General features: G+C 44.0%; 5 protein-coding genes across 17 annotated transcripts; 4 read left to right on the forward strand and 1 right to left on the reverse strand.

The window, feature by feature from the left end:
• The first annotated feature begins 4535 nt into the window (after positions 1-4535).
• LOC142663689 (uncharacterized) lies at positions 4536-13077 on the forward strand. 2 transcript variants are annotated; one of them, XM_075842455.1, is made up of 8 exons: positions 4536-4708; positions 8430-8573; positions 8665-8856; positions 8939-9182; positions 9269-9366; positions 9523-9637; positions 9757-10473; positions 12066-13077. In XM_075842455.1, the coding sequence occupies exons 2-8, from the start codon at positions 8496-8498 to the stop codon at positions 12710-12712; spliced, it is 2091 nt and encodes a 696-aa protein (XP_075698570.1). In that variant the 5' UTR covers positions 4536-4708; positions 8430-8495; the 3' UTR covers positions 12713-13077. The 2 variants fall into 2 exon arrangements, with proteins under 2 accessions (XP_075698570.1, XP_075698571.1); XM_075842456.1 differs by having other exon boundaries at positions 4706-4759.
• A 20883-nt stretch (positions 13078-33960) lies between these two features.
• Positions 33961-46739, forward strand: LOC142663705 (uncharacterized). Of its 5 annotated transcripts, XM_075842482.1 has the most exons (5): positions 33961-34189; positions 35998-36076; positions 41124-41182; positions 42994-43096; positions 44950-46734. In XM_075842482.1, exons 2-5 carry the CDS (start codon positions 36043-36045, stop codon positions 46326-46328), a joined length of 1575 nt encoding a protein of 524 aa, XP_075698597.1. In that variant the 5' UTR covers positions 33961-34189; positions 35998-36042; the 3' UTR covers positions 46329-46734. The 5 variants fall into 5 exon arrangements, with proteins under 5 accessions (XP_075698597.1, XP_075698594.1, XP_075698593.1 ...); XM_075842479.1 differs by lacking the exon at positions 33961-34189 and having other exon boundaries at positions 34224-36099; positions 42997-43096; positions 44950-46739; XM_075842478.1 differs by lacking the exon at positions 33961-34189 and having other exon boundaries at positions 34224-36099; positions 44950-46737.
• Positions 46740-51172: 4433 nt separating this feature from the next.
• LOC142663699 (uncharacterized) lies at positions 51173-84151 on the forward strand. Of its 2 annotated transcripts, none has more exons than XM_075842469.1 (9): positions 51173-51251; positions 55170-55346; positions 55429-55609; positions 55731-55868; positions 58221-58306; positions 67326-67437; positions 79666-79935; positions 80151-80307; positions 82685-84151. In XM_075842469.1, exons 3-9 carry the CDS (start codon positions 55468-55470, stop codon positions 83589-83591), a joined length of 1812 nt encoding a protein of 603 aa, XP_075698584.1. In that variant the 5' UTR covers positions 51173-51251; positions 55170-55346; positions 55429-55467; the 3' UTR covers positions 83592-84151. The 2 variants fall into 2 exon arrangements, with proteins under 2 accessions (XP_075698584.1, XP_075698585.1); XM_075842470.1 differs by having other exon boundaries at positions 51201-51281.
• Positions 84152-91497: 7346 nt separating this feature from the next.
• On the reverse strand, positions 91498-103220 carry LOC142663707 (uncharacterized). 3 transcript variants are annotated; one of them, XM_075842485.1, is made up of 8 exons: positions 103061-103220; positions 102541-102573; positions 98730-98864; positions 98037-98228; positions 97654-97957; positions 97465-97583; positions 97241-97352; positions 91498-94190 (listed from the first exon to the last, which is right to left on the reverse strand). In XM_075842485.1, exons 3-8 carry the CDS (start codon positions 98805-98807, stop codon positions 93391-93393), a joined length of 1605 nt encoding a protein of 534 aa, XP_075698600.1. In that variant the 5' UTR covers positions 98808-98864; positions 102541-102573; positions 103061-103220; the 3' UTR covers positions 91498-93390. The 3 variants fall into 3 exon arrangements, with proteins under 3 accessions (XP_075698600.1, XP_075698602.1, XP_075698601.1); XM_075842487.1 differs by having other exon boundaries at positions 97465-97565; positions 103061-103218; XM_075842486.1 differs by lacking the exon at positions 102541-102573.
• Positions 103221-103351: 131 nt separating this feature from the next.
• On the forward strand, positions 103352-118970 carry LOC142663710 (uncharacterized). Of its 5 annotated transcripts, none has more exons than XM_075842489.1 (9): positions 103352-103552; positions 109690-109773; positions 109894-110085; positions 110168-110651; positions 110749-110840; positions 110972-111080; positions 116280-116374; positions 116960-117318; positions 118677-118970. In XM_075842489.1, exons 2-9 carry the CDS (start codon positions 109696-109698, stop codon positions 118849-118851), a joined length of 1584 nt encoding a protein of 527 aa, XP_075698604.1. In that variant the 5' UTR covers positions 103352-103552; positions 109690-109695; the 3' UTR covers positions 118852-118970. The 5 variants fall into 5 exon arrangements, with proteins under 5 accessions (XP_075698604.1, XP_075698608.1, XP_075698606.1 ...); XM_075842493.1 differs by having other exon boundaries at positions 103352-103503; XM_075842491.1 differs by lacking the exon at positions 103352-103552 and adding an exon at positions 103844-103926.
• The last annotated feature ends 25209 nt before the right edge of the window (positions 118971-144179 follow it).

The raw sequence follows: 144179 nt of genomic DNA on the forward strand, positions 1-144179 counted from the left end.
GACAAGGTTAGAAATAATGATTTTCTCCTTCGGACTTTGCTTTGGTCTTGGAATGCTCCATTTGCAGCAATTACAGCATTGCAGACCTTTGGCATTCTAGCTGTTAATTTGCTGAGGTAATCGGGAGAAATTTCACCCCATGCTTCCAGAAGCCCCTCCCACAAGTTGGATTGGCTTGATGGGCACTTCTTGCGTACCATACGGTCAAGCTGCTCCCACAACAGCTCTATGGGGTTGAGATCTGGTGACTGCGCTGGCCACTCCATTACAGATAGAATACCAGCTGCCTGCTTCTTCCCTAAATAGTTCTTGCATAATTTGGAGGTGTGCTTTGGGTCATTGTCCTGTTGTAGGATGAAATTGGCTCCAATCAAGCGCTGTCCACAGGGTATGGCATGGCGTTGCAAAATGGAGTGATAGCCTTCCTTATTCAAAATCCCTTTTACCTTGTACAAATCTCCCACTTTACCAGCACCAAAGCAACCCCAACCCATCACATTACCCCCACCATGCTTGACAGATGGCGTCAGGCACTCTTCCAGCATCTTTTCAGTTGTTCTGCGTCTCACAAATGTTCTTCTGTGTGATCCAAACACCTTAAACTTCGATTCGTCTGTCCATAAGACTTTTTTTTTCCAATCTTCCTCTGTCCAATGTCTGTGTGCTTTTGCCCATATTAATCTTTTCCTTTTATTAGCCAGTCTCAGATATGGCTTTTTCTTTGCCCTGAAGGCCAGCATCCCGGAGTCGCCTCTTCACTGTAGACGTTGACACTGGCATTTTGCGGGTACTATTTAATGAAGCTGCCAGTTCAGGACCTGTGAGGCGTCTATTTCTCAAACTAGAGACTCTAATGTACTTGTCTTGTTGCTCAGTTGTGCAGCGGGGCCTCCCACTTCTCTTTCTACTCTGGTTAGAGCCTGTTTGTGCTGTCCTCTGAAGGGAGTAGTACACACCGTTGTAGGAAATCTTCAGTTTCTTGGCAATTTCTCGCATGGAATAGCCTTCATTTCTAAGAACAAGAATAGACTGTCGAGTTTCACATGAAAGCTCTCTTTTTCTAGCCATTTTGAGAGTTTAATCGAACCCACAAATGTGATGCTCCAGATTCTCAACTAGCTCAAAGGAAGGTCAGTTCTATAGCACCTCTAAACAGCAAAACTGTTTACAGCGGTGCTAACATAATTGCACAAGGGTTTTCAAGTGTTTTCTAATCATCCATTAGCCTTCTAACACAGTTAGCAAACACAATGTACCATTAGAACACTGGAGTGATGGTTGCTGGAAATGGGCCTCTATACACCTATGTAGATATTGCATTAAAAACCAGACGTTTGCAGCTAGAATAGTCATTTACCACATTAACAATCTATAGAGTGTATTTCTGATGAATTTAATGTTATCTTCATTGAAAAAAACTTTTCTTTAAAAAATAAGGACATTTCTAAGTGACCCTAAACTTTTGAACGGTAGTGTGTATATATATATATATATATATATATATATATATATATAAATAAAAAGTCAAACACTTTTGAAATTTGCTTCTAATATAATTTGTATGTAATATTCCATTTACATAAAGCACTCTCCTTGTTCTGGTCTTGGACACAGCCTTTCTGGATTTCTCCTAATCAAAAAACACACAGGAATAACCACGTTAGAAAGATATAAGAAAAACCGGTGGGCAATAAGGCCACTTACGACACCCTCCAAGGAATGGTGTGCTGGGTGGTGCATTATCTTCAGGACCTACCTCCTGGGTCTTGCCACATCTGACCAGCAGCAGTGGATAATCCATCTCAGGCTGCCAGCAGGAAAACCCAAAAGGGATGCTGGACCCATGGGGATTTCATTTATAAAACCCTAGAACGCCAAACGCTAGACCTTTTGGTCTGATTTCATATTTGGCTCCCCGCCGCTGACATCCCAATCCTGCTGACGGCAGCGCGGTCTGTCCGACACAGCCCGGCACCTGACACGCTCCCCACGCTATGCACTCTTGTGGGTCGTAAGCGTCACTCACACGCACGTCCTGGGCCAGCACTTTAGGACGGGGAAGGATGCCTAACTAGGCCGACCCAGAGAAGAGGAGGGATTCTCCTAGATGCTCCCACCACCTCTACCCAAACAAAACACAAAAAAAAAGTAACAAAAACAGGTCAACCTGGCACGCTAGGTATTGCTGGTCTCCTCCCCCCGGACAGGAAACCACTGAAGCAGGAGGAGGCTCCACCTGTTTATTCTGTAAGTTTCCTGTCCCTGGGGATTGGATTCTCTCTCACTGGTGCTATCATGAGTGAGGAGGGAAAATTATTGTTAAAAAGGTAATTAAGCTAAAATACTGACTAATACCTCGTTACAAGGACATGCAAATGAAAACCAATAAAGAAAATAGAAGATGGAGAAAAAACGTAAACGGAAAAGTGAACTGAGATGGATGGAAGAAGGCCGCTGCCGATGTAAATACAGGTAAGTAGATTAATTTTGCAAGCAGACCCCCCCCCCCAATCCAACGCAGAACCCAGAGCAGACCCCCCCCATCCAACGCAGAACCCAGAGCAGACCCCCCCATCCAACGCAGAACCCAGAGCAGACCCCCATCCAACGCAGATCCCAGAGCAGACCCCCCATCCGACGCAGAACCCAGAGCAGCCCCCCTATCCAACGCAGAACCCAGAGCAGACCCCCCCCATCCAACGCAGAACCCAGAGCAGACCCCCCCCACCCAACGCAGAACCCAGAGCAGACCCCCCCATCCAACGCAGAACCCATAGCAGACCCCCCCATCCAACGCAGAACCCAGAGCAGACCCCCCCGTCCAACGCAGAACCCAGAGCAGACCCCCCCCATCCGACGCAGAACCCAGAGCAGACCCCCCCCGTCCGACGCAGAAGCCAGAGCAGACCCCCCCATCCGACGCAGAACCCAGAGCAGTCCCCCCATCCGACGCAGAACCCCCCCATCCGACGCAGAACCCAGAGCAGACCCCCCCCATCCGACGCAGAGCCCAGAGCAGACCCCCCATCCAACGCAGAACCCCCCCATCCAACACAGACCCCCCCCATCCAACGCAGAACCCAGAGCAGACCCCCCCATCCGACGCAGAACCCAGAGCAGACCCCCCCATCCGACGCAGACCCCCCCATCCGACGCAGAACCCAGAGCAGACCCCCCCATCCGACGCAGAACCCAGAGCAGACCCCCCCATCCGACGCAGAACCCAGAGTAGACCCTCCCATCCGACGCAGAACCCAGAGCAGACCCCCCCGTCTGACGCAGAACCCAGAGCAGACCCGCCCCCATCCGACGCAGAGCCCAGAGCAGACCCCCCCATCCGACGCAGAGCCCAGAGCAGACCCCCCCATCCGACGCAGAGCCCAGAGCAGACCCCCCCATCCAACGCAGAACCCCCCATCCAACGCAGAACCCAGAGCAGACCCCCCATCCAACGCAGAACCCACCCATCCAACACAGAACCCAGAGCAGACCCCCCCCCATCCAACGCAGAGCCCAGAGAAGACCCCCCCATCCAAGGCAGAACCCAGAGCAGACCCCCCCCATCCAACGCAGAACCCAGAGCAGACCCCCCCCCGTCCAACGCAGAACCCAGAGCAGACCCCCCCATCCAACGCAGAACCCCCCATCCGACGCAGAACCCAGAGCAGACCCCCCCGTCCGACGCAGAAGCCAGAGCAGACCCCCCCATCCGACGCAGAACCCAGAGCAGTCCCCCCATCCGACGCAGAACCCAGTGCAGAACCCCCCCATCCGACACAGAACCCAGAGCAGACCCCCCCCATCCGACGCAGAGCCCAGAGCAGACCCCCCATCTAACGCAGAACCCCCCATCCAACGCAGAACCCAGAGCAGACCCCCCATCCAACGCAGAACCCCCCCATCCAACACAGACCCCCCCATCCAACGCAGAACCCAGAGCAGACCCCCCCATCCGACGCAGAACCCAGAGCAGACCCCCCCATCCGACGCAGAACCCAGAGCAGACCCCCCCATCCGACGCAGAACCCAGAGCAGACCCCCCCCATCCAATGCAGAACCCAGAGCAGACCCCCCCCCATCCAATGCAGAACCCAGAGCAGACCCCCCCCCCCATCCGACGCAGAACCCAGAGCAGACCCCCCCATCCGACGCAGAACCCAGAGCAGACCCCCCCCATCCAATGCAGAACCCAGAGCAGACCCCCCCCCATCCAATGCAGAACCCAGAGCAGACCCCCCCCCCCCCATCCAACGGAGAACCCAGAGCAGACCCCCCCCCCCCATCCAACGCAGAACCCAGAGCAGACCCCCCCCATCCAAGGCAGAACCCAGAGCAGACCCCCCCATCCAACGTAGAACCCTGAGCAGACCCCCCCATCCAACGCAGAACCCTGAGCAAGTGCAGACTCTCTTTCTACAGACTCCAGACCGGCCAATCACAGCCGCCGTCCTGTTCTCGGCGCGCTATGGGAGACGTTTGAAAGCGTTCACTTGTACTCAGGAACACGTGACCGCGTGACGTCAGCACATACAAGGAGCCCGTACACTCTCATCTACCGTCTAATCCATAATGAAGTGCATGCTGGTAACTGTAGTCCTCCACTTCCTGTTTACATCACGCGCAGGCATAACTAGGAGATCACCGAGAAAAGCCTTTGAAGTAAAAGGAAGAACTATATCTATGTGAAACACAGACAGGAACTAGTGAGGTGAGGACGCGGAAGCCTGATGGCCGAGCGAGGAGACTGGCAGCAACTAATGTAACTCAGTGCATCATTTTATATGTCTGTTATCAGAATACAGGAGGAGCAGACTCTGGTGTCCAGTCAGTTATTAGAATACAGGAGGAGCAGACTCTGGTGTCCAGTCTGTTTCTTATAATACAGGAGGAGCAGACTGATGTCCTGCATGTGTCTTAATTATTAAAATGAAGCAGGTGCTTGCCCTTATGTCCTGTCTAAGTTATGATAGTACAGGAGGAGCAGATACTGGTGCCCTGTCTGTGCCTGTCTATTATAATACAGTAGGAGCATACTCTGGTGTTGTCTGCGTTTAATTATACTACAGGAGGAGCAGACTCTGGTGCATTGCCTGGTTATTCTAGTATAAGAGGAGCAGGTGTACTCTGTCTGATTTCTATAATACAGGAGGAGCAGACTCTGGTGCATTGCCTGGTTATTCTAGTATAAGAGGAGCAGGTGTACTCTGTCTGATTTCTATAATACAGGAGGAGCAGACTCTGGTGTCACGGTTGTGTCTGGTATATTACAGAAGTATAGTAGTATGCAGTCATTTTACTACAGGAGGAGCAGATTCTGGTTCCACGTGTGGTCTCATATGCTGTTAGGACCCAGACAGATCTTTTCTGGAGCAGTATAATAAATGACCTGTTCAAAACGAAGGACATTTAGAGAAGTTAAACAATGGCGCGCTAGAGTGTTTCTGGAACTTGGGAGCTGCATAAATGGGGTAGCTCGCTATGCTCCGCTGTTTCCGGACGTCTCATTCACTTTTGGGGGAGTTTCATTTAGGCCTCGTTTACACGAGCGTGATATACGTGCGTGCGACGCGCGTGCTTTTCCCGCGTGTCGTACGCACCTATATTAGTCTATGGGGCCGTGCAGACAATCTGTGAGTTTTGCGCAGCGTGAGTCCGCTGAAAAAACTCACGACATGTCCTATCTTTGTGCGCTGTTCGCGCATCACGCACCCATTGAAGTCAATGGGTGCGTGAAAATCCTGCGCACCACACGGAAGCACTTCCGTGGGAACAGCGTGATTCGCGCAACAGCTGTCAAAAGTATGTTTTCAAACAAAAGCACCTCGTGCTTTTCTGTTGACAAACATCCAAACGGAGTGTCATCATGATGGCGGCTGCGCGAAAAGCACGCAGCCGCACATCATACACCGATGACACACGGAGCTGTTAAGTGCCTTTTGCGCAGGCAAAACGCTGCGGTTTTTGCGTGCGCAAAACGCACCCGGGTACACCTCGTCCGTCCATGACCGTGGCTCAGCGACAGAAGGTAGGACAGAGGTCAGGGGGCCCCGTTCTAGAGATAGGCGGATCTATGGGATATTTATGCCATTGTCCAGGTTGGAGTACAGTGGCTGAAACGATTAGGCAGGAGGGTGCTAATAGCAAGAATAGTCAAGTAATAGTCCAGGTTCAGGGCACGTATAAGCGGCAACAGGTTGTAGCAAGAGGCAGAGACGTGGTCAGGAAACAATCCAAGTTCGGTACACAGATTAGCAGCTACAGTTGTGGCGTGAGACAGACAATTCTGATTTATTGGAGCCGCGCAAGATACTCTCCGGGCGTCGTATGGGTGCTACGGCAACAGTACCGCCCAGCGTGCAGGAGCGTCTCTCCACGTGCGATGTTAGTACAGGCGGGAGAGTATAACTGGAGGGACACTTTAATAGTCTGGCAAGGAGGAATTGTAAAGGGCAGATTTATATAGAAGCCAAAAGGGTGAGACCAATCAGGTATGAAGGCAAGAGATCCAGAGAGGCCGGAATCGAGCACTCAAACAATGGAATCGGCAGTGGAGCGGTCAAATGTTTCAGATCAAAGGAAAGAGCTACTTACCGGGACACAGGAGTTTCTGGGTTCAATCCTGATGGGTATATCCTGTAGATATGCCATAAATGTCCGAGATGGGAATACCCCTTTAAGGAAAAATGAGGGAGGTCAAACGTAGTGAATGTCCCTCCAATAGAGGTTATGGCGTCTGGCGATTCTCGTACAGGAGGGGCAGACTTTGGTGTTTCAACTATGGTTTGGCTATTAAAATATAAGAGGTGAAGAGTCTCGTGTCCCCTCTGTGTCTGGTTATACTGTAGTAGTAGACCCTGTTGTTCTGTCTCTCTCCGTTTAATGCAATACAGGAAGAGCAGACTCTTTTTCAGGACAATGTTCTGCTGGGACTCCTGGGGTCCTGGTATTCCCTAATGGCAGTTCCCACTTTCAGCAGGATAATGCCCCCGCCACACTGCACAAATTGGTCAGGAATGGTCTGAGGAACTTGACAAAGAGTTCAAGGTGTTGATTTGGCCTGTCAATTTTCTAGATGTCAATCCAATTGAGCATCTGTGGGGTGTGCTGGAAGACCAAGTCTGATCCATGGAGGCCCCACCTCACGGCCCTCTCCAACAGCTCATCGTGGTCGCGGGGTGCTGATGGTTGTCATGGCAACCTGGGGGCCTAATGAAGCCCCCCCAGTAGTGTTAAAAAAATAAAATTGACTGCAAAAGTCTGATCTATTACAATATAATGTTATTCAACCCGCACAATGATCAATGTAAAAAAAAAAAAGAATGTCAAACCCCAGAAATGCAGTTTTTTGGTCACCTTTGCGCCCCAAAAAATTGGATAAAACTGATCAAAAAGTTGTGTGGTTCTAATAAAGACTACAGCTCGTCCAACAAAAAATAATCCCTCACATCGCTAAATTGACGAAAAATGTAAAAAAAGTCATGGCTCTCAAAACTGAGAGCGGACACAAAACAAATAGTTTTTTCTTTGTAAAACGGGAATCCCCCTTTCAGACTCTTACCGTTAGCCCTTACAGACTAGTGGTTTTTCCTGCTCCAACCTTTTCATGACCAGTGCATGCGCCCATAATACTTACCTCCTAAACCTCCTATTTTTCGCAGGATTGTCTCACGAACAGATCACAAAATTGACGGGGTTTATGTAAAGTTGCACCGTCAGTACAGATGACTGATGGATTTAGCTTACAGCGGCGTTATGCGGCTTCTATATATAATGGATACATAGAAGCTGCAGCTCTAACAAAAATAATTTTTTTTTAAATAAAAATGTGTATCAGTGTGATTGGTTCAAACTTCTAATAACTTTTTCATATACAGCTGCTTTGTATCCTGTATACAGAGCAGCTGTATCTTGCGCTGAAAACTGTATCGGTCAGGTCATCATAACTTAGACGTGATCAATAACCGGTGGATCGCAGGACCCGCCTTCACTGAACCCGTCAGTCCCGCTCACTTGACGGATACACATTTAAGCACCAAACACACTGATGCACATTTTATTATTATTTTTTTTAATGTTTTCAAAGGTGTACATAGCCTTAAAACCCCTCATTCTTTTCAACCCCCTTTATCTGGGAAATTCAGGCAACATATTACACCATGAAGTGGCTGGGAGCCATGTGCCAAGTCCAGTTATAACATTTACCTAAGAGAGAACACCTCAGGTGTTATGGTGACTGCGGAGGAGCATTTATTGAGTATCTGACGATGATTCGGGAGAACATTATGTTGACTGCGTCTCAATATCAACACATATCCAGAATTTTATGTTGCTTTGGTTGGGTATATTCACTATTCCCATAGAGTTCTATCTCCATGTGGGGTCATACGGCTTGTAGATAAGTTTTAACCATGTTGATTCTCTACGTTCAGATCAAGCTGTGAGCTGAATCCAACCTATAGTAAAGATACTTGGGAAGATCAGATGACTCGTTGACCATGAACAAGGACTGGAGTTACTTGACAGAAAGAATATTAAACCTCACCCAGGAGATCATCTACCTGCTTACCCGTGAGGTGAGGGACTTTGGCAATGATGTCAAGTGCCATGAAAAAGTGATTCCACAAATGTATTTAGATATATTTCGTTGTCTCCTTCCATACACAGGATCACACATTAGTGAACCGGACATCTGGTGAGTGTTTGACCACTAACAGCCACCCCCATGGGTCAAGAGGATGGAGCTGGACTGAGAGCCCCATCACGGAGCCTCCACCTCGCTTACTGGTACACGAGAGACGAAATGAGCAGAAGATCCTCGAACTCGCCAACAAGATCATTCATCTGCTGACTGGAGAGGTGAGGACTACCGGGAATGCTGGGACATTATATAGTAACGCTATGAAGGTGTCGGGATGATGACTGTCTCATTGTGTGTCAGGTTCCTATAAGGTGTCAGGATGTCACCGTCTATTTCTCCATGGAGGAGTGGGAGTATCTAGAAAGACACAAGGATCTGTACATGGACGTCATGATGGAGCACCACCGGCCCCTCACATCACCGGGTAAGAGGGATCTGTACAAGGACGTCATAACGGAGGACCACCAGCCCCTCACATCACCGGGTAAGAGAGATCTGTACCAGGACGTCATGATGGAGGACCACCAGCCCCTCACATCACCGGGTAAGAAGAGCGAGTAATTTTAAGGGTCACCATCATCTAAGATCCATATTCACTTTGTATTTGATCACTGTGCATGTCTTCTGCAGATGGGTCCAGTAAGAGAACTCCACCAGTGAGATGTACCAGCCCTCTGTATTCCCAGGGTTGTCCAGAAGAAAATTATAAAGTATCTCAGGATCATCAGGTAGGTGGAATTGAAGTCTTACCGGGCACAACAATAACAAAGTGAATCCCAATGATCTGATTTCTCGGGAAGCTGTTCAGATCTTATACCCTGATCTTCCTTTCTTTATTTTTATAGAATGAAGCCCATTATTTCTGCCGTTTTTTTTCTATTTAGGTTGAAAATCAAATAAATATTAAGGTTGACGATGTTGACTTAGAACGACAGGAGACACAATGCAGGGATAATAGAAAATTTAAGGAAAAACAAATTCCTATAGAAATGAGTCTAGGTAAGTATCTTATACATCTCATTGTTGTCTCTGCGTCGATCCATATCTTTCATCTCAATCTCTGCTCCGTTTACTGTAATAAATTGCATTTTTATCTACTGTAGTATTTCCTTTCGCAGCCAATAAACATACTGAGAATGCCTTAAAGAGTCTCCTCCTTTTACCCCAAAACTGTGAAACCAACAATATAGATCTCAGACAAGCGTCTCTTAACCGAAGTCCTCCAAGGCTACATCCAGGACATCGCCATGATATATCACGTGAACCCTCCAAATGTGTGCAGAGACGGTCTGATAAGTCACAGATCAATACTTCTGGTTTAGCTGAAAGGCACGGTAAAATATTTCCATGTCCTGACTGTGGGAAACATTTTACCAAGTACTGGAATCTTCTTAGACATAAGAGAACTCACAAAGTGAAGAAAACGTTTCCATGTTCGGAATGTGGGAAAAGTTTTCTCCGGTATTCACAGCTTACAGGACATCAGAGACATCACACTGGGGAGAAACCATATTTGTGTCTCGATTGTGGAAAATGTTTTATTCAGAAATTGTATCTTACTGAACATCAAAGAGTCCACACAAGAAAAAAGCACTTTCCATGCACTGAGTGTGGGAAAATTTTTATACGTAAATCTCACCTTGAGGAACATCAGAGAATTCACACAGGGGAGAAACCATATCCATGTTCTGAATGTGGTCGAAGTTTCACCCGCAAACAGCACCTTGTTGATCATCATCGTATTCACACGGGGGAGAAGCCATTTCTATGTCCTGAGTGTGGGAAATATTTTAATCACAAATCATCTCTTGTTCACCATCGTAAGACCCATGCAGGTGAGACTTTATTTCCATGCTCTGAGCAAGAGACTAGTTTGAAGGATACATTAAAGCTTATTCCCTATCAAAGAATGCTCACAGGTCAGGAAGTGTTACTGAGTCTCGAAATGTGAAAACTCTACTAGACTGGGGAAGAGAAAGAAAATAAAAACTGATTTCTTTCTTCTGGACAGTGCAGAGATGTTTAGATTAAAAAAACGTGCCACATTGTATAGTTTTTCTGTAAAGAGGTACAGAAATAGAGGATGCTAACTATACTGTATTCATCTCTTCAGAAGGGGGTCCTCTTACATGGCTCAATGTGGGTCGTGTAAATGATCGCTGATCAATGAGACTGCTCGTTGATCGGCGCTCGTTTGCTCCTCTCACAAGGAGCTATGTCTGGGGACGAGCGCTTGTTACTACAATCGCTCATCCTCGTATATTACTATCATGTCGGTAGCATGTCTCGCTGTTTACACGGGGATGCGCTGCCGACAACGATAATATTTTCGGCTGCCCAAAAGATATGATCAGCAGTTTGCTCATTCATCGGCTGATCGTTGCGCTGTTTACATAGGACAATGAACGGGAACAATCGTTCTGCGAAGGTTCGTTTGCCCGTTAACTGGCCCATGTTAAAAGGCTTATACAGTTATAGACAGGGTGGTAATGAGGAATAGTTTGTGTGTCGTAAAAATAGTGTCGGTTCGGCTGACGTCAGGACACATGCTGTTTTTGCTGTGCCGGCCTTCAAGGTCCCGCTGTGGGGAGACAGAGTGATTGCCCACCAACCAACTGGGAACATAAAAGAAATTGCAGCGTGCAGGGATGAAGCCATAAAGGGGTCACTGAGTTATTAAAAAAAAAAAAAAAAAGACACATACAAGTGCCTCACATTTGGACATATTCGCAATATAAACAATGAAAACCTGTCACGAGGTAATCCATAAGGAGGGCGGCTGCGGACCCCACAGTCTGTCTCAGCCGACTGCAGGGGAAATTATTATTGGAGCAAAGAGGGGGCACTTCTACTTTGTGGGGGCACAAAGGGGATTATTACTGTGCAGGGGCGCAATTGTATCCTCGTAGGTGACATTTTTAAAGTGTAGGGGCTTAAAGGCGGCAACTATCACTTTGTGTTGGCACAAAAAGGAATTATTACTGTGTGAGGGCACAAAGGAGGGCATTTGTTTTTGACAATTATTTGTTGACTACGTTATTTAGCGGTATGGGGGAGGGTGCAAAATATATATCTTGGCGTCTATGCCCCATATTTTTAAAGAACCTAGCAATGCCCCTGGCTGCTAGTGCTGCATCAATGGGTCACTTAAGAGATGAAGGTGAACAGTACGGATGGGAAACAGTTAGCAGCCATGAGGAGAGTTTGCATGGGGGCAGTGCAAAAAAAACAACAACTTTTGCACCAGGGCCCCTAAGTCTCTACTCCTCTGGGGCTAACCATGACCAAAGCTAACAGTGTCTATGTAATCTGGTAGTAATCTAGCCAACACATGAACCAAATGATTTTTACTTATGCAGAAAAAAAAAACAAATTTGCCAACTGTAAAACATTACTTTTATATTTACGGACGTTTTATTTTTTCTAGCTAATGGACACAGAAGAAATACATTGGAGAGATCTATCATAGCACCCGATTATAGAATAGAAGAGAACGCCAGACAAGAGTCTTTGGGAGGAAGTCCCATTGCCCTAAATGTGCACCCAGTATTTCTCAATGATCCCTCCAATTATGTGGAAAGATGTCCTGATCAGTCACATATGGATTCTCCTGGTACAGCTCAACCAAACGGTGAAATATTTCGATGTTCTGAGTGTGGGAAAAGTTATACTGATAATAGAAATCTTCTTCGACATCAGAGAATGTACAGGGGAGAGAAATCATTGCCGTGTCCCAAATGCGGGAAATATTTTGTACGTAAAACATGCCTTAATGAACATCAAAGAACTCACACAGGGAAGATACAATTCCCATGCGCCGAGTGCGGGATATCTTTTACACGCAGGTGCCATCTCGTGGAACATCAAAGAATTCACACAGGGGAGAAGCCATATCCGTGTTCTGAATGTGGTCGAAGTTTCACCCGCAAGCAGCACCTTGTTGATCATCAACGAACTCACACGGGGGAGAAGCCATTTGTATGTCCCGATTGTGGGAAATGTTTTAACCACAAAGTATCTCTTGTTTTGCATCGTAAATGCCATGTAGGTGAGAAATCCATTCCATGTCCTTAAAGGGGTATTCCCAACTTAAGTGTTCCCCTAAAAACAAGGCCATAGAAACTTACATCATCCCACATGTGCCGGTATATGTATGTACTGGCCGTTTCATTGCCGCCTGTGTCTGGCGTTCAGCTCTTTGTTCTGCTCTGTCCTCCTTGATATGGGTAATACATAGGCACATTCCCTTCCAATTTGTGAAAACCCCACCACAGACTGCAGAATCATTCAAACCGAGCACGCGCGGTCACCACAGAAGTGCATCGCCGGTGGCCGTAACCAAAGACAATGGACCATAAATGTGACTTGGTCAGTAGAAAGTTTAACAAGAGATGACATTTGAACAAGCCATCTCTGATAATTAAAGGTATTTGAGAACATTTTTATTTGGACATTGGCTATTTATCTAACATGGATCAATAAGGGTATGTTCACACACTATTTTTTGCAGGCGCGTTTTTCGCGGCGGTATTCGCCTGTGGTCATTGAGTGCCGCCGGCAAAAAAACATGCGACATGCGCTTTCTCTGCCTCCTATTGATGTCAATGGGAGGTCAGAGATGTAAACGTCCAAAGATAGGGCATGTCGCTTCTTTTTTCCACAAGACGGGTTTTCGACTCGCTGCAAAAAAAGCGCCTCCCATTGAAAGCAATGGGAGGCATTTTCGGCTGTTTTTTTGGCACGTTTTCCGTAAAAAAACACGTTAAAAAAACTGTGTGAACTGGCCCTAAGGTCATGCCCACACCTAGCGTAAATACAGGGTGGGCCATTTATATGGATACACCTAAATAAAATGGGAATGGTTGGTGATATTAACTTCCTGTTTGTGGCACATTAGTATATGGGAGGGGGGAAACTTTTCAAGCTGGGTGTTGACCATGGCGGCCATTTTGAAGTCGGCCATTTTGTATCCAACTTTAGTTTTTTCAATGGGAAGAGGGTCATGTGACACATCAAACTTATCGAGAATTTCACAAAAAAAACAATGGTGTGCTTAGTTTTAACGTTACTTTATTCTTTCATGAGTTATTTACAAGTTTCTGACCACTTCTAAAATGTGTTCAAAGTGCTGCCCATTGTGTTTGATTGTCAATGCAACCCTCTTCTCCCACTCTTCACACACTGATAGCAACACCGCAGAAGAAATGCCTCCCGATCTGACCCCCTTAGACTTTTATCTTTGGGGTCATCTGAAGGCAATTGTCTATGCTGTGAAGATACGAGATGTGCAGCAACTGAAACTACGGATACTGTAAGCCTGTGCTAGCATTTCTTCTGCGGTGTTGCTATCAGTGTGTGAAGAGTGGGAGAAGAGGGTAGTGAAATACTGTATCATCAGAGTAACACAATGCAAGTAGAGAGGGAAAAGCCACACTCACCCGGTCGGAAGTATAAAATTATTTAATGCTTGTAAAAAATGTGTGTGGGGGGGCTAAGACAGTGTCAGGCAACAGCCGTTTCGTGTACAACGATTTCTCAAGCCCTCAAGGGGGGGCTAGAGAAAGCGTTGTACGCAAAACGGCTGTTGCCTGACACTGTCTTCGTCTCCCCCCCACACCTTTTTTTACAAGCATTAAAGAATTTTCTACGTCAGACCGGGTGAGTGCGGCTTTTTTGTCTCTATTTGCATTATGTTACATATGGTCTTACCTACAAAGCCCAGCACCTCCCTAGACTTATACCGCAGCCCCTGTTGCACCTCCGTGGGCAGTGTGCTGCCGAATGTCCAGAAGGACTACTGGTCACAGCAGTGCCGGCTGATTATTTTGTATTATTAGCGGAGTGAATGAGATTTGAACAAATCTCATCGACACGTTTCGTAAAAACTCAGCCAAAAAAACTTTCATAAATTAACCTGCGGTGCAGATTTTTATGCTGCGGAATCGCTGCTCTTCTGCTGCGGGTTTTCCTCATTGAATTCAATGGGGAGGTAAAACCCGCAACAAATAGTAGAAGTTGCGATATTTGCAGCGGAAAATTTGCGATTCCGCCACAAAATATTAATGACATGTTCATATGAAAACGCCCATAGTAACGAAACATTTGACGAATACAGGATAATCTGTTGGTCAGGCAGTTGTATTTTCTCTAGGACTCCACAAGGGGGCCTGTAGTCCTGTGTGGCATAGATGCCCTGTGGCAGTACTTAAAGGGTAACTAAACGTTCAACAAACTTCTGACATGTCATAGGGACATGTCAGAAGTTTTGATTGGTGGGGTCCAAGCACTGAGACCCCCACCAATCGCTAAAACGATGCGGGTGAAGTGCTCGTCTGAGGAGTACTCATCCGCTTCGTTTCTGTTCGGCTTTTTCCGGAAAGCCGATGTGGCGGAGTACGGGCTTTATAGACTTTCTATTGAGCCCGTACACCGATACATTGGCTTTATCCGGAAATCAAACAGAAACAAAGCGGCTGATCACTCACACAAGCACTTCTGCCACTCTGTTTTAGCGATTGGTGGGGGTCTCAGTGGTCGGACCCCACCAATCAAAACTTCTGACAGGTCACTATGACCTGTCAGAAGTTTGTGGAATGTTTAGTTACCCTTTAATGCAGTTTTTTGGCTTGATAACAGAACAGTAATGAACCATGCTAAATGCACTTTATAAATCTCTAGTAAGACCTCACATGGAATATTGTGTCCAGTGCACAAGAAAAACAAAGTAATACAAGGCTTTTACGCTCCAAAATCAGCCTGAAAAAAAGCTGCGTAATCATACCCTGAGGCAGGGGTCTCAAACACGAGGACCGCGGGCCACATGTGGCCCCTGAGGCTGTCATCTGCGGCCCACGGGGCACCGTAGCTCCCTCGGGAGAGGAGAGAGCAGGCCGAAGGAGCAGTGTGCCGGTGCTCCTCCATGACATCGCAGAGCTTATACTAGCGCTCTGCTCTGGGACCCCTGCTCTTAGGAAGCCCCTGACATCACTGTCCATATATGGACAGTGATGTCGGGAGCAGAGCTGGAGTCCCAGGCAGAGCACTATTAGAATAGAAATAATCAGGAAATGAAAAAAGGTCAGGTAGGCCAGTGCACAATAAAGTGAATATTGCCAAGTTCCAGTATTTACACAAATGTCTGCGTATATGGACAGTGATGTTAGGGGCTTCCCCAGAGTTCCGGATTAGAGCCTATACTAGTGATCTGCTCTGGGACTCCGGCTCTGGGGTTGCCCCTGACATCACATTCCTGTCCAGGAGGATCCCCGGACGTCACTGTCTATGGACAGTGACGCCAGGGCCTCCTCCAGCAGAGAAATCCCCTGCCTAAGCGTCGTCAACGCTCTGGCTGGGGATTCCACTCCTAGAGGGAGCCCCAATGGAGATATCTACAGGGAGGTGCATGGGTTTGTAGCAGTATCTACAGAGGGCACTGTGGCACTATCTAAAAAGGGGATGCCCAATATTGATATTCTTGTGTCTGCCAACTGAGCCGCCATACTGCATTTAGCGATACTTAAAGTGGATTGCAAATTTCCGGTAAGTTTAAACCTAGCACTATGATTATAGTAATGTAGTATTATTATTATTATTATTATAGTAATGTAGTATTCTAGTAATGTAGTATTATTATAGTAATGTAGTATTCTAGTAATGTAGTATTATTATTATAGTATTGTAGTATTCTAGTAATGTAGTATTATTACAGTAATGTAGTATTCTAGTAATGTATTATTATTATAGTATTGTAGTATTCTAGTAATGTATTATTATTATAGTATTATAGTATTCTAGTAATGTATTATTATTATAGTATTGTAGTATTCTAGTAATGTATTATTATTATAGTATTATAGTATTCTAGTAATGTATTATTATTATAGTATTGTAGTATTCTAGTAATGTAGTATTATTATTGTTATAGTAATGTAGTATTATAGTAATGTAGTATTATTATAGTAATGTAGTATTCTAGTAATGTAGTATTATTATTGTTATAGTAATGTAGTATTATAGTAATGTAGTATTATTATAGTATTGTAGTATTATAGTAATGTAGTATTATTATAGTATTGTAGTATTATAGTAATGTAGTATTATTATTGTTATAGTAATGTAGTATTATAGTAATGTAGTATTGTTATAGTAATGTAGTATTATTATTGTTATAGTAATGTAGTATTCTAGTAATGTAGTATTATTATAGTATTGTAGTATTCTAGTAATGTAGTATTATTATTGTTATAGTAATGTAGTATTATAGTAATGTAGTATTATTATTATTATAGTATTATAGTATTATAGTAATGTAGTATTATTATAGTATTGTAGTATTATAGTAATGTAGTATTATTATAGTATTGTAGTATTATGGTAATGTAGTATTATTATAGTATTGTAGTATTCTAGTAATGTAGTATTATTATTGTTATAGTAATGTAGTATTTATTAATATAGTAATGTAGTATTATTATTATAGTAATGTAGTATTCTAGTAATGTAGTATTATTATTATTATAGTAATGTAGTATTCTAGTAATGTAGTATTATTATAGTAATGTAGTATTCTAGTAATGTAGTATTATTATTATAGTAATGTAGTATTACTATTATAGTAATGTAGTATTCTAGTAATGTAGTATTATTATAGTAATGTAGTATTCTAGTAATGTATTATTATTATTATAGTATTGTAGTATTCTAGTAATGTAGTATTATTATTGTTATAGTAACGTAGTATTATAGTAACGTAGTATTATAGTAATGTAGTATTATTATAGTAATGTAGTATTCTAGTAATGTAGTATTCTTATTGTTATAGTAATGTAGTATTCTTATTGTTATAGTAATGTAGTATTCTAGTAATGTATTATTATTATTGTTATAGTAATGTAGTATTCTAGTAATGTAGTATTATTATTGTTATAGTAATGTGGTATTGTTATAGTAATGTAGTATTATTATAGTAATGTAGTATTCTAGTAATGTAGTATTATTATAGTATTGTAGTATTCTAGTAATGTAGTATTATTGTTATAGTAATGTAGTATTATAGTAATGTAGTATTATTATAGTATTGTAGTATTCTAGTAATGTAGTATTATTATTGTTATAGTAATGTAGTATTATAGTAATGTAGTATTATTATTATTATTGTATTGTAGTATTATAGTAATGTAGTATTATTATAGTATTGTAGTATTATAGTAATGTAGTATTCTTATAGTATTGTAGTATTATAGTAATGTAATATTATTATAGTATTGTAGTAATGTAGTATTATTATAGTATTGTAGTATTCTAGTAATGTAGTATTATTATTGTTATAGTAATGTAGTATTATAGTAATGTACTATTATTATAGTATTGTAGTATTATAGTAATGTACTATTATTATAGTATTGTAGCATTATAGTAATGTAGTATTATTATTGTTATAGTAATGTATTATTATAGTAATGTAGTATTCTAGTAATGTATTATTATTATTGTTATAGTAATGTAGTATTCTAGTAATGTAGTATTATTATTGTTATAGTAATGTGGTATTGTTATAGTAATGTAGTATTATTATAGTAATGTAGTATTCTAGTAATGTAGTATTATTGTAGTATTCTAGTAATGTAGTATTATTATTGTTATAGTAATGTAGTATTATAGTAATGTAGTATTATTATAGTATTGTAGTATTATAGTAATGTAGTATTATTATTGTTATAGTAATGTAGTATTCTAGTAATGTAGTATTATTATTGTTATAGTAATGTAGTATTATTATTATTATAGTATTGTAGTATTATAGTAATGTAGTATTATTATTATAGTATTGTAGTATTATAGTAATGTAGTATTATTATAGTATTGTAGTATTATAGTAATGTAGTATTATTATAGTATTGTAGTATTATAGTAATGTAGTATTATTATAGTATTGTAGTATTATAGTAATGTAGTATTATTATAGTATTGTAGTATTATAGTAATGTAGTATTATTATTGTTATAGTAATGTAGTATTATAGTAATGTAGTATTATTATAGTAATGTAGTATTATTATAGTAATGTAGTATTCTAGTAATGTATTATTATTATTGTTATAGTAATGTAGTATTTATTTATAGTAATGTAGTATTATTATTATAGTAATGTAGTATTCTAGTAATGTAGTATTATTGTTATAGTAATGTAGTATTATAGTAATGTACTATTATTATAGTATTGTAGTATTATAGTAATGTACTATTATTATAGTATTGTAGTATTATAGTAATGTAGTATTATTATTGTTATAGTAATGTAGTATTATAGTAATGTAGTATTATTATAGTAATGTAGTATTCTAGTAATGTATTATTATTATTGTTATAGTAATGTAGTATTTATTAATATAGTAATGTAGTATTATTATTATAGTAATGTAGTATTCTAGTAATGTAGTATTATTATTGTTATAGTAATGTAGTATTATAGTAATGTAATGTAGTATTCTAGTAATGTAGTATTCTTATTGTTATAGTAATCTAGTATTATAGTAATGTACTATTATTATAGTATTGTAGTATTATAGTAATGTACTATTATTATAGTATTGTAGTATTATAGTAATGTAGTATTATTATTGTTATAGTAATGTAGTATTATAGTAATGTAGTATTAGTATAGTAATGTAGTATTATTCTAGTAATGTAGTATTCTAGTAATGTATTATTATTATTGTTATAGTAATGTAGTATTTATTAATATAGTAATGTAGTATTATTATTATAGTAATGTAGTATTCTAGTAATGTAGTATTATTATTGTTATAGTAATGTAGTATTATAGTAATGTAGTATTATTATAGTAATGTAGTATTCTAGTAATGTAGTATTTCTTATGGTAATGTAGTATTATAGTAATGTACTATTATTATAGTATTGTAGTATTATAGTAATGTACTATTATTATGGTATTGTAGTATTATAGTAATGTAGTATTATTATTGTTATAGTAATGTAGTATTATAGTAATGTAGTATTATTATAGTAATGTAGTATTCTAGTAATGTAGTATTATTATTATTATTATAGTATTGTAGTATTCTAGTAATGTAGTATTATTATAGTAATGTAGTATTCTAGTAATGTAGTATTATTATTATAGTAATGTAGTATTCTAGTAATGTAGTATTATTATAGTAATGTAGTATTCTAGTAATGTATTATTCTAGTATTCTAGTATTCTAGTAATTTAGTATTATTATAGTAATGTAGTATTCTAGTAATGTATTATTATTATAGTATTGTAGTATTCTAGTAAAGTAGTATTATTATTGTTATAGTAATGTAGTATTATAGTAATGTAGTATTATTATAGTATTGTAGTATTGTAGTAATGTAGTATTATTATTGTTATAGTAATGTAGTATTATAGTAATGTAGTATTATTATAGTATTGTAGTATTCTAGTAATGTAGTATTCTTATTGTTATAGTAATGTAGTGTTCTAGTAATGTAGTAATATTATAGTAATCTAGTATTGTTATAGTATTGTAATAGTAATGTAGTATTGTTATATTAATGTAGTATTATAGTAATGTAATATTGTTATAGTAATGTAGTATTATAGTAATGTAGTATTATAGTAATGTAATATTGTTATAGTAATGTAGTATTATTATAGTAATGTAGTATTGTTATAGTAATGTAGTAGTATTAGAGTAATGTAGTATTGTAATAGTAGTGTAGTATTATAGTAATGTAATGTAGTATTATACTAATGTAATGGTAATGTAGTATTATGGTAATATAGTAATGTAGTATTAGAGTAATGTAGTAGTAGTAGTATTATAGTAATGTAATGTAGTATTATAGTAATGTAATGGTAATGTAGTATTGTGGTAATATAGTATTATTATAGTAATGTAGTAGTAGTAGTAGTATTATAGTAGTGTAGTATTGTTATAGTAATGTACTATTGCATAGTATGGTAGTATTAGAGTAATGTAGTATTATAGTAGTGTAGTATTATAGTAGTGTAGTACTGTTATGGTAATGTAGTATTATAGTAATGTAGTATTTCTTATGGTAATGTGGTATTATGGTAATGTAGTATTATTATAGTAATGTAGTATTATTATGGTAATGTAGTATTATAGTAACGTAGTACTTCTTATAGTAATATAGTATTATAGTAGTGTAGTATTATGGTAATGTAGTATTGTTAGAGTAATGTAGTATTAGAGTAATGTAGTAGAATAGTAATTAGTATTATTATAGTATTATAGTAATGTAGTATTATAGTAATGTAGTATTATGGTAACGTAGTATTTCTTATAGTAATGTAGTATTATTATAGTAATGTAGTATTTCTTATAGTAATATAGTAATCAATATATATGCTCCAGTAGCATTAGTACTTTGGGCTAGGCATGTTTCACAAAAAGAGAAAGGTCCCCCCATAAATTATTAACTGAGCAACTCCAAAGTATATAACAACAACGCAAAAAGGAGTTTATAGCCAAAAGTATATATAAATAATAAATATTTTATTAACATATATTTCACAAACAATTAAAAAGAGTAAATAACAGGACAAGACCCTAGTAAAACGGTTAGGAACGATTACTGATATTTCTAATAGAGAAGGTGGGTAGTGACAATGCTGTCCACTAGTTCTGATCAGTATAAAGGTTCCTCTTTAAATATGTGAACAAGACAACTTGATAGAGAAAAACTACCAAATTAAGATAACCATTAAAGTAGTCAGGAGAAAGTTTATAATGAAATGCTAGTGCAATAAATTACCAGAGACAAGTGGCAGCAGCTTACCCATAGTAAAGATCGTGAGAGTCAGTGTTCGCTCCGATACTAGGAGACCCTAGCAATTGGCTGGTATATGTTGAATATAGAGGGAACAAGATGTGCCTAAAGCACATTGAAACCAATTTCCCAATTGCTAAACAATGTGGTTAAAATATAACTTTTATTATTTTGCTATTAAAGATGTCCTTGGGGACATAACACTCAGCACAAACGGTTAAAATTAGTAGCCAATATTGCTTCAGCACACGCTCTGTATTCACTCGGTCTGCATGTGTTGCCAGACGGAGTGTAAAATACTCAGTTGCCAAGTCTCGTGTCAGCAGCTGCAGACTGCCGAGCTATAGTGGATACGATGTGGTATGCGTGCTCAGAATTGCCAAGCAGGTTAGGCTTTTTAAAATAATAGATTTAGCCCCCCCGACATGTTTCACTGTCAACACAGCGTCCTCAGGGGATCAAAACGGGGCTAGTGAGCGCGCGTGTAGATTGTCAGTCCCTTTAAAAGTTTGCGATTATCCTCACACAGGGTTCACCTGTGTAAGAACCAATTGGAGCTCAGTACAGAGACCGAGCCTCCACAGTGAGAGATTGACACATGTATTGGCCAATATGTGAGCCGTATGTGTGACCAATAGGGCTGTGTTAAGTGCGCATGGGCACTAGCAGCACGGCTGGACTTAGTAAATTTTCTTGCTTTGACACTGTTTTCGGCGCCTGCGTACAAGAGGCACCGATGATCTTAGTCGATTTTCAAGATTGGTAGCTGCATGTGCGCATGTCTAGGCACTTAGAAAAAAGAGATCACTAGATGAATCTCTGTAATAGAGATATACCATCCAGTTTGACCACTATAAGGAAGTATAAATAGCCTACCAGGATGCAGATCACGTTTACAGGTAACATGACCACAGACAGGCTTGGTTGAACGTCCAGAGATGACTTGGACAGTATCTGAAATAGGGGTCTGAGTGTGTTAGGAACATAATGGTACCGTATTCGCAGTCATATTTAACTAAGTACTCCGAAGTTTTAGTGCGCATGTCTAGGCACTTAGTGAATGCATCAGCAGGGAGTTCTCCTACCGATGGGGTACGTATTATAATAAATGCATATATTTTCTATATTACAAGTCCACCTATACTTCCACAAGGAATACGGCTCAGCCTCACTGTATTGGTTCAAGTAAAGGAAAGAGGGGAGAAGACCACAGGGACGGACAATTAGTCCAATGGACATAATAGACTACTTGAATAGTCAATGTAGAAATATATTGTCTCTTTTTTCAATGAAGATAAGCATTGGTCCTAATGACCAGATGACAGCTGTCAATATATATATATATATATATATATATATATATACATATGTATACCAATTGTGGCATTAGAAATTAGGGCGATTATAGAAAGGCTGCAAAGGTGAATCCTTCATTTAGCCCATTTGGGCTTAGGGATCTGAGCCTATGAATCCATTTTGCTTCTTCTTGCAATAGTTTTTTATCAAGATTCCCAGCTCTGGGACCCAGCTTAACTGGGGTAATGCCCCAAAATTTAAGAGCATTGATGTTTCCTTGGTGGTGAAGTCTAATATGTTTAGAGAGAGGTGTATCCTCCTTCATATTGATCGTACTTTTGTGCTTCGAGATCCTTCTGCGGAGTTGTTGAATGGTCTTGCCCACGTATAATTTTGGGCAGGGGCACTGTGCGGCATAAACGATACCACTACTTTGACAATTAATGAATTGTTTTATGGTAAAGATCCTCCCATCAACTGGGTTGGAAAAGGTTTTGGTCGTCGGCATCAAAGGGCAAAAGGAGCATCTGCCGGAGGAATTCAAATCGATGTATAACGCAACACCTACTCTGGTGACTTTTTATGCCTTGCCCAAAATACATAAAAATGTCACACCAATACCTGGTAGACCAATTGTCTCCGGTAATGACAACCTAACGCAAGGTATCAGTACATACGTAAATGAAATACTGTCTTCCTTTGTCACAGCCCTGCCCTCGTTTTTACGAGATACAAAAGACACCCTCACCAGGATCCAGGGGACTAACGTCTCTTCCACTACACTAATAGCCACTATCGATGTTGAGTCACTGTACACCAATATCAATCACGATCTGGGTCTTAGTGCTGTCCGACACTTTTTGAGCACTAAGGGGACTCAGTTTCAGGCACATAACAACTTCACTGTATCTTTATTACAATTTTTACTCACACACAATTACTTTCTTTTCGACAATAAATTCTACCACCAACTTAAAGGCACGGCCATGGGCACTGTTTGTGCACCCACTTACGCAAATTTATTTTTGGGGTGGTGGGAGGACACTTTAATTTTTAACGACGATCTACTCCCCTTCACTTGTCACATTTCCTTCTGGGGTAGATATATAGATGACATACTTATTTTTTGGGAGGGGGACACTGCTCTTTTCTCCGACTTCATGGATATCATCAACACTAATCATATTGGGATGAAATTCACCTACACTATACACACAAATGAAATTAACTTCTTGGACCTAAAAATTTCCCTGGATCCTGGTGGGGCAGTACAAACTAATATCTACAGAAAAGAAACTGCAACAAACAGTTTCCTGCATTGGGGAAGCTTCCATCCGCCGGCCCTCAAAAAAGGTATTCCTATCGGACAGTACTTGAGAGCAAAAAGAAACTGCTCTGAAGAAACCACCTTCCAATTAGAATGTGATACACTATATAAAAAGTTCCTCGCGCGCGGATACCCAAAGAAAACCCTGCATAGAGCCTATGCTAGGGCTAGGGCAACATCGAGGGATGATCTGCTACATGGAAAAAAGGAGAATGATAAATCCATTCCGGCTGTTAATAAACCATCTTCCCTCATAAGATGCATAGGGAATTTTGATAATTGCTCATATCAAATTAAAAATATCTTAAAGAGACACTGGTCTATTTTACTAACAGACAGTGACATTTGTGACACAATCTCTGATACTCCCAACATCACTTATCGGAGAGGTAAGAACCTCCGTGAATATCTAACACATAGTCACTATTCGAGACCATTAACTGAACAAAAAACGTGGCTTCCGCCCCCAATACAGGGCTCCTTTCCCTGTGGCAGATGCTCCTTTTGCCCTTTGATGCCGACGACCAAAACCTTTTCCAACCCAGTTGATGGGAGGATCTTTACCATAAAACAATTCATTAATTGTCAAAGTAGTGGTATCGTTTATGCCGCACAGTGCCCCTGCCCAAAATTATACGTGGGCAAGACCATTCAACAACTCCGCAGAAGGATCTCGAAGCACAAAAGTACGATCAATATGAAGGAGGATACACCTCTCTCTAAACATATTAGACTTCACCACCAAGGAAACATCAATGCTCTTAAATTTTGGGGCATTACCCAAGTTAAGCTGGGTCCCAGAGCTGGGAATCTTGATAAAAAACTATTGCAAGAAGAAGCAAAATGGATTCATAGGCTCAGATCCCTAAGCCCAAATGGGCTAAATGAAGGATTCACCTTTGCAGCCTTTCTATAATCGCCCTAATTTCTAATGCCACAATTGGTATACATATGTATATATATATATATATATATATATATTGACAGCTGTCATCTGGTCATTAGGACCAATGCTTATCTTCATTGAAAAAAGAGACAATATATTTCTACATTGACTATTCAAGTAGTCTATTATGTCCATTGGACTAATTGTCCGTCCCTGTGGTCTTCTCCCCTCTTTCCTTTACTTGAACCAATACAGTGAGGCTGAGCCGTATTCCTTGTGGAAGTATAGGTGGACTTGTAATATAGAAAATATATGCATTTATTATAATACGTACCCCATCGGTAGGAGAACTCCCTGCTGATGCATTCACTAAGTGCCTAGACATGCGCACTAAAACTTCGGAGTACTTAGTTAAATATGACTGCGAATACGGTACCATTATGTTCCTAACACACTCAGACCCCTATTTCAGATACTGTCCAAGTCATCTCTGGACGTTCAACCAAGCCTGTCTGTGGTCATGTTACCTGTAAACGTGATCTGCATCCTGGTAGGCTATTTATACTTCCTTATAGTGGTCAAACTGGATGGTATATCTCTATTACAGAGATTCATCTAGTGATCTCTTTTTTCTAAGTGCCTAGACATGCGCACATGCAGCTACCAATCTTGAAAATCGACTAAGATCATCGGTGCCTCTTGTACGCAGGCGCCGAAAACAGTGTCAAAGCAAGAAAATTTACTAAGTCCAGCCGTGCTGCTAGTGCCCATGCGCACTTAACACAGCCCTATTGGTCACACATACGGCTCACATATTGGCCAATACATGTGTCAATCTCTCACTGTGGAGGCTCGGTCTCTGTACTGAGCTCCAATTGGTTCTTACACAGGTGAACCCTGTGTGAGGATAATCGCAAACTTTTAAAGGGACTGACAATCTACACGCGCGCTCACTAGCCCCGTTTTGATCCCCTGAGGACGCTGTGTTGACAGTGAAACATGTCGGGGGGGCTAAATCTATTATTTTAAAAAGCCTAACCTGCTTGGCAATTCTGAGCACGCATACCACATCGTATCCACTATAGCTCGGCAGTCTGCAGCTGCTGACACGAGACTTGGCAACTGAGTATTTTACACTCCGTCTGGCAATATTGGCTACTAATTTTAACCGTTTGTGCTGAGTGTTATGTCCCCAAGGACATCTTTAATAGCAAAATAATAAAAGTTATATTTTAACCACATTGTTTAGCAATTGGGAAATTGGTTTCAATGTGCTTTAGGCACATCTTGTTCCCTCAGTGTTCGCTCCGACACATTAGCCCCAATGCGCGTTTCGCTGTTGAATTGCTTCCTCAGGGGGAGATGTGCGTTTAGTGTAGATATAGACCGGACATTACCTGTATATTAGTATAGAGGACGCTGTAGTGTAGATATAGACCTGACATTACCTGTATATTAGTATAGAGGGCGCTGTAGTGTAGATATAGACCTGACATTACCTGTATATTAGTATAGAGGACGCTGTAGTGTAGATATAGACCTCACATTACCTGTATATTACTATAGAGGACGCTGTAGTGTAGATATAGACCTGACATTACCTGTATATTAGTATAGAGGACGCTGTAGTGTAGATATAAACCTGACATTACCTTTATATTACTATAGAGGGCGCTGTAGTGTAGATATAGACCTGACATTACCTGTATATTAGTATAGAGGGCGCTGTAGTGTAGATATAGACCGGACATTACCTGTATATTAGTATAGAGGGCGCTGTAGTGTAGATATAGACCTGACGTTACCTGTATATTAGTATAGAGGACGCTGTAGTGTAGATATAGACCTGACGTTACCTGTATATTAGTATAGAGGGCGCTGTAGTGTAGATATAGACCTGACATTACCTGTATCTGTAGTGTAGATATAGACCGGACATTACCTGTATATTAGTATAGAGGACGCTGTAGTGTAGATATAGACCTGACGTTACCTGTATATTAGTATAGAGGGCGCTGTAGTGTAGATATAGACCTGACATTACCTGTATATTAGTATAGAGGGCGCTGTAGTGTAGATATAGACCTGACATTACCTGTATATTAGTATAGAGGACGCTGTAGTGTAGATATAGACCTGACATTACCTGTATATTAGTATAGAGGACGCTGTAGTGTAGATATAGACCTGACATTACCTGTATATTAGTATAGAGGGCGCTGTAGTGTAGATATAGACCTGACATTACCTGTATATTAGTATAGAGGGCGCTGTAGTGTAGATATAGACCTGACATTACCTGTATATTACTATAGAGGGCGCTGTAGTGTAGATATAGACCTGACATTACCTGTATATTAGTATAGAGGGCGCTGTAGTGTAGATATAGACCTGACATTACCTGTATATTAGTATAGAGGGCGCTGTAGTGTAGATATAGACCTGACATTACCTGTATATTAGTATAGAGGGCGCTGTAGTGTAGATATAGACCTGACATTACCTGTATATTAGTATAGAGGGCGCTGTAGTGTAGATATAGACCTGACATTACCTGTATATTAGTATAGAGGGCGCTGTAGTGTAGATATAGACCTGACATTACCTGTATATTACTATAGAGGACGCTGTAGTGTAGATATAGACCTGACATTACCTGTATATTAGTATAGAGGACGCTGTAGTGTAGATATAGACCGGACATTACCTGTATATTAGTATAGAGGACGCTGTAGTGTAGATATAGACCGGACATTACCTGTATATTAGTATAGAGGACGCTGTAGTGTAGATATAGACCTGACATTACCTGTATATTAGTATAGAGGACGCTGTAGTGTAGATATAGACCTGACATTACCTGTATATTAGTATAGAGGACGCTGTAGTGCAGATATAGACCGGACATTACCTGTATATTAGTATAGAGGACGCTGTAGTGTAGATATAGACCTGACATTACCTGTATATTAGTATAGAGGACGCTGTAATGCAGATATAGACCGGACATTACCTGTATATTAGTATAGAGGACGCTGTAGTGTAGATATAGACCTGACATTACCTGTATATTAGTATAGAGGGCGCTGTAGTGTAGATATAGACCTGACATTACCTGTATATTAGTATAGAGGGCGCTGTAGTGTAGATATAGACCTGACATTACCTGTATATTACTATAGAGGACGCTGTAGTGTAGATATAGACCTGACATTACCTGTATATTAGTATAGAGGACGCTGTAGTGTAGATATAGACCGGACATTACCTGTATATTAGTATAGAGGGCGCTGTAGTGTAGATATAAACCTGACATTACCTGTATATTAGTATAGAGGGCGCTGTAGTGTAGATATAGACCTGACATTACCTGTATATTAGTATAGAGGGCGCTGTAGTGTAGATATAGACCGGACATTACCTGTATATTAGTATAGAGGACGCTGTAGTGTAGATATAGACCTGACATTACCTGTATATTAGTATAGAGGACGCTGTAGTGTAGATATAGACCGGACATTACCTGTATATTAGTATAGAGGACGCTGTAGTGTAGATATAGACCTGACATTACCTGTATATTAGTATAGAGGATGCTGTAGTGCAGATATAGACCGGACATTACCTGTATATTAGTATAGAGGACGCTGTAGTGCAGATATAGACCGGACATTACCTGTATATTAGTATAGAGGACGCTGTAGTGTAGATATAGACCTGACATTACCTGTATATTAGTATAGAGGACGCTGTAATACAGATATAGACCGGACATTACCTGTATATTAGTATAGAGGACGCTGTAGTGTAGATATAGACCGGACATTACCTGTATATTAGTATAGAGGGCGCTGTAGTGTAGATATAGACCTGACATTACCTGTATATTAGTATAGAGGACGCTGTAATGCAGATATAGACCGGACATTACCTGTATATTAGTATAGAGGACGCTGTAGTGTAGATATAGACCTGACATTACCTGTATATTAGTATAGAGGACGCTGTAATGCAGATATAGACCGGACATTACCTGTATATTAGTATAGAGGGCGCTGTAGTGTAGATATAGACCTGACATTACCTTTATATTAGTATAGAGGGCGCTGTAGTGTAGATATAGACCGGACATTACCTGTATATTAGTATAGAGGACGCTGTAGTGTAGATATAGACCGGACATTACCTGTATATTCGTATAGAGGGCGCTGTAGTGTAGATATAGACCTGACATTACCTGTATATTAGTATAGAGGGCGCTGTAGTGTAGATATAGACCTGACATTACCTGTATATTAGTATAGAGGACGCTGTAGTGTAGATATAGACCGGACATTACCTGTATATTAGTATAGAGGACGCTGTAGTGTAGATATAAACCTGACATTACCTGTATATTAGTATAGAGGGCGCTGTAGTGTAGATATAGACCTGACATTACCTGTATATTAGTATAGAGGGCGCTGTAGTGTAGATATAGACCTGACATTACCTGTATATTAGTATAGAGGGTGCTGTAGTGTAGATATAGACCGGACATTACCTGTATATTAGTATAGAGGACGCTGTAGTGTAGATATAAACCTGACATTACCTGTATATTAGTATAGAGGGCGCTGTAGTGTAGATATAGACCTGACATTACCTGTATATTAGTATAGAGGACTCTGTAGTGTAGATATAGACCTGACATTACCTGTATATTACTATAGAGGACGCTGTAGTGTAGATATAGACCGGACATTACCTGTATATTAGTATAGAGGACGCTGTAGTGTAGATATAGACCGGACATTACCTGTATATTAGTATAGAGGGCGCTGTAGTGTAGATATAAACCTGACATTACCTTTATATTACTATAGAGGGCGCTGTAGTGTAGATATAGACCTGACATTACCTGTATATTAGTATAGATGACGCTGTAGTGTAGATATAGACCGGACATTACCTGTATATTAGTATAGAGGGCGCTGTAGTGTAGATATAGACCTGACATTACCTGTATATTAGTATAGAGGACGCTGTAGTGTAGATATAAACCTGACATTACCTTTATATTAGTATAGAGGGCGCTGTAGTGTAGATATAGACCTGACATTACCTGTATATTAGTATAGAGGACGCTGTAGTGTAGATATAGACCTGACATTACCTGTATATTACTATAGAGGACGCTGTAGTGTAGATATAGACCGGACATTACCTGTATATTAGTATAGAGGACGCTGTAGTGTAGATATAAACCTGACATTACCTGTATATTAGCATAGAGGACGCTGTAGTGTAGATATAGACCGGACATTACCTGTATATTAGTATAGAGGACGCTGTAGTGTAGATATAAACCTGACATTACCTGTATATTAGTATAGAGGACGCTGTAGTGTAGATATAGACCGGACATTACCTGTATATTACTATAGAGGACGCTGTAGTGTAGATATAGACCGGACATTACCTGTATATTAGTATAGAGGACGCTGTAGTGTAGATATAGACCTGACATTACCTGTATATTACTATAGAGGACGCTGTAGTGTAGATATAAACCTGACATTACCTGTATATTACTATAGAGGGCGCTGTAGTGTAGATATAGACCTGACATTACCTGTATATTAGTATAGAGGACGCTGTAGTGTAGATATAGACCTGACATTACCTGTATATTAGTATAGAGGACGCTGTAGTGTAGATATAAACCTGACATTACCTGTATATTAGTATAGAGGACGCTGTAGTGTAGATATAGACCTGACATTACCTGTATATTAGTATAGAGGACGCTGTAGTGTAGATATAAACCTGACATTACCTGTATATTAGTATAGAGGGCGCTGTAGTGTAGATATAGACCTGACATTACCTGTATATTAGTATAGAGGGCGCTGTAGTGTAGATATAGACCTGACATTACCTGTATATTAGTATAGAGGGCGCTGTAGTGTAGATATAGACCTGACATTACCTGTATATTAGTATAGAGGGCGCTGTAGTGTAGATATAGACCTGACATTACCTGTATATTAGTATAGAGGGCGCTGTAGTGTAGATATAGACCTGACATTACCTGTATATTAGTATAGAGGGCGCTGTAGTGTAGATATAGACCTGACATTACCTGTATATTACTATAGAGGACGCTGTAATGTAGATATAAACCTGACATTACCTGTATCTGTAGTGTAGATATAGACCGGACATTACCTGTATATTAGTATAGAGGACGCTGTAGTGTAGATATAAACCTGACATTACCTGTATATTAGTATAGAGGGCGCTGTAGTGTAGATATAGACCTGACATTACCTGTATATTAGTATAGAGGACTCTGTAGTGTAGATATAGACCTGACATTACCTGTATATTACTATAGAGGACGCTGTAGTGTAGATATAGACCGGACATTACCTGTATATTAGTATAGAGGACGCTGTAGTGTAGATATAGACCGGACATTACCTGTATATTAGTATAGAGGGCGCTGTAGTGTAGATATAAACCTGACATTACCTTTATATTACTATAGAGGGCGCTGTAGTGTAGATATAGACCTGACATTACCTGTATATTAGTATAGATGACGCTGTAGTGTAGATATAGACCGGACATTACCTGTATATTAGTATAGAGGGCGCTGTAGTGTAGATATAGACCTGACATTACCTGTATATTAGTATAGAGGACGCTGTAGTGTAGATATAAACCTGACATTACCTTTATATTAGTATAGAGGGCGCTGTAGTGTAGATATAGACCTGACATTACCTGTATATTAGTATAGAGGACGCTGTAGTGTAGATATAGACCTGACATTACCTGTATATTACTATAGAGGACGCTGTAGTGTAGATATAGACCGGACATTACCTGTATATTAGTATAGAGGACGCTGTAGTGTAGATATAAACCTGACATTACCTGTATATTAGCATAGAGGACGCTGTAGTGTAGATATAGACCGGACATTACCTGTATATTAGTATAGAGGACGCTGTAGTGTAGATATAAACCTGACATTACCTGTATATTAGTATAGAGGACGCTGTAGTGTAGATATAGACCGGACATTACCTGTATATTACTATAGAGGACGCTGTAGTGTAGATATAGACCGGACATTACCTGTATATTAGTATAGAGGACGCTGTAGTGTAGATATAGACCTGACATTACCTGTATATTACTATAGAGGACGCTGTAGTGTAGATATAAACCTGACATTACCTGTATATTACTATAGAGGGCGCTGTAGTGTAGATATAGACCTGACATTACCTGTATATTAGTATAGAGGACGCTGTAGTGTAGATATAGACCTGACATTACCTGTATATTAGTATAGAGGACGCTGTAGTGTAGATATAAACCTGACATTACCTGTATATTAGTATAGAGGACCTGTAGTGTAGATATAGACCTGACATTACCTGTATATTAGTATAGAGGACGCTGTAGTGTAGATATAAACCTGACATTACCTGTATATTAGTATAGAGGGCGCTGTAGTGTAGATATAGACCTGACATTACCTGTATATTAGTATAGAGGCCGCTGTAGTGTAGATATAGACCTGACATTACCTGTATATTAGTATAGAGGGCGCTGTAGTGTAGATATAGACCTGACATTACCTGTATATTAGTATAGAGGGCGCTGTAGTGTAGATATAGACCTGACATTACCTGTATATTAGTATAGAGGGCGCTGTAGTGTAGATATAGACCTGACATTACCTGTATATTAGTATAGAGGGCGCTGTAGTGTAGATATAGACCTGACATTACCTGTATATTACTATAGAGGACGCTGTAATGTAGATATAAACCTGACATTACCTGTATCTGTAGTGTAGATATAGACCGGACATTACCTGTATATTAGTATAGAGGACGCTGTAGTGTAGATATAGACCTGACATTACCTGTATATTAGTATAGAGGACGCTGTAGTGTAGATATAGACCTGAAATTACCTGTATATTAGTATAGAGGACGCTGTAGTGTAGATATAGACCGGACATTACCTGTATATTAGTATAGAGGAAGCTGTAGTGTAGATATAGACTGTATATATGTAGTCCAGACATTATTAGTACATTATTGTATATGTAGTCCAGACATTACTAGTACATTATTGTATATGTAGACCAGACATTACTAGTACATTATTGTATATGTAGTCCAGACATTACTAGTTCATTATTATATATGTAGACCAGACATTACTAGGGCATTATTATATATGTAGACCAGACATTACTAGTGCATTATTATATATGTAGACCAGACATTACTAGGGCATTATTATATATGTATACCAGACATTACTAGTACACTATTATATATGTATACCAGATATTACTAGTACATTATTATATATGTATACCAGACATTACTAGTACATTATTGTATATGTAGTCCAGCCATTACTTGTACATTATTATATATGTATACCAGACATTACTAGTGCATTATTATATATGTAGACCAGACATTACTAGTACATTATTATATATGTATACCAGATATTACTAGTACATTATTATATATGTAGAACAGACATTACTAGTGCATTATTATATATGTAGACCAGACATTACTAGGGCATTATTATATATGTATACCAGACATTACTAGTACATTATTATATATGTATATTAGATATTACTAGTACATTATTGTATATGTAGTCCAGACATTACTAGTACATTATTGTATATGTAGTCCAGCCATTACTTGTACATTATTATATATGTAGAGTAGACCAGACATTACTAGTGCATTATTATATATGTAGAGTAGACCAGACATTACTAGTACATTATTATATATGTTTACCTGACATTACTAGTACATTATTATAAGTACATACATTCTATACATTATTTTACTTTATCTTCTACTATATCTTTTGCCGCTTCTGACCCACAGCCAATCACATCCACGCAATCCTGATTCTAGGACGCTCGGCAATCTACACACTGATCTTCTGCGTCTAATGACGTCACTGTCGGTGGGCAGAGCGCCCGGAGGATCATGGGCAATGTAGTCCTCGGCCTCTTGTACACTATGAACCGAAACCGCTATTGTATTACTGTAGATTTAGTCATTGTCCCCGCTGACTGCCGTTATATGCAGATGTACGAGGATCAGGTGGAGAGTGCTGACAGGAAGTGCTGTTCAAAGCTTCCGGGTAACGGGGAAGCGATCAGGAGACATTGTTGAGACGGGCGGAAGGTAATTTACCGTGTTGGATCATTCTACTAATATATCATACAGGAGGAGCAGACTGTAGTGTCCCCCCGTGTCATTCGATCACAGGAGAAGCAGGATTTGGAGTCCTGTGTGTGTCTAATTTTAATACAGGAGGCAAAGACTGGTGTTTTGTCTGTAGCTGGTTAATATAATGCAGGAGGAGTAGACTCTGGTGTCCTCTCTGGTTATTATAATACATGCCGAGCAGACTAATGTTTTGTATTTGTCTAATTGTAATGCAGGAGGAGTAGACTTTGGTGTACTGCCTGCTTATTATAATACATGATGAGCAGACTGATGTATTGTATGTGTCTAACTGTAATACAGGAGGAGTAGACTTTGGTGTCCTGCCTGCTTATTATAATACATGATGAGAAGACTGAGGTATTATATGTGTCTAACTGTAATACAGGAGGAGTAGACTTTGGTGTCCTGCCTGCTTATTATAATACATGATGAGAAGACTGAGGTATTATATGTGTCTAACTGTAATACAGGAGGAGTAGACTCTGGTGTCCTCTCTGGTTATTATAATACATGCCGAGCAGACTAATGTTTTGTATTTGTCTAATTGTAATGCAGGAGGAGTAGACTTTGGTGTCCTGCCTGCTTATTATAATACATGATGAGCAGACTGAGGTATTGTATGTGTCTAACTGTAATACAGGAGGAGTAGACTCTAGTGTCCTGTCTGGTTATTATACAGGATGAGCAGACACTGATGTCTTGTGTGTCTAATTATAATGCAGGAGGAGAAGACTTTGGTGTCCTGTCTAGTGATTACAAGACTGGTGGAGCAGACTCTAGTGTAAGGTGTCTAGTTCGTATAATACAGGAAGATTTCTTCTCTGGTGTCCTGTCCATTCCTTTTCTGTTTTACCTGCACCTGGACACTACATCTCCACAGTTGTGGGATTGAATCGTCCGTCTTTCTACCAGTTAGGCCCTGTTCACACTTCAAAATTCTTCCCGCAAAAACTGCTCCAGACGTTTTTTGTACAGTGGTTTGACAAAAACTCATCAAAACACTTGTCGAGGCGTTTTTTCCCCCGTTTTTGACTTATTGAAATGGGGTTTTGGAGGTGTCTTCTTTTTACCGTGACGCGGTTTTTCCTCTCGCGGTAAAAAAACAAGTCCGCCTCCCATTGAAATCAATGGGAGGCATTTTCGGGCGGTTTTTGACGAGTTTTTCGGAGCGGTTTCCGCGGCAAAAAACTCCATGTGAACAGGGCCTTAGAAAAGACTGGCAAAGGGGCAAACCGAGGATTGAGAGCAGAATTAGTATGACGAAAAGCAGTATCTAGAGGGCAAGGATGCCTCGGGTCAACACCGGGCCCTAAGGGGCATCCGGTAGATCCAGGGTCTAAAGGAGCAGCATATTGGTTTAGGAGACTGGAGCAAGACTGCCGGCCCGGATGCTGTACTAATACTACTACTCCTGCGCTGCAGAAAGGAGAAGGCTCCTCTGATACATCACCAGTGTGCCAACTACAAGGACCAGAACACAACGGGACTACTGAAGGACTGCGACCTATAGACTCAAATCACACATGCAGTTTCATGCAGGTTTTTTTGAGCCAGTGGTGGAGAAAAGTATAAAGGAAAGACTGTAGTGGATCCAAAGGGGAGGAGACCTGGCAATGTTTGCAATACTCTAGGACTCCAATCACACATGCAGTTTTATTTTTTAGGCCGTGTGCTCTGTTACCATTTCACACATTTAGTTATTTTTGGATTGTGTTCACTGTTTTAATGCTTCTTCTTGTCGTTGATGTCATTTCTCCATGGAGCTGTGGGATTATATAGAAGAACGCGCGGATCTGTACGAGGACGCCATGATGGAGACTCGCCGACACTTCACATCACCGGGTATGCGGAGACTTTCATTGATGGTAAAGGAGAGAACGGTATTGTGGGGTCTGATAGCCATTTTTTGCCCTTTTAAATTCCCCGCTTCAGCCAAAGGCTGTCAGGGCATGCTGGGAATTGTAGTTTTACAACAGCTGAAGGTTTCTGACCATGTTTAAATATTAGCGATTACCTCATTTCTAAACTCCTTGGCCCACGACTCCTCATAAAAACATAGAATGATGGCAGAAAAAACCCACCTGGTCCAACCAGTCTGCCTTCATATTGTTTCCTTTTTTTTTTAAATCTTAAAATATAATTTTTTTTTGCAGGCATGTTTATAGAGGACCTTTCATCTTTTTTTTTTTTTTGTAAACCATTGACATACCCTTGCGGTTGCCTAATTCCCGCACTTCTTTTTCAAATTGTCCGCTACGTTATGCCGCTACGGCCGACGCTTCGTTATAGCTCCTAATATGCTAATTACTAGTCTAGGTAGAAGGGGAAGGAGTCCTAAGCTCTCAGTGGGCGTTGTCTTCTCCCTCGCTGTGATGCAGCCCAATCAATACGGACCACTTCACGGTGATGCAGAAGACATACTGATCTCGCGAGATTTACCTATTCTCACAAGACCGGCCTCTGTAATCCGGTCATCCTGGAGCCGCCACCATTTAGAAGTGAGGTGCAGACACCGCGGGCGGAAGATACGAAGAGTATTGGAGCAGTAGCTCTAATAATCAACATGTCGTCTGCATCAATGTGAAGTGGACCGCATTGATTTCTAACTTTCCGTGGCATCTGCATCTCGCTTCTAAAGCCACGTTCAGACGAGCGTCGCTAACCTCGGCCGTGAAAAACTGCAGTACCCGTGCGGGACATGTTGTCGCGGCTCCCCCATAGACTCTAGTCTCTAGATGCGTGACACGCAGGAAAATAGGACATGTCCTATATTTTCACGGACCCGTCACACGCTCCGTTGAAACAACGGCCGTGTGAACGGCCACATTAAAATACATGAGTCCGTGTGATGGCCGTTTTTTTAACAGCCGTCACACGTACAATATACACGCTCGTCTGAATGAGCCTTAAATGGTGGCGGCTCCAAACTGACCTAGTTACAGACTGGTGTTGTGAGAATAGGTAAATCTTGCGAGATCAGCATGTCTTCCGCATTGCTGTGAAGCGGTCCGCATTGATTGGGCTGTGTCACAGCGAGGGAGAAGACAACGCCCACTGAGGAGAGCTTAGGTCTCCTACTCCCTGTACCAATCCTAGTAATTAGCATATTGGACGCCAAAATTGAGTGCCGGCCGTAGCCGGAAAATGGAGGGGACGATTTGAATTAAAAAAAAATTGTGGGAATTAGGAGACCACAGGGACTAAGCCCTTATTCACACGACAGGGTTTCCCGGCCGGGTGACGGCCGTTCATAAATCGGCCGGCACCCGGCTGCATTAGGAACAATAGACCCCTAATGGGGCTATTCACACGACCAATTTTTTGACGGCCCGGGAAACCTGGCCGTCAAAAAAAGGGACATGCACTATTTTCGGCCGTTTACCCGGCCGACCGGCTCCCATAGAAGTCTATGGGGCCGGGTAATATACGGCCATCACCGGAATGTGTCCCGAGTGACGGCCGTGTCTTCCGTCGCTCGCGCTCTCTCTCTTCCTCCTTCTCACAGTGCAGAGTGCATGTGAGGAGGAGGAGGAGGAGGGTCTTTTTTTGCTCCCTGTAGGAGTCTAAATCCCCAATCCCCGTCCGGGGATTGGGGATTCCGCTACAGGAGAAGTGAGTGACTACACTGTCCATATATGGACACAGCGATGTCACTCACTTCTGAAGCAGAATTCCCGACCTGTGGCAGGGATTCCGCTACAGCAGAAGTCCGTGACTACACTGTCCATATATGGACATTGAAGTCAGTGACTTCTCCTGGAAGGGGGGGGGGGATGGGTGCAACCTACAGGGGGCTGGGTGGCATCACCTACAGGGGGCTGGGTGGCATCACCTACAGGGGGCTGGGTGGCATCGCCTACAGGGGCAGGGTGGCATTACCTACAATGGGCAGGGTGGCATTACCTACAAGGGGCAGTGTGGCATTACCTACAGGGGGCAGGGTGGCATTACCTACAGGGGGCAGGGTGGCATTACCTACAGGGGGCAGGGTGGCATCACCTACAGGGGGCTGGGTGGCATTACCTACAAGGGGCAGGGTGGCATTACCTGCAGGGGGCTGGGTGGCATCACCTACAGGGGGCTGGGGGGCATCACCTACAGGGGGCTGGGTGGCATTACCAACAGGGAGCTGGGTGGCATTACCAACAGGGAGCTGGGTGGCATTACCAACAGGGAGCTGGGTGGCATTACCAACAGGGGGCTGGGTGGCATTACCAACAGGGGGCTGGGTGGCATTACCAACAAAGGGCTGTGTGTGGCAACAAATTTAAATGAAATTCATCCGATTTTAAAACTGATGCAAAACGGGTCAAAATCGGCCGTTAACGGCAACACGGCCCGGAACGGATGCAAACCGGCCGGGGAAAACGGCCTAAAACAGCCGATTTTAACGGCTGACACTCAGACCCTGTCGTGTGAATGAGGTGTAAGGGTATGTAAATGCTTTACAAAAAACTGATGACCGATCCTCTATAAATTCACTTATTGTTGATTTCTCCAGTTACATCTACTGGAGGTTTGTTCCAAGCATCGACTACTTTTTCGGTAAAATAATATTTACAGACGTTGCTTCTGATCAGACCAAGTTCTGAAATCTACTAGTATTGTCTATATACGTCCAAGATCATCTTATTGACCACAATGGTCATGCTGCTTACAGTGAAGGAAATAAGTATTTGATCCCTTGCTGATTTTGTAAGTTTGCCCACTGTCAAAGACATGAGCAGTCTAGAATTTTTAGGCTAGGTTAATTTTACCAGTGAGAGATAGATTATATAAAAAAAATCACATTGTCAAAATTATATATATTTATTTGCATTGTGCACAGAGAAATAAGTATTTGATCCCTTTGGCAAACAAGACTTAATACTTGGTGGCAAAACCCTTGTTGGCAAGCACAGCAGTCAGACGTTTTTTGTAGTTGATGATGAGGTTTGCACACATGTTAGATGGAATTTTGGCCCACTCCTCTTTGCAGATCATCTGTAAATCATTAAGATTTCGAGGCTGTCGCTTGGCAACTCGGATCTTCAGCTCCCTCCATAAGTTTTCGATTGGATTAAGGTCTGGAGACTGGCTAGGCCACTCCATGACCTCAATGTGCTTCTTTTTGAGCCACTCCTTTGTTGCCTTGGCTGTATGTTTCGGGTCATTGACGTGCTGGAAGACCCAGGCACGAGCCATTTTTAATGTCCTGGTGGAGGGAAGGAGGTTGTCACTCAGGATTTGACGGTACATGGCTCCGTCCATTCTCCCATTGATGCGGTGAAGTAGTCCTGTGCCCTTAGCAGAGAAACACCCCCAAAACATAATATTTCCACCTCCATGCTTGACAGTGGGGACGGTGTTCTTTGGGTCATAGGCAGCATTTCTCTTCCTCCAAAAATGGCGAGTTGAGTTAATACCAAAGAGCTCAATTTTAGTCTCATCTGACCACAGCACCTTCTCCCAATCACTCTCAGAATCATCCAGATGTTCATTTGCAAACTTCAGACGGGCTGTACATGTGCCTTCTTGAGCAGGGGGACCTTGCGGGCACTGCAGGATTTTAATCCATTACGGCGTAATGTGTTACCAATGGTTTTCTTGGTGACTGTGGTCCCAGCTGCCTTGAGATCATTAACAAGTTCTCCCCGTGTAGTTTTCGGCTGAGCTCTCACCTTCCTCAGGATCAAGGATACCCCACGAGGTGAGATTTTGCATGGAGCCCCAGATCGATGTCGATTGACAGTCATTTTGTATGTCTTCCATTTTCTTACTATTGCACCAACAGTTGTCTCCTTCTCACCCAGCGTCTTACTTATGGTTTTGTAGCCCATTCCAGCCTTGTGCAGGTCTATGATCTTGTCCCTGACATCCTTAGAAAGCTCTTTGGTCTTGCCCATGTTGTAGAGGTTAGAGTCAGACTGATTAATTGAGTCTGTGGACAGGAGTCTTTTATACAGGTGACCATGTAAGACAGCTGTCTTTAATGCAGGCACCAAGTTGATTTGGAGCGTGTAACTGGTCTGGAGGAGGCTGAACTCTTAATGGTTGGTAGGGGGTCACATACTTATTTCTCTGTGCACAATGCAAATAAATCTATATCATTTTGACAATGTGATTTTCTGTATTTTTTTTATATAATCTATCTCTCACTGGTAAAATTAACCTAGCCTAAAAATTCTAGACTGTTCATGACTTTGACAGTGGGCAAACTTACAAAATCAGCAAGGGATCAAATACTTATTTCCTCCACTGTATGTTTAATCCATAGACAAGTATAGATCTCATTCATGATGACAGTCAGGAAGACCTTGTCCATTCTAGAATCCTAGATGTCCCTTCAGAAAGGTCTGTATTACTTAAAGCCCTTTTACACCGGCCAGTGATAGGGAAAACGATCGCTTGTCCCTGATCGTTACTTGGTAAACAGGGTAACGATCAGCCGATGAACGAGCAAATCCTTATCGTTGTAAGCAGCACATCTGCCGATGTAAACAGGGAGACGTACCGCCGACATAATGGAAACGTATGAGGACGAGCGATCGTGGTAACGAGCGATCATCCCCATACACCGTGACAGGAGCAAACCAGCGCCGATCAACCAGCTGTCTCTTTGATTGGCTCTTGTTGTTACGGCCCATTTTGGACCCCCTAGACACCATAGATGAGATAAGGTGGTGCTCACTGCACGTCTATAAGACAACCGGAGCTTCTTTTTTTTTTTTTAACACATTAGCTGCCATTGGAACATTTTTGCGCTATTTAACTTTTTGTTGGACTTGGGCAGAACGTGTGTGATGTGTGTCCGAGTTCGGTGTAGGTCTTACCGGAAGTAAGTGGAAGGATTGAAAGCCAGGTTGAAACTAATATTGGACATGAAATGAAATGGTTGTGTTTCTTCCAGATGGATCGCCGGAGAGATGTTCCAGTCCTCTTTGTTCCCTAGATTTTTCAGACGATCAGGTGAGTGGAACTGAACCTGCCAAAAGCTACTGATCGTGTCACGACTTTAAAGAGGCTCTGTCACCACATTATAAGTGCCCTGTCTCCTACATAAGGAGATCGGCGCTGTAATGTAGGTGACAGCAGTGATTTTTATTTAAAAAAAACGATCTGTTTTCACCACTTTATTAGCGATTTTAGATTTATGCTAATGAGTTGCTTAAAGCCCAAGTGGGCGTGTTTTTACTTTAGACCAAGTGGGCGTTGTACAGAGTGTATGACGCTGGCCAATCAGCGTCATGCACTCCTCTCCATTCATTTACTCAGCGCATAGGGATCCTGCTAGATCCTTATGTGCTGTCTTATACTAACACATTAACAATACTGAAGTGTTTAGACAGTGAATAGACATTCAACGGGATGTCTATTCACAATCTCTGCACTTCGTTACTGTTTCTATGGTAGTTACAGCCGAGGAAGCATAATCTCGCTGTAACCTGTCATTTACCGCGTAATCTCGTGAGATTATGCTTCCTCACTGTAACTACCACAGGCAGAGTAACAAAGTGCAGAGATTGTGAATAGACATCCCGTGGAATGTCTATTCACTGTCTAAACACTTCAGTATTGTTAATGTGTTAGTATAAGACAGCACATAAGGATCTAACAGGATCCCTATGCGCTGTGTAAATGAATGGAGAGAAGTGCATGATGCTGATTGGTCACTGATTGGTCAGCGTCATACACTCCCCTGTACAGCGCCCACTTGGTCTAAAGTAAAAATACGCCCATTTGGGCATTAAGAAACTCATTAGCATAAATCTAAAATCGCTAATAAAGTGGTGAAAATAGATCGTTTATTTAAATAAAAAGCATTCCTGTCACCTACATTATAGCGCCCATCTCCTTATGTAGGAGACAGGGCACTTATAATGTGGTGACAGAGCCTCTAAGGCTACATTGACAGGGTGTAGAAAGTCTGTATCAAAACCGCAGGTGATTCCGCACCTAAGGTGAGGTTCCCACGTAGCAGAAACGCTGCAGAACTTTCGCAACAGAATTGTGTAAACGTTAATAAATTTACCTGCGGTGCGGAATTTAAATCCGCAGCGTGTCAATTTATGTTGCGTTTTCTTTTCTGTTGCGGAAACAGCCAAGCGTCGCAACATTTAGTGCAGAATCGCAGCGGTTCCGCTGCAAAAATCCAACTCATAAAAAAAAATAATCATACTTACCCAGTACTCCCTGCTTCTTCCTGCAGTCCGGCCTCCTGGGATGACGTTTCATCACGTGACCGCTGCAGCGTCACCCAGGGAGACCGGACGGCAAAGGAGGGACATGTCGCCATGACAACAGCCCAGGTAAGAATGGACATTTTTTTTTATTATTTCTACGCTGCTTAACACTGCGGAAATTCTGGCCGAACCGCAGGGCTCCAGGTCAGATAAGCTGCGCAGTCTTTATGCAGCGCATTCAGCCTGTGGGAACTTGGCCTAATCGTGCATTTTTAGCTGCGGTTTTTACATTTTGATGCGGAAATAGGTGCGATTTTATGCCGCGGATTTTGGTGCGTTTTTAAAAAAAAACAAAAATGAGTCCGATACAATTCGCAAGTGGAAACACAAGGTAAATTGACATGCCACGGATTCTAAAATACGCACCGCAGGTCAATTTACGGACTGAAAGATTCTGCAACAAATAGAGATATTATATACTTTGCTGGTATTACGCTGCGGTTTTTCCACATGAAAATATGCGTGGCAAATCCGCACATAATACGCATCGTGTGCCTTTGGCCTTCTAGTGATATTCTTATTATCTTATTTGAATAGCAGGATGACGGTCCTGAGAGTTTACATATCATTATCAAAGAGGAAGAAGAGGAGATTCCTGTGACCACGAAAGAAGATGAAGCCGCTACAGATATCAGTGCCGGTGAGAAACCACCATTAATATAACAAAGAGAATCTTATTGGTCCATCAACGGTTATTCTTTAACCCCTTCCCTCCGCAGCCATTTTTCGGATTTTTATTTTCGCTTTTTCCTCGCCACCTTCCAGAAGCCATAACTTTTTTTATTTTACCATCGATACAGCCGTATAAAGGCATGATTTTTGCGGGACGAGTTGTAGATTTTTCACGACACCATTTATTGTACTGGGAAACTTTTTTGGGTTTCGTTTTCACGGCATTTATCGTGCAATAAAAACAACAAACTTTATTGATAACTTTATTCTGGGGGTCAATACGAATACGGCGATACCAAATTTCGATATTATATATTTAACTACTTTTACATGAAAAATAGTAATCGTGAAAAAAAAAATATATATATATTTATTAATTTTTTTGCTTCGAATGAGCAGTGCGAGAGCTTTTTTCTTTTTTTTTTGTGGGAGATGAAGTGACCACAAAACGGTGATTCTGGTGTTTTAATTTTAGTTTTTTTACGGCATTCAGGTTAAATATTGTAATAGTTCAGACTGTTACAGATGCGGCGATACCAGTTATGTTTATTTATTTATACATTCCTTTAGGGGAACATGTTTTTTTTTTAGAACTTTTATGACATTTTTTTTTACCTAAATAAAAAAAATCCGTTTTTTTTACTTGTCCCCCTAGGGAACTTGAACCCACGATCATTGGATTGCTTGCATGATATTCTGCAATACTAATGTTTTTCAGAATATAGTGATTTTGAGAGTCTCCTTTTAAGCCCTGCCAGAGGCTTAATATGTGTAAAAAGATGGCAAACCTGAGGGCCTTTATTAGGCGCCCAGGCTTCCATGACGACCATTGGCAGCTCGCTATCACGTCAAAGGGGGGGGGGCGATGGCACATCAGAGGGGGCCGCCCCCTCATTCTATCGCCTTAGATGCCGCAGTCGCGATTGGCCTCTGCATCTAAGGGGTTAAACAAGCGGACTCAGTGATCTTTGATTCCACCCGTTTGAGTGAGGTGTCGGCTGTGTTACACCGCCTGCACCCACTGAGTATTGAGAGAGCTCAGCCCGTGAACTTGCTTACAGCCAAGTTTAAGGACGCGGCAGTCGTCCGAAACGCGTAGGCCCCGAGGACAATACCTCCACTTTCATACACACCCAGGACTCATACAACTGGACTTCCTTTTAACCCACACCAATAAACTTGGAACAGAAAATCCATTTTAAACTTGACTAAGCGCTGGATCCTATCTTTCCTCTTCTAACTTGCTTCATACTTCCCCTTAACGGCTGCCGCGTACCCCAAAAAAATTACACTTAAATGGGTACCAGTTCAAAAACACAAGTAAATGTGGAGCTTGTAAGTTGCTTGTCTCTACAGTTGCTGTGCCTAAGGGTCATTTAGATACCAGTGAAATCCAAAAAGATAATCTGATGCTCCACAATGGTGACTCTGACTCATGTGGGCATGACAAATTTTTAAATGCTTTAGGCCTAATCCACACAACCGTGGTTTTACGTCCGTGGGCTATCTACAATTTTGCGAATAGCATACGGACGCATTCATTTATATGATGTTCACGAATCCATGTAGGGGGGCCGCGAGTCCGGGTCACAAAAACTCAGGGCATGTCACCGTACTGTCAGTTTTTGCGGATCATGTGACCTGTTCAGGGAGTTGAGACCCTCTCCAGCTTTCATTTTAGTTGCCGATACGTGAATACTGATGACACATGGATGCACTATGGAAGTTTTTTTTGTGGATCTGTGGTTTTGCGGACCACGGTTGTGTGCAATAGGCCTTATACTTTTCTGTGTATATAAATCTATATTGTATTCCTCACAGATGAACATCTGGAGAACAGCAGCAGCTCCTCGGACAGTCAACTTTCTTTTACTTTGAACTGTAAGATAGAAGATGATGACTTTGCGCAATATTCTCATTCAGTCCTTGAGGGCACAGATCCCTCGTCCGATTCCTCCGATCAAGACGAATGTGATAACGATAACTCGGACGTTGTTCCCACAGTTTATAATGGGGGTAAAACGTTTCCGTGCACCGAGTGCAGTAAGTGTTTTACCCAGCATGCAGCACTCATTAGGCATCAGAGAAGCCATACGGGAGAGAAGCCCTTTCCATGTTCTGAATGCGGCAAATCCTTTACCCGCAAATCGATCCTTGTGGAGCATCAGAGGATTCATACAGGGGAGAAACCCTTTTCATGTAGCGAATGCGGAAGACGTTTTACCCAGAAGTCCAGCTTTGCCGTGCACCAACGCATTCACGAGAAGACGGAAGCTTTTATTTGCTCTCATTGTGGGAAAGGTTTTACGGAGAAGTTGAATAGCCACACGCATGGGGAAAAGATCTCCTGCCTAAATTGTAGGGAGAAATTTCCCCAAGAGCCAGATCCTGTGGAACAGGAGGTAGATAACAAGCCGTTCACATGTTCTGAGTGTGGCCGATGTTTTACCAACATGTCCAGACTAAACATGCATAAGAAAAACCACAATGGCAAAAAGCCATATCCATGTTCCGAGTGCAAAAAATGTTTTTCACGCAAGTCTGTTCTTATTGAGCATCAGCGGATCCACACAGGAGAGAAGCCATTTACATGTCAAAAGTGTTGGAAGTCTTTTACTCAGAGATCAGGACTTGTCATGCATCAGAAAATACGCTCGTGCGAAAAGTGTTTGTGTTCCGATTGCGGAAAACCGTTTACACAGGCGTTAAACTGTCAAAGAGGAGAGGAGCCAACATCTTGTTCCGAATGCCGAGAGCCGGATGATGACAGACATTCTGTAGATGAACCCGCAAATTCTAACACCGCTGCAGAGGGTCTGAATTGCGACAAGTCAAATCGTTCTGCGAAACACAGAGCCCGTGAAGACTCATTTCGTTGTTCTCGGTGTGAGAAGTCCTTTATGTACAGATCTGAGCTGGTGAAGCACGAGATTATTCATACAAGTCAGAAGCCATTTTTATGTTGCGACTGCGGCAAACGGTTTAACCAAAAAACCAATCTCCTTCACCATCTGACGATACATACCGGGGAGAAGCCCTTTACATGTTCAGATTGCGGCAAAAATTTTCGACTAAAAGCAAGTTTTCTAGCCCATCAGAGAGTTCACTCCGGAGAGAAACCCTATTCATGTCCCGATTGTGGCAAGTCTTTTACCCAGAAGTCAAATCTCCTTCGACATCAGGTTCTCCACACAAGTTAAGAGCTGTTGGTAGGTTATCACTTTGTAACGGGAAGGATGGAAGTGAGGCAGGAGATCTGTGGATTGTCTGGATTTAATTATAATGGGACATTGTCGTCATATAAAGGTTTTTTTATGTTTTTTGTTTTTTTACTGTATTTGATTTTTATGTGACTGTACTGATCATAGTCAAGCATTTCAGTCTCTGGATCATTCATAAAAAATACAAACTAAAAGTGTGTTTCGTTATTTATCCAAAAATATATAAATGTTTCACTCCTTCAATAAACAGAAGGGAAAAGTGAATGCAATAATCAAGACGCGGCAGAATCTCTCAAGTAAGCACTGCCGTAGGGATGTCACGATACCAGGATTTGGACTTCGATACCGATACTTCGTGTAGTATTGAGATTTTGATACCAAAACGATACTTTGCCAAAAGTAATAAAAAAAAAAAGTTCTTCCGTTTTATGATGTGAGGCGCGATGATGAATTTAACCTCCACGGGCCTCACATTAATAGTAATTAACCCCAGTCATAATGGGTTAATGTGTGAGACACATGATGCGGTTAATTACTGTTAATGTGAGGCACATGGAGGTTAAAGGACGGGTGTCGCGGACATTTTTTTTTTATATTAATTTGCTTTTAGTGTTTTATTAAAACATTTTTTATTTATTTGTGTGTTTGTGTTTTACTTTTTTTTTTCATCAAACTTTTTCTTCCCTATGGGGGCTGCCATTTTTTTTTCATCTCTGTATGTGTCGATTAACGACACATACAAACATGGAATACGGCACATACTGCCCCATAGAGAATGCGAACAGGAGCCGTTCCATTCACTATGGTGTACGCCGTCTGTGTGGGAACGGCGCATGCGCCGGTCCCACACAGTCCAAATGGAAGGTCTTCGGCCGAGCGACATCCGGCGCCATTTTCTTGTGGACCTGAAGCCGCAGGCGGACAGTAAGATTACTACTTCCGGTCGCGGCTTCCGGACATGTGTTCTGAAGCAAGCGGAGGGAGCGGAGGGAGCGGCGGAGGCGGCAGGAGCAGGTAAGTTAGGTCTGTGTATGTACGTGTTTTAGTGTGCGATTACTACTGTATGTAAACCTACTACACTGTGTATTCGCTCAAAAAATGGCGGCACACAGTGTAGGAGGCTTGAACGTTCAATCCCCTCCTTTCTCCTGGCACTAGCCAGGATAAAGGAGGGGGGATTGTGTGAGGACACTAGAGCGAGTGTGTCTTCTCCAATTTTGCAGCATAAAGCAATGTGCTTTACCACATGCCAATGCTGCAATTTTGGGAATTGCTCCCTCTAGTGACCAGCACTGGGACATGTTATAAATTATAATCTAATTTATAATATTTCCTGACTTGTGAAAAAATTAGAACAATGTCTAATCATGTATATAATAACTGTTTAACTAAAAAAAAATAATTTTCTAACGACACATTCCCTTTAAATTCATCATCGCACTTCGCGCTTCACATTAATAAGTGATAGAAAGCAGTATTAATTTTATTTTTTACAGCGCACACATCATAAATGATGCAAAAAATTTGTTGTGCAGGTTATTACGGCCGCGCCAATACCGAATGTGTGTATTTTATGTATTGAGACTTATTTTAATGTTTATTGTAAAAAAGGTGTATGTGTATTTTTTTTTCAATTTAATATTACTTTATGTTTTCATTTTATTTGTAAACTTTAATGTACTGGCATATATCAGATATATCCCAGTACATTACCCTGTGTACTGATAGTACACAGGCAGTTGTTAGTACAGACCTGAGTATGCCCTAACAGGAAATATGTTAAGACAGCCCTGGGGTCCTTCAATGGACCCAGGGCTGTCTGCCCATATATGGTATGTCCCTCGATTGCGTCACAGAAATTCCCTTCGACGTGATCCAAGGGACATCCCCCCCCCCCCTTTCTCATTGTCTCCTGAATGCTGCAGTCCGCTGTAATCGCAGCATTCAGGGGAATAACGGCGGAGAGGAGAGGTTTCTCTGATTCTCTGGTTTCGTGTAAATCCGGACTAAGTGCGTGCGCGGTCAGCATGAGGTGATGCAGCCGGCGCTGCACTAATGAGCGGCGGTTCAGGCACTGAAGACAGAACAGGGGGGTGTTTTGCACAGCGCCTGCCATGTTCTGTCTTCAGTCCTGCCGCTCATTAGTGTCAGGACTCTGGAGCGGGGCAATGACTGTATTACACATGTATCACACATCCGCAGCTCCGCTCTCATACATTCATGTGTTACTATACTGAGCTGTGTATCGAAATACATGAAACAACGGTATTGAACCGTTTGGGGATGCAGAGTATCGAAACCGTATCGAAGTTTCGATGCATCGTGTATCCCTACTATGCCGCTTCATTTCTGATCGGCTTTCCTCGGAATGCCAAGCGAGTGGTGTATGGACTCAGAATTCCTATTGAGCCAATACACCGCTCTGAAGAAAGCCGATCAGACACGAAGCGATATTAGCACTTACCCGAGGGCTTCTGCCGCTTCTTTTTACCAATCGGTGGGGATCTCAGCGCTTGGACCCCCACCGATTAAAACTTCTGACGTGTCACTGATATATTAAAAGTTCAGTTACACTATAAGGTCATAAACTGCGTTTCTGTTGGTGTAAAGGTAAAACAAGGACACATATATATATATATATATATATATGTACAAAATGAACTATGTACGTTTTACAGTGCACAGGAACAGTCCGAACCCCATGAGAATGGTGGTTGGGTCTAATATGAGGGGCTCTCGGCAAACATACCACAAATGTAGGGTCAGTGGTCAGAAAGGACGGTAACTAGAGCAACAAAACTTCAAAACAGAAAGAGGGAGCATGTAGAAAGATATGATTAGAGGAGAGGGGGAGGCTATAAAGGCGTCTCCACATATTGGATCCAAATATATAGATGATGAGAACGGGGTCGTGGCTTTAAATGTAAAAAAAACCAAAAACGTTTTCTAGGGAGGCCCCTTGGAAACAGCTGATCTTCCAATAGGCCATCAATTTTCTCTCTGGAGAGCCCGTTTTAAAGGGGTATTCCTAGAATTGACAATTATAACCTTTCCACAGGATAGGTGATAATTGATTGGGGGGGCCCGACCGGTGGGAGCCCCACCGATCATGAGAATAGGGGTTCTGAACCAACTGTTCCTTCTCACTCCTCAACCGCAGTCAGGAGGACATTGAATATACTTTCTGTATTATTTCCTCCCGGTTTTCAAGATCTCTGCTTGTTGTTATTCAGTAGGGGGCATTCATTGTTTACTTCCAGTGGATATAATTCTGTCCATTTTTGCCCCAACCTCCTAAAACACCCAGATAGTGTATAAATAGCAACACAGTACTAATTAGATAGTGCCACGTAGTGCCCCTTGTAGATAGTGCCACGTAGTGCCCCTTGTAGATAGTGCCACACACTGCCCCCTGTAGATAGTTACGCAGTGCTAATAGAGATAGTGCCACACACAGTGCTGAAGTAGGTAGCACAATAGTGCCAACTGTAGATAGTTCCCACATAGTGCCAATGTGCCCATGTATATGGTGCCACTTACCTGTACCCATTCTGTGCCATCCTCTCCTCCAGCGATGCCTGCCTGGTCTGTTCTGACAAGGCTTGCTCCAGCGGAATGTCGCAGGCGGCCCGATGACATCATCACGCCGCCTTCATCACAAAAAAAAACAAAACGAATGGTTCCCTTGCTTCGCCAGCGCTGTCCGTTTTATCCATGTCCCAAGGACACGGATACAATTTTGTCCCCTTGTGAGGGCCTCCGTTGGTAAGAGGAATAGCGGGGCCCTGGGCACAGGAGGGTTTGGGGCAACTGGAAACCACCCCTGCCTGCGTTACTGCCTAGCGACCGATCCGTGCTTTTGCAGATAAATCGTGGCCCCGTTCTTTTCTATGGCCCCATGCACGTAGGTGTGATTTTCACAGATCGGTGCAGGGGGCCGCAAAAACTCAGGACAAGTCATTTTACGGGCCGCATTTGCGGATTCACCGATACCGGTGAATTGTTGTGGATCCGTGAGACCTGTGACATACGAATGCACAACAAGGGTTTTTTGCGGTGCGACGGACCAGAACGGACTCGTTGTTTGGCAGTCGTGCGCACCACTCCTAAGGCCTCATGCACACGAGCGTAGGGGCTTTTACTGTCTGCAAATACGGGCGCACTTCCGTAGCTGTCCGAAATTTTAATAGCGTCCATAGACTTCGGACATAGAATTGCGGACAAGAACAGTACAGGTTTTATATTTTGCAAATCATTTCCACAGCCTGGAGAAACATCCGTAAATATACGGAAAGGTGTCTGTTGTCTATAGAAATAAATTGGTACGCGATTTCATTCGTAATTACTGACTCCGTAATTACGAATGAAAAGTACGGTCGTGTGCACGGGGCCTTACTATTAGAAGTAGTCAAACGACAAATATAGCGACCCCCTAGAGGCTACCTGCAATATTAACCCAACTCCAAAATCTTCACTGAAAGGGAGAATGTAAAACTGGCAAAAAAAAAATAAATATAACATATATACACGCACACACACATACAATCATTTAAGACCCATGGTCTGCTTAGCGTTGGAGAACTACAGATCCCAGAAGCCCATCTGAAAAGTCTACGGCGAATACAGTGCCACAGCAGCAGAGCGAAGCCAGACGTGAAAAGCAATGCCTCATGGGAGCTGAGGTCCACACGACTATGAAGCGAATAAAACATTCCAGCGTGTTGAACTACAGCTCCCAGAAGACACCGAGTGCACGAGAAACAAGCGGCCAATCATGGACGCGGAAAGGCAAATCGGCCCGGAAGTCATGTGACGTTGACCGTAGGGGGACCGGAAGCTTTCACTAAGGAGAGAGGTGAAGAGGCGGAAGCAAAGTAGAGACATTGAAGCGCAGGACGGCAGGTTGTTATTTCCGGCAAACACTTATTTCAGGTCTGCGTTGGGATAACTGTCTGTACCTGCATACAGGTGGAGAGGGCTTTGTTGAAACATCAATGATCGGGACGACGCCATGCTTAAAGGGGGGCGGGGTCTTGAAGAATAAATATAAAAAATTATGTCCTTTCTAAAGAGTCAATTTTCCTGTGCTCCCTACTTTGCTCTGCTGAATAGTGTGCCATGCTGGAGAGTCATAGTATAAAGTCACACCTATAATAAGTATATGAAATATCAATGTATACAGTAGTAGTCAAGGGGTTGTCACAGTACTTATAGTCCGGGCTGGTTCTTTCCTGGAGTATTGTAAGTGCCACAATATTTAAAGGGATTGTCCAGTTTCAGAAAATGAATGATATTTTTTGTATAATTAAAAGTTATACAAATTTCCAATATACTTTTTGTATTAATTCTTCACAGCTTTCAAGATCTCTGCTTGCTGTTATCCAGTAGGAATAATCATTGTTTACTTCAATTTCTGTCCATGGTAATGTGATAAACACACAGGTGCATGACTCGTTACATAGTCATGTGATGGACACACAGGTGCACGACTCGTTACATGTTCATGTGATGGACACACAGGTGCACGGCTTATTACATGGTCATGTGATGAACACACAGGTGCACGACTCGTTACATAGTCATGTGATGGACACAGGTGCACGACTCGTTACATGGTCACGTGATGGACACAGGTGCACGTCTCGTTACATGGTCATGTGATGGACACAGGTGCACGACTCGTTACATGGTCATGTGATGAACACACAGGTGCACGACTCGTTACATGGTCACGTGATGGACACAGGTGCACGGCTCGTTACATGGTCACGTGATGGACACAGGTGCACGACTCGTTACATAGTCATGTGATGGACACACAGGTGCACGACTCGTTACATGTTCATGTGATGGACACACAGGTGCACGGCTCATTACATGGTCATGTGATGAACACACAGGTGCACGACTCGTTACATAGTCATGTGATGGGCACACAGGTGCACGACTCGTTACATGGTCACGTGATGGACACAGGTGCACGGCTCATTACATGGTCATGTGATGAACACACAGGTGCACGACTCGTTACATAGTCATGTGATGGACACACAAGTGCACGACTCGTTACATGGTCACGTGATGGACACAGGTGCACGGCTCGTTACATGGTCATGTGATGGACACACAGGTGCTGGGATCGTTAGAAGACACAGCTCTGATACACATACTGAAACTGTAACGAGCCGTGCACCTGTGACCATGAACAGGTGCACGGAAGTAAACAATGAATGTTCCTACTGAATAACAGCAAGCAGAGATCTTGAAACCGTGAAGAAGTAATACAGAAAGTGTATTGGAAAATTGTATAACATTTAATTATACAAAAAAATAACAGTAACTTGCTTAAACCGGACAATCCCTTTAAAGGACTGTTGCAGGGAGATATAATGTATTAGGGTAGGGGGGTGTTTTAGTTCTTAAAGGGGTTGTCCATGACCAGACAACTGATGACTTATCCACAGGATAAGTCATCAGTATATGATCGGTGGGGTCCAACACCCTTATCCCGCACCGATCACCTGTCCCTTGGCGCCGGATGTGACGAAGAGGATTCAGTAGTTGGAGCCGGATGCAGATGGCTCCGTACATTGCATAGTGGCCATTCTGCAGCTCTGCTCTTATTCACTTGAATACTGCAGTACTTCAGCTCGGCCGCTATTCCGTGACCAGAGCCGTTGATCTGTGCGGGGTCCGGGTTCCCCACAGATCATATACTGATGACCTTTCCGGTGGATAAGTCATCAGTTGTCCGGTCGTGGACAAGTCCTTTAACCCCTTAATGACCGGGCCTGAAAAGACCTTAAAGAGGCTCTGTCACCAGATTCTGCAGCCCCTATCTGCTATTGCAGCAGATAGGCGCTGCAATGTAGATTACAGTAACGTTTTTATTTTTAAAAAACGAGCATTTTTGGCCAAGTTATGACCATTTTTGTATTTATGCAAATGAGGCTTGCAAAAGTACAACTGGGCGTGTTGAAAAGTAAAAGTACAACTGGGCGTGTATTATGTGCGTACATCGGGGCGTTTTTACTACTTTTACTAGCTGGCCGTTCTGACGAGAAGTATCATCCACTTCTCTTCAGAACGCCCAGCTTCTGGCAGATCACGCTGTGACGTCACTCACAGGTCCTGCATCGTGTCAGACGAGCGAGGACACCGGCACCAGAGGCTACAGTTGATTCTGCAGCAGCATTAGCGTTTGCAGGTAAGTAGCTACATCGACTTACCTGCAAACGCCGATGCTGCTGCAGAATCATCTGTAGCCTCTGGTGCCGATGTGTCCTCGCTCGTCCAACACAGGACCTGTGAGTGACGTCACAGCGTGATCTCTCGAGAACACGCTGTCTGCACTGCCAGAAGCTGGGCGTTCTGAAGAGAAGTGGATGATACTTCTCATCAGAATGCCCAGCTAGTAAAAGTAGTAAACACGCCCCGATGTACGCACATAATACACGCCCACTTGGACTTTTACTTTAAACACGCCCAGTTGTACTTTTGCAAGCCTCATTTGCATAAATACAAAAATGGTCATAACTTGGCCAAAAATGCTCGTTTTTTAAAAATAAAACCGTTACTGTAATCTACATTGCAGCGCCTATCTGCTGCAATAGCAGATAGGGGTTGCAAAATCTGGTGACAGAGCCTCTTTAATTGACAGCTCAATTTTTCTGTTTTTGCATCTCTGCGCTTCAGCAGCCATAACTTTTTTATTTTTTCATTGACGTGGCTGTATGAGGCATTGTTTTATGCGAGAGAAATAGTATATTTTTTTTTTCACAGTTTGGGGGTAAAACATTTTTTTTACGGCGTGAATATAGGAAAAAGCGATTCTCGGAATAGTTTTTCTTGTTTATTTTTTATCCCGTTCACGTTTCACGCTAAATAACCCATTAGATTAATTCTTCAGGTTATTACGGTCGTGTAGATACCTAATATGCGTGGGTTTTTTGTTTTTATTTAGTGTAGGGGCAATAAAATGTATTTTATGCAAAATAAAGACTCTTTTTGGGACTTTTTTTTATTTATTTATTTATTTGTTTTGTTACTTTTGTTTTTTTTAATCCCATCAAGGGATAACTTTATTTGTAACTTTTTTTTTACTTGTAATGTATTAGCATACTCCTGTACGCGAATACATTACACTGTGTCACTATGACACAGGCTGCTGATCGGGCAGCACATAGTGTGTCCGAACAGCAGGCACATGGAACAGACAGCCCTGGGGTCCTTTGTAGGTCCCCAGGGCTGACTGCTGAGGGATTCCCTGGTGTTTGGTCGCATCACCGGAATCCCGGTGATGCAATCAAAGAGGGGAATTCCCTTTGATCATGCCGCGGTCACGGACCGCGGTAATCAAAGAGTTAAACAGCTGGGGTCCGAATGTTTTCCCACCCCAGCTGTGTTCAGGAGGCTGCTCTGAGATCAGGAGCTGTTAGTAACAGCTCCTGCATAGAGGATGAGCGCTCACACGAGCGCTCATCAGCCTCTTCTACAGCGACGCCAAAAGACGTCACTGTAGACTGGGGACCTGCACCACCTGACGTCAAAAGACAGTGGGCGGTCGGGAAGGAGTTAATGGGCTAATACACTGAAATTTGGAGACTAGTCAACAAACTTGATGTTCTCAGGTGAGACAGGTCCTCCTGACAACATGAAGTTTGGGAGCGATGATCGCTCATCTGCTACTACAGTGAAATGCAAATGATTACTTTTGGATATATTATTTATGGTGGTTTTACATATATCAAGTTATATGCAATTTCCAGCAACCATCGTCGTATGGACAATATGTATTTATTTATCTCTTCGTTCTACTAGTGTCACGAGGAAGAAGCAAGACTTGCCTGAAACATTGCGTATAGGATCCTAGACTTCACCGAGCACAGTCATTCATCTGCTGACTGGCCTCCACGTCCTTCACCCATACATGAGAGAAACAATGATGAGAAGATCCTGGACCTCACCAACAAGATCATTCATCTGCTGACTGGAGAGGTGAGGACTACCGGGAATGCTGGGACATTATATAGTAACGCTATGAAGGTGTCGGGATGATGACTGTCTCATTGTGTGTCAGGTTCCTATAAGGTGTCAGGATGTCACCGTCTATTTCTCCATGGAGGAGTGGGAGTATATAGAAGGACACAAGGATCTGTACAGGGACGCCATGATGGAGGAACACCAGCCCCTCACATCACCGGGTAAGAGGGATCTGTACAAGGACGTCATGATGGAGGAGCACCAGACCCCATCACCAGGTAAGAGGAGACTTCCATTAATGGTAGAGGAAAAAGAGCAGTTTTAAGGGTCACAGCAATTCACCCATCATCTGATCATCACTCATACAACGTGTTCAGTCACTGTGTGTGTTTCCTACAGATAGATCCAGTAAGAGAAATCCACCAGAGAGTCCTAAACCCAAGGACAACCACAATGCCTCCCGATCATCTCGGCACCGGCAGAGTGTTGGATCTAAGGTCTCGTCTAAAAGTAAAGCCGTGCTGCACACGGAACCAGGTATGACGGTATCATTTATATTATTAGTTATGAGGTCAAATAGATTATACGTTTCCTCACAATCCTCACAATTCCAGTGTCCGGAAAAATGTGTTTGAGTTATTAGATGGAGTGATGGGGGTTATGTGTTTGATTAGAGCCGTGAATGTAATACTGTTGCTCCTCTTCTCCCTGGAGGAAATGTTGGTCAATGTTTAGTCCTGACTATATATAGTCTCCTCTTTTTATTAAAGGGTAACAAAACGTTTGACATGTCATAAGTTTTGATCGGTGGGGGTCTTAGCACTGAGACCTCCACCGATCGCTAAAACAAAGCGGCAGAAGCGCTCGGGTGACTGCTGTGCCGCTTCGTTTCTGATCGGCTTTCATTGGAAAGGCAATCGGTGTAAAGACTCATAGACTGTGTAAGGACTCATAGACTGTGTAAGGACTCATAGACTGTGTAAGGACTCATAGACTGTGTAAGGACTCATAGACTGGGTAAGGACTCATAGACTGTGTAAGGACTCATAGACTGTGTAAGGACTCATAGACTGTGTAAGGACTCATAGACTGGGTAAGGACTCATAGACTGGGTAAGGACTCATAGACTGTGTAAGGACTCATAGGCTGTGTAAGGACTCATAGACTGTGTAAGGACTCATAGACTGTGTAAGGACTCAGAATGTGTAAGGACTCATAGACTGTGTAAGGACTCATAGACTGTGTAAGGACTCATAGACTGTGTAAGGACTCATAGACTGGGTAAGGACTCATAGACTGTGTAAGGACTCATAGACTGTGTAAGGACTCATAGACTGTGTAAGGACTCATAGACTGTGTAAGGACTCATAGACTGTGTAAGGACTCAAACTGTGTAAGGACTCAGACTGGGTAAGGACTCATAGACTGTGTAAGGACTCATAGACTGTGTAAGGACTCATAGACTGTGTAAGGACTCATAGACTGTGTAAGGACTCATAGACTTTCTGTACACTGCTCTGAGGAAAGCCGATCAGAAACGAAGCGGCAGAGCACCCACCCGATCTTTGTTTTAGTGTTTCAGTTGGGTGATGTTTTTGGGGCTCTATCTTTTCTCGTCTGACCTATTCGTCATTGGTATTCAGGGACCGCACATCTCACAAAATCCTTACACGTCTAATTTACCTTGTGGACATATACAGGGGTGTAGCTCAAGGAGGTGCAGTGATAGCAGTTACCCTAATACCTGAGGGGCCCAGAGGCTCCTTAGTAACATTGGAAGACCCCAGTATTATAAATGCTATATGGTACCGATTTTGCAGTGGGGCCCATAAGTTTGAAGTTATGTCTCTGGGCTTAGTTGGCTAGACTGTATGTGTATCCGTATACTCCAAAACCTTTTGTATAAACTAAAGACCGTTTTACACGGGCAAACGATTGTTCATATGAACGCTCGTTCCCGATCACTGCCCTGTGTAATCAGGGCAACAACCAGCCAATGAATGAGCAAACGCATGTTCATTTGCTGATCGTAGAGTTTATGCAGCAAGAAATATTATCGTTGTCGGCAGCTCATCTTGGTGTGTAAACAGGGAGACGCGCTGACGACATGATAGTAATGTATGAGGACGAGCGATCATAATAACGAGCGCTCGCCCCCATACACAGCTACTTGTGAGAGGAGCAAACCAGTGCCGATCATTGAGATGTCTGGTTGATTGGCGCTTGTTTTCATGGCCCATATCGGGCTGTGTAATGGGACCTTTAGGCCCTGTTCACACAGTTTTTTTGCAGGCAAAAAAATCTGCCTCAAAATTACTAATTCTGACATGCCTGCAACTTTTTGGTGTGATTTTTGCCTGCGGCCATTGAGCGCCACGGGCAAAAAACGCTTTCTCTGACTCCCATTGATTTCAATGGGAGATCAGAGGCAGAGCCGCGGCAGGAAAGCACACTCAGATGTTTTTTTTACCACGTGTGCCTAAAAACCGCTGCGGAAAAAAGGCCTCGGTCTCCCACTGAAATCAATGGGAGACGGTTTTGGCTGTTTTTTGCCGATAAATCCTACGCGGTTCCCACGTCAAAAAAACTCAGTTTGAACTGGGCCTTAGGCATTCTTTGAATTCTTAGAAGTATCTAAACTTTTAGATACGGGAGCCTTACCCCGGTTGCTCCTTTTTAAATTCCGCCTCTCCATGACAGAAGGTAATTCCATGTGGCCGGTACAATATGCGATATCTTCCTGACCGTTGAGGCTTCCATGGAAAAGGAACCTCCATGAGTATTAACTGAAAGGCTCTTACTCCGAGAAGATGGACTTAGATCCCAGAGATTGTTGTCGATGACTTTCATTTGTTGTTATTAACTTTTTAAATCTAAATGTGTTATCAGATGGGTCCAGCAAGAGAAACACCCTAGAGAGATGCCCCAGTCCTCCTTATACCCAAGACGATCGCAGCCTCCTCCAGGACAGCCAGGTACATGCATGAAATGAAATGTAAAATATACTTAAAGGGAACTTGTCACATATCAGCATGTTATGGAGCAGGTGGAGCGGAGCAGATTAATATATAATTTTGTCATTTATTTATGCAAATTTCTTCCCATTCTGGACTTAGTAGTCCAGTCTGTGGTCCTACTCTGTGATTGACAGCTGTCTCTGTATGCACACTTATGCGGGGAAGGCTGTCAATCACTGTCGGACCGCCCACTGGACTCCTAAACCCAGAATGAAAATAAATGTTGTACTTAATGGGGTTGTCCGCAGGATAGGTCATCAGTATATGATCGGGGGGTCTGACACCCGGACCCTGCACCGATCAGCTGTTCCGTCTTCCTCCGGGCACCGGATGTTATGCAGTGGTCGGTGGCGGTAGCGAATGGTTCTGGTCACAGTATGGCGGCCGTGTGCATTACTGCAGTAATTCATCATTAGGAGCAGAGTTGTAGCACGGCAGCCATACTGTGACCAGAAGCATCCGCTACCGGCACCGACCACTGCATAACATCCGGTGCCCGGAGGAAGATGGAACAGCTGATCGGTACGGGGTTGTTCGAGTGTCCAACGATCAATGGTTCAAGTCCCCTAAGTTTTTTTCTGTACCAAAAAATATGAAAACTTAAAAAAAAAAAACCTTTTCCCCCTAAACCAATGTAACATTTTTTTTTTTAAATAAACGTATATAACATTATTTTACCCGCACAGAGAACGACGTTAAAGAAAAAAAATGCCAGAATTGCTGTTTTTGGTCACCTCGTCTCCCACAAAGCATGAAATAGAAAGGGATCAAAAAGTCTTATGTAGCCCAAATGGTGCCAAAAGAAACGACATCTCATCCCGCAAAAAATAAGCCCTCACACCCCGCAAAAAATAAGCCCTCACACCCGCAAAAAATAAGCCCTCACACCGCTCAGTCGACGGCTCAGTGGCGACACATGGCAAATTAATTTTTTGACAATTAATTTTTTCCTTGTAAAAGTAGTAAAACATCAAAAAACAATATAAATTTGGTATCGCTGTAATCGTATTGACCCGCAGAATAAAGTTAAGATGTGGTTGTTTTTTTGCATGGTGAATGCAGTAAAAACGAAACCCAAAAAACATTAGCAGAATCACAGTTTTTTCCCATTCCACGCCACATTTTTTAGCCAGTTTCCCACTACATTATATGGTAAAATAAATGGGGTAATGAAAAACTACAATTTGTCCTGCAAAAAACAAGCCCTCATATGGCAATAATAATGGAAAAATAAAAAAGTTATGGCTTTTGGAAGGCGGGGAGAAAAAAACTAAAATGAAAGCCGAAGAATGGCTGCGACAGCAAGAGGTTAACGTGGCATTATCTAATCTAAACTCCCCTTTGCTATTTTGGGCTTCTCACTTTAACGTCTGCTCGGAGGGCTTCTCACTTTAACGTCTGCTAGGTGGGCTTCTCACTTTAACGTCTGCTAGGTGGGCTTCTCACTTTAACGTATGCTAGGTGGGCTTCTCACTTTAACGTCTGCTAGGTGGGCTTCTCACTTTAACGTCTGCTAGGTGGGCTTCTCACTTTCCCTCGATGTGCAAGCTTGCTTGGCTGTATGTGTAACTCCTGTAGACTTCAATGGAGATAGCGGCACATATGCCCAGCGACATCTACATTCTACCCCTGCCTGGCTGCCGCTGCCTTGGCATGCAGAATGAACGGTTCTTCCAACTCCCACCTATCCTGCATTTATGCCATAATTCTCTATGGGTCCACTTACACTGCCTGACATGGGCCATGTAGACGAGCGGCAATCAATGAGACATCTCGTTGGTTGGCACTCGTTTGCTCTTCTCACAAGGAGCTATGTATGGGAACGAGTTCTCGTTACTACGATCGTTCATCCCCTCACATTATCATCATGTCAGCAGCGTATCTCCTTGTTTACACAGGAGATGCGCTGCGGACAACGATAATATTTCTTGCAGCATAAATGGTACGATCAGCCGATGAACGAGCATTTTCCCTGTCCAGTGCAGAAAAAAGATGTATATACTGCTTTCTGTACAGCTGGCGCTGTCCATGAGATATATTCCATTTGGAAAGTCTTTTCAGATTCTATACTCTAACCCAGGGGCCTCAAGCACGCGGCCCGTAGGCCGCATGCGGCCCCTGGGGCTGTCATCTGCGGCCCGCGGGACACCGAGCCGCTAGTATCAGCTCTGCCCTGAGACTCTGGAATTCCCTGACATCGCTGTCCACATATCAACAGTGATGTCTGGGGCTTCCCCAGAGCTGAAGTCCCGTTCAGAGCGCTAGTATCGGCTCTGCTCCGGGACCCTGTGGAATTCCCTGACATCGCTGTCCATATATGGACAGTGTGTCAGGGTCTTCCCCAGAGCGGAGTCCCGAGCAGAGCGCTAGTATTGGCTCTGCTCCGGGACTCTGTGGAATTCCACACATTACACATTACTCCCTTATTTCCTCATAGATTGTCAGCTCTTGCGAGCCGGGTCCTCAATCCTCTTGTTTGAATTATAAGCGTTGTCACTATGTAATGTCTGATATTGTCTGTTTATGTTCCCTCTAAATTGTAAAGTGCTGCGTTTTATGTTGGCGCTATATAAATAAAGATTATTATTATTATGTGTATATAGGAGACAGCATATCTATAGCACTAGGACCCAATGCTATGGATAGGATTAGGAATTCAAAGCCTAAATTTTTGGACTATTGGTCGTGGTCTGGAGGCTTGCACACACAAAACCTTTGTAAAGGTGATTTTCTTCATTTGTTGGTGCGGCTCTTCTTTGTATTTTATGGATAGGATTAGATACAGTGGCTCAGCAGACCGTATCACACATGATAGGATTAGATATAGGGCCCAGCTCGCTGATATTGCGGCTCCAGCGCTGGACCCTGGAAAGGTAAGTATAAGAATTGTTTTGTTTTTTTATGTGTTACTAATAATTTTTGTGTGTTTTTACAAGTTCGGTTGTTGGACTACTTCGGATTCGAGGACTTCTACGATAACAAAGTTTTTTCTATTCTTAATAAAATGGATAATAAGGGTTGTGTGGGATTTTTATTTAAATAAAATATTTTTTCTATGTCTTTGTATTTTTCTAAACTTTATTACTACCACCTTATTAATGGCGGCTGGTTGATTGACAGCGTCCATTACTAAGGTGGTGCTTAATGTTAGACGTGAGGCTAACACTAACCCCCATTATTACCCCGGTACCCACCGCCATCAGGGGTACCGGGAAAAGCCGGGTAGGATCCAGTACCCGACCATCTGTAATGATGGAGGGGCACTGCCACAGGCTGGTGTTATTAGGCTGGGAAAGCCCAAAAACAGTGGCCTTTCCCACCCTGGTAATACTGGCCTGCTGCTGCTATTTTGTATTTAGCTGGTTATAAAAATGGGGGAACCCCACATTGTTCTTTCTAAAAAAAAAAAATGTTTAAATGACGTCGGGCCCCCCATTTTTCATAACCAGCCAGATACAACATAGCAGCAGCCCAGCATTACCAGGGTGGGAAGGGCCACTGTGTTTGGCCTTTTCCAGCCTGATAATACCAGCCTGCGGCCGCCCCAGTGCCCGGCCATCACTGCAGATGGTCGGGTACTGGATCGTTCCCAACTCTTCCCGGTACCCCTGGTGGTAGTGGGTACCGCTGTAATAATGGGGGTTAGTGTTAGCCCCGCCTTAGTAATCTACGCTGTCAATCAGTCAGCGGCCATTACTAAGGCGGTAGTAATAAAGTTTAAAAAAACTGCAAGGACACATAAAAAATAGGTTTATTGAAATAAAAAACCGACACAACCCTCAATAACCATTTTAATGATAATAAAAAAAGCCGTCATCGAAGTAGTCCTCGAATCCGACGCAGTTCAACAACCAAACCTGTAAAAAAACAAACACAAAAAAAAAAACATTAGTAAGGGCCTGTTCACATCACCGCTGCCCTTCCCGTTGAGGGGTTCTTTCTGTGGTTTCTGTCGGGTAACCCCTCAACAGAAAGGCAAACTAAAACCTCAGCTTCCGTTTCCCTCACCACTGATCTCAATGGTGACGGAAACGTTGCTAAAGAGTTCCGTTGTTTTGATGGAATCAATAGCGCAGTCAACTGTCCCTCATACTCTTATAATGGGTAAATTAAGGACTATAGGTTTAGATAGTATAGTTTGTAATTGGATTGAGAATTGACTCAAAGACGTATCTAGAGAGTTGTGGTCAATGATTCCTACTCTGAATGGTCCCCGGTAATAAGTGGTGTACCCCAGGGTTCAGTGCTGGGACCCCTATTATTCAACTTATTTATTAATGATATAGAGGATGGGATTAATAGCACTATTTCTATTTTTGCAGATGACACCAAGCTATGTAATATAGTTTAGTCTATGGAAGATGTTCGGAAATTGCAAGCGGATATGAACACACTAAGTGTTTGGGCGTCCACTTGGCAAATTAAGTTTAATGTAGATAAATGTAAAGTTATGCATCTGGGTACGAACAACCTGCATGCATCATATGTCCTAGAGGGAGCTACACTGGGGGAGTCACTTGTTGAGAAGGATCTGGGTGTACTTGTAAATCATAAACTCAATAACAGCATGCAGTGTCAATCAGCTGCTACAAAGGCCAGTGTATTAAAAGAGGCATGGACACGCAAGACAGGGATATAATATTACCACTTTACAAAGCATTAGTGCAGCCTCATCTAGAATATGCAGTTCAGTTCTGGGCTCCAGTTCATAGAAAGGATGAAAAATATAAATAGCAACGAAGCTAATAAGGGGCATGGAGAATCTAAGTTATGAGGAAAGATTAAAAGAATTAAACCCATTTAGCCTTGAAAAGAGACGACTAAGGGGGGACATGATTAACTTATATAAATATATTAATAGCACATACAAAAAATATGGTGAAATCCTGTTCAATGTAAAACCCCCTCAAAAAACAAGGGGGCGCTCCCTCCGTCTGGAGAAAAAAAGGTCCAATCTGCAGAGGCGACAAGCCTTCTTTACTGTGAGAACTGTGAATCTATGGAATAGTCACCGCAGGAGCCGTCACAGCAAGGACAGGAGATGCTGCAAAAAAGGGTTAGATGATTTCCTAGATCAAAAAAGTATTCGCTTCTATGTGTAGAAATGTTTCCCTTCCCTTTTCTCATCCTTTGGTTGAACTTGATAGACATGTGTCTTTATTAAACCGTACTGACTATGTAACTATGTAACTGTCTAGGATGTGTGACGCCTCTGTTTGCTGTACCCTATCTTGGAGAGCATCCCCCAAACATCTTGTTTTAATTTTCACATCGCTAATAAGTTGTATTAAACAGCCCCTCAATGTGGCCTTCATGGCGTTCCATACTGCTCCCAAAGTAGTTGTGCCACCCTTATCAGAAAAATTATCTGTCAATACCTTAAGTACATCAGACATATTTATAACAGTTAACTAAAAAGCATTACAGTCTCCACAAGGACCTGCCGGGTCGGACACCCTGAGACAGAGATATAACAAACAGTAGAGGAGAGTGGTCAAAGAGGGCTCTAGGTAAGTATTCAGCCGTGACGACTTCTACGGTGTCACGACCTAAAGTGGCAGACTGTTATAAGAACTGGAATAACAAGAGTATTGCTTATCAGAGAGATGTTTCAATCTCCAGAGATCCAGCAATAATACCTCCTCTAGAAAAGAACCAAAGGTAGTTCAGGGCCCATCCTCGTGTGTACCATCAACTCTAAACTTATCCCAGTAGAGATGAATATAGTTATTGAAGTCTCCGAGTATGATAAATCGTACTCCTGGTACACCAGTAAAAGCTAATACCTTCCAGAGCACATCATAACTAAACGGTGGTGGAATATATATGCCAATAATAATATATTGATGTCCAATGGATTCCAAAGTAAAATTATCACTCCTTCTCGTGGCGCTCCTGTGATGGTTATGGCTCGTGCCGGAAGAGTGACTCCATAGTTCACAAGCGTAATGCCTGAGGAAGACCTAGGTTGAAACGCGTCACTATTTTATGTTATTTGTTTTAAACTGATTTGGAGAAATCAAAATATCTCTCTTACCAACCGCTTGTGAACTGTGGAGTCACTCTCCCGGCAGGAGCCATAACCATCACCAGAAGGAGTGACCATTTTACTTTGGAATCCATTGGACATCGCTTTCCACCAGGTGATCTTGTGCCAAACCAGCTACCGCTGTCTATTCCAGAGGCCTGCACACTGTTGCCGTACGGAGCCTATTGGCCCACCCATGCTTAAGAATCTAATTGTGCCAACCGTCCTGCACAAGCACAGAGAGTGAGTACCACAACAACCCCCTTCTGTTCACTCAAACTTTGTTTCCACACTATTATCCCTCTGATACAAGAACCATCTATACATTATTACCTTAGAGGAGCGCCTGTGTCTTCTTTTCCCTCCCCATATCAATAATAATATATTTCACGGAATATATGATACAGTGAATGCAAACATATCTCCACTCATCATCCATGTCTACCTGCAGGCTGGTAAAGGGTATTAAGCAATGAATCACGAAGCTCACACCCATGGAGTACCCCGTGTGAACGGAATGATACTCATGACCCATCCATTCTCTATGTATACTTGATATCCTATCTTTAGGAAGATGGGTTTCTTGGAAGCACAATATGGCAGGAAAAGGAGATCTAACAAATTCAAATATAGCAGTTCGCTTAACTCGGTCTCCAAACCCTCTAACGTTCCAGGATATAAATGTGACATTGCTAGCCATAAGGATTTGTTTGAAAAAACGACCAGGAGTATTGCAGCATTAGCGGACAGATAAGATGGTGAGTAGCAGAGCAATAAATGCAGTTATATGTAACTTTGAAGAACAACAAACCCCCCCTCCCCCAAACCATAACTTCCCCAATACTCCAATATACCTGTTCCATCTGGAACAAGTCGGGGCACCAATCCTCCGTGAACCTGGAAAACATTTTTTAAAAATAACAGCATCATGCCAGAGCGTCCTGAAGCGAAGGAACATCCAGCAATTCAGGATCGTTGTAGGTCTTCGAGCTGCTATCTCTTACGGTCTAAAGAAGAACGAGTTAGTTAAAGCACCGTCCACACTTCATGCATCGGATTCTCGTACACGTCGTTCATTACGATCGATCCATCTAGCAGCGTCTTTGGCGTTATCAAAAAATGGTGTTTCTCCTAACGCAGCCACTCGTATCATCGCAGGATATAGCATTGTGTACGGGAACTGTAATGCGCACAGTCGTCTTTTCACCTCTTGAAATAAAAGACGCTTTTTCTGTATCTCAGCCGAGTAGTCTGGAAAGAAAGCTATCCGGCTACCATCAATTGTAACCTCTTTCATATCTCTGACCTTCAAAATGGCATGACATTCTCTATAGTGTAAAAGTTTGACTAGCATAGTCCTGGGTGGTGTCCCAGGTGGAGGAGGTCTCATAGGTACCCCATGGGCACATTAAAAAGTATATAAGGGCGAAAGAACAGTCTCACCAAAAGTGGATTTCAGACAAGTTTCAATAAATTGAGTCGGGGCAGATCCTTCTGTTCCTTCAGGTATTCCCACCAGACGAATATTATTTCTGCGGAGCCTGTTTTCGGGGTCGTCTGCTTTAGCTTGTAAATTCAAAATGGCCTGGCCATGTTTCTGGCTATCTCTTTGCATAGCCAGAATAACGTCTTCCACTGCACTGATGCGGCCTTCCACCGCTGAGATCCTGTCTGAGACTTATTGTATGACGGATAAGGCCCACATCTTCACTCACACCTCCTATTTGCAATGATATGGATGATAGTGTTGTATTGCATTTAGTAGTAGCCAAGAAAACATCCATAATGAAGGGCTCTCCTTTTCCTGACACAGGTAAGTCAGTTGTAAGGGGCAGGGATGTATACACGGCAAGTTGTTCACGTTTATCCACTATCTGCTCTCTACGTACCGCATCCGAGATCACCTCATTCCCTTCCACCAGAGCTGGGACTGGCAGGAGTCCACGTGTCTCTGCTGTTGACTGGTGTTTGCTTGGAGTAGCAGGAGAAGTTCTGGCATAGCCCACTAGTTTGGAGGCCACCAGAGGCTGTGCCAGCGCCATCTAGGCCTTCCTTATTCGCCGTTGCGTCTTTATTTCATACCTTCACAATCACTGCAATATTTCACCAAACGAGTAGGAATGTTCTCCAAGGTGGTGTCGAGGAGGTGGAAGGATCAGAAAGCTCGAAAACAAGATAAATATAGGATTATAGGCAGGAGCTATCACTCTGCGCTGCCTCTCACATCTCCAGTAAGGCCATGCCCCCCCCCCCCCCCCGGGGGGCAACATAAATATGATGGTGTATGGAGTAATATAGTAATATTACCTGGCGCCCTCCAGTTGTGCCTCTCTACCTTGGATCTGCCGTTTTCGGGTCCTCTATGTGCTGTCCCAAAATGGTTGCGGCCCTTCTTAGACTACGATTCTGAGACACTCCCACTGTTCCCAGATTGGCAAGAGCGGCTCACGTAATCAGTTCTGTCCAATCTATGTACAGAGGGAGTGCCTTAGACTCAGTCTGAGAAGTGCAGTGGCCATTTTGAGACAACACTGGGGGAACCCTAAAATGGCGGATCCACAGCATAGGGGGGCAACTGGAGGGCACCAGGTATTAATACTCAATATACCCCATCACAATTATCATTTTGTCCTGAGACCAGAGGGTCGCTTTAATAATGGAGGAGAGACCTATGAGATGTGGAAAAACAAAAAAATCATTCAATTACAAGTATTACATTTTATACACTGGTATTATACTATCCAAATAGGCACTGTTAGGGATGTAGGATTTGTCTGCAACATTGTCAACTGTCATTGTCAATCATAATTTAGGGCAAGCCACCAAGCTGGGAGTCGCGAGCCACATGTGGTTGCTGAGCCACTGGTTTGGGGGCCATTGATATAAAGAATGATTGCCGTGTATAATTGGTTACTCTTTTCTTTTTCTTTTTTTTAACCAAATATATAGGGTGAACATTTCAGTGATTTTGAGATTATTGTTAAGGAAGAGGTGAAAGAAGAGAAGGAGGTGATACTTGTGACCATTAAAGACGAAGAGGTTCCAAAAAATATCAGTCCAGGTAAAAGCCACGAAGAACGAATCACATGTTGACAGTGTAGAAAATTTACTTACTTGAAATGTGCATTTCCTGGAGTCCGTAGGCAGCACATACATAGGGTTAAAGTCAATTGACTGCCGGATAGAAGAGACGGGGTTAATTAGACTTAAAGAGGCTCTGTCACCAGATTATAAAATCCCTATCTCCTATTGAATGTGATGGGCGCTGCAATGTAGATAACATCAAAGTTTTATTTTTTTTTTTAAAAACGATCATTTTTGCCCAAGTTATGAGCAATTTTAGATTTATGCAAATGAGCTTTTCAATGGACAACTGGGCGTGTTTACTCGTTTTACCAACTGGGCGTTCTGAATAGAAGTGTATGACGCTGACCAATCAGCGTCATACACTTCTCATCGTTCCCACCAAGGTTCTTTCACTGTAGACACACATGGGAATGATGAGGTCACCCACAGGTCCTTCAACCTTGGCGTCGGATGAGAGAAGATACATGGGCTCCAGCCGTCCGAGAGTGTAATATGCTCGTCTCTAGGGAGTTTACTATGCTTACCTACACACGGTGATGCTGCTGCAGATTCAACTGTACCCTCTCGGACGCCTGGAGCCAATGTGTCTTCTCTCGTCCGACGCCAAGGTTAAAGGACCTGTGGGTGACCTCATCATTCCCACCCAGCTTCTTTCACTGCAGACACACAGCGTGACGCCACCCACAGGTCCTTCAGGATCTTTCTGCCCATGAGACGGCTGTTGATCTTGTAGAATGGGCTCTCACATTTAATGGCAAATCTTGGCCTTCTAAGAAATAGCACTCTTTAATAATCGTTTTAATCCACCTTGCTAGAGTGGACTTACTTGCCCTTTTCCCCTTATTTCGGCCTTGAAATTGCAAAAATAAGCCTTCTGACTGTTTGAAGGTTTGAGACATCTGAAGGTAAATCAGAATGGCCCTCTTTACATCCAGAAGATACAAATCTGCAGATGTTTTCTGTTGAGAAAGGACCAGAAGGACAATCTCCTGGTTTAGATAGGAAACTAAGGGTACCTTGGGTAGGAACCCTGGCATGGTCCTAAAAACGACGGCCTCTTGTAAAATTCTCAAGTATGGTTCTTTAGAGGACATAGCTTGTAGGTCACTTACTCTTCTGGCAGAGGTGATTGCTACCAGGAAGAAGGTTTTTAAAGACATATTTCTCAGAGAAGCTTCCTGTAGAGGTTCAAAGGGAGAAGAGCACAAATGTTTCAGAACTATAGGCAAGTCCCAAGATGGCAAAGGATTGTGAAATGTTGGTCTTAACTTATTAATTCCTTTCAAGAACCTAGTTACTAAAGGTTGATGAAAGAAGATACCTTCTGAAAGGGCATTAATCGCAGTTATGTGTACTTTCAGAGTATTTGGCTTCAGTCCCCTTTAATGATCTTTTTGAAGGAACTGTAGAAGTGATGACACTTCCCTTGGAGATTTTGAATTTGTGATACAACAGGAGGAGAATATAGAAAACATTCTGGAGTAGACTCTCGAGGTGCTGGGTTTCCTGGATGCCAGAAGGGTATCTACAACCTCATCAGAGAGACCCTTGGCTTTTAGGGAGACCCGCTCAGTCTCCATGCCGCCAGATGTAGGTAAGCTGGATCTGGGTGATCGTATCCCTTCTGAAGTAGCAAGTACTCTATCAGAGGAAGTTCCCACAATCTGCCTCTCAATAATTCTAATGCGAGAGGAAACCAGGCCCTCCTGGGCCAATGTGGAAGGATGGCAATGGCTTCTGCTCTCTCGTCACGGATTTTCCTCAGTACCCGGGAAATTAAAGGGATTGGAGGGAAGACATATATGAAGACCTTCTCCCATGATATGGACAGACTGTCTGTAGCTACAGGATGGTCCTTCCTGTAAAGGGAGCAAAATTCCTGGGTCTTGGAGTTGTCCTTTGTAGCCATGGCATCTAGCTGTGGCATGCCCATCTTGTTGGCAATCTGGAGAAAAAAAATCCTGTTTGAGACTCCACTCGCCCAGGTGTAGGAAGGTCCGGCTGAGCCAATCCGCTTTGGTGTTGAGAGTACCTCTGATGTGGACGGCTGAAATAGATGTTAGGTTGTTTTCTGCCCATATCATGATCTGCTTACACTGTTTGGATAACTGAGAACTCTTGGTGCCGTCCTGTTGAGGTAAAAGACAGATGGCAGATTTTCTTACTGTATTTGTGCATCTTGATGTTGTAGGAGATGATGAAAATGCAATAAAGTTAGTTTTATAGCTCTGATTTTTTTCATATTCGATGAGAGATTCCATTCTCTTGATGACCACTTCTTCTGCACCCAATGTGTCCCTACATGAGCACCCCAACCCAAGGCGGATGCATCCGTAGTGAGGACTATTGGGTGGGGTGCCATGAGGGACCGACCTTGTTGAAGGCGACCGGGCGTCAGCCATTACTTGAGATCCCGTTTTATTTCTGTAAGTACTGGCATCTGTGCATCTAAGGCCTTGGGATTTTTGTTCCACGATCTGAGAATAATTCCCTGGAGGACCCGAATATGAGCTTTCGCCCAAGGCACCGCTTCTATCGAGGAAGTGAGGAACCCCAAGACCTTCATGGCGAAGCGTATGGAGCAGTATTGAAGGTTTAGAATATTTCTGATAGCTTGAAGCATATTCAGAATTCTGTCTTCTGTCAGGAATAACTTCATCTGTTTGGTATCTATGATGAAACCCAGGTATTTTATTCTGGTTGAGGGAAGGAGATAAGATTTATCCCGGTTCACAATGAAGCCATGATCTCTGAGAACTTGAAGTATAGTGCTGAGATGGTCTAGTAGACGTTTCTGGGATGGAGCCCAAATTAGCCATTCGTCCAGATAAGGTGTTACAAATATGCCCTTCAACCTCAGAGCCGCTGTTAGAATTACCACTACCTTGGTAAAGACGCGGAGAGCATATGTTATCCCGAAGGGTAGGCATGTAAATTGGAGGTGAAGCCCTCCCCCAGGACTGGATGTCACGGCCGTGGTCGCGGACCGCCGCCGTTCCTTACCTGGATTACGCCTGTGACCACAGTTCGTTGTCTTCCTGCCGGCGTCTCCCTCCTAGGAGACACCAGCACTCGCGGCCGGCTGGTCCTGCTCTCACTGGTAAGATGCGCACGCGGACCCGGCCTTAAAGGGTGTCAGCGCGCACACATGTTTAAAGTTCCCTAATCAAACCCTGCCCATCCTGGACTATAAGAAGGACTCTGCCCTTCCACTCCCTGCCTGAGCGTTGTTGTAGTTTTCCCATGTCTGTATTGCAAATGGTCCCTTAGTGTTTTCCTGCTCCCAGTGTTCCATTGTCCTGCCTCCTATATCCTGTATCCCATGCTGTGCCTCGTTCCGAGCCTGTACAGTTCCTGACCCGTACCTTGCCTCGCCTGCTGGAATACTCCACGTCGCCTGTCATTCTGGATACCATCCGCCACGTCTGGCGCAACCCACCACCTCCAGCCCCATCTGTGCCAGAGCCCTTGCCGCCATCTAGACTATCTCAGGTACCCGTGTGCTACACTTTTACCATAGACTTTGTGCGTGAGTTGTTCAGCTGCCTCTCCACTACGGCAAAGCAGCCTAGTAGGTTCACATACCCCTAGATCGTGACACTGGACAGGCTAGACAAAGATACTTCCTGTGGGACTTGAGGATTGGTAAGTGGAGATAGGCGTCCTTGAAGTCTATGCTTGCAAATAAGTCGCCTTGAACCATATTTATCAGAAATTGAATGTTCTCCATCTTGAACTTTCTTTTTACAAAAAATGTGTTGAAGTAAGTGAGGTCTATCACCAATCGCCAAATATAGGGGAGTAGACCCCTAGGCCTCTTTCTTCAAAGGGCACTTCCTCCAGAGTTTTTTCTGGATAAACTCTTCCAGTAGTTATAGAATCACTGGATTCTTGCCTCTGTCGGTTAAGAAGCAGTTTGAAGGAAAGGTTCTTAACTCCAGTGCATTCCCGTGTTGAATAGTTGAGCAGACCCAGGCTTCTGATGTTGTTTTTAACCGCTGAGAGGCAAAGGTCTTCAACCTGCCTCCTACAGGAGGAACTGGCAGAATGGCGTAACTGGTTCTGTTTTTTTTTGTTCAGAGGCCTTTTTATTATTGAAGTTTCTGTCCCTGTTGTTTCGGACTTGCCTATGTCTGTCTGAAGGGCGAAAAATCCGCTAGTATCTGGGTGATCTGCGGATTGTGCCACGAAAGGACTGAGTATTAGACACTCTCGATGTGCTAGGGAAGCATATCGCTTTGTTCTCATTCATCTTTTTTAATATCCCTTTAGTTCTGTTCCAAACAGAGAGGAGGGATGGAAAGGCACGGCACAAAAACTATTTTTAGATGGTACATCACCCGTGGACCACAATTTTAGCCACAAGGGTCTTCTGGCTGTATTACATAAGGCCATGGGTCTAGACGAGTACTTTAGTACATCTAGAGGTTGGTCACAGAGAAATTCTGCTGCATTTTTTAACATAGGGATGCTCTGCAGGATTTGCTCCCTGGGCACTCCATCTTCCAAGTCACATGAGAGGTCACCCAGCCATACCCTGACAGCTCTGGCTACTGGGACTGAAGCGGTTGCCACTTTGCAGGATGCCACAGAAGAGGAGTAGGCTTTCTTCAACAGCGAATCTGCTTTGCAATCCATCGGATCCCTGAGTAATGAGGACTCTTCCGATGGGAAAATCAATTTTTTTGATAAGCGGGCCACTGGCAAATCAGCTTTTGGGGAGCATCCCAACTCTCTGAGGCCTTAGGGTCCAATCTGTACGTGGACTTAAATCTGGCACCAGAGTCAGACTCTTTATCAGGTTTATCATAATCTTTTTGAAGCTATTCAGAAACTGGGTGAGAAGGTAATAATTTCTCCTTGAGAATGGGAAAATAAAATAGTTGCTGTCTTTTAGATTTTTCCTTGCTATCCCTCTTAGATTCCACAGTCTTCTTAACTGCTTTTATCAGATCTGGAACTTTATCTTTATTTAATAAATACAGATCTTCAGGGACATCACTGTCTGAATCCACAGATAACATCTCCCCATCAGATAAATCATTCTCCTCAGATGACACTTGCACTTCAGGAGATGGGGCTCTCGCCATTTTTTTTAGCAGCAGAGGGAGCTAAGCCCGCTCACATCATTAAAGTGCAGCTAAACGTTTGACAAACTTCTGACATATCATAGTGACATGTCAGAAGTTTGGATTGGTGGGGGTCCGAGCACGGAGACCCCCACCAATCGCTAGAACGAAGCAGCTGAAGCACTCGTGTGAGCGCTCAGCCACTTCGTGTCTGTTCGGCTTTTTCCGGGAAGCCGATGTATCAGAGTACGGGCTCATAGATTCCCTATTGAGTCCGTGTCACGATGCGGGGTGTGGACCCACTGGACCGTACCGCGTAGCGGGACGGCAGCTGACCAACAGGTGTAATACAAAGTCTATAGTCAGAGAGGGTACCTGTGGCAACCAGGACAGCCGGGGCCGTCAGAGGGTAAGTGTTAACGACGGCCCTCGGCCATAGACGTTACAGTCCGTACACCGATACATTTCTTTCTGTAAAAAAGCGCTTCAGCTGCTCCAGCCCTGACACGGTCGCATCGCGGCCAACAACCGTGCTGGCACTATGTAGGATCGGCTGTCAAATACCTTGTTAAGGGGTATTCTGGTTACATGCTCATGCGCACTGCCGCTCCATTCATTCTCTATGGGAGCGCCGGAGATAACCGAGTGCAGTGTTTAGCTTTTTTCGGCGCTGCCATAGAGAATGAATAGGGGGTAACTTGTTGTAACCTGCAAAATCGTGCGGTCATAAAGGGTGTATTATTTCATGGCCGCACGATTCTGCAGATAAAGGGGCGGTTTACCCGCATTAACGTGCGGCCACTAACAGGCAGTTTGACAGCTGCACCGATCATGCTGGCGGCGCGGTTGTTAGCTGCGTTGCGACCGTGTCAGGGCTGCTCCGTTTGGCCTTACCCTCAGACAGACACACAGAACACAGTGTTCTGCCAATTATCAGGTGCTTGCTGCTGCCAATTAACACAACAGTTGTGTTTCGTTTTCCTGGACTTCTTTTTCACATGGGAAGGTATGGGAGAGGCCATCTGAAAGACAGCAAATATTACTTTAGAATATCGCCATGTACAGAAAAAAAACAGCGTGCAGCCCACGGAAAAAAACCTTTACCTGCAGAGGGTACCGCTGCCGGCTGAGCGCGGGAACCCTCTGTACACACCGGACTTTTAAACCCCGAAGACTCGCTATAATTGTATGCATGCGCAGTCACGCCAGACCACGCACTATGTTACTGCACCTGTGTGGACACAACGGCGCCCATATTTGAAAGAGCTATGTACGCATTGTACATGCGCTGAACATCCGGAGGCTATAATAACATAAGCTTGGGAAAGGCGGCAGCCATTGTCATGCCCATGGCCGCGGGCCGTCAGGCTCACTCACCTCGTGACGGCCGCAGACATGGGTCTGCGAGCGCTGGCCCCAGTCTTCTCAGGAGACGCCAGCGCTTACTCCCACTCATCTTGGCCGGGTCCCGTAGGGTGCGCGCGCACGCTCGTGCCCGCTCTTAAAGGGGCAGCGCGCGCACCGGCCTTTAATGTAAAATTAGCCCATGAGTACCCTGGACTATAAGAGGGGCCCAGCCCCTTCCTTGCCTGAGCGTTGTTGTCGTACCCAAAGTTTGTCTATGCAAATGGTCTCCTAGTGTTTTCCAGTTCCCAGTGTTTCCCGTTTCTGTATCCCGTGCTATCCTGGTCAAGTGCCGTGCTGAGCAGTAGTCGTGCTGTATACCACGCCTGTCCTGCTACACCACGCCTGTCATGCTACACCACGCCTGGCGTCTGCCTGCTGCCTAGTCCCAGCCGAACCTGCCTTGCTACTGTCCGAGCTGCCACAGGTACCCTATACGAACTATAGACTGTGACCTGCGCCCTGTTGGCCAGCTGCCACACCGTCAAGAGTGTACGGCCCAGTGGGTCCACAGACCCAACGTGACAGTACGCTCAGGCCATGGACCCCGCTGGTCGATCCAAGACCAAGATGACGTCACAAGAGATGCAGATGTATATGCTGGACCTCCCTGTCTCAACAGGACCAACTCCTCCAGGCCTTGAACATTCTTGCACGTTGGCAGGAGGCACAAGCTGCCGTTCCTCCTACTACACCTCCTGGCAGTGTTGATCCTCGTTCTTCTTTGCCACTTCCTGATCGCTATGATGGAGACGCAAGTACCTGTCGTGGATTTTTGAACCAGTGCCAGATCCACTTCAACCTGTATGCACGTGCATTTTTGTCTGATGGCGCAAGGATCGCTTTCATCATCTCCTTACTGGCAAGGCTCTTGCATGGGTGAATCCTATCTGGGAGAGGCAAGGACCAGAGACCCGTGACTTCCAGGGGTTCCTCCGGACATTTCGCACAGTGTTTGAGGAGCCTGGACGAATCTCATATGCAGCAGCTTCCTTGCTAAACTTACCCCAAGGAGACACCTCCGTGGGCGAGTAAGCCATCCACTCCTGCACCCTGGCGGAAGAACTGTCGTGGAACAATGAGGCCCTGGTGGCTACATTCTGGAAGGGACTGTCTCCTAAGATTAAGGAAAAACTTGCCGCTCGAGATCTACCGTCTACTGTGGATGACCTCATCCTTCTGTCCGCCCGGATTGATATGAGGATCCGAGAACGGTTCCAAGAAGTTCGTCGGGAGGGAGGCCTTCCTAGACCGGCCCCACCCTTGCAGCAACCTCTGGTGTCCTCAGATACCGATCCTCCTGAGGAGTCTGTGAGGGTGGACCAGGGTAAGCTATCTACCCAGATGTCCCCAAAAGCCCCAAAGCCTAGGGTTGGTAGGAGAGACAACCTTGGGCAAAAAAGGACTTCTGTCTAAATTGTCCATACCCGTGATGTTCGGCGAGAAAACGCATCAGGTCTCTGCGTATCTGGACTCTGGATCCGCTGCTAATTTCATTTGTAGAGACCTAGTGGATCTTCTTCAATTACCCACTACCCCTTTGGAGTTGCAGTTGATGGTTGCATCTGTAAATGGACTACCTCTGCCAGACCCAGTTATAGCTGTGACCAAGCCGCTGAGTCTCCAAGTGGGAGCTCTCCACTCCGAGCTGCTGTCGTTCTTTGTCTTGTCCAAGGCCGTTAACCCCGTACTGCTGGGCCTGCCTTGGCTCCGACTACATGCCCCAGTCCTGGACTGGAACTCTGGAGAGGTTCTCCAGTGGAGCCCCGAGTGTCACAACCCTTGCTTAGGACAGAATATTTTGGCTCAGTCTCCCCTGCCTCAGTTATTGGCAGGATTGCCTGGTCATTTTGCTGCATTTTCGGACGTCTTCAGCAAGAAGGAGGCGGAGACGCTGCCCCCACATCGGGCGTATGACTGTCCTATCGAGCTGATTCCTGGTGAATCCCTACCCCGGGGTAGGGTATATCCTCTCTCCTTACCAGAGACTCTGTCCATGTCCGCCTATGTTAAAGAGAACTTGGAGTGGGGCTTCATACGGAAGTCTTCCTCCCTGGCAGGAGCCGGGTTCTTCTTCGTCAAAAAAAAGGATGGTTCTCTGCGTCCCTGTATCGACTACCGGGGTCTCAACCAGATCACGGTGAAAAATAAGTATCCGTTGCCATTGATCTCAGAACTATTTGATCGTACACGTGGTGCCAAGATTTTTTCCTAACTAGACCTGCGTGGGGCTTACAACCTAATCCGGATTCGCCGGTGTGACGAATGGAAGACTGCATTTAACACCCGTGATGAACACTATGAATATCTAGTAATGCCCTTCGGCCTGTGTAATGCTCCCGCGGTCTTCCAGGAGTTCGTTAATGACGTTTTCCGTGACCTCCTCTATGTTTGTGTAGTAGTCTATCTTGATGACCTCTTGATTTTTTTCTCCAGATCCTATGACTCATCAGAGACATGTCTGTCAAGGGAGAATTGTCTGTATGCTAAGTTGGAGAAGTGCGTGTTTGAGAAAGATGCTCTACCCTTCCTGGGCTACATCGTCTCGAATCGAGGTCTCGAGATGGATCCTGAAAAGGTAAAGTCCATCCTGGATTGGCCACGCCCTCAAGGCTTGAGGTCCATACAGCGCTTTCTGGGATTCACCAATTTTTACAGACAGTTCATCCCAAACTTCTCCTCACTGACATCTCCTATCTCTAACCTCACCAAGAAGTGGACTCCTGAGGCAGAGTCCGCATTCAATAGCCTGAAGAGTGCCTTCGCGTCAGCCTCTATCCTCCATCATCCAGATGTCTCTCTACAGTTCTCTTTGAAGGTGGACGCCTCCTCTGTCGGTGCTGGTGCACTTCTGTTCCAGAGAGGTTCTAAGGGCAAGTCAATGGTATGTGGATATTTCTCTAAGCTCTTCTCTTCCGCAGAACGCAACTACTTGATTGGGGATCGGGAGTTACTGGCCATCAAATTGGCCCTGGAGGAGTAGAGATATCTACTAGAGGGCGCAGCTCATCCCATCCTGATTTTTAAGGACCACAAGAATCTCACCTCTCTCCAGAGGGCCCAACGGCTGAATCCTCGTCAGGCCAGGTGTTCGCTGTTCTTTACCAGGTTCCAGTTTGAACTCCATTATCGCCCGGCTGACAAAAATGTGAGGGCCGATGCCTTGTCCAGGTCTTTCGAGACAGAAGACACCATGGAGATTCCACAGAACATTATTGATCCGTCTTGCATTGTCTTTGTCAACCCCCTGCAAGTTGGGGACATTCCTCCAGGGAGGACTTTTGTGCGCCTAGCTGACAGAGGGAGAATCCTCCGCTGGGGACACTCCTCTAGACTGGCAGGTCACGCGGGTACCCGTAAGACCCGAAATCTGATTGCCCGTCATTTCTGGTGGCCCACGCTGCCCAAAGACATTATGGACTTTGTTGCTTCCTGCTCAGTGTGTGCAGCTAACAAGGTCGCTCACTCCAGACCTGCTGGCCTGCCCGATGCTCCCTGGCAGCATATAGCTATGGACTTTATCACTGACCTGCCTCTCTCTGCTGGATGCAGTACTGTTTGGGCGGTGGTGGATTGTTTTTCGAAGATGGCCCACTTCGTTCCTCTGACCGGTCTTCCTTCTGCCCCTCAACTGTCTAATATTTTCATCCAACACATCTTCCGCCTGCACGGCTTGCCGCAGCATATTGTGTCTGATCGGAGGGTTCAGTTCACCTCAAAGTTTTGGAGAGCCCTCTGCGGACTACTAGGTGTAAAGTTGGACTTTTCCTCAGCCTACCATCCTCAGTCCAATGGTCAGGTCGAGAGGATCAATCAGATCTTGGAGAACTACCTACGCTACTTCATCTCCCAGCAGCATGATGACTGGGTGCAGTTTCTCCTGTGGGCTGAATTCTCTTACAATAATCACACCAGCGAGTCCACAAGGAATACACCATTCTTTATTGTCTATTGCCAACACCCACGAATTCCTTTCCCGGTGCCTGATACGTCCGAGGTACCAGCTGCTGACACTGCTTTTAGGGACTTTCTGCAGATCTGGCAGCAGACTCGATCCTCCATCCTGCTTGCGGTCGACCGCATGAGACGGAAGGTGGACACAAGGAGAAGAAAACCTCCTCAGTTTCCCGCTGGCACGAAGGTCTGGCTGTTCTCCAGGAATATTCGACTGAGGGTGCCATCGTACAAATTTACTCCAATGTTCCTTGGATCCTTCGAGATCCTACAGCAGATCAACCCTGTCGCCTACAAGCTTCGGCTGCCTCCTACCCTCAAGATCCCCAACTCCTTCTATGTCTCCCTCCTGAAACCGGTGGTTCTGAACCGCTTTACCACGACTCCTAGCCCTGCGGTTGCCTCCAGCGGTCCTTGAGACACCTTCGAGGTTAAGGAGATCTTGGATACCAAGAAAGTAAGAGGAAAGACTTTTTATTTGGTGGATTGGAGGGGGTTTGATCCTGAAGAGAGGTCCTGGGAGCCAGAGGAGAACCTCAATGCCGCTATTCTTCTCTCTCGCTCTGGCCCCAAGAAGAGGGGGTGTAAGAGGGGGGATACTGTCATGGCCGCGGGCCGTCAGGCTCCCTCACCTCCTGACGGCCGCAACCATGGGTCTGCGAGCGCTGGCCCCAGTCTCCTCAGGAGGGGCAGCGCGCGCATATGAGTACCCTGGACTATAAGAGGGGCCCAGCCCCTTCCTTCCATGCCTGAGCGTTGTTGTCGTACCCAAAGTTTGTCTATGCAAATGGTCTCCTAGTGTTTTCCAGTTCCCAGTGTTTCCCGTTCCTGTATCCCGTGCTATCCTGGTCAAGTGCTGTGCTGAGCTGTAGTCGTGCTGTGCTGCATACCACGCCTGTCCTGCTACACCACGCCTGACGTCTGCCTGCTGCCTAGTCCCATCCGAGCCTGCCTTGCTACTCTCCGAGCAGCCACAGGTATCCTATACGAACTATAGACTGTGACCTGCGCCCTGTTGGCCAGCTGCCACACTGTCAAGACGGTACGGCCCAGTGGGTCCACGAACCCAACGTGACAGCCATTATGGTTCTCTAATCATGCTAGAGCTTGTGGTCACACTGGCTAATACTTTATGTAAAATGTTAGAATACATACCACAAAAAGATGACGTTCACGGTGGTAGGCAGCGATTCCTATAATGGAGGCTGACGGTCCGGTGGCTGAGGGACAGGTACGACCTGTATACAGCACTAGGGGAGAGATACCTCGATCCACCCTGACAAAGTTATGCCTTAGGGACGGAGACCTCTCTCTGTATAAAGGGCAAGTATAGAGGTTTCTTCCATAGAAGTATCTGCTGCTATCCAGAAGGAAAGAGACAAACAAATGCAACTTCATACTCCTGCTAGAGCCTTAATATGGGCTGTTAGTAATTGCTTAATTGGTTTACATGTACTGCTAATTAATCCTGTCTCTTCTATCCGGCAGTCAGTTGACTTTAACCCTATGTATGTGCCGCCGTAGGACGAACAGGAAAGTCTTATTCCTCACTGTACCCTCTTTGTACAATGTCTTCCTATTGTCTGGGAAGGGGGCAGGAGACCATATTCCTTATGCATGTAAGTGCAGTATTTAGAAGGCCCTAATAACAGAATCAATGTTAGTCAATGTATCAATTGACACATTCAGTCCATATTCTCCCCATAGAGGTCAATGTTAGTCAATACATCAACTATACATCCTTTTAATTTGATCCATGTCTTATCTTCCTATAGTGGCTGGGCGGACTCACAGGAACCGGAAACAGGCCACCAGCCAGCCCATTTGTTTCGTAGAGAGCCAAACAGCAAAGATTCCACGCCTCAGGAGGATGGAGCTTAAAGTCAAGGATCTCATTTCTGCAGTCCAAGGTCATCCTGAGCTATGGGACCCCTCGGACCGCGGGTATAGTGACCGGCAGAAAAAGACAGCTGCGTGGTCATCTGTGTGCCGTCACCTATACTCGGATTGGGATGGCCTTGATGGCATAGACAAAGGGATCCTTGGTAAGTACACGTCTGAGTAATTTATATTGCCTTTTTTTCCACTGTACATAAGGAAACCACTGTGTTGTGAGTGACCAGTATCCCTGCAGCGATGCAAAACTAGTATTCAATGTGAAATAAAACATACAATAGCTATTAAATTGATTATGTTGGATTCCAGTACGACATTACAGTTATTAACAATTTTCCTAATTTTGTGTTCCTATTCATTGTAGATAATGATGCCCGGAGGAGGTGGCGTAGTGCTCGCGACCAGTTTCGCAGGGAGATTGTGCAGCGAGAGGGTCAGAACGGGTCGGCTCCCCCCAGCAAGAAACCCTACATCCATCTGGAAGAACTAATGTTTCTGGTGCCTGTCTTGGATCTTCGGCCGTACGTTTTGATCCCGTCACACGTGTTTTTTACACACAGTATTTATTTTCCACATTCATCCTCACTGACAGCACCACAGGAGAGACTGCCATTGGCCCTGATAGGGACAGGAAGCATAGAGAGGTTTAACGATCCGTCTCCACCGCCTACCTTCAGTGTCTTCCTGTCCCTACTAGGACTAACAGGCATATACCGTATTTATATACCGTATTTTTCGGACTACAAGACGCAGATTTTAGCAAGAATAAATCTTGCTAAAAAGTCCTTGCATCTCATAGTCGTCAGTCAAGGGACCCGGCAGTGCCAGGCCCCCTGACCGCTCCTTACTTAACCCCTTCCCGACCCATAATGCGCAGTCACATCATGGAGCAGGGAGGGGAGGATGTTTGGACCGGGCTCACGAGCTGAGCCCGCTCCATACACTGCAGGTGTCAGGAACGGCGATCTATATTACCCGGCTCCGCTGTCTTCTGGCCACTTCCTGGTTACATGTATGAGTTACGGAAACAGCGTAACTCGCTGAGCTATGTAGTTTCCGTAACTCCCATATAAATGAATAGTAGTTACGGAAACAGTGCAGCATGCTACGCTGCTTCTGTAACTATCATTCACTACTATGGGAGTTACGGAAACAGCGTAGCTCAGCGAGTTATGCTGTTTCCGTAGCTCATACATGTATTGCAGTGTATTGTACCAGTGATCTAATGATCGCTGGTTCAAATCCCCTAGGGGGACTAATAAAATGTGTAAAAAAAAAAAAGTTACATACATTTTCAGGAGTGTAAAAAAAATGTAAAAGTTAAAAAAAAAAAACCTTTTCCCATTTTTCCCCAAGCACAATGTAAAAATAAAAAAAGAACGAAAAAAATTGGTATCTCTGCGTCCGTAAAAGTCTGAAACTATTACAATTTAACATTATTTGACTCACACAGTGAACGGCGTAAAAATAATACAATTTAAAACACCAGAATCGTTGTCTCCATAGCGCTAAAAGAATGAAATAAAAAGTGATAAAAAAATGGTATGTACCAAAAAAATGGTGCTAATAAAAACTACAGCTCGTCCCGCAAAAAATAAGCCCGCACACCGCTCAAAGGACGGAAAAATATAAACGTTTTGGCTCTCAGAATGTGGTGAAACTTAACAAATTATTGTTTTTAACCAATAGTTTTTTCTATGTAAAAGAAGTAAAATATGAAATGTTTTCCTATTTTCTGTTGTCTAAAACCTGGGTGCGTCTTATAGTCCGAAAAATACGGTAGGTGCGTCCTGCAGAAGCAGCATGGGATTTTTGTGGTTCGCAACAAGGATTCACGTTATATATTTTACCTGCCCGGCAGCTGGGGTCGGGAGAAAGTGGCTCTTTTCTGCCATTGTGGCTGCTCTTGGTCTTTAGAATGGACCTGAACTGATTCCTTGCAAATGGTGGCGTCCATGTACTTCTAACATCTTGAAAGAAGGACAGTCTAACTTAAGGGGGAAAAAAATTAGTTCCATGGTCGAACAGACAATTCTAGTCGACTCCGCTATTGATTCCGTCGGAAAATCGGAAACCAGCCGGAATGGTGACGAACGGAAACCATTAGTATGTTTCCGTCACCACTGAGATCAATGGTGACTGAAACGGAAGCTGTGCTGTCAGTTTCACTTTCCGTTGCGGGGTTCACCAGACGGAACCCCGGAACGGAAATGAACGGTGATTTGAACAGGCCCTAATTTAACTCGATCTACTAGTGGGACGTTGATCCGGGGATTGATTTTGATTTCCAGGAAATTAACTACAGTCTTTATCTAATAATGAAAAGTTTTTGAAGAGTGTTGGAAGATAGAATTATGTTCAAACTATCTCCTCCTTTTCTCCTCAAAGTGGTCATGGAATTTCATAGATCCCAAGATAGAATGGTTCCCTAGTTTTATCAGAATCCATCAAATGATCGAGAACGCTACATACTGAGACCCGTAACTTTATTTTGTCTATTGATAAAGCTGTGTGACGGCTTATTTTTGGTGGGGCAAACTAGTTTTTGTCGCGAGGGGGTCGATCGGAGGACAGAGGGAGCCTCCCTCCTCTGTCTATACAATCAGATGCCATGGTCGACATTGACCACGGCATCTAAGGGGTTAAACTGACAGGATCAGCCCAGCTGTTGCAGGCGGGTGTCAGCTGGCACCAACCGCATATGGTGCTGCCCACCCCATATTGTTAGAGAACACATCCACTGTGCATGAACGGCAGATGTTGCTAATGAAATAAACCCTTTTGTACCTTCTGTCCCTATCAGTGCCAATGGGCAATCTCTCCTGTGGTGTGGTCATGGATAATTTCTGGAAACGGAATTACCAATGAGCACTGATTCCAATTTTTTCCATACTACAGGGCAAATGCTAATGGAGCTGAAACAGATATCCAAGCAGCCCAGGAACATCAGCTGGGAGAGTCTGAGCCGGAAGTACCGGCAGCAACACCCATTGGAGGGGCATCCGATCCCAGCGATGGAGGCAGATCTATGTGCTCTGAAGAGCCTCCCACCACAAGCACTGCCACATCTGTCTCCCAACGAGTTTTGCCACATCAGCTCAGAAGGCGGAAAGACAAGAAGACCACTTCCAGCTCAGCTAGTGTGGACACAATTGATAGCCAGGTTCTGGCCTATTTGCAAAGAAATATTGAGGAAGATTCGGAGGACGCATTTGTCCGCAGCCTGGGAACTTATATCCGAAAAGTCCCAGAGAGATGGAGGCTTTGGCTACGGTCTGGAATTCAAACCCTCATAGAGGCCTGTATTCCTCCGAATGATCCTGAGAAGGTCCTTGGTTTACTAGACCAAGTAAAGCTGGTGCGTCCCCCTTGCGCAGCACCACCTATGGATGTAGAGTTCATGGCCCCATTGGCAGAATATCAATCACCAAGTCACTACGGCCTCTTAACTTCCTCCCAAACTGCTCCCACTTCATACCCACAGTACCCTCCATGCTCTTCACATTCTTTTCCCCGGCTCCCTTCATACCATCCACATTCTTCCACAAGTTATACCCAGGACTCTTCCTCCCAACCCAGCTATGCCTTTCATTCTCACCGAGAACCCAGATCTCATGCCTCTTTCCCCCCTAGTCTTTCCTACAACTCCCCTTCATCATCTTCTAATATTCCTCCCTCCTCTTCCAGTGCTTCCCACCATGTCACCATGCCTACCCCTCCATCATGCCTCACTGCCTATGGTTCCATGTCCATTTCTCCACCCACTCACTCCTCTTACACCACATCACGGCCTCAGTCACAATAGTTAACCTTCCTCTATTGCAGATTCCTTGCCAGAGGCTGGGCTTAATAGGAGCTTCTAAAAATCATGATATAATGCAATATATTAGTATTGCAGTTTATCGTGCAAGCGATCCAATAATTGCAAGTCCCCTAGGGGGACAAATAAAAAAAGTTAAGAGGAACTCTCACTTCCTCCCACAAAGTGAGTTATTATACTCACGTAATTGCCGCTGGGTCTGTGAGTCCAGCGGTCTTTGCGGTGCAGTTCTGTGTCTCTCCATTAGCTAAGTGGGTTTGGCCACCAGCGATTCTCAGTGGGTGGAGCTATAAGAGCCTGGACGCTGACCTATCAGCGTAAGGCTGTTTCCATCACGTCAGAGAGGACATCGGAGCAGAGCACAAGACGTGGAGAGCAGGTAGTAAGTATAATAAGTCAGCCTCACAGACTCTCTCATAGCTCCGCCCACTGAGAATCAATGGCGGCCAAACCCACTTGGCTCATTTACATACTGTTTTAGAAATAAGGAGGGGAGAATATCTAAAAAACAGGGAGACACAGAACTACACCGCAAAGACCACTGGACTCACAGAACCAGCGGCAATTACGTGACTATAATGACTCACTTTGAGGGAGGTAGTGACAGGTCCTCTTTAAATACAGAAAAACAAAGTTTTTATTATTATCTTTTTTATATATATAATTAAAAAGTTAAAATAAAAATCTTTTTCCCATTTTTCCTCAAAACCTATGTAAAAAAATAATAAAAAGAACATAATTGGTATCGTGTCTGTAAAAGTTTGATCTATCACAATATAACATTATTTATTAAAAAGTGATAAAAAAAAGTCTTCTGTACTGGTTCACTGATATCTAACTTTTGTATCAATGTTAAGAAGGTAATACGAACAAATCACTTCCACCATGAACTGTGACCAAGCCCTGGTTCAGGGTCAAAACGCGTAGCTTTTATTCCAATTTTTTGACATAGCATGTATGTCTTTTAAAAAAAAAAAAAATGTTTCCCCATATTTAACATCTTGTCCCAACTGGGATTCTAGTTTAATTTTATCTACAAGTGCAGGAGCGCCTTCCATCAGGGGTGATAATTTTTTTCTTTTTCACTATTTGGATCGTTTCCACATCGACTACCGCCGATCACTCGGCCGCCGGTGTTCACCCAGAGGGCTAGCAGACTGCATACATACGGAGTACTGAGGCTCCATTGGTTTGATGATTGAGTTGTGCTGACCATCTAGCGCAACTCTAAAAGGTGAGTGTAAAATCTCATTTTAAGCACATTACTGTTGACCACCTTGCAACAACAGCAATACTCCAGAGGAGCGCTCTGTGTCTTCTTTTTTTCCATATCACTGCCATCTACAGGTTATGTATGGGGGACACTGTCTACAGGAGGCTCTATGAGGGGCACTATCTACATGGAGCTCTTTGGGGAGGCACTATCTACAGGGGCCAGTGTGTGTCAGTGTATGGCACTATTATAATCAGGGACACTGCATGGTTCTATTATATTCAGGGGAGCTGTGTAAGGTACTACTATATTTAAGAGTGTAGTGTGTGGCACCATAAATTTTTTTTTTAAATGTTTTAAAAGTGAGACGCTGAAGTCTATGCAGCGAACTGCAGAAATGGGCTGTGACTGGGGAAGTCATCATAGAAGTCTGGATGGAGAAGAAAAGAGGAAAAGAACTAGAATCTGAGAAGACGTCACTTGTAAGTCACTGTTTATTCTGCCTCAAGTCAGTACCATAGTCACTATATGATCTGCAGCGAAATGATGGGTGGTATGTTTTTTTTGTGAAGTAGAAACTCCCAGCTGTAACATTTATGGCCACGGCCCGTCGTTCTGACTAACCCCTCGACGGCCGTGGCCATGGACATCTGAGTTCCTTGCAGCGTCGTCCTCCTGTGAGGCGGCGGCACTTACTGCCTGGTTTCGAGACTGTCTCCCGGAAGGCGCGCGCACACGGCCTTGCAGGATGTCTGCAATCTAGCCCAGTAGGGTATTGGGCTATAAAAAATTGCCCTGCTCTTTGCCTGAGCGTTGTTTGTTTCCCAAATTTTGTCTTGCTAATGGTCCCCTAGAGTCTTCCAGTTTCGAAGTGTTCCCTGTTCCTGTATCCTGTTTCCCGTGCTATCCAGATCCAGTACCGTGCTGAGCTGTTGTCGTGTTGTGCTGCATACCACGCCTGTTCTGCTACGCCACACTGGCCGCCTGGTCCCAGCCTAGCCTGCCTTTCTGCTGTCCAAGTTGCCACAGGTACCCTCTCTGGACTATAGACTCTGTACTTAACTGTTTGGTCAGCTGCCGTTCTGCTACGCGGTACGGTCCAGTGGATCCACACCCCGCATCGTGACACCAGCGTTTCTTTACCAATTCTTGGGTCATACTCAGAGACGTAGTTTTATGCTGTACAAACCTATATGCAGTGGTTAAGCTAAATTTGCTAATTATTTCTGTACTAAACTGTATTTCTGTTGGTTCTGTATATACGTGCTGAGCTTTGTTCTGGTGTTTGGTTATGTACTTGTTTCTGGTGCTGTATTTATGTGCTGAGCTTAGTTCTGGTGCTGTATTCATGTACTGAGGACTGTTCTGGTATTGTATATATGTACTGAGCTTTTGTTCCGGTGTGTATTTATGTACTAAGCACTATTCTGGGGCTGTATTTATTTACTGAGCTTTGTTCTGGTGTTGTATTTATGTACTGAGGACTGTTCTGGTACTGTATATATGTACTGAGCTTTTTTTCCGGTGTGTATTTATGTACTGAGAACTATTCTGGTGTTGTATTTACACCGTGTTCCAAATTATTATGCACATTGGATTTAAGTGTCATAAACATTTAATTATTAGTTTTTCAATTAAACTCATGGATGGTATTGTGTCTTAGGTCTCTTTGGATCATTGTAATCAATCTCAGACAAGGAAAACTACTTAAGAAGGACGTTCCACATTATTAAGCAGGCAACAGGTTTCAAGCAATATGGGAAAGAAAAAGGATCTCTCTGCTGCCGAAAAGCGTGAAATAGTGCAATACCTTGGACAAGGTATGAAAACATTGGATATTTCAAGAAAACGTAAGCGTGATCATCAGAGCACAGACGGGTTCGTTCAGATAAAGGCATAATGAGGAAGGTTTTTGCCAGACAAATTCATAGGATTAGGAGAGCAGCTGCTAAAATGCCATTGCAAAGTAGCAAACAGGTATTTGAAGCCGCTGGTGCCTCTGGAGTCCTGTGAACCACAAGGTGTAGGATCCTCCAGAGGTTTGCAAGTGTGCATAAAGCTATTATTCGGCCACCCCTAAACAATGCTCACAAGCAGAAACGGTTGCAGTGGGCTCAGAAATACATGAAGACTAATTTTCAAACCGTGTTGTTTACTGATGAGTGCCGTGCAACCCTGGATGGTCCAGATGGATGGAGTAGTGGATGGTTGGTGAATGGCCACCATGTCCCAACAAGGCCGCGACGTCAGCAAGGAGGTGGCAGAGTCATGTTTTGGGCTGGAATCATGGGGAGAGAGCTGGTAGGCCCCTTTAGGGTCCCTGACTGTGAAAATGACCTCTGCAAATTACGTAGAGTTTATAACTGACCACTTTCTTCCGTGGTACAAAAAGAAGAACCGTGCCTTCCGTAGCAAAATTATCTTCATGCATGACAATGCACCATCTTATGCTGCAAAGAATACCTCTGTGTCATTGGCTGCTATGGGCATAAAAGGAGAGAAACTCATGTTGTGGCCCCCATGTTCCCCTGACCTCAACCCTATTGAGAACCTTTGGAGCATCCTCAAGCAAAATATCTTTGAGGGTGGGAGGCAGTTCACACCAAAAGAGAAGCTGTGGGAGGCTATTCTGACATCCTGCAAAGATATTCAAGCAGAAACTGTCCAAATACTCACAAATTCAATGGATGCAAGAATTGTGAAGGTGATATCAAAGAAGGGGTCCTATGTTAACATGTAACTTGGCCTGTTAAGTTTTTTTGGATTGAAAGAGCTTTTGATTTCTGTAAATATGACCTCCTGATACTGCAAATTCAACAAGTTACCATTTTAGTTCTCTTTACAACCTTTAAAATGTTTTGATCTCTGTTGTGCATAATAATGTGAAGCATTTTGAGTTTTTTACTTCTAAAAAATAATCTATTATCATTATGAGATTTGTTCAATAAAATTTGCATTATACTCCAACGGTTGATGGCTTGAAGATTATACTGACTGTCATTTGCATCGACTATTTAGGAAAATCAGCGAAAAATAACATTTGCATAATAATTTGGAACGCGGTGTATTACTCATGTCAATCAGAATATTTTAGAACAGCCACCACTAGAGGGTGCTGTAAGATCACAGAGCGCATGTGCACCCAACACACTGTCTGTGTAGTGTCGGCGTGAGTCATCTTGACGTCAATAGCGAATGCGCAGCTTAATCAGTGATACACCCAACGCCATCTTGGAATCGGGTGCAGATTCCGCAACTCTCTCAATCTGAAACTAACTGTATCAAAATATAAATTTGTGTATATATGGTCCACCATTCAAAGAACAAGCACATAAGTCATAACTTACATGTGCTTAAAAGAGATTAATGTTTAAAAAAATAAATATCACTAAGGATATCATAAATTGATCTATAACACTATGGGAAAACTCAAGAATGCCTGATATTAGAGAAGAAACGAAATCCATTAATGTATATGAAGATTGCAGTTATAAGTGATGTTGTGTACTACTGACAAACAGGTTCTCACTCAATAATGTGTCAAAAAATGGACATCGGATAACGAATAATGAAAAACTCTTAGGGCTTAATCAGACGAACGGGATATACGTCCGTGCAACGCGCCTGATTTTCACGCGCGTCACACGGACCTATATTAGTCTATGGGGCCGTGCAGACAGTTGCGTGATTTTTACGCAGCGTGAGTCCGCTGCGAAAAACTCACAACATGTCCGTTCTTTGTGCGTATTTCGCGCATCACGCACATTGAAGTCAATGGGTGCGTGAAAATCACGCATGCCACACGGAAGCACTTCCGTGGCACGCGCGTGATTCGCAACAGCAGTGTCATAATGATGGCGGCTGAGCGAAAATCACGCAGCCGCGCATCATACGCTGATGACACACGGAGCTGTTATGTGCCTTTTGCGCACGCAAAACGCCACTTTTTTGCGTGCGCAAAACGCACACGCTGGTGTGAATCCGGCCTCAAAGAGAGATACTAAATCACTACATATAATATTTAATCTTTAATATAGGGCAACACCATAGTAAATCAGGTAGAATCAAGAATGTAGTAGACATATATGTTATTTATTCGCAAAATACAGAACAGAAAAATCGCAGAAAATGTGATGGTCCGCATATGAGAAAAAATACGTTCGGAGGAGGAAGTCCACGTGTATATTTTCATCTTCGGCCCCTGAGGCTGTCATCTGCGGCCCGCGGGACACAGAGCCGCTAATACAGGCTCTGCTCCGAGACTCTGTGGAATCCCCTGACATCGCTGTCTATATATGGACAGCGACGGCTAGGGCTTTCCCAGAGCTGGACAGTGATGTCAGGAGCACAGCTGTAGTCCCAGGCAGAGTGCTAGAAGCGGCTCTGCTCTGGGACTACTGCTCTGGGCAAGCCCCTGACATCACTGTCCATATATGGCACTGTGGCAGCATCTACAGAGGGCACTGTGGCAGCATCTACAGAGGGCACTGTGGCAGTATCTACAGAGGGCACTTTGGCAGTATCTACAGAGGGCACTGTGGCAGCATCTAGAGGGCACTGTGGCAGCATCTAGACGGCACTGTGGCATCTACAGAGGGCACTGGCAGTATCTACAGAGGGCTCTGGCATTATCTATGGGTGTGTGTGGCAGCATCTAGAGGGCACTGTGGCAGTATCTACAGAGGACACTGGCATTATGTAGGCGTGTGTGGCATTATCAACAGATGGCACTGTGGCAGCATCTACAGAAGGCATTGTGGCATTATCTATGGGTGTGTGTGGCAGCATCTACAGAGGGCACTGTGGCAGTATCTACAGAGGACACTGGCATTATGTAGGGGTGTGTGGCATTATCAACAGATGGCACTGTGGCAGCATCTACAGAGGGCACTGTGGCATTATCTATAGGTTTGTGTGTGGCAGTATCTACAGAGGGCACTGTGGCATTATCTAGGGGTGTGTGGCATTATCTACAGAGGGCACTGTGGCAGCATCTACAGAGGGCACTGGCATTATCTACAGAGGGCATTGTGGCAGCATCTACAGAGGGCACGGTTGCATTATACATGGGTGGGTGGGTGTGTGGCATTATCTACAGAGGGCACTGTGGCAGTATCTACAGAGGGCATTGTGGCAGCATCTACAGAGGGCACTGTGGCAGCATCTACAGAGGGCACTGTGGCAGCATCTACAGAAGGCTGCCCAATTTTGACATTTGTGTGTCTGCCAAACGCTGCCAACTGAGCCACCGGACTGCATTTAGCGACACTTAAACTGGATTGCTGAACTGCGACCTGTCAACTTCTAATTTTTTCTATATGTGGCCCAACTTACCCGGCCGAGTTTGATGCGTCCCGCACGGGGGCACCTCGTAGTTTTTCACATCCAAGGTTTGCTACGTTCGTCTAAGGCTTTCAGTACTGGCTTATAGAGGAGGGTCTCAGGCAGAGTTCACTCTCTATCACGTCCATATGGCCGAATAAAACACATGAACATGGGTTGTCTTTATTAAACTACTTCTTTCATGGAGAATGGCTGTGAATGCACGTGATGTTCTCGAGATCAGTGGGCTAAAACAGTCTAACATATCATGGTGGAAAGCTTTGAAATCGTTGGGGAAAAACAAAAGCGAATAGCTATGTATCACTGATGAAGAAAAAACAGGAAAGGTAACACCTCTTGCACGTGACCGAGTTTGGGCCGTGAAAAACGGTCCGTGTGTCGGCCGGATTTTCCGGCCCGACCACGGTACAGGTAAACGGAATTTTGCCATCATAGACATTTTATGATGCTAGGAGTCCCTGCCTCCCCACGGAACTGCTGTTCCGTTCTGAACAAAATGAATAGTTCCGCGGGGAGGCAGAGACTCCTAGCATCATAGAATGTCTATGATGGCAGGAGTCCTTTTTACCTGTACCGCGGTCAGGCCGGGAAATACACAGTTCAACTGATAATCCTGCTGGTGCGATTATTTTCATGCTGGATTCTCAGGAATTGATGCTCTTGGCAAGTCCCCAGTGTGCGTTAACGGGCTAGAATGAGTCCATTTTTTTTGCGAGAAGAGTTGTATTTTTGAATGGTTCCATTTAGGGTATGTTCACACACAGAGTCAAAAACGTCTCAAAATACGGAGCGGTTTTCAAGAAAAAACAGCTCCTGATTTTCAGACGTTTTTTGTGCCACTCGCGATTTTCGCAGCGTTTTTTACGGCCGTTTTTGTTGCTTTTTTCTATCTAGTCTATGGAAAACGGCTCCAAAAACGTCCCAAGAAGTGTCCTGCACTTCTTTTTCGCGGCCGTTTTTTTACGCGCCGTGAAAAACGCTCTGTCGGAACAGAACGCCGTTTTCCCATTGGAATCTATGGGCAGATGTTTGGAGGCGTTCTTCTTCTGAGCTTTCGGCCATTTTTTGGCCGTTTACGGCCCAAAAAACGGCCGAAATTGGCCGTGTGAACATACCCTAATGTATTATATAATGTGCATGGGTCTTCATGATTGCTCCTGAAGATCAATGGAAAGTTTTCAAGGTATCATTGGTCCATCAAGTGGATTCTGATGGATCTAATATGAGCGGTCGCTGAGATATTACCTGTTGTAATAGGTAGATCTAAAAATTGTCAGTAAAGTGATAAGCCAATTAGATTTCTTTATCGGCCCGATGTCTAACACAGAAACCCAATGCATTTAGAAAACATTTATTTTCATCCTATAAATATGAGCTATCCCTTCAGCAAGCTTTCTACTGTCATGGACAATACAGGTAGGAATTAATTTGTCTCAGAAAACAAAAAATTGTTCCAGTCGAAGGAGCCCACATAGGAACTTCTATTTAAAGAACTTATAGACATGTCAATGACACATTTTAGGTGAATTTGACCTTTGCATATACGGTTAGGCTCTGTTCACACCTGCATCGAGACATTGCATTGTTCTGCTCCATCAGAGGAGCAGAACAAGGGAAAACCGGAAGCGACTGTTCCATTGCACCACTGATACCAGCGGCGGCCGATGGAACCTCTTGACTAATGGGTTTTGTCTGTTTACATCTGGGTGTCCGTGGTGTTAACCGATACAATTGCGCACAGCATGCTGCGCTATTGTTTCCGGTAATTTAAGCCAGATCTGCTATGAGGGCCCTAACGGAGCCTCCAACGCAGATGTGAACAGAGCCTTAGAGGTTAGAAACTGAGAAGAGCACTAGATCTAATGACAACTGTATCTCCACAGCCATTTTTCTTTTATTATCCCAGCCGTCCAATAGCCATAACGTTTTTTATTTTCCCAACGTAGCCAAATGAGAGCTTGTTTTTTGTGAGACGAGTTATATCTTTATTGGCTCCATTTAATGTACTTTAAAACGTTTACTTTTTTGTGGGGTCGAATGGAAAAAGAACAGCAATTCCGCAGATTTTTGGGGTTTTTATTTTATGGCGTTCACATTGCGGTAAAAATGACATGTTACCTTTATCCTGTCGGTCAGCAGAATAAAGAGATACCAAATTTATATCTTTTTTTTTTTATGTTTCTGCCAATAGTTCTGTGTGAGGGATTGTTTTCTTGTGGGGTGAGCTGTAGTTTTTATCGGTATCATTTCGTGGAACATACAACTTTTTGTTACGTTTTTTTTGGAAGGCAAGGTGACACAAAACAGCAATTCTGGCATTTTTGCACAGCACTCACCATGCGGGAGAAGTAGCGTTATATTTTAATAGTTCGGATCGTTACTGAGACAGCGATAACAATTCTTTCTTTTTTTACTTTAAGTTTTCTTTAACTTCTATTGTTTATTAATATATATATATTGATTCTGAAAATTTTTATTAAACCTCTTTTTTTGTTAGTACCACTAGGGGACTTGAACGTCCAATGGTTTGATCGCTTGAATAATACACTGTAATACTTCTGTATTGCAGGGCATTTTCCTTTTAGCGTTCCCCTACAAAGCCCTTCCTCGGGTAGAGCTTAATAGGAGTAATAAGATGGCAGAGCAGGGGGCCTACATTAGACTCCCGTTTGCTATGGCAACCCATCGGCACCCCATGATCACATCCCTCTTAGATGCTGTGATCGCTATTGACCACCACATCTATGTGGTTAAATGGCCGGGATTGGCGTTATCTTTGATCCTAGCTGTTACAGCGGAGTGTCAGCTGCAAAATACAGCTGACACCCAATGTGTATGGGGCGGACTCGGCTCCACAACCCGCTCCAAACCCTCCCACTACGACATACAAGTACATCAAAGGTCAGGAAGGGTTTAAAAGGTCTTAAGAGTCAAACCAGAGAAGCAATAGCGTTTTTATGTATTATTGGTGGCATTGTCTTGAATCTTCTGTAACATGCCAATGGCATGTCAAACCAGGGAAATCATGACTTATATGGAAACGGTTAGTCTCAAAATAACTTCAAAAGTAGAGTTGTGATTGTAACATATGTGAATAACCTCAATGGCCTATATAAAGTCTCTGTATCTAGAACATTTTCCATGTGAAGAACCTGGAAGCAAAATTTAGCCCGTATGAAATTTTCATATTAAGAACATTATTCATGTGAAGTACCCGGAAATCGAGTTTCAGCCTGTGTGAAGTCTCTGATGAGAAATAAGTTCGGATCTCTGGATGAAACATTTTTCACATTCACAGTAAGGAAACGGACAGTCAACCGTGTGATCCTGAGGATGAGCCATGTGGCCAGCTTTTTTGCTGAAGCATTTCCCATAATCATAGCACAGATATGGCTTTTCACGAGTATGGATTATCTGATGTCTCTTCAGATGAGTTTTCTGTATAAAAGACTTCCCACAGCGAGGACAAACATAGGGCTTCTCCCCCGTATGAATTTTCTGATGACGAACGAGCACTGATCTATGGCTGAAGCACTTCCCGCAGTCTGAACATGGATATGGTCTCTCTCCCGTATGTAGTCTCTGATGATAAATTAGATCAGATTTCTGTACAAAACACTTCCAGCACTCAGAACATACAAATGGCTTCTCCCCCGAGTGAATTTTTTGATGTCTGACCAGCACTGATTTATGAGTGAAACTTTTACCACACTCAGAACATGAATATGATTTCTCTGCCATGTGATTCTTCAGATGAGAAACTAGGCTAGCTTTTTTTCTAAAAGATTTGCCACATTCAGGGCAGGGAAACATATGATCATCTCTAGGAGTTATACCAGGTATAATTATATCCAATTGGTCTGAAAAAAATCCATCAGATGATAGCTCGGAGCAGTGAAACGCTGGATATATAATGGAGGTAATGAGGTCATCTCCTGGGCGCACTGGCATGATGTCCTTATCTTCCATTTCATAATTTGGAGATACAATAAGATGTGCCTCCAAAGTATTCTGTTTAGTCAGTCCATCTGCGGTGGTGAGATAAACATTTATCAATATGAACATTTTCAGAAAAGGTTTTGTGAAAAATAGAAGCAGTCACCAAACATTTCCAAAGCAAAGTTCGCCATAGATTCACAGACATAATAGACTAAAAAAAAGATGAGTGTTTGATTTGAAAAAAACGACGTGTTTATAGGAATCCAGCTAGCTGCCTACTACCAGCCTGCCTCTTGCTGCCTACTACCAGCCTGCCTCTTGCTGCCTACTACCAGCCTGCCTCTTGCTGCCTACTACCAGCCTGCCTCTTGCTGCCTACTACCAGTGGGTATCCTGTTGTCTGCCATCAGTCCGCATCCCGCTGTCTACTGCCAGTCTGCACCCAACTATTTGTGACGAGCCTGAAGCTTCCTACTTATTATGAAATGTGTTGTCTGATCCGCATCCATCTGCCAGTGCCTGAACCCTCTTTGTGCTAAACCGCTGCATCCTAATTTGCTTGGCCAGGAGGTAGTGACCTGGTAGCCTCCCCGCAGCGAAGTCCAGATCCCGGTACGGGGGTTAAAGGGTGAAGACCGGGGAGGCTACTTAGATAACGCCCTTAGAGGTAGCCCTGAGCCAAACCGGTGGATTAGCCGAGTGGGTCCACAACCCGCTGGTCATAACACAAGGATAGGTCAGTATTGTTTTGTTTTTTTTTGTTTATTTAATTCATTTGAAGCCCCTACTAAAAACAAATGCACTTCCCGGATAAACCCTTCAGATGTGGGATGGATCTGTATGTTGGTGCCGAGTGAGACATACTAGAAAAAGAGGTAGTGAAAACAAAGAAGACGTGTCTCATATACACAGGGCAAACCGCAAAAATCTATACAGTAAAATGAAGCTCGCACAGTGTAAGGGCTCATCCATACGAACGTGAATATCGCCACTGGTGACGGCCATTAAAACGACGGCCGTCACCCACGTATTTCAACGGGGCCGTTCACACACGAAAAATGTCACGCATCCCTCCATAGACTGTAGTCTGCCGCAGCCACGGTTTATTTTTGTGGTTATAGGGCATATGGTTAAATATGTTAGGAATTTTAGAGAGATTAAATTATTACAATGGATATCCTTCAAAATTGGGTTATACTAAATCAAAATCCACGTGGTGTTTACGGAGTTTATTTTAATAGTTTTTGCATTGTGTACACATTTTGGTTTTGAAAATGTTTTTCTATATTTTTTAAAGTTAATCTTTTATTCCACAGCTATCTAATAGAAGAGAATGATAGGGAAAAAATGAATTAGTAGGAGGTATCTAAGTGATTAATTGAGTGGGGAATGAAGGTAACATTTTGTTTTTTGTAGGCGTAAAGAAGAAGCTGCTAATGAGCCATACATGTCTGCGATATCATTTGTAAATATTAGAAGAATAGAAATTGTTGTCCCTAGGGAAACTAAAGTTAACATAGAAGTTATTTGTTATTACTACTCTCATCGTCGTCGTTGAAAAAACGGGGATTGTAGTACAAAGTGTCACCAGAACAGATGATTTTTTGAGTGTAGAACAGTTTTTGTTTTACTGTAAATGCGCACGGCTATTAAAAAAAAACAACAAAAATTATTATAGGAGCTCCAGTGAATATTAAGAGTTGAAAATAAATCCTATATGTTATAGGAATTGAAACAATGTTTCCTGTGAGTGTGTGTTTTGTATGGGCCTTTCTTTGTTTATCTCTGTATAGTTTTTGCGCTCAGTCTTGCCATGTTGGACCTGTGACGTGAAACTACCTTCCACAACCTCACCTTTGTAGCAGAGTTTGGCTGTTCCTCACCCAGTTTTAAGCTTTCTACACAGATGTTTCTGTTACAGTTAATGACTGTTTCAACCTACATACAAAATTGAAGATCGTTATCACCTGTTTGGTATAATTGGTTAATCATACACTTGACTGTAAGCCGACAAAATCCATGACTTTGTGCAAGTGTGCCTAGAAGAATTGATCCTGCTTGAAGGAAAAGGGCGGTCACACCAAATATTGATTTGATTTAGATTTCTCTCCTGTTTCATTCACTTTGTATTTTCTTAATTGATTAAAAAAAACTATTAAACACTTCTATTTATGAAAGCATTCTTAGCATTTTTCCACAACTGCCTAAAATGTTTGCTCAGTACTGTATAATTATATTTTCTTTATTAAATTATAAATACTAAATGAAATTCTGTGAATATTAATTACCGTTTTATATTATTACATTTTGACCGTTTTTCTTTTCTTTCTTATCTTCCTTGTAATTCTCTCGCATATGTTTTTTGTTCTCTCCCACCTTAAAGACCCTGAAACCCACCACTCCTGTATTCTGTGAATAGCAGGTAATGGCGACTCCCATGCTATTGCGTGAATGAAGCCTAAGAACAGTGTCACCTTGAAATATATTGCCAAACTAGATAATAAAAAATTTAAAAATGTATATTATGATTGTATGAAAAACACTATATAGTGTGTAGGGACAGGACCGGTCACACTTCTTGGCTGGTAGCACGCAATGACGTGATATGAATAATAGGGCTGTAAAGTAATAGGGACTGACGCCACCAAACCGCCTCCACTGGGCAAAGATATGTCTTTCTCTTTAGTTTGTACTGGCATAGAAAGGTGTAGAATGGAGGAGTACTGAGATGATTAAAGGGGTTTCCCCACATAACATATGTATCCCCTATCCACAGGATACATGTGTGATCGCTGGTGGTCTGTCCGTTGGGACCCCCAGCGATAAGGAGAACAGGTGACCGATAGTCCCACCAAAGTGCTCCATGAGAATGGATCGCTGGTGTGCATGAACGACCATCGCTCCGTTCATTTTTATGAGACATCCGGAAACACCGTCTCCGATAACTCCATAGAAATGAATGAGGCCCTGGTCATTCATGCGAACCTGCGATCCATTCTCACGGAGCACTTCGGGGGACTTTCCAGCGGTCGGACCCCCAATAATCATACGTATCCCCTATCCTGTGGATAAGGGATACATGTCTTTTGTGGGACAACCCATTCACAGTAGATTAGGCCTCCTTGAATTTATTACTTACCTTTGCTGGAATGTGTAGGTGTCTCCTTCTCCATCCACTGCAGATCAGGTCTAACATGAGTCTCTTCCATCCCTTCTAGAACTTCGACTTTAATACCAACCAAACCATCACCCTGGATAATTCACCAAACAAGAAAAATTCTGAATATTATTTATACATAAATTGCTAAATATTTTTTCCAAAAGATTCATTTTGGCATGTATAAAGACCACAGTTTAATCTACCTGACAATTTTCAGGGATATTGTGATTTTTTTCTTCTGGGCAATCATGGGAATTCAAAGACCTTGGACCTCTCTCTGGTGGAATTTTCTTACCGGCTTTATCTGTGGGACACACAAGAACTGATACATGACTGATTGGTGCGTGGATCTAGTTGAACCTCAAAACTCTCTCCTTTACAATCAATCTTACCCGGTGATGTGAGGGGCTGGTGCTCCTCCATCATGACGTCCTTGTACAGATCCCTCTTACCCGGTGATGTGAGGGGCCGGTGGTCCTCCATCATGACGTCCTTGTACAGATTCCTCTTACCCGGTGGTGTGAGGGGCTGGTGGTCCTCCATCATGACGTCCATGTACAGATCCCTCTTACCCAGTGATGTGAGGGGCCGGTGGTCCTCCATCATGATGTCCTTGTACAGATCCTTGTGTCCTTCTATATACTCCCACTCCTCCATGGAGAAATAGACGGTGACATCCTGACACCTTATAGGAACCTGACACACAATGAGACAATCATCCCGACACCTTCATAGCGTTACTATATAATGTCCCAGCATTCCCGGTAGTCCTCACCTCTCCAGTCAGCAGATGAATGATCTTGTTGGTGAGGTCCAGGATCTTCTGCTCGTCGTTCCTGTCATGTATCAGTGAGTGAGGTGGAGGCTCCATAGTGGGGCTCGTCGTTCTGCTCCATCCCCCTGATACGCGTGGGCAGTTGCTGGGAATAACTGGCTCCCCTGATGTCTTTTTCACTACTGTGGAATCCTGAAGTGCATAAATATCACTACAGATATTTCAAAAATCCATAATGACTCCATTGAAGACTTTGTTTTATGAGTAAACATAGATGCAATATTGAAGCAATTCCGCTCGTCTCCATTTGGAGATAAGAGGGATGTTATATGGTGTAAAGGTCCTTTTACATGGGCAGATATTCTGCCCGCCAAGCGAGTGCCGATCTACAATACAGCATGTCCATGGGCACTCGTTTGCTCCATTCGAAAAGAAACAACGATGGCAAGCATGGGGACGATTGATCGTTATACATTTTTCATCTTGTCGGCAGCACATCCGGTTTACACAGGGAGATGTGCTCCCGACATGCGACCATTTTTCTGGCCGCATAAAAAATGCGATCAACCAATGAATGAGCGTTAGCTGGCTGATCGCTGACCTGTCAATGATCAGGAATGATCGTTCGTAAGAATGCTCAGTCGCCCAATCAGGGGCCCGAATAGAAGGACATTTACTCCCAAAATCTCTCACCTCTCCAGTCAGTATGTAGATGATCTCCAATGTGAGGTTTAATATTCTCTCTGTCATGAGACTCTTGCCCTTCTCCATTATGAAGACCCTAAATACTGGATCAGGCCTTGACGGAAGTAGCAAATCATGAGGCACCTATTGCAAAACAAGAGATATAATAACTGCATGGTGTCTAATGACGGAAAATCTATATTTTAGAATATTTTTTTATTCCCAAGGTGGGAGATAATCGAAAATTGATGTAAAGTAAATAGTGGAGTATTTGGCCATTGCTACCAATCATATTGTTGCTTTCATTTTCAAAATGGCTTCTGAATTATTTTTTTTAATTAGATTGTTTTCTATGGACAACTACTACTTCTAATTACTACTTTTACTTTGCACTAGTTTTGATAAATCTGCCCCAAAAAAGTTCAAAGCCTTTACTTTCCAATGTGCCATTAGTAGCTTTATTGTGGCAATATCAGTACATTGATTTTGCAAGGACCACACTGGTTTCTACAGGACTATCTTGACTCCTATGGACCATACCAAAATAATGGACCACTCTATCTGGAGTTGCATAGATTTCATAATAAAATCACTACAGCCGGCAGGATCCAAAAACACAAATTGGCAGCTGACAAAAAGACATTTTCTCACATGTCATTGGTGGAGGCGCAATGTTATAGCGTAGTGGTCTCCAACCGTAGGCTGTTGCCAAAATACTACAAAAAAAAAAGGCTGTCGGCCGTGATGGGGGTTATAGTTTGGTGACAGCTGGAGAGCCAGAGGTTGGGGACCATTGCTAAGTTGACAAACGGGGGAGGAAGTTTATGATAAAGGGGGATGTGACACCCCTGATGAGATCTTCAGAATTATTCCAATGACACAATAGAAGGTTTTCCAAAGTAGACTTTTACTCTAAATACCCAAAACATTATTAGCAAGCTCCGCTATATAGACTGTGAAAAATGGGGGCTCGAAGTATGAGATCCAACAATGGAAGGTAGGTCATTGCTCCTTGATTGCTCTGCGAAACCCCCTCCCCCGCCTCTCTAAAACTATCCGCCGCCAGGCCTTGTTGAAATCGGAGGTTTTCTTTTTACCGGCCATCGCATGGGCTGCATAAAAATGAATGTACTTCTTTGGGACTATTCACACAGACGTTGTTTTAATGGATCGTGTGAACGGCTTGTGTAAAAATAAGGCATACAAAGTATGGGAGCACGGCCCGTAAACAGCAAAAGAACGGACATGTTCCATAATTTGCGGTACACTTCTACGGCCAAATATACGGGAAGGTGTCCGTGTTCAATAGAAGTGAATGGGTGCGTACTTACGATCCACAATTACGGACGTTTTTTACGGTCGTATGCATGGGGCCTTAGCATTTTTGAGAAGTATTTTTAGCCAAGGAGGAGTATGTAATGTGCAGTCATTGAAATTAATAATACGTAGGCATACAAGGTGTTAAAAACTCGCTATTCATGCAGGGAGACGTTACTATAACTTATACCAATGCTTTTGTGCATTTAGGCCTCATGCACACGACCGTAGCCGTGTGCACGGCCGTGATTTTCGGGTCGGCCGGCTGCGGACTGTCAGCCGCAGGCCGTCCGCACATGCACATGGCCGCGGCCATTGTTTTCAATGAGCCTGGACCGCAGAACCGGGCCGAAATAAGACATGTCCGTTCTTTCTGCGGTCCGGGCTCCTGAGCCGTGCACGGACCGCAAAAACTACGGTCGTGTGCACGGCCCCATAGAAAAGAATGGGGCCGCAATTCTCCCGTGGATTTTCGGGGGAATTGCGGCCGCAAAAACACGGTCGTGTGCATGAGGCCTTAGGGTATGTTCGCACGGCTTATTTTCAGCCGTTTTTAAAACCCTGTAAAAAGAAGCGCATGTCACTCCTTGAGCCGTTTTTGGAGTCGTTTTTAATAGCTCATAACTTGGGCAAAAATTATCGTTTTAAAAAAAAAACAAACAGAAAAAACGTTACTGTTATCTACATTGCAGCGCCGATCACATGCAATAGGAGATAGGGGTTTGAGAATCTGGTGACAGAGCCTCTTTAAAGGCTGTTTTTCCTTGAAAACAGCTCTGTATTGTACAGCCGTTTTTTGTTTAGCGTGTGAACATACCCTAAGAGAGCATTTCGGTAATTCTAGATACTGAATTTATATTGAAACACAAAGGGTATTTTTCAGACGGAATTTCCGCTGCGGAAAGGCAGCGCTAGAAAAAAGAAAAAAAAAAAAAAAAGGAACATTCATACTTACCCCGGCCATAACCATGGCGAGATGTCCCTCTGACGCCCTGCAGTCCGGCTTTCTGGGATGACGTTTCATCTCATGTGACCGCTGCAGATTATGATTGGCTGCAGCGGTCACATGGGATGAAACGTCATCCCTGGAGGCCGGGCTGGACGCAGGAGCGGAGACATCTGGGCAAGTAGGAGTTTTTTTGTTTTTTTTTCTGAGTTGCGATTTTTGTGGGGAAATCGCAGCTTTTCCGCCGCAAAAATCACAACATCTGCTATTTGTTGCGGGTTTTACCTCCACATTGAATTTAATAGGGAAAACCAGCAACAGAAAAGCAGCGATTACGAAGCATAAATGGACGTGCTGCGGATTTTAAAAAAAACACCGCAGTACAATTTATGAACGTTTTTTCGGCAGGTTTTTTACGCAGCGTGTGGATGACATTTGTTCAAATCTCATCCACTCTGCTGCTACTGGATTATGCTGCCGATTTTCCACAATTAAATCTGTTGCCGAAAGTCCGCAATATTTATGGTGAGTGTGAACCTGGCCAAAGGCCGGCCGTGACTAAACAGGTGTTCCTATAAATCTGCATTAGAGATGTGTGCGCTAACCTGTTGTCTTTTCTAACAAGCAAGGGTTAAAGGCATATTACGATAGCAAATCATCATCTATCTACTGGATTGGTGATAACTGCTTAGATGGGTCGGGATCCTCCACTTCCCCCCGCTGCTTAAGCATTGCCAGGAGGAGTTAAATAGAGCGGCGTTCTGCAGTTTCCATCAGTGCCACAGACTTTAAATGGAGCGCAGGGCGCACGCTCAACCGCCGATCCATTCAGGTCCTCCAGGCAGCAAAATTGCGGATAGCACAGACAAAAAAAACACCATTGTGTGGATTAGGCCTTATTCACACGAACGTGTGCGTTTTGCGCACACAAAAAAACGCAGCGTTTTTTTGCGCGTTGCAGTTGTGTGTGTCATCAGTATGTGCTGTGTGGCTGCGTGATTTTCACGCATATGCCATGCTTATGACACGCAAAGAAATGACGGAAGTGCTTTCATTTTTTTCCTTCATTACTTTATCTACGGTTGCGCGAATCACGCGCATCACACGGAAGTGCTTTTCACGCACCCATTGACTTCAATGGGTGCGTGATGCGTGAAAAACGGCCAAGTATAGGACATGTCGTGAGTTTTAGGCAGGGCACATACGCTGCGTGAAAATCTGTCTGAACGGGCCCCATTGAGTTACATAGGTCCGTGCAATGCGCGTGATTTCCACACGCGTAGCACGGACGTAAAATACGTCAGTGTGAATAAGGCCTAACAGTAAGCTTTTCGAGTGTGGGGGAAACCCATGCAAACACAGGATACATACAAATGCCATGTGGATCAGTAGCGAGTGCTGCAAGGCACTTAGACTTTGTTCACACAGGGCGGATACGCTGCGTAAAAGTACAAGGAATTCTGGCCGAAAAACCACACCAAATTGTGGTGCAGTTTTCCGCACCAAAGGTCCGCTGCAGAAATCCTGCAACGAAATAACGAAAACGTATATACTTACTATGGCGACGCGTCCCTCCAACGTCCTGCAGCCCTGGGATGATAGAAAACGCAACAAATAAGCAGCGATTACTAAAACGGAAATTTGTTCAAATTTCGCCCACTCTGCTGCTACTGTATTATGCTGCCGATTTTCCGCAACTAAATCCGCGGTGGGAAACCATGGCGTAGCTCAGTGTCTGTGCTGTATTGTGCGGCATGTTGCGGAGTACAGTGCACACTACACTACGTACTGGCGTACTGCTTGGCGCTATGCCCCAATGTGGGAGACTTACAAAACTAGTGCAATATAAAGTGGAGCAGTTGCCCATAGCAACCAGTCAGGGTTAAGCTTTAATTTTTCCAAAGGTCCTCTGAAAAATGAAAGCTGGCGTCTGGTTGCTATGAGCAACCACATACATTTTTCCTTAATTATTACAAAAACAATATTATATATAATAAGCATATGTTATTACTATGGAAATAATAATATGATAATAACAGAAACAGTAATAAATCATACACAAATAGTAGGCACTTACCTGGCAGAACACTCTGAGCTCAGTAACACACAGCCCCTATATATTTGTCCTGTGACACAGGAAATAAATGTTAAAAAAAACAAACTGCATTCTGGGGGTTGTAGTCATTCGTGGAAAGAAAAGGATTCTGGGAGTTATTTAATGACGAGGATTTGGATGAATAACATTGCATATAGGACGGATTTGCCAGGTTAGACCACAACAAAATGGCCGTCTTCTCTTCTGAGGACACTCGATTCAATTCACCTTATATAACGGCTCTCTCTCTAGTGATTTTATGGCTAAAATGACGTCACTCATGACCAGAAATAGTAATCTATCTTTACGGTTCAGTTCATGCTCCAGGGCGATTTAGATTCTGTGTTTGATGTCAGCCGCCCAACTCAGATTTAAAAAGTAACAGGGCATGCGCAGGCTGGTGGCGACAAGTTCCGGGTGAGAGGGTAAGAGCAGGAGGAAGCAGAGAGGAGACATTGCTGTAACTGGCAGCAGGTATTATCTGCTATTATTATTATCATTCCAGGCTTTTATTGGTGTTTATAGATATCGCCTTAAAATTGTTTAGTCATTTACTAAAAAAATAAAGGGTTCCATTGTCACATTTTTTAAATTGCTAATTTATGCATGGATTTTAGTTTGGGCTATAAGGGAGAGGAGGAGGAGTCGAGATTATAGGAGGAGGAGATTATAGGAGGAGGAGATTATAGACGGAGATGAGATTAGAGGAGGAGATTATAGGAGGAGAGGAGGAGGAGATTATAGGAGGAGGAGGAGGAGATTATAGGAGGAGGAGGAGGAGATTATAGGAGGAAGATATTATAGGAGGATGAGGAGGAAGAGATGAGGAGGAGTGTCGCGACTTGTGGGTATGTGGACCCACTAGTCCGCACCGCCGTAGCGGGGAGGCAGCTGGCCAAACAACAGAGCACCCCAGCAATACAAAGTCCCGCACTAGGGTAACCTGAATAATGCCGAGGCTTTGGCACAGATGGAGGTGGGTGCAGCAGGTTACGCCAGACGTGGCAGGTGACAGCAGGTGCAGCACGTTGCGAGGACGAGGTAGATGACACAGGACGTAGCAGAAGACACAGGACGTGACAAACGACAGCGGGCACAGTAGACACGACTCCAACACTAGTAGGCACAGGAACAAGAACACAGCACGGGATACAGGAACAGGTAACATGGCACGGGTAACAACTGGAACGGGAAAACACTAAGGGACCATTTGCAAGACTGACATGGGCTACGCTAACAACGCTCAGGCAAGGATCAGAAGGGCAGGGCCCTTCTTATAGACCAGGAAATCATGTGTAGTTGATGATGATGATTGTCCACATGTGCGCGCTCTGGCCCTTTAATACTGGGCACGATCGTGCGCAAGCACCCTACAGGACACAGCAGACCGGAGCGTAAGTGAGTGCTGGCATCTCCTAGGAAGGAGATGCGATCCATCGCTCACTGATCCATGGCTGCGGGCGTCGGGAGGTGGGTAAACCCGATGGCCCGCGGCCATGGATGCTACAGTATCCTCCCTCTTACGCCCCCTCTTCTTGGGGCCAGAGCGAGAGAGGAATTTCTTAATGAGACCAGGGGCACTGAGGTTCTCTTCCGGCTCCCTGGACCTCTCCTCAGGACCAAACCCCCACCAGTCCACCAAATATAAAGTCCTTCCTCCTACCCTTTTGTAGTCCAGGATCTCCCTCACCTCAAACATATCAGAAGAACCGCTGGGAGCAACTGTGGAACTGGAAGTCTTACTGTAGCGGTTTAAGACCACTGTTTTCTTAAGGGACACATGAAAGGATTTGGGGATTCTGAGGGTAGGAGGCAGCCGAAGCTTATAGGAGACAGGGTTTATCTGTTGCAAAATCTCAAAAGGAGCGAGGAACCTGGGAGCAAACTTGTATGAAGGCACCTTTAAGCGAATGTTCCGTGAGGACAGCCAGACTTTGGTACCTGGAAGATATCTCTTCTTTTTGTATATGCTTTTTGCTTCATGCGATCGACTGCCAGCAAAATAGAGGACCGGGTCTGTTGCCTGATTTGCAGAAAGTCCCCAAATGCAAAGTCAGCAGCGGGTACCTGAGATGTAGTCGACACAGGGAGAGGGACTCTAGGATGTTGACTGTACACAATGTAAAACGGAGTGGAAGTGGTGGACTCACTTGTGTGGTTGTTATACGAGAACTCGGCCCATGGAAGAAGCTGTACCCAGTTATGCTGCAAGTAGATTAAGTGGCGGAGATAATTCTTCATGATCTGGTTGATCCTCTCGACTTGCCCATTGGACTGGGGGTGATAGGCTGAGGAAAAGTCCAATCCCACATCCAGGAGCTTACAGAGGGCTATCCAGAATTTTGAGGTAAATTGAGCCCACCGATCGAGCACAATGTCAAGGGGCAATCCATGAAAGCGGAAGATGTGCTGAATGAAGAGACTCGCCAGTCGGGGAGCCGAAGGATGGAGTTTGTCACAGACCTTCGTCTCTCAGCAGGATGCAATACTGGGTGGTGGTGGACCGGTTTTCGAAGATGGCACATTTTATCCTGCTGACCGGCCTGGTCAGCAGGATAAAATGTGCCATCTTCGAAAACCTGTCCACCACCACCCAGACAGTGTTGCATCCTGCTGAGAGAGGAAGGTCTGTGACAAAGTCCATGGCAATGTGCTGCCAGGGGGCATTGGGTACAGGCAGAGGTTGGATCAGGCTGGCAGGCTTGGAGTGGGTAACCTTGTTAAAAGCACACACCGTGCAGGAAGAGACAAAGTCGACAATATCTTTGGGTAGCGTGGGCCACCAGAGGTGATTAGCAATCAGGTCCCGGGTCTTACGAACACCAGCGTGCCCAGCCAGTTTAGAGCTCTGTCCCCAGCAGAGAATTCTCCTCCTGTCTGCCAATCGAACGAAAGTCCTCCACCGAGGGATGTCTCTAATCTGCAAAGGATTGTCAGTGACGATGCAGGACGGGTCTATGATACTTTGAAGGGACTCCACCGTGTCATCCGTCTCCAATGACCTGGACATTCTTGTCAGCGGGACGGTAGTGGTGCACAAATTGGAAAAGGGTGAAGAACAGCGACCACCTAGCTTGACGGGGATTTAGTCGTTGAGCGGACTGGAGATAGATGAGGTTCTTTGTGGTCGGTGTAGATCAGGATGGGGTGAGCTGCGCCCTCTAGAAGATGTCTCCACTCCTCTAGAGCAAATTTGATGGCCAGTAGCTCCCGATCTCCAATAGAGTAGTTGCGCTCTGCAGAAGAAAAAAAGTCTAATAGCCACATACTACTGCCTTTCCTTTGAGGCTTCTCTGTAATAGAAGTGCACCTGCACCAACAGAAGAAGCGTCCACCTCCAATGAAAACTGCCGAGATATGTCTGGATGATGGAGGATCGAGGCTGGAGTGAAGGCTTTCTTGAGGCTAATAAATGCGGATTCTGCCGCAGAAGTCCACACCTTGGCATTCACACCCTTCTTGGTAAGGGTAGAGATGGGAGCTGTCAGAGATAAGAAGTTTGGGATAAACTGCCGGTAGAAATTGGCAAATCCCAGGAAACGCTGTATGGACCTCAGGCCTTGAGGACGTGGCCATTCCAGTGCAGCCTTTACTTTCTCAGGATCCATCTTGAGACCTTGATCCGAGATGATGTAGCCCAGGAAGGGCAAAGACTTCTTTTTAAAGATGCACTTCTCCAGCTTGGCATATAAACGATTCTCCTTTAATCGTAGTAGAACTTGACAGACATGCCTCCGATGAGTTGTCCGATCTGGGGAGAAAATCAAAATATCATGGAGATAAACTACAACACAGACATGTTTGACATCTTCAAAGATATCATTGACAAATTCCTGGAAGACCGCGGGAGCGTTACACAGTCCGAATGGCATCACCAGGTATTCGTAGTGCCCATCTCGTTAAACGCCGTCTTCCACTCGTCCCCTTGACGGATTCGGATCAAATTATAAGCCCCACGCAAGTCTAATTTAAAAAAAATTCTGGCTCCTCGTATACGGTCAAACAGTTCGGATATAAGTGTCAACGGGTATTTGTTCTTGACCGTGATCTGGTTGAGACCACGGTAGTCAATGCAGGGTCAAAGGTATCCGTCATTCTTTTTAACAAAGAAGAACCCAGCTCCGGCCGGGGAGGAAAACGTTCAAATGAAACCCCTCTCCAAATGCTCCTTGATATAGGCCGACATGGATAGAGACTCTGACAAGGAGAGAGGATATACCCGTCCACGGGGGAGATGGGCTTTAGGAACCAGTTCAATGGGGCGGTCATAAGTAAGATGTGGACGCAGCGTCTCAGCCTCCCTCTTGCTGAAGACATCTGCAAACTGAGCGAAATGTGGGGGCATTCCCACCAATGACTGAGGTAGGGGAGGATGGATCTGCAACAGACAACGATCGAGGCACTAGGAGCCCCATTGGTGAACCTCTCCAGAACTCCAGCATGCAGTCAAAGCCAAGGTAGGCCGAGCAGAACAGGATTGATGGCCTTGGGCAAAACAAGAAATAAAATTAGTTCGGAATGATAGAATCCAACTTGGAGCTTCAACGGCTTGGTCTTAGATACGATTGGATCGGGCAGAAGCAGTCCGTTCACCGAGGCAACAGCCAAAGATATCTCCAGAGGAACTGTGGGCAACTGGAGATGATCCACTAGCTCCTTTTGGATGAAGTGTGCCGCGGACCCGGAGTCCAGATAGGCAGAAACCCGATGCGTCTTCTCGCCGGATACTATGGTCACAGGACTCGTCAACTTGAAACAGAATGCTTTATATGGTACTGTACTGCCTAGGGTTGTCTCTTAAACCAATCCAAGGCACTGGGGTCTCTCTGGCCTCTGGGGACACAAACGCACCATATGGCCTCCGAGGCCACAATACAGACAAAGTCCAGAAGTGCGTCTGCGTTGTCTCTCCTGGGTAGACAATTGAACTTGGATCATCTGCATAGAATCCTCTGGTAGGACGACTGACGAGGATAGTAAGGATTGCTGGAAAATAGAATCCAGCTTAGGAAATCCTCTCTCCCGGAGAACCTCTTGAGAACGCTCCCGGATCCTCATGTCAACCTGGGTGTCTAGTAGGATGAGATCGTCCAGGGTAGGTGGCAGATCGTGAGCGGCCAGCTCGTCTTTAATCCCAGAAAACAATCCCTGCCAGAATGTGGCCAACAAAGCCTCATTGTTCCAAGTTAATTCAGCAGCCAGGGTATGGAACTGAATGGCATACTCGCCCACGGAGTCGTCTCCCTGGTGTAGGGTCAGCAGGGATGCAACAGACAAAGAAACTCTCCCAGGTTCCTCAAATATCGAGAAGAAAGTCCGTGAGAAGCACAGCAAATCACGGGTCTCTGGTCCCTAATGTTCCCACAGAGGATTTGCCCATGCCAGGGCTTTGCCAGTAAGGAGAGAGATGATTAAAGCGATCCTGACGTCATCAGAAGAGAAGGCCCTGACATGTAGTCTTAAGTGGATCTGGCACGGATTCAGAAATCCCCTGCAGGTCCTCGTGTCTCCGTCATAGCGAATAGGTAGCGGCAAGAAGCATAGGGGATCGGCACTGGTACGGACAGGACGTGTAGCAGGAGGAACAGCAGAAATGAATGCGGTGATGACTGTGGTTGGGGCAACCAGCCAATAAGCAATGGCGTTCACCGACAGGAGGAGTTGGTCTTGTCGTGACTGGAGGTCTAGCATCTTGGCCAGAATGGCTTGTGTTGTTAAGGTCTCAGATTGACCAGCGGCGTCCATGGCCTGAGTGTACTGTCGCGATTTGTGGGTATGTGAATTCACTAGGTCGCACCGCCGTAGCGGGGAGGCAGCTGGCCAAACCGAGCACCCCAGCAATACAAAGTCCCGCACTAGGGTACCTGAATTAGTCCAGACAGTGGCCGAGGCTTTGGCACGGATAGAGGTGGGTGCAGCAGGTTACACCAGACGTGGCAGGTGCAGCACGTTGTGCCAGATCACACTGGATGTGGAATATGGCACTGGACGAGGTAGATGTCACAGGACGTAGCAGAAGAAACAGGATGTGGCAAAGTGACAGCAAGTGCAGTAGACAGGACTCCAACACTAGTAGGCACAGGAACAAGAACACAGCACGGGATACAGTAACAGGTAACAGGGCACAGGTAACAACTGGAACGGGAAAACACTAAAGGACCATTTGCAAGACTGACATGGGATACACTAACAACGCTCAGGCAAGGATCAGAAGGGCAGGGCCCTTCTTATAGACCGGGAAATCATGTGTAGTTGATGATGATGATTGTCCACATGTGCGCGCGCTGGCCCTTTAAGGACACAGCGGACCGGAGAGGAAGTGAGCGCTGGCGTCTCCTAGGAAGGAGATGCGAGCCAGAGCTCACTGATCCATGGCTGCGGGCGTCGGGAGGTGAGTAAACCCGACGGCCCGCGGCCATGGACGCTACAAGGAGGAGGTTATAGGAGGAAGAGGAGGAGATTATAGAAGGAGGAGGAGGATTCTGGGGTATAATACTATAGTATATTATATGTGGAGGTGTATTTTACTGAGTTGTGTTCTGGTGGATTCTGAAGTTGGTTCTGTAGTTTAATGATGAAGTTTAGTAAATGTGATATCTCTTCCTATATAGATCATCATGATGGAGAAGAAGAGTCACGTGACTGAGAAGATATTAAACTTCACGCTGGAGATCATCTACCTGCTGACTGGAGAAGTGAGGAATTCTGGACATTATGTCACATGACGTCACTCTTTAAATAATGAAACAAAGACCATGACTGTAGCGTTGGGTATGTTTATAGGGATATTCATCCGAGTCTCTTTCCATACACAGGATTACACTGTAGTGAAGAAGACATCTGGTGAGCATGTGGCTTCCATCATTCATCCCCTTGTGTCAGAAGGATGGAGAAGGAGCCACAGCCCCATCACAGGACCTCCACCTCACTCACCAATCCAAGAGAAAAGCAATGAGCAGAAGATCCTAGAACTCACCAACAAGATCATTCATCTGCTGACTGGAGAGGTGAGGACTACCGGGAATGCTGGGACATTATATAGTAACGCTATGAAGGTGTCGGGATGATGACTGTATCATTGTGTGTCAGGTTCCTATAAGGTGTCAGGATGTCACCGTCTATTTCTCCATGGAGGAGTGGGAGTATATAGAAGAACACAAGGATCTGTACAAGGACATCATGATGGAGGACCACCAGCCCCTCACATCACCGGGTAAGAGGGATCTGTACAAGGACATCATGATGGAGGACCACCGGCCCCTCACATCACCGGGTAAGAGGAATCTGTACAAGGACATCATGATGGAGGACCACCAGCCCTTCACATCATCGGGTAAGAGGGATCTGTACAAGGACGTCATGATGGAGGACCACCAGCCCCTCACATCACCGGGTAAGAGGGATCTGTACAAGGACGTCATGATGGAGGACCACCAGCCCCTCACATCACCGGGTAAGAGGGATCTGTACAAGGACGTCATGATGGAGCACCACCGGCCCCTCACATCACCGGGTAAGAGGGATCTATACAAGGACGTCATGATGGAGGACCACCGGCCTCTCACATCACCAGGTAAGAGGAGACTTCCTTTAATTGCAAAGTAAAGAGCTGTTTTGAGGGTCACTTCAATTCACCCATCATCAGGTCATCACATACATGTTTCCTACAGATGGATCTAGTAAGGGAAATCCACCAGGGAGATGTCCCAGTCCTCATGTGTATTGCCCAGAGGAAAATCACACTGCCCCACAGGATCATCAGGTAGATGGAGTAATTTCTTCAGCATCATGACTAGATTTGTAGAACTTCATAGATCTCAGGCACAAGTGTTGTTCTGATAAATCTCCATTTATAAACTTCAGCTCTATAATATTTGCTTTTGTGGGTTACAGGTGGGAGACCTTATAGATATTAAAGTAGAAGTTATAGAAAACGAAGAACAATCGTACATGTGGGGTGGTCAGTGTAAGGAGGAGGAGACACCTACAGACATCAGCCCAGGTGGGTAGTAAACGCGAAGAACCCTTGTGTCTGCCGCCCAAGTCCCATCCGTGATCCGTGGACATGTTCTATCTTTCCAGGGATCGGTTTGTTTTCACGGACCCGATTCACCCACTGAAGTGAATGGGTCCATGAAAACTATCGGGTGCAACTCGCATGCCATGAAAAACTTCCCGAGTGGCACTCGGTCGTGTGCCAGAAGACTAAATACAAAATAGTCCTTGTTCAGTGATTCCAATTTCTTGTTGGGAGTCATATGAGGCCAACGCTCTTTTCTTTATATAGTCATGTACCTTCCATTCATAATAATTGACAAGTCTCTCTCCCACACTCTCTGAGGTTTCTCTTGCCTCAGTATAGGCCAGGGCTACTCAAATATTTTTAGTGAAGGTCCATTTACCTGGGTCTGCCGTCAGGTGAAGGCCTGAGCAGAACACCAACAGTAAGGCTATATTCATATGGGTCAGATTTGCCATAGGCAATTCGGACCCATGGATCTGCAGCAGAAATCCGAGGCTTATCTGCCACAATGCTCCTTATAGAAAGTGCCACAGAGTTCCCCCTGTAGAGAGTGCCACACATAGTACCCTTATAATAATAATAATAATAATAATAGGGGGCCGCCTCCTCTTTCTAATGGCTTAGATGCCGGTGTCGCTATTGACCGCAGCATCTAAGGGGTTAAACGAGTGAGATCACGCTCATTGCAGTATAGTGTCGGCTGTAAACACAGCCGACACCCGCTTAGTATGAAGCAGGCTCAGCCCATGATCCCGCTCCTTAATTCCCCTTGCCAGATATGACGTAAGTATACGTCAAATGTCGGCAAGAGATTAAAAGGAACCTGTCATCTGCTTCTTTAGCCATCAAGCTGCTGGCATGGCGCTGTAGGGCCTTTAACCCCTTAACGCACCTTGACGTAAGTGCACGTCAAAGTGCAGGGGGAGAAGTATGGAGCGGGTGTCAGCTGTGTATTACAGCTGACACCTGGCACTAATGGCCAGAAGCAGTGATCGCGCGGTTCCTGGCCGTTTAACCCCTCAAATGCTGCGGTTGGTCAATTGTGACTGCAACATCAGAGGCGTTTTAGAGAGGGGGCACCCCACTCCGACAGCTCAGGGTCGGCCCCACAACGCGATCGAGGGGTGGCAATAGTTGTCATGGCAGCCCAGGGGCCTAATGAAGACCCCCAGAACTGCCTTTCTTCATCTCCTGTGACAATATACCGCAATACATTATTATTGCAGTGTATTGTACCAGCAATCTAATAAACGCTGGTTCAAGTCCCCTAGGGGAACTAATTAGAATGTGTAAAAAATAAAGTTAAAGTTTTTAGTAGTCAAATTTTTTTTTACATTTTTTTAAATTAAAAGTTCAAATAACCCCCACTTTTCCCCTTTTTCCTTTTATATAATGTAAAAAATAAACAAAATTGGTATCACTGCGTCCGTAAAAGTTTGAACTATTACAGTATAGCATTATTTAATGCCCACGGTAAACGCCGTACAAAGAAAAAAATATAAACCGCCAGAATCGCAGTTTTTTTTGCCCAACTTAATGGTGAAAAAAAATTTAATAAAAGGTGATCAAAAAGTCGTATGTACCAAAAAAAACACAGCTCGTGCTGTGGAGTTATGGCTTTCAGAATATGGGAAAACATTTTTATTTTTATTTTATAATAGTTTTTTCTTTGTAAAAGGAGTAAAACATTAACAAAAACCTATATAAATCTGGTATCGCTGTAATCGTATTGACCAGCAGAATAAAGCAAATTTTTATTTTTTACCGCACGGTGAAAGCCGTAAAAACAAAACCCAAAAGGAAGTGTAGATATGGTACTTTAAATGGTGCCAATAGAAACGACAACTCCTCCCGCAAAAAATAAGCCCTCACACCGCGTCATTGACGGAAAAATAAAAAAGTTTTGGCTCGTGGAAGGCAGGGAGTGAAAAACAAAAAAGGGGAGAAAAAAAATGGCTTGGACACTAAGGGGTTAAACACTATTCTAACCATGCCCTTGTTAAAATGGTCAGGTGGCCCTTTTTGCAGAATAAGAAGTCATACCTGGAGGCAGTGCAGCAGCGTCACGGAGTCTGCGCTGTAAGAACGCCAATTTTTCCGTGATTGACATCCAATCCTAGAGGGATAGTCGTGCTTATGGGGCCGATTCTCTGACGTTGCTGCGCTGTCCCAAATACTCCAGGTACGCTATCTGCATACAGCGTGCCCCCAGTATAAGACTGTCTAGTCTAAGGTTAGAGATCAGTAAATCTACCCCAGTGTTTCTCAACACGATTCTTGACAACGAACACTATGAGGGCGACCACCCACCCATGTGCGCTGGACCCAACTGCCTTATAATGGGGTCCCATAGGGTTTACTCGCAGGAAGGATCACGCTGCGGACAACAATATCCCTACTATCAATGTGACTGGAATTTTTGACAACTCAAATGTCAACCGAGTATTATCCATTCATAAATCGGGGTCTGTTCACATGTGTGTCAGACTTCCCGGAATGAGTTTATTGTTTCGATTTCGGGCAGAAAAAACAGTGCAGCATACGGCACTTTGTAATCCAGTAAAATATTGAAATCCATAAAAAAAACAGGACAGATCCCAATATAGAAAATAGGGAGCGTCTGGTAGGATTGGTGTCCCTCGTGATAAATCTGACACGCCAACTTTTTAAATGAGTCTGTTCCTATAGGGAAACCGAAAAACACAAATGAGAACGCAGATGTGATTCCAGCAAAACCTATTGAAGTCAGAAACAATTGTACATCTGCTCACTTTGATGCCAGCTTTGATGCCCAGAACCGGTTTGGGCCAGGCTAAATTCTACTGAATTTGATGTGGGTCATGACCCACTGTATATTAGCAGCGTGAGATCAGTGGCCCAAACTCATTTAATACCTTAAAGGGGTTGTGCCACAAAACACATGTATCCCCTATCCACAGGATAGGGGATACATGTGTGATCTCCTGGGGGTCCGAACCCTGGGACCCTAAACTATATGGAGAATGGGGAACCAAAAGTACCCCATGAGAAGCTTGGGACTTCCAGAGTCTGTGTCCGGCTTGTGTGTCCAGCAGCTCCATAGAAATGAATGGAGCATCGGTCACGCATGCGCACGATTCCAACCGGTGCTCCATTTATTTCTATGGAGCTGCCGGACACAGACTCTGGAAGTCCCAAGCTTCTCATGGGGGACTTTCGGTTCCCCGTTCTCCTTATCGCTGGGGGTCCCAGGGGTCGGACCCCCTGCGATCACATCCTGCGGATACATGTATTTTGTGGCACTACCCGTTTAAGTCACACTTTGTATTGCCCAATTTTAATGCCCATTTGTGTGCCAGCTCTTTCTGTTTTTCGCCTGTTATCAACTGTTTTCACCTCTGGCCAACTCAGTACAACGTATTTTATTATTAATGAAGGTTTTCACCATAATATATTAATAAAACAAACAAATACTGAATGTGAATAAGAAACTGGACGAATAAGAAACCAACTTCCGCATGGTAAGAACCTATATCAATTTGGTATCGCTGTAATCATAACAACCAGCAGAATAAAGTTATTATTTTATTTATACCACACGATATACGGTGTAAATCTAAGATGCAAAAAAAAAAAGAATGGAAAAAATTTCAGTTATTTTCCCATTAACCCCTCAAAAAAGTTAAAATGTTTTGTATAGGCGAGCATAGTGTGGGGTGAATTTTAGCTTGGGTCTTGTTACTACAAGCTCCTGCGTGCCCTCTGATTTATTTATTATATTATTTGTACACCTCAACGTTGAAATTGCAACACAAGTATGAGCGCCACACGCAGAAATCCACGCACTTCCACGCCTTGCATTATTATCAATGAGGTTATTAATGGTTGTCTGAGGAATGTTGCGCCACGCTTATGCACCTGGGCACGCAAATCATCAAGATTGGCTGCTGGCAGCTCCTTTTGCAATTGCCGACCAATGACGTGCCAGATGTGCTCGATGGGAGACAAGTCCGAAGACGCTGCAGGCCATGGTAGCACGTTCAGGCCACGCAGGCTTCTCACAGTAGCACGAGCAACATGTGGCCTGGCTATGTCCAGTTGAAGTACGGCTTCTGGGACACTTTGGAGAAATGGCCGTTCCATTGGTTCCACGACCAAATCAATGTGATGCCGACCTGAAATGAAGACTAGAGGGGTCCGTTTACCGTACGTTATGCCACCCCACACCGTAATCCTGGGAGTAGCACCGGTGTGATGTTCCCTTGCGTAGTCCTGGCTTTGCCCCTGTGATCTCCAGACCAATCTCTGGCTGTCATTGTGTCCGAGACAAAAGCGGGACTCCTCTCTGAAGAGGACAGACCTCCGTTGCCGTATTCCTGTGCACCATGATAGCCTTTGAGATCGGTGGCGTGTGGTCAATGAAACACCTGTAGCTGGATGTCTGGCTCGTAGCCCAATGTCGTGCAAACTCCATCTAAACATTTGTGTTGATACTGGTTGCCGCCCTAGACTTGGGATGTGACGTCCAATTTCACTTGCAGTACGGAATGGATCACTACGCGCTATTCTTCCAATCAGACGATCCGTCCGTGCAGAGGTTCGCCTTCGCGCACTTCTTGCTGTCATTCACGTTTGTTGTTGTTCTCCCAACCTGTGGGACACGCAACGTTGAACAGCGCTGAATTCTCTGCCTAGGCACGTAGCGATCTGCCGGAGTGATAAACCAAGATCTCTCATGTCAAGGATTCTGTCTCTCTAGGTTTACGACAAGGGGCGATAACTGGCACATCGTCGAAAAGGAGGCATCGCACAATCATCCCGCACCTCGCGATCTGATGTTTAATGTGACTAAAAAGCTTTGCTTTCTATCTGGTATTTATCCCCCCCCCCCCTCCTCCCCATGCCACAGATTGGAGCTCGGTGCTGGAAAATGTGATCATTTGCAGATCTTCGCGACACCTGCGACTTCCTCCATTTACATAACCTTACGGCTCGTCCTTCTTGATGTTGCAATTTCAATGTTGAGGAGGGTATGTACATCTTGTTGTAGATTGAGATTATTGGCTTTTCTGATGTTGTAGCACTACAACTCCCAGCACACCTTTTTTCCTGACTATTGGAAGCCTATTTATTTCTGATTATCGTTTTTGGATTACAGCGTAGCCTGTTAGCTAACTGTCTGGTGTACTACCCATGTAGAACTACAGATTCCAGCAGATGACAACGATATGACTTGCTCGATGTATGAAAGCTTGAAACCCAGAGCGACCCTGCCGATGACTAGGGAAGAAAAGGCAAGTATGTCATGAATAATAAAATACATACAAAATGTGTATCTATAAATATATCTCCCAATCCATGATGTAGTATACAGCCACATATAGAGTTAAAGAGTACAAACCTTTTAGTATTTTTCATATTCGAGCATGAACAAACAACAACCTTCTTATGATCTATTGCCTGTTTAGCAGCTGGTTCGGTCCCAGTGATCACCGGAAGAAAACAATGTTTGTTTTCATTAAAGTGGTTGTCCATTCCCTAAAAATTGATGCACTATCCTCAGGATAGGCCATCAATATCTGATTGGTCGGAGTCTGACCGCCGGGTATGAGTGCTGAGGCCCCTTCAAAACCGCTGATTGGAGGGGGTGCCGGGAGTCGGACCCCGACTGATCAAACATTGATGGCCTATCCTGAGGATAGGTCATCAATTTTTAGGGACTGGAAAACCCCTTTAAGCTGTTGTTTTGGAAACAGGAAACATTAGGATATTAGGTGGTTGAAGTATTTTATATTTAAAGCTGTTTTAACTTTCTTTTTATCAACCTAGTGTTCCCTTTTAGGACGTGACTTATTATTTATTTTTTATACTATTTTCAGCTTGCAATACTTTTCAGTCAACTGGAAGCAAAGTATGGCCCCACCAATTCAACGGAGGACTGTTTCCCCAGTAACCCTCTTAAAAGTCCAGGTTCAGAAGCTGATGAATACGAGGAGGACCCCTCACGTGTGGGCAATAATGAGTGGTGCAGTTGCCAACACTGTATACCAATGCCCACAGCTCTCGAGTCTGTGTGTTGTCAACAGATCGATAACGCCCGGGAAAACATGGAGGGCCTCTTGTGTATAACGGAGCACAATTGCTTTAACATCTATTGCGAAAACCCTATGTACGTTAATATAAGCATGCGAATGATTGGAGATGTAAGAGGTCCTCCTCCGGAGAAAGACAAAAGCAGGTAGAAATGCCTTTTATATTTTTATGGGTAGTTATACTAACATAAAGCAGGCTCGCCCATCAGTTAGCCCTCTGGCACACGTCCTTGTGTTCTGCCCGAGTCCCGTCAATGACCAATGGAAAGATAGGACATGTTCTATCTTTGCATGGATCTGATTCACCCACTGAAGTGAGTGGGTCCATGGAAACTATCGGGTGCCACTCGATTGTGTGCAATAGCACTTAGACTGAAATTTCTAGACCTAATAAAGCCCAATACTGGTCTTCAGGAAGTCCACTAGGAAATTTAAGGGTGTCTGTCCTGACAGCCTATGATGATAGGGCATCTGCTCTTACTAAATGGCTTGGACCTCAAGTTTTGTGGTATGTGCTGAGTAATCAAATGTGCCAAGTGGACTCACATGCCAACCACTTCAGGAATGACTCTACACAGATGGAAGTGGCACCCTCTTCAGTCCTGTTCATGCATCTGATTGGCTGAGAGAGATTGGACACTAATTACCATATTGTGAAGGATTTACCAGACACAGCTTCTGTGTCGACGGCCGTGGTTAATCAGCCTGCATCTGTTCCTAGGTCTGCTAGAGTGACTCGATCTGCTACCACTCAGGCTGGTAGGCTGAGGAGTGGGAGAACCTATCGCAGCCTGGCCAGACTGTTCTAGCTCCCGCTCTCGGTCTATTTATACCTTCATTTGCTGCTTGTCCTTTGCCTGTGAGTCTCTTGTTTCCTGGCTCTGCTGTTCCTGCTGTTACCATTGACCTCTGCTTCATATTGACCCTGGCTTTACTGACTATTCTCCTGCTCTGCGTTTGATACCTCGTACACTCCTGGTTTGACTCGGCTCGTCGACTACTCTGTTGCTCACGGTGTCTCCGTGGGAAACTTCCCCTCATTCCTTTGCTTTTGTGTTCCCTTGTCTTGTTTGTCTGTCGTGCACATAGTGAGCGTAGGGACCGTCGCCCAGTTGTACACTGTTGCCTAGGATGGGTTGTGCAAGTAGGCAGGGACTGAGTGGCGGGTAGATTAGGGCTCACCTGACTGTCTCCCTATCCTGACATTACACATATAGCCATGAACCTCCATATACCCCGCTGTGACTCCTGACACCCTTTATGAGTAATCCGAGAGCGATTTAATGTCACAATTGCATCAAATAGTTCAGACTTGTTCAGGATATTGTAAGGGATGAAGACCCTTTTGGTGACCGATTCCTTTTAACATTCATTTGAATGAATATTATCGGAAAAACTTTTCCACTGATAGCAATGTAATGGATATGGGCAGCTATAGATTAGTGAGGTCATTCACCTGTATGAAATATGTAAATGTATATTGTATTTTATTTATTTTTTTAAGATTACTTCGAAAAGCTGCTTATCGTGGATTCCTGGCTTGGATTCATGGCTACCTGGATATCAGAAACAAAAAAGCAGTGCCTTCCTGTGTAGTGAAAAAAGTGAGACAAGCATTTCAGTATACCGGCTTACATGTTCCTAATGACTATGCAGCAGAGTATATGGCAATTGATTAAAATTTTATATTTTGTCAATGCATGAAGAATTAGATTTTTAGTTAAAAAACATTTTACATTAGTAAAAAACTTGGCTAAACATTTTTTTTTACATAAACAATAAAAAATATTTTTGCTAATTTTATTTGTATTTTTTAAATTTTTGTAAATAAAAGTTTCTCCAGTCAATCAATACAATTTATATATTGAATGCTTAAAGTGGTACTCCAGTTTCAGCAAATTATTATTCTTTGCTTAATAAAAAGGTAGTCAGGGAGTACAAATCCTTCCTGGTCATGTGGTGATCACACAGGCTCAGGATTGATCACAGTTACAGTATCGGTGTATCAGACCTGAGTGTGCCCATCACATGACCATGACAGATTTGTATCCCTGGGAAGTAAACAAATAAAGTTCCTATTTGATAACCGGAAAAGAAAGATCATGAAAACTGCAAAGAATTAATACAGACAGTAGATAAAAAAAAAAATATAATTTATTTTCTGAAACCAAAATACCCCCTAAAAAATAGACATTTGATCAGTAAAATAGATCATCACCAAGTAGCGAGGACTGAGTGGGGTGTGTAGATGTTAACTTTTATATGGTCACTGCACTGTGTAAAAAATTCAGTATTTATTTATGGAAAAACACCAACATTGAGAAAATTTGGAAATATTAGCATTTTTAGAAATTTGCTTGTTAGACAGATAATAATCCCACATACAATAGTAACAAGTTAACCTTTCCCATATGTCTACTTTATGTTGGTATCGTTTTATGAACGTCTTTATATTTTTCTAGGATGTTACAAGACTTAACTTGTTTAAAGGGACCAGTTCAATTGCTGAATTATATCTTTCAAACCCCCCATAAATCACCCCATTTTAAAAACTGCACCCCTCAATGTATTCAAAACAGCATTTCCCGGGATTTAAAGCAGAGTGTAGCGTCCATGGCAGCGGGCCGTCAGGTTTACTCACCTCCCGACGCCCGCAGCCATGGATCCGTGAGGGCTGGTCCCCATCTCCTTCCTAGGAGACGCCAGCGCTCACTTCCGCTCCAGTCTGTTGTGTCCCGTAGGGTGTGCGCGCACGCTCGTGCCCAGCCTTAAAGGGCCAGCATGCGCACAACAGAAATCATCATCATCAACTGCCATGATTTCCTGGTCTATAAGAAGGCTCGAGGCCTTATGATCCTTGCCTGAGAGTTGTTAGTTTTCCCAGTCTGTCTTGCAAATGGTCCCTTAGTGTTTCCCGTTCCAATTGTTACCCGTGCCTTGTTACCTGTTCCTGTATCCCGTGCTGTCCTTGTTCCTGTGCCAAGTAGTGTCGGAGTCGTGTCACGTCCCGTGTCATCTGCCACATCCGGAGGAATCCGCCACGTCCTGTGTCATCTGCCACGTGCAGAGTAACTCGCCACGTCTGGCGCAAGCTGCGGCACCTGTGTAATCCGCCACGTCTGGCGTTACCTGCTGCGCCCGTCTCCGTCTGTGCCATAGCTGCGGCCACTGTCTGGACTACCCAGGTACCCTTGTGCGGGACATTGTATTGCTGGGGTTTCCTGTTGTTTGGCCGGCTGCCTCCCCGCTACGGCTGTACGGCCTAGTGGGTCCACTGACCCGCCTCGTGACAAAGAGTAGAGGTAAAATTTACAATTTAAATATTTTTTGGTGCAGAAATTCAGTTTAATCAATTTTTTTTTCTGTAACAAAGTTTTACCAGAGAAACGCAACTCACTATTTATTGTCCAGATTCTGCAGTTTTTAGAAATATCCCACATGTGGTCCTAGTATGCTAGACTCAAACACAGGCCTCAGAAATGAAGGGGCACCTTGTGCATTATGGGGTCTTTTTGTTAGAATATATTTTAGGCACCATGTCAGGTTTGAACAGGTCTTGTGGTGCCAAAATATAGGAAACTCCCCCAAAAATACACCATTTTGGAAACTACACTCTCCAAGGAATTCATCTAGGGGTATATGAGCATTTTGACCCCTCAGGTTTTCTTTGCTGAATTTATTGAATTGAGGCTGTGAAAATGAAAATCTAATTACTTTTTAATTTTTTTTCTCATAAAATAAAGTTTTAGCTCAGATTTTTTTAATTTTCATAAGGAATAAAGGAGGAAAACCCCCCCTTCATATGTAAAGTAAGTTCTTCAGAGTACGGCAATACCCCATATGTGATCGTGAACTGCTATTTGGGTGCACGGCCCGGAAGGGCAGGAGCGCTATTTGGCATGCCGATTTTGCTGGATTTTTTTTGGGGCGCCATGTTGCATTTGCAGAGCCCCTGAGTTACCAGAGTACAGTGCACACCCCTTAAAAGTGACTAAATTTTGGAAACGACACCCCTCAGGTTATTCATCTAGGGGTGTAGTGAGCATTTCAACCCTACAGATGTTTCATAGATTTTATTAGGGAGAGAAAATAAAAAAATTCATTCTTAAAAAAATATGTTGTTTTAGCTTCCATTATTTTATTTTCACAAGGGGTAATAGGAGAAAACACCACACAATTTGTTACTTAATTTCTTCTCTGAGTACAGCAATACCCCATGTGTGGCCCTAGGGCTCAGAAGAGAAAGAACCCCATTTGGATTTGGAGTGCAGATTTTGCTGGATTGTTATTCGGGCACCATTGCGCATTTACAAAGCCCCTGAGGTACCAGAGTATAGTAGCAACCCCCTGAGAAATGACCCCATTTTGGAAAGTACACCCCTCAAGGCATTTATCATTTGCCCGGACATAGGAGAGGGCTCTTAAGTGTAAAAGCATCATGTGCATTTGAGACCTACTTTGGTGATTTTCCGCATTGGTCCAAAATGGCAGGTCTCCGAGGTCAAATTGTAAAACAAACCCCACATAAGTGACCCTCATTTTGGAAACTACACCCCTTAAGGCCTTTTTAGGGGTATAGTGAGCATTTTGACCCCACAGATTTTTTTTTCATTAGAAATGTGCAGCAGATGGTGCAAAGTGAAAATTGCAATTCTTCTACAGATAGGTAATTTCAATGCCAAATATGTGGTGCCCAGTTTGTGCCACTATGAAAAGTCAGCGCTATAATTATTATGCTATGTTTCCTGGCTTTGGAAACACTCTACATGTGGCCATAATCTTTTGTCTGGACATACGACGGGGCTCAATTAAGGCCTATTTTTATGATTTTCACAGCAATGGCCCACCTCTGCAGGGCTCTGAGGTCAAATAGTGAAACAAAACCCCAAGTTGTGACCCCATTTTGGCAACTACACCCCTAATGGCATTTATTAAGGGGTGTAGTAAACATTTTGACCTACACATATTTCTTTTACCATAAATTAATGTGCAGCGGATGGTTCATAGTGAAAATTGCAATTTTCCACTGATATGCCATTTTAGTAAACAATATGTTGTATCCAGTTTGTGCCACTGAAGACAAATACCTCATAAACTGTTAAGCGGGTTCTCATGGATATGGGAACGCCATATATATGGAATGCTGTTTAAGCACAGTGTAGGGCTCAGAAGGAACGGACCACCATTTAAATTTTGGAACACAGATTTTGCTTTGTAGTTGTTCTGTTTGGGATTTTACTGGTATTTTAGTTCATATTGTGGGGGCATATGTAATCTGTGAGGAGTACATCAGGTTATATGTAATCTGTGAGGAGTACATCAGGGTATATGTAATATGTGAGGAGTACTTCAGGGTATATGTAATCTGTGAGGAGTACATCAAGGTATATGTAATATGTGTGGAGTACATCAAGGTATATGTAATATGTGTGGAGTACATCAGGGTATATGTAATATTTGCGGAGTACATCAGGGTATATGTAATATTTGCGGAGTACATCAGGGTATATGTAATATGTGCGGAGTACATCAGGGTATATGTAATCTATGAGGAGTACATCAGGGTATATGTAATCTGTGAGGAGTACATCAGGGTATATGTAATCTGTGAGGAGTACATCACGCTATATGTAATATGTGGGGAGTACATCAGGGTATATGTAATCTGTGAGGAGTACATCAGGTTATATGTAAGCTGTGAGGAGTACATCAGGGTATATGTAAGCTGTGAGGAGTACATCAAGGTATATGTAAGCTATGTGGAGTACATCAGGGTATATGTAAGCTGGGCGGAGTACATCAGGGTATATGTAAGCTGTGCGGAGTACATCAGGGTATATGTAATATGAGGAGTACATCAGGGTATATGTAAGATGTGGGGAGTACATCAGGGTATATGTAAGATGTGCGGAGTACATCAGGGTATATGTAAGATGTGCGGAGTACATCAGGGTATATGTAAGATGTGCGGAGTACATCAGGGTATATGTAAGATGTGCGGAGTACATCAGGGTATATGTAATCTGTGAGGAGTACATCAGGGTATATGTAATCTGTGAGGAGTACATCAGGGTATATGTAATCTGTGAGGAGTACATCAGGTTATATGTAATCTGTGAGGAGTACATCAGGGTATATGTAATATGTGAGGAGTACTTCAGGGTATATGTAATCTGTGAGGAGTACATCAGGGTATATGTAATATTTGCGGAGTACATCAGGGTATATGTAATATGTGCGGAGTACATCAGGGTATATGTAATATGTGCGGAGTACATCAGGGTATATGTAATCTGTGAGGAGTACATCAGGGTATATGTAATCTGTGAGGAGTACATCAGGGTATATGTAATCTGTGAGGAGTACATCAGGTTATATGTAATCTGTGAGGAGTACTTCAGGGTATATGTAATCTGTGAGGAGTACATCAGGGTATATGTAATATTTGCGGAGTACATCAGGGTATATGTAATATGTGCGGAGTACATCAGGGTATATGTAATATGTGCGGAGTACATCAGGGTATATGTAATCTGTGAGGAGTACATCAGGGTATATGTAATCTGTGAGGAGTACATCAGGGTATATGTAATCTGTGAGGAGTACATCAGGGTATATGTAATATGTGAGGAGTACATCAGGCTATATGTAATATGTGGGGAGTACATCAGGGTATATGTAATCTGTGAGGAGTACATCAGGGTATATGTAAGCTGTGAGGAGTACATCAAGGTATATGTAAGCTATGTGGAGTACATCAGGGTATATGTAAGCTGGGCGGAGTACATCAGGGTATATGTAAGCTGGGCGGAGTACATCAGGGTATATGTAAGATGTGCGGAGTACATCAGGGTATATGAAAGATGTGCGGAGTACATCAGGGTATATGTAAGATGTGCGGAGTACATCAGGGTATATGTAAGATGTGCGGAGTACATCAGGGTATATGTAAGATGTGCGGAGTACATCAGGGTATATGTAAGATGTGCGGAGTACATCAGGGTATATGTAAGATGTGCGGAGTACATCAGGGTATATGTAAGATGTGCGGAGTACATCAGGGTATATGTAAGATGTGCGGAGTACATCAGGGTATATGTAAGATGTGCGGAGTACATCAGGGTATATGTAAGATGTGCGGAGTACATCAGGGTATATGTAAGATGTGCGGAGTACATCACGGTATATGTAATATGTGCGGAGTACATCAGGGTATATGTAATATGTGCGGAGTACATCAGGGTATATGTAATCTGTGCGGAGTACATCAGGGTATATGTAATCTGTGAGGAGTACATCAGGGTATATGTAATCTGTGAGGAGTACATCAGGGTATATGTAATCTGTGAGGAGTACATCAGGGTATATGTAATCTGTGAGGAGTACATCAGGTTATATGTAATCTGTGAGGAGTACATCAGGGTATATGTAATATGTGAGGAGTACTTCAGGGTATATGTAATCTGTGAGGAGTACATCAGGGTATATGTAATATTTGCGGAGTACATCAGGGTATATGTAATATGTGCGGAGTACATCAGGGTATATGTAATATGTGCGGAGTACATCAGGGTATATGTAATATGTGCGGAGTACATCAGGGTATATGTAATCTGTGAGGAGTACATCAGGGTATATGTAATCTGTGAGGAGTACATCAGGGTATATGTAATCTGTGAGGAGTACATCAGGTTATATGTAATCTGTGAGGAGTACTTCAGGGTATATGTAATCTGTGAGGAGTACATCAGGGTATATGTAATATTTGCGGAGTACATCAGGGTATATGTAATATGTGCGGAGTACATCAGGGTATATGTAATATGTGCGGAGTACATCAGGGTATATGTAATCTGTGAGGAGTACATCAGGGTATATGTAATCTGTGAGGAGTACATCAGGGTATATGTAATCTGTGAGGAGTACATCAGGGTATATGTAATATGTGAGGAGTACATCAGGCTATATGTAATATGTGGGGAGTACATCAGGGTATATGTAATCTGTGAGGAGTACATCAGGGTATATGTAAGCTGTGAGGAGTACATCAAGGTATATGTAAGCTGTGTGGAGTACATCAGGGTATATGTAAGCTGGGCGGAGTACATCAGGGTATATGTAAGCTGGGCGGAGTACATCAGGGTATATGTAAGATGTGCGGAGTACATCAGGGTATATGAAAGATGTGCGGAGTACATCAGGGTATATGTAAGATGTGCGGAGTACATCAGGGTATATGTAAGATGTGCGGAGTACATCAGGGTATATGTAAGATGTGCGGAGTACATCAGGGTATATGTAAGATGTGCGGAGTACATCAGGGTATATGTAAGATGTGCGGAGTACATCAGGGTATATGTAAGATGTGCGGAGTACATCAGGGTATATGTAAGATGTGCGGAGTACATCAGGGTATATGTAAGATGTGCGGAGTACATCAGGGTATATGTAATATGTGCGGAGTACATCAGGGTATATGTAATCTGTGCGGAGTACATCAGGGTATATGTAATCTGTGCGGAGTACATCAGGGTATATGTAATCTGTGAGGAGTACATCAGGGTATATGTAATCTGTGAGGAGTACATCAGGGTATATGTAATCTGTGAGGAGTACATCAGGGTATATGTAATCTGTGAGGAGTACATCAGGGTATATGTAATCTGTGAGGAGTACATCAGGGTATATGTAATCTGTGAGGAGTACATCAGGGTATATGTAATCTGTGAGGAGTACATCAGGGTATATGTAATCTGTGAGGAGTACATCAGGGTATATGTAATCTGTGAGGAGTACATCAGGGTATATGTAATCTGTGAGGAGTACATCAGGGTATATGTAATCTGTGAGGAGTACATCAGGGTATATGTAAACTGGGCGGAGTACATCAGGGCATATGTAATATGTGAGGAGTACATCAGGGTACATGTAATATGTGAGGAGTACATCAGGATATATGTGAGGAGTACCTCAGGGTATATGTAATATGTGAGGAGTACATCAGGGTATATGTAATATGTGCGGAGTACATCAGGGTATATGTAATATGTGCGGAGTACATCAGGGTATATGTAATATGTGCGGAGTACATCAGGGTATATGTAAGCTGTGAGGAGTACATCAGGGTATATGTAATATGTGCGGAGTACATCAGGATATATGTAATATGCGAGGAGTACATCAGGATATATGTAAGCTGTGAGGAGTACATCAGGGTATATGTAAGCTGTGAGGAGTACATCAAGGTATATGTAAGCTATGTGGAGTACATCAGGGTATATGTAAGCTGGGCGGAGTACATCAGGGTATATGTAAGCTGGGCGGAGTACATCAGGGTATATGTAAGCTGTGCGGAGTACATCAGGGTATATGTAATATGAGGAGTACATCAGGGTATATGTAATATGAGGAGTACATCAGGGTATATGTAATATGAGGAGTACATCAGGGTATATGTAAGATGTGCGGAGTACATCAGGGTATATGTAAGATGTGCGGAGTACATCAGGGTATATGTAAGATGTGCGGAGTACATCAGGGTATATGTAAGATGTGCGGAGTACATCAGGGTATATGTAAGATGTGCGGAGTACATCAGGGTATATGTAAGATGTGCGGAGTACATCAGGGTATATGTAAGATGTGCGGAGTACATCAGGGTATATGTAAGATGTGCGGAGTACATCAGGGTATATGTAAGATGTGCGGAGTACATCAGGGTATATGTAAGATGTGCGGAGTACATCAGGGTATATGTAAGATGTGCGGAGTACATCAGGGTATATGTAAGATGTGCGGAGTACATCAGGGTATATGTAAGATGTGCGGAGTACATCAGGGTATATGTAAGATGTGCGGAGTACATCAGGGTATATGTAATATGTGAGGAATACATCAGGGTATATGTAATATGTGAGGAGTACATCAGGGTATATGTAATGACGGGGTGGGGAGACAGACAAGTGAGCCCTAATCTACCCACCACTCAGTCCCTGCCTACTTGCAACGACCCGCCCTAGGCGACGGGGTACAACTGGGCGACGGTCCCTACGCTCAATAAGTGCACGACAGACAAACAGACAAGGGTACACAGAGCTAGAGGGAGAAAGGGGCAGTTGCCCACGGCAACACCGTGAGCAACAAGAGAAGTCAACAAGCCGAGTCAAACCAGGAGAGTACGAGGTGCTAAACGCAGAGCAGAAGAGTAGTAAACAAGCCGAGTCAAACCAGGAGTGTACGAGGTACCAAACGCAGAGCAGGAGAGTAGTCAGCAAGCCGGGGTCAATGTGAAGCAAGGACAATGGTACAAGAAGCTGCAGCAGGGCCAGGAAACCACACAAGAAGAATCACAAGCAAAGGAGGAACAGGAAAGTCAGGTATAAATAGAGGGCGGGAGCTAGCTCCATCTGGTCAGGCTGTGATAGGTTCTCCCACTCCTAAGCCTGCCACCCTGAGTGGTGGAAGATGGAGTCAGTCTCACAGACATAGAAGCAGGTGCAGACTGATTATCTATGGGCGTTAACCCCGAAGCTGTGCCTGGCAGATCCTTTACAGTACCCCCCCTTTTATGAGGGGCCCTTTCTAAGTGGACCTGGTTTACTGGGGAAACGAAGGTAAAACCTCCTGACCAATATCCCAGCGTGAACATCCCGAGCGGGTACCCAAGTCCTCTCCTCAGGCCCGTATCCTCTCCAATGGACAAGGTACTGGAGGGAGCCTTGGACCATCCTGCTGTCCACAATCTTGGCCACCTCGAATTCTGCCCCCTCAGGGGTGAGAACAGGGACCGGAGGTTTCCTCGATGGAGCCAAGGACGGGGAGCAGCGTTTAAGGAGGGAGGCATGGAACACGTCGTGTACTCGAAAAGATGGGGTCAATTCCAGTCGGAAGGAGACAGGATTGAGGACTTCAATGACCTTGTACGGCCCTATAAACCGGGGAGCAAACTTCTTGGACGGGACCTTAAGGCGCAAATTTTTAGACGATAGCCACACCAGACCCCCGACCATAAACAAGGGGTTACCAGAACGTTTTCTATCTGCCTGAGTTTTTTGTATGCTCTGGGACGCCTCTAGGTTCTTCTGAACCTGAGCCCAGACTGTGCACAGTTCTCGATGAACGACCTCTACCTCGGGATTGTTGGAACTACCAGGCGAAACGGAAGAGAACCGTGGATTAAACCCAAAATTACAGAAAAAGGGGGAGACCCCTGACGAGTTACTGACCCGGTTATTAAGGGAAAATTCGGCGAGGGGAATGAATGAGACCCAATCATATTGACAGTCAGAGGTAAAACACCTTAAATATTGTTCTAGAGACTGATTTAGTCCTCTCCGTTTGGCCATTAGTTTCAGGATGGAAGGCAGAGGGGAAGGACAGATCAATCTCCAACTTTTTACAGAAGGCTCTCCAAAACAATGAAACAAATTGTACCCCTCTATCAGAAACAATATTGACAGGGACCCCATGGAGACGCAGGATGTGTTTGACAAACAAGGTAGCTAACGTCAGCATTGGGTAGTTTTTTGAGGGGCACAAAGTGGCACATCTTACTGAAGCGGTCTACTACAACCCACACCACCGACTTGCCTTGAGATGGAGGCAAATCGGTGATAAAATCCATGGAGATATGGGTCCAAGGTCTCTGTGGAATGGGCAAAGAACATAGTAAGCCCGCTGGTTGGGACCTGGGAGTCTTGGACCTAGCACAAACTACACAAGCGGCGACGTAGGCCTTAACGTCTTTAGGCAACCCAGGCCACCAATAGTTTCTGGCAATGAGGTGCTTGGTACCCAGGATGCCTGGATGGCCAGATAGTGCAGAGTCATGATTTTCCCTAAGTACCCTTAGCTGGAATTGCAGGGGAACAAACAGCTTGTTCTCAGGAAGGTTCCCGGGAGCTGAACCTTGATCAGCCGCAATTTCAGAGACTAAATCAGAATCAATAGCGGAAATGATTATACCTGGAGGCAAAATACAAGCAGGATCTTCCTCCGAAGGAGGGCTGGCCATGAAGCTACATGACAGTGCATCAGCCTTAACATTTCTAGACCCAGCCCTATAGGTGACCACAAAGTTGAATCTGGTAAAAAATAACACCCAACGAGCTTGTCTCGGGTTTAGCCTCCGGGCAGATTCTAGGAAAACCAGATTCTTGTGGTCGGTAAGGACCGTTACCTGGTGCCTAGCCCCCTCCAGGAAGTGGCGCCACTCTTCAAATGCCCATTTAATGGCTAAGAGTTCGCGGTTGCCAATATCATAGTTACTCTCAGTGGGTGAAAACTTCCTGGAGAAGTAGGCACAGGGACGGAGATGGGTGAGGGACCTGGTACCCTGGGACAAGACAGCCCCCACTCCCACCTTGGACGCGTCAACCTCCACGATAAATGGCTCCATTTGGTTGGGCTGAACCAGCACCGGGGCCGAGATAAAGCACTTCTTAAGGACCTCAAAAGCCCGGACAGCCTCAGGAGGCCAGTGGAGGAGATCGGCACCTTTGCGAGTGAGATCTGTAAGAGGCTTAGCGATGACCGAGAAGTTAGCAATAAACCTCCTGTAATAATTAGCGAACCCCAGGAAGCACTGTAACGCCTTTAAGGAGGCAGGTTGGACCCATTCCGCCACAGCCTGGACCTTGGCGGGGTCCATGCGGAATTCATGAGGAGTGAGGATTTGGCCCAAAAATGGTATCTCCTGCACCCCAAACACACATTTTTCGGTCTTAGCAAACAGTTTGTTTTCTCGAAGGACCTGGAGCACCTTCCTGACATGGTCAATGTGGGAGGACCAGTCCTTGGAAAACACAAGTATGTCATCAAGGTACACTACAAGAAATAACCCCAGGTAGTCTCTTAAAATCACATTTATGAAATTCTGGAAGACCGCGGGAGCATTACACAACCCAAAGGGCATGACGGGGTATTCGAAATGACCTTCGGGCGTGTTAAACGCAGTCTTCCAATCATCCCCCTCTTTGATGCGGATAAGGTTATACGCCCCCCGTAGATCAAACTTAGAGAACCATTGGGCCCCCTGAACCTGATTAAAGAGATCAGGAATCGGAGGAAGGGGATACTGGTTCCTTACAGTGACCTTATTCAAGCTTCGGTAGTCAATACATGGCCTAAGACCACCATCCTTCTTCCCTACGAAGAAGAAGCCAGCACCTACCAGAGAAGTAGAGTGGCGAATGTAACCCTTGGCCAGGCATTCTTGGATATACTCTCTCATGGCTTCATGTTCGGGACAAGAGAGATTAAATATCCTACCCTTAGGGAGCTTAGCTCCTGGTACCAAATTGATTGCGCAATCATATTCTCTATGAGGAGGTAACACTTCGGAGGCCTCCTTAGAGAAAACATTGGCGAAGTCCTGAACAAACTCATGTAGCGTGTTCACCACCTCAGGGGGAGAAATAGAATTAACAGAAAAACATGACGTCAAGCATTCATTACCCCACTTGGTAAGGTATCCAGAATTCCAGTCAAACGTGGGATTATGCAACTGCAACCAGGGAAGGCCTAAAACCAAATCGGACGATAATCCCTGCATCACCAGTACAGAGCACTGCTCCAAATGCATGGAGCCAACAAGGAGTTCAAAAACAGAGGTATGCTGTGTAAAATAACCATTAGCAAGAGGAGTGGAGTCGATACCCACTACCGGGACAGGTTTAGGCAAATCAATCAAAGGCATAGCTAGAGACATAGCAAATTCCACAGACATGATATTAGCAGAAGACCCTGAATCCACGAAGGCACTGCCGATAGAAGACCTACCACCAAAACAGACCTGAAAGGGAAGCAAGATTTTATTACGTTTCATATTTACGGGAAATACCTGTGCGCCCAAGTGACCTCCCCGATGATCACTTAGGCGCGGAAGTTCTCCGGCTGCATTCTTACGCTTAGGACAGTTGTTCACTTGATTCTTGTTCTCCCCACAGGAAAAGCAGAGACCATTCTTCCTGCGGAAATCTCTACGTTGTTGGGGGGACACGGAGGCCCCGAGTTGCATAGGTACCTCCGAGTCTCCGAAAGGAGAGAAAAGTCTTCCGGTCCCCTGAGAACCGGTCGGGCAACTTGAGGTGGGGTTCAAGAGGTGAGGGACTACCATGGTAGCATCAGGCTGGTTGACCCTCTGAGCCAGGGCCTGGACCTGTAGGGAGAGACCCTGCATTTGCTGAGCCAGGGTCTCAAGGGGGTCCATAGTGGTGTCAGGGACCAGGGTAGACTAGGTATGGGCTTGTTATTATGTAATGACGGGGGTGGGGAGACAGACAAGTGAGCCCTAATCTACCCACCACTCAGTCCCTGCCTACTTGCAACGACCCGCCCTAGGCGACGGGGTACAACTGGGCGACGGTCCCTACGCTCAATAAGTGCACGACAGACAAACAGACAAGGGTACACAGAGCTAGGGGGAGAAAGGGGCAGTTGCCCACGGGAACACCGTGAGCAACAAGAGAAGTCAGCAAGCCGAGTCAAACCAGGAGAGTACGAGGTGCTAAACGCAGAGCAGAAGAGTAGTAAACAAGCCGAGTCAAACCAGGAGTGTACGAGGTACCAAACGCAGAGCAGGAGAGTACTCAGCAAGCCAGGGTCAATATGAAGCAAGGACAATGGTACAAGAAGCTGCAGCAGGGCCAGGAAACCACACAAGAAGAATCACAAGCAAAGGAGGAACAGGAAAGGCAGGTATAAATAGACAGAGGGCGGGAGCTAGCTCCGTCTGGCCAGGCTGTGATAGGTTCTCCCACTCCTAAGCCTGCCACCCTGAGTGGTGGAAGATGGAGTCAGTCTCACAGACATAGAAGCAGGTGCAGACTGATTATCTATGCGCGTTAACCCCGAAACTGTGCCTGGCAGATCCTTTACAGTATATGTAATATGTGCGGAGTACATCAGGGTATATGTAATATGTGAGGAGTACATCAGGGTATATGTAATATGTGAGGAGTACATCAGGGTATATGTGAGGAGTACATCAGGGTATATGTAATCTGTGAGGAGTACATCAGGGTATATGTAATCTGTGCGGAGTACATCAGGGTATATGTAAGATGTGCGGAGTACATCAGGGTATATGTAATATGTGCGGAGTACATCAGGGTATATGTAAGATGTGCGGAGTACATCAGAGTATATGTAATATGTACGGAGTACATCAGGGTATATGAAATATGTGCGGCGAACATCAGGGTATATGTAATATGTGCGGAGTACATCAGGATATATGTAAACTGAGGAGTACATCAGGGTATATGTAATATGTGAGGAGTACATCAGGGTATATGTAAGCTGTGCGGGGTACATCAGGGTATATGTAATATGTGAGGAGTACATCAGGGTATATGTAAGCTGTGCGGGGTACATCAGGGTATATGTAATATGTGAGGAGTACATCAGGGTATATGTAAGCTGGGTGGAGTACATCAGGGTATATGTAAGCTGGGCGGAGTACATCAGGGTACATGTAATCCGTGAGGAGTACATCAGGGTACATGTAAGCTGTGAGGAGTACATCAGGGTACATGTGAGGAGTACATCAGGGTACATGTAAGCTGTGAGGAGTACATCAGGGTACATGTAAGCTGTGAGGAGTACATCAGGGTACATGTAAGCTGTGAGGAGTACATCAGGGTACATGTAAGCTGTGCGGAGTACATCAGGGTATATGTAAGCTGTGCGGAGTACATCAGGGTATATGTAATATGTAAGGAGTACATCAGGGTATATGTAAGATGTGAGGAGTACATCAGGGTATATGTAAGCTGTGCAGAGTACATCAGGGTATATGTAATATGTGAGGAGCACATCAGGGTATATGTAATATGTGCGGAGCACATCAGGGTATATGTAATATGTGAGGAGTACATCAGGGTATATGTAAGATGTGAGGAGTACATCAGGGTATATGTAAGATGTGAGGAGTACATCAGGGTATATGTAATATGTGAGGAGTACATCAGGGTATATGTAATATGTGCGGGTACATCAGGGTATATGTAATATGTGAGGAGTACATCAGGGTATATGTAATATGTGAGGAGTACATCAGGGTATATGTAATATGTGAGGAGTACATCAGGGTATATGTAATATGTGAGGAGTACATCAGGGTATATGTAATCTGTGGGGGTACATCAGGGTATATGTAATATGTGAGGAGTACATCAGGGTACATGTAAGCTGTAAGAAGTACATCAGGGTATATGTAAGCTGTGCAGAGTACATCAGGGTATATGTAATATGTGAGGAGCACATCAGGGTATATGTAATATGTGCGGAGCACATCAGGGTATATGTAATATGTGAGGAGCACATGGGGGTATATGTAATATGTGAGGAGCACATGGGGGTATATGTAATATGTGAGGAGCACATGGGGGTATATGTAATATGTGAGGAGCACATCAGGGTATATGTAATATGTGAGGAGTACATCAGGGTATATGTAAGATGTGAGGAGTACATCAGGGTATATGTAATATGTGAGGAGTACATCAGGGTATATGTAATATGTGCGGGTACATCAGGGTATATGTAATATGTGAGGAGTACATCTGGGTATATGTAATATGTGAGGAGTACATCAGGGTATATGTAATATGTAAGGAGTACATCAGGGTATATGTAAGATGTGAGGAGTACATCAGGGTATATGTAAGCTGTGCAGAGTACATCAGGGTATATGTAATATGTGAGGAGCACATCAGGGTATATGTAATATGTGCGGAGCACATCAGGGTATATGTAATATGTGAGGAGCACATGGGGGTATATGTAATATGTGAGGAGCACATGGGGGTATATGTAATATGTGAGGAGCACATGGGGGTATATGTAATATGTGAGGAGCACATGGGGGTATATGTAATATGTGAGGAGCACATGGGGGTATATGTAATATGTGAGGAGCACATCAGGGTATATGTAATATGTGAGGAGTACATCAGGGTATATGTAAGATGTGAGGAGTACATCAGGGTATATGTAATATGTGAGGAGTACATCAGGGTATATGTAATATGTGCGGGTACATCAGGGTATATGTAATATGTGAGGAGTACATCAGGGTATATGTAATATGTGAGGAGTACATCAGGGTATATGTAATATGTGAGGAGTACATCAGGGTATATGTAATATGTGAGGAGTACATCAGGGTATATGTAATCTGTGGGGGTACATCAGGGTATATGTAATATGTGAGGAGTACATCAGGGTACATGTAAGCTGTAAGAAGTACATCAGGGTATATGTAAGCTGTGCGGAGTATATCAGGGTATATGTAATATGTAAGGAGTACATCAGGGTATATGTAAGATGTGAGGAGTACATCAGGGTATATGTAAGCTGTGAGGAGTACATCAGGGTATATGTAAGCTGTGCGGGGTACATCAGGGTATATGTAATATGTGAGGAGTACATCAGGGTATATGTAATATGTGAGGAGTACATCAGGGTATATGTAATATGTGAGGAGTACATCAGGGTATATGTAAGCTGTGCGGAGTACATCAGGGTATATGTAATATGTGAGGAGCACATCAGGGTATATGTAATATGTGAGGAGTACATCAGGGTATATGTAATATGTGAGGAGTACATAAGGGTATATGTAATATGTAATATGTGAGGAGTACATCAGGATATATGTAATATGTGAGGAGTACATCAGGGTATATGTAAGCTGTGAGGAGTACATCAGGGTATATGTAATATGTGAGGAGTACATCAGGGTATATGTAAACTGTGAGGAGTACATCAGGGTATATGTAATATGTGAGGAGTACATCAGGGTATATGTAATATGTGAGGAGTACATCAGGGTATATGTAATATGTGAGGAGTACATCAGGGTATATGTAATATGTGACGAGTACATCAGGGTATATGTAATATGTGACGAGTACATCAGGGTATATGTAATATGTGACGAGTACATCAGGGTATATGTAATACGTGAGGAGTACATCAGGGTATATGTAATACGTGAGGAGTACATCAGGGTATATGTAAGCTGTGCGGAGTACATCAGGGTATATGTAATATGTAAGGAGTACATCAGGGTATATGTAATATGTGAGGAGTACATCAGGATATATGTAATATGTGAGGAGTACATCAGGGTATATGTAATATGTGACGAGTACATCAGGGTATATGTAATACGTGAGGAGTACATCAGGGTATATGTAATACGTGAGGAGTACATCAGGGTATATGTAAGCTGTGCGGAGTACATCAGGGTCTATGTAAGATGTGAGGAGTACATCAGGGTATATGTAATCTGTGAGGAGTACATCAGGGTATATGTAATATGTGAGGAGTACATCAGGGTATATGTAATATGTGAGGAGTACATCAGGGTATATGTAAACTGTGAGGAGTACATCAGGGTATATGTAAGCTGTGCGGAGTACATCAGGGTATATGTAAGCTGTGCGGAGTACGTCAGGTGTGAGACAGTGACAGGTTAAGTCATTGAGGGAAGGTACATTTCCCCTAGAATCCTGTCATATGTATCCTCGGCTCCAGGGAATGAGTATTTTTTTCAATAGAAAGCTCTAGCTTTCCAATCTCGGCTTAAGGAAAAGCCGGAAAAAGTGCCTGGAGTTGGATTGGGGAAGAGCAGGGCGGGTTCCCCAATCCCTAGTCCATCTCTGTTTGTAGGACAAGGCTGCTGCTCAATTAGCTGCACCTGCAGCCTGTGTATAAAAAGGTGCAGACACAGTGTGTGTGAGTCTCACCCCTGACTCAGACTGGAGACTACTAAGGCTGGAGTAGCCTGTATGCTATGTGAGTAAAGACCTGTGTTACTTTGTGTCCAGTGTTGGTAGGAAGGCACTCGGTATAGTTAGATAATATCTTGTTTAGTTAGTGCTCAGACGAGCAGGATTTATTTTGTATTTTGCCTTGTTGTACAAGAGGCTGTTTCTTTGACAAGAATAAAACACAGGCAAAGCCCTGTTATGAACTTTAATGCACGGTGTCCCTGTCTCTGGCTACAAAGAAACCGCTGTACCAACCTCTCCTGATGCTAAACCCTCACACATTGTATATGTAAGCTGTGCGGAGTACATCAGGGTATATGTAAGCTGTGCGGAGTACATCAGGGTATATGTAAGCTGTGCGGAGTACTTTAGGGTATATGTAAGGTGTGAGTAGTACATCAGGGTATATGTAATATGTGGGGAGTACATCAGGGTATATGTAAGCTGTGCGGAGTACATCAGGGTATATGTAAGCTGTGCGGAGTACATCAGGGTATATGTAAGATGTGCGGAGTACATCAGGGTATATGTAAGCTGTGAGGAGTACATCAGGGTATATGTAATATGTGTGGAGTACATCAGGGTATATGTAAGATGTGCGTAGTACATCAGGGTATATGTAAGATGTGCGGAGTACATCAGGGTATATGTAAGATGTGCGGAGTACATCAGGGTATATGTAATCTGTGCGGAGTACATCAGGGTATATGTAATCTGTGCGGAGTACATCAGGGTATATGTAATCTGTGAGGAGTACATCAGGGTATATGTAATATGTGAGGAGCACATCAGGGTATATGTAATATGTGAGGAGCACATCAGGGTATATGTAAGATGTGCGTAGTACATCAGGGTATATGTAAGATGTGCGTAGTACATCAGGGTATATGTAAGATGTGCGGAGTACATCAGGGTATATGTAAGATGTGCGGAGTACATCAGGGTATTTGTAAGATGTGCGGAGTACATCAGGGTAAATGTAATCTGTGCGGAGTACATCAGGGTATATGTAATCTGTGAGGAGTACATCAGGGTATATGTAATATGTGAGGAGCACATCAGGGTATATGTAATATGTGAGGAGCACATCAGGGTATATGTAATATGTGAGGAGCACATCAGGGTATATGTAATATGTGAGGAGCACATCAGGGTATATGTAAGCTGTGAGGAGTACATCAGGGTATATGTAAGCTGTGAGGAGTACATCAGGGTATATGTAATATGTGTGGAGTACATCAGGGTACAATGGCGGATTATAATATGGGCGTTTCGGGCGGTCGCCCGGGGCCCGAGGCTGCCAGGGGGCCCATCGCGGCCCGAACCGCGGCCCGAACCGAGCTGCCCGCTTCCAACTGAATCTGCATCCGCAGGACGCAGATTCAGTTGGGTTGAATGCTGGAGCCTCGCTCCAGCATTCACTTTCTGCCGTGAGCGGCTCGGTGCAGGCAGGCGCGATGTAGTGACGTCATCGCGCCTGTCTGCACGGAGTCACTCACAGCACAGTGCAGAGGAGGAGAAGCATCGCATCCCCCACCGTCGTGGGAACCGGGATAGTTAAGTAATTATGTTTTATTTTTTATTAGGTACGCACATATGGGGCATTATGCTGTGTCAGCTATGGGGCATTATACTGTGTCGGCTATGGGGGCATTATACTGTGTCAGCTATGGGGGCATTATACTGTGTCAGCTATGGGGGCATTATATTGTGTCACCTCTATGGGGCATTATACTGTGTCAGCTATGGGGCATTATACTGTGTCACCTCTATGGGGCATTATACTTTGTCACCTCTATGGGGCATTATACTTTGTCACCTCTATGGGGCATTATACTTTGTCAGTTATGGGGCATTATACTGTGTCCTCTATGGGGCATTATACTGTGTCAGCTATGGGGCATTATGCTGTGTCAGCTATGGGGCATTATGCTGTGTCAGCTATGGGGCATTATACTTTGTCACCTCTATGGGGCATTATACTGTGTCGCAGCTATGGGGCATTATACTGTGTCGCAGCTATGGGGCATTATACTGTGTCGCAGCTATGGAGGCATTATACTGTGTCAGCTATGGGGCATTATACTGTGTCACAGCTATAGGGGCATTATACTGTGTCAGCTATGGGGCATTATGCTGTGTCACATCTATGGAGGCATTATACTGTGTCGCAGCTATGGTGCATTATACTGTGTCGCAGCTATGGAGGCATTATACGGTGTCACATCTATAGAGGCATTATACTGTGTCGCAGCTATGGGGACATTATACTGTCTCACAGCTATGGGGACATTATACTGTGTCGCAGCTATGGTGCATTATACTGTGTCGCAGCTATGGAGGCATTATACTGTGTTGCAGCTATGGGGGCATTATACTGTGTCACATCTATGGGGCATTATACTGTGTAGAGGCAGCTATGAAGGGCATTATACTGTGGGGGCAGCTATGGGTGGCGATATACTGTGGGGGCAGCTACGGGGGACATTATACTGAGCAATTACAAGAGCTGCAGGTCCAAGGGGGGAGACGCTGTGTAGCACAATATACACGGGGGGATTGTTGTATAGCACTATATAGAAGGGAGCGCTGTGTATCACTATATCTAAGGGGGATTGCTGTGTAGCACTATATACAAGAGGGGGAGGGCTATGCGACGCTATTTACAGAGGGGGAGGACTGTGTAGCGCTATTTACAGGGGGCTGGGTGTGGTGCTATCTACAGTGTTTGACACAATTATATTCAGGGGCGCAGTCTATGGTGCTATAATATTTAGGGGCACAGTGTTTGTACTATTTTATTCAGGGGCGCAGTGTTTGGTGCTATTATATTTAGGGGCACAGTGTGTGGCACCATGATAATATTATCTTTGTTTATAGGTGTGGAAATGTTGGAAAAGTGAGGAGCCAAAGACATCTGAGTGGCAAATTCTGCAGAAATGGGTCATGGCCGGGAAAAGTCGTCATGAAGTCTGGACTGGATGGAGAAGAGGAAAAAAACTACGTCGTCACCTGTGAGTCACTAGATTTATAGAGAATCTGTCACCTCTCCTGACATGTTTATTATAGGAAATCCTTGTATTTCACAAAAAGTCTTTCTGCAGTCCAGGACTGATAGACAATTCCCCTTGTCAGGAGGATGTGTCCTAGCACAGTGTGATACTGTCAGTATGTAGGGACACAGCCCTGTGACAAGGGGAATCGTAACACTGTTAATGCTTGCCCAAAAAAGTAGTGTTAAAAATAGTTACGGTGCGGCGGTGAGGAAGGGGGGCCCAAGTTTGGGTAACAGCCCAGGGCCCATGGTCTACTTAATCCGCCACTGTCAGGGTATATGTAATCTGGGCGGAGTACATCACGGTATATGTAATATGTGAGGAGTACATCAGGGTATATGTAATATGTGAGGAGTACATCAGGGTATATGTAATATGTGAGGAGTACATCAGGGTATATGTAAGCTGTGAGGAGTACATCAGGGTATATGTAAGGAGTACATCAGGGTATATGTAATATGTGAGGAGTACATCAGGGCATATGTAATATGTGAGGAGTACATCAGGGCATATGTAATATGTGAGGAGTACATCAGGGTATATGTAATATGTGAGGAGTACATCAGGGTATATGTAATATGTGAGGAGTACATCAGGGTATATGTAATATGTGAGGAGTACATCAGGGTATATGTAATATGTGCGGAGTACATCAGGGTATATGTAATCTGTGCGGAGTACATCAGGGTATATGTAATCTGTGAGGAGTACATCAGGGTATATGTAATATGTGAGGAGTACATCAGGGTACATGTAATCTGTGAGGACTACATCAGGGTACATGTAAGCTGTGAGGAGTACATCAGGGTACATGTAAGCTGTGAGGAGTACATCAGGGTACATGTAAGCTGTGAGGAGTACATCAGGATATATGTAAGCTGTGCGGAGTACATCAGGATATATGTAAGCTGTGCGGAGTACATCAGGGTATATGTAATATGTGAGGAGTACATCAGGGTATATGTAATATGTGAGGAGTACATCAGGGTATATGTAAGCTGTGCGGAGTACATCAGGGTATATGTAATATGTGAGGAGTACATCAGGGTATATGTAAGCTGTGCGGAGTACATCAGGGTATATGTAATATGTGAGGAGTACATCAGGGTACATGTAAGCTGTGAGGCGTACATCAGGGTACATGTAAGCTGTGAGGAGTACATCAGGGTACATGTAATATGTGAGGAGTACATCAGGGTATATGTAATATGTGCGGAGTACATCAGAGTATATGTAATATGTGCGGCGTACATCAGGGTATATGTAATATGTGAGGAGTACATCAGGGTATATGTAATGTGTGAGGAGTACATCAGGGTATATAATATGTGAGGAGTACATCAGGGTATATGTAAGCTGTGCGGAGTACATCAGGGTATATGTAAGCTGTGAGGAGTACATCAGGGTACATGTAATCAGTGAGGAGTACATCAGGGTATATGTAAGCTGTGCGGAGTACATCAGGGTATATGTAAGCTGTGCGGAGTACATCAGGGTATATGTAAGCTGTGCGGAGTACATCAGGGGATATGTAAGCTGTGCGGAGTACATCAGGGTATATGTAAGCTGTGCGGAGTACATCAGGGTATATGTAAGCTGTGCGGAGTACATCAGGGTATATGTAAGCTGTGCGGAGTACATCAGGGTATATGTAAGCTGTGCGGAGTACATCAGGGTATATGTAAGCTGTGCGGAGTACATCAGGGTATATGTAAGCTGTGCGGAGTACATCAGGGTATATGTAAGCTGTGAGGAGTACATCAGGGTATATGTAAGCTGTAAAGGATCTGCCAGACACAACTTCTGTGTCGACGCCCGTAGGTAATCAGTCTGCATCTGCTTCTATGTCTGTGAGACTGACTCCATCTTCCACCACTCAGGATGGCAGGCTTAGTAGTGGGAGAGCCTATCACAGCCTGGCCAGACGGAGCTAGCTCCCGCCCTGTCTATTTATACCTGCCTTTCCTGTTCCTCCTTTGCTTGTGATTCTTCTTGTGTGGCTTCCTGGCCCTGCTGCAGCTTCTTGTACTACTGATCCCCTGCTTGCGATTGACCTTGGCTTTTCTGACCACTCTTCTGCTCTGCGTTTTTGTACCTCGCTCATCTCCTGGTTTGACTCGGCTCGTTCACCTCGCTTGTTGCTCACGGTGTTCCCGTGGGCAACTTCCCCATTTCATTGGTTTCTTTGTACCCTTGTCTTTTTGTCTTTCGTGCACCTATTGAGTGTAGGGACCGTCACCCAGTTGTACCTTGTCGCCTAGAGCGGGTCGTTGCAAGTAGGCAGGGACTGAGTGGCAGGTAGATTAGGGCTCACTTGTCTGTTTCCCTACCCCGACATTACATAATCACAAGCCCATATACCTAGTCTACCCTGGTCCCTGACACTACTATGGACCCCCTTGAGACCCTGGCTCAGCAAATGCAGGGCCTCTCCCTACAGGTCCAGGCCCTGGCTCAGAGGGAAAAACAAGCCTGATGCTACCCTGGTAGTGCCCCTCACCTCTTGAACCCTACCTCAAGTTGCCTGACCGGTACTCAGGGGACCGGAAGACTTTTTTCTCCTTTCGGGAGAGTTGTAGGCTCTATTTTCGCTTAAAGCCCCACTCCTCTGGTTCTGAGAGCCAGCGGGTGGGTATAATTATGTCCCGGCTCCAGGACAGGCCCCAAGAATGGGCCTTCTCCTTGGCTCCTGACGCCCCTGAACTTTCCTCCGTTGATCTTTTCTTTTCTGCTCTTGGGCTCATTTATGACGAGACTGACAAGACTGCCTTTGCCGAGAGTCAGCTGATGACCTTACGTCAGGGTAAGAGACCTGTTGAGGAGTATTGCTCGGACATTAGGAAGTGGTGCGTAGCTTCTCGGTGGAATGACCCTGCCTTAAGGTGCCAGTTTAGATTGGGTCTGTCGAACGCCCTGAAAGATCTGCTAGTTAGCTATCCCTCTTCTGACTCCCTAAATCAGCTTATGGCTTTAGCGGTACGACTTGACCGACGTCTCAGGGAACGACGACTTGAACGTGTTTGTGTTTTCTCCTCTGACTCCCCCCATGATGCCTCCCGAGGTTCCGTTGCTTCGTTCTTCCACGGAAGACTTGGAGGTACCTATGCAACTCGGGGCCTCCGTGTCCCCCCAACAGCGTAGAGAGTTCCGCAGGAAGAATGGTCTCTGCTTCTGCTGTGGGGATGACAAGCATCAAGTGAACAACGGTCCTAGGCGTAAGAATAAGCAGCCCGAAGAACTTCCGCGCCTAAGTGACCATCGGGGAGGTCACTTGGGCGCACAGGTATTTCCCGTAAATATGAAACGTAATAAAATCTTACTTCCCTTTCAGGTCTCTTTTGGTGGTAGGTCTGCTACCGGCAGTGCCTTCGTGGATTCAGGGTCTTCTGCTAATATCATGTCTGTGGAATTTGCTATGTCTCTTTCTATGCCATTGATTGATTTGCCTAAACCTGTCCCGGTAGCGGGTATCGACTCCACTCCTCTTGCTAATGGTTATTTTACACAGCATACTCCTGTTTTTGAACTCCTTGTTGGCTCCATGCATTTGGAGCAGTGCTCTGTACTGGTGATGCAGGGATTATCGTCCGATTTGGTTTTAGGCCTTCCCTGGTTGCAGTTGCATAATCCCACTTTTGACTGGAATACTGGGGATCTTACCAAGTGGGGTAATGAATGCATGACGTCATGTTTTCTTAATTCTATTTCTCTCCCTGGGGAGGTGAACACGCTACCTGATTTTTGTTCAAAACTGATGTTTTCTCTAAAGAGGCCTCCGAAGTGTTACCACCTCATAGAGAATATGATTGCGCAATTGAATTGCTACCAGGAGCTAAGCTCCCTAAGGGTAGGATATTTAATCTCTCTTGTCCCGAACGTGAAGCCATGAGAGAGTATATCCAGGAATGCCTGGCCAAGGGTTACATTCGCCCCTCTACTTCTCCGGTAGGTGCTGGCTTCTTCGTAGTGAAGAAGGATGGTGGTCTTAGGCCATGCATTGACTACCGAAACTTGAATAAGGTCACTTTAAAGGAACCAGTATCCCCTTCCTTTGATTCCTGATCTCTTCAATCAGGTTCAGGGGGCCCAATGGTTCTCTAAGTTTGATCTACGGGGGGCTTATAACCTTATCCGCATCAAAGAGGGGGATGAGTGGAAGACTGCGTTTAACACGCCCGAAGGTCATTTCGAATACCTCGTCATGCCCTTTGGTTTGTGTAATGCTCCCGCGGTCTTCTAGAATTTCATAAATGAGGTTTTAAGAGACTACCTGGGGGTATTTCTTGTAGTGTACCTTGATGACATACTTGTGTTTTCCAAGGACTGGTCCTCCCACATTGAGCATGTCAGGAAGGTGCTACAGGCCCTTCGGGAAAACAAACTGTTTGCCAAGACCGAAAAATGGGTGTTTGGGGTGCAGGATATACCGTTTTTGGGTCAAATCCTCACTCCTCATGAATTCCGCATGGACCCCGCCAAGGTCCAGGCTGTGGCGGAATGGGTCCAACCTGCCTCCCTGAAGGAGTTACAGTGCTTCCTGGGGTTCGCTAATTATTACAGGAGATTTATTGCTAACTTCTCGGTCATCGCTAAGCCTCTTACGGATCTCACTCGCAAGGGTGCTGATCTCCTCCACTGGCCTCCTGAGGCTGTCCAGGCTTTTCAGGTCCTTAAGAAGTGCTTTATCTCGGCCCCGGTGTTGGTTCAGCCCAACCAAATAGAGCCATTTATCGTGGAGGTTGACACGTCCGAGGTGGGAGTGGGGGCTGTCTTGTCCCAGGGTACCAGGTCCCTCACCCATCTCCGCCCCAGTGCCTACTTCTCCAGGAAGTTTTCACCCACTGAGAGTAACTATGATATTAGCCATTAAATGGGCATTTGAAGAGTAGCGCCACTTCCTGGAGGGGGCTAGGCACCAGGTTACGGTCCTTACCAACCACAAGAATCTGGTTTTCCTAGAATCTGCCCGGAGGCTAAACCCGAGACAAGCTCAATGGGCGTTATTTTTTACCAGATTCAACTTTTTGGTCACCTATAGGGCTGGGTCTAAAAATATTAACAGAACCGATAAAAACAAGGAGACATATACAAAACCACCGAAAAAGGCCATACTTACAAATGGACACAGCCAGGTCAGAAATGCTGAACATTCTGTTCCATTTAAGGAGTTAG

This window comes from Rhinoderma darwinii, chromosome 11 (genome assembly GCF_050947455.1).
Source record: "Rhinoderma darwinii isolate aRhiDar2 chromosome 11, aRhiDar2.hap1, whole genome shotgun sequence".
NCBI lineage: Eukaryota > Metazoa > Chordata > Amphibia > Anura > Rhinodermatidae > Rhinoderma > Rhinoderma darwinii.

Excerpts from the sequence above, each read along its gene's own strand:
- LOC142663689 (XM_075842455.1), top strand. The coding sequence starts at position 8,496 with ATGAACAAGGACTGGAGTTACTTGACAGAAAGAATATTAAACCTCACC. Across the intron at positions 9,183-9,268 it reads CCAGCCCCTCACATCACCGG|ATGGGTCCAGTAAGAGAACT; the intron begins GTAAGAAGAGCG and ends TGTCTTCTGCAG. Across the intron at positions 9,367-9,522 it reads AAGTATCTCAGGATCATCAG|GTTGAAAATCAAATAAATAT; the intron begins GTAGGTGGAATT and ends TTTTCTATTTAG.
- LOC142663705 (XM_075842478.1), top strand. The coding sequence starts at position 35,979 with ATGTCATTTCTCCATGGAGCTGTGGGATTATATAGAAGAACGCGCGGA. Across the intron at positions 36,100-41,123 it reads TGCGGAGACTTTCATTGATG|ATGGATCGCCGGAGAGATGT; the intron begins GTAAAGGAGAGA and ends TGTTTCTTCCAG. Across the intron at positions 43,097-44,949 it reads CGCTACAGATATCAGTGCCG|ATGAACATCTGGAGAACAGC; the intron begins GTGAGAAACCAC and ends TATTCCTCACAG.
- LOC142663699 (XM_075842469.1), top strand. The coding sequence starts at position 55,468 with ATGGAGGAGTGGGAGTATATAGAAGGACACAAGGATCTGTACAGGGAC. Across the intron at positions 55,869-58,220 it reads CGTGCTGCACACGGAACCAG|ATGGGTCCAGCAAGAGAAAC; the intron begins GTATGACGGTAT and ends ATGTGTTATCAG. Across the intron at positions 67,438-79,665 it reads TCCAAAAAATATCAGTCCAG|TGGCTGGGCGGACTCACAGG; the intron begins GTAAAAGCCACG and ends ATCTTCCTATAG.
- LOC142663707 (XM_075842486.1), bottom strand. The coding sequence starts at position 98,807 with ATGGAGAAGGGCAAGAGTCTCATGACAGAGAGAATATTAAACCTCACA. Across the intron at positions 97,584-97,653 it reads CCAGCCCCTCACATCACCGG|TTCTTGTGTGTCCCACAGAT; the intron begins GTAAGATTGATT and ends GTCATGTATCAG. Across the intron at positions 94,191-97,240 it reads ACCTACACATTCCAGCAAAG|ATGGACTGACTAAACAGAAT; the intron begins GTAAGTAATAAA and ends TCACCACCGCAG.
- LOC142663710 (XM_075842488.1), top strand. Across the intron at positions 110,086-110,167 it reads TTCATCTGCTGACTGGAGAG|GTTCCTATAAGGTGTCAGGA; the intron begins GTGAGGACTACC and ends ATTGTGTGTCAG. Across the intron at positions 110,841-110,971 it reads CTGCCCCACAGGATCATCAG|GTGGGAGACCTTATAGATAT; the intron begins GTAGATGGAGTA and ends TGTGGGTTACAG.